The 144,179-nt window shown below is 32.5% G+C and overlaps 8 protein-coding genes, 1 long non-coding RNA gene and 1 pseudogene across 11 annotated transcripts in view; 6 read left to right on the forward strand and 4 right to left on the reverse strand.

Annotated features, from left to right (window-relative positions):
• Nucleotides 1-11,822: 11,822 nt before the first annotated feature.
• LOC148621405 (uncharacterized) lies at nucleotides 11,823-23,802 on the reverse strand. The gene is made up of 11 exons (XM_088575751.1): nucleotides 23,669-23,802; nucleotides 18,551-19,025; nucleotides 18,078-18,233; nucleotides 17,672-17,795; nucleotides 17,041-17,170; nucleotides 15,798-15,845; nucleotides 15,055-15,517; nucleotides 14,570-14,722; nucleotides 13,873-13,999; nucleotides 13,235-13,387; nucleotides 11,823-11,880 (listed from the first exon to the last, which is right to left on the reverse strand). Exons 1-10 carry the CDS (start codon nucleotides 23,712-23,714, stop codon nucleotides 13,244-13,246), a joined length of 1,866 nt encoding a protein of 621 aa, XP_088431877.1. The 5' UTR covers nucleotides 23,715-23,802; the 3' UTR covers nucleotides 11,823-11,880; nucleotides 13,235-13,243.
• A 10,989-nt stretch (nucleotides 23,803-34,791) lies between these two features.
• LOC148621406 (uncharacterized) lies at nucleotides 34,792-57,733 on the forward strand. The gene is made up of 7 exons (XM_088575757.1): nucleotides 34,792-34,910; nucleotides 35,969-36,274; nucleotides 36,870-36,984; nucleotides 37,429-37,613; nucleotides 43,885-44,151; nucleotides 48,451-48,626; nucleotides 55,881-57,733. The coding sequence occupies exons 1-7, from the start codon at nucleotides 34,826-34,828 to the stop codon at nucleotides 56,517-56,519; spliced, it is 1,773 nt and encodes a 590-aa protein (XP_088431883.1). The 5' UTR covers nucleotides 34,792-34,825; the 3' UTR covers nucleotides 56,520-57,733.
• A 2,732-nt stretch (nucleotides 57,734-60,465) lies between these two features.
• On the forward strand, nucleotides 60,466-69,002 carry LOC148621407 (uncharacterized). The gene is made up of 8 exons (XM_088573994.1): nucleotides 60,466-60,653; nucleotides 61,042-61,298; nucleotides 61,667-61,817; nucleotides 64,972-65,134; nucleotides 65,792-65,967; nucleotides 66,543-66,659; nucleotides 67,282-67,431; nucleotides 68,424-69,002. Exons 1-8 carry the CDS (start codon nucleotides 60,480-60,482, stop codon nucleotides 68,601-68,603), a joined length of 1,368 nt encoding a protein of 455 aa, XP_088430120.1. The 5' UTR covers nucleotides 60,466-60,479; the 3' UTR covers nucleotides 68,604-69,002.
• A 4,265-nt stretch (nucleotides 69,003-73,267) lies between these two features.
• Nucleotides 73,268-80,008, forward strand: LOC148621408 (uncharacterized). The gene is made up of 8 exons (XM_088573995.1): nucleotides 73,268-73,384; nucleotides 73,773-74,029; nucleotides 74,398-74,548; nucleotides 75,886-76,048; nucleotides 76,705-76,880; nucleotides 77,455-77,571; nucleotides 78,200-78,349; nucleotides 79,339-80,008. The coding sequence occupies exons 1-8, from the start codon at nucleotides 73,307-73,309 to the stop codon at nucleotides 79,516-79,518; spliced, it is 1,272 nt and encodes a 423-aa protein (XP_088430121.1). The 5' UTR covers nucleotides 73,268-73,306; the 3' UTR covers nucleotides 79,519-80,008.
• An 830-nt stretch (nucleotides 80,009-80,838) lies between these two features.
• Nucleotides 80,839-93,233, forward strand: LOC148621409 (uncharacterized). Its single transcript, XM_088575754.1, has 9 exons — nucleotides 80,839-80,987; nucleotides 83,177-83,373; nucleotides 83,704-83,963; nucleotides 85,579-85,729; nucleotides 89,253-89,415; nucleotides 90,179-90,363; nucleotides 90,910-91,026; nucleotides 91,644-91,793; nucleotides 92,757-93,233. Exons 1-9 carry the CDS (start codon nucleotides 80,951-80,953, stop codon nucleotides 92,934-92,936), a joined length of 1,440 nt encoding a protein of 479 aa, XP_088431880.1. The 5' UTR covers nucleotides 80,839-80,950; the 3' UTR covers nucleotides 92,937-93,233.
• Nucleotides 93,234-93,663: 430 nt separating this feature from the next.
• LOC148621410 (uncharacterized) lies at nucleotides 93,664-99,070 on the reverse strand. Of its 2 annotated transcripts, none has more exons than XM_088575752.1 (2): nucleotides 98,979-99,070; nucleotides 93,664-95,813 (listed from the first exon to the last, which is right to left on the reverse strand). In XM_088575752.1, the coding sequence occupies exon 2, from the start codon at nucleotides 95,806-95,808 to the stop codon at nucleotides 94,171-94,173; it is 1,638 nt and encodes a 545-aa protein (XP_088431878.1). In that variant the 5' UTR covers nucleotides 95,809-95,813; nucleotides 98,979-99,070; the 3' UTR covers nucleotides 93,664-94,170. The 2 variants fall into 2 exon arrangements, with proteins under 2 accessions (XP_088431878.1, XP_088431879.1); XM_088575753.1 differs by lacking the exon at nucleotides 98,979-99,070 and adding an exon at nucleotides 98,809-98,934.
• Nucleotides 98,281-102,472, forward strand: LOC148621411 (uncharacterized). The gene is made up of 3 exons (XR_015921181.1): nucleotides 98,281-98,392; nucleotides 101,316-101,395; nucleotides 101,941-102,472. It is a non-coding gene; the product is annotated as an uncharacterized LOC148621411 (long non-coding RNA).
• A 1,639-nt stretch (nucleotides 102,473-104,111) lies between these two features.
• LOC148621412 (uncharacterized) lies at nucleotides 104,112-109,302 on the reverse strand. 2 transcript variants are annotated; one of them, XM_088575756.1, is made up of 2 exons: nucleotides 109,278-109,302; nucleotides 104,112-105,889 (listed from the first exon to the last, which is right to left on the reverse strand). In XM_088575756.1, exon 2 carries the CDS (start codon nucleotides 105,876-105,878, stop codon nucleotides 104,253-104,255), a length of 1,626 nt encoding a protein of 541 aa, XP_088431882.1. In that variant the 5' UTR covers nucleotides 105,879-105,889; nucleotides 109,278-109,302; the 3' UTR covers nucleotides 104,112-104,252. The 2 variants fall into 2 exon arrangements, with proteins under 2 accessions (XP_088431882.1, XP_088431881.1); XM_088575755.1 differs by lacking the exon at nucleotides 109,278-109,302 and adding an exon at nucleotides 108,999-109,075.
• A 15,280-nt stretch (nucleotides 109,303-124,582) lies between these two features.
• LOC148621413 (transcription intermediary factor 1-beta-like) lies at nucleotides 124,583-126,146 on the reverse strand (annotated as a pseudogene).
• A 1,678-nt stretch (nucleotides 126,147-127,824) lies between these two features.
• The window catches only part of LOC148621414 (neogenin-like), a 23,060-nt gene continuing 6,705 nt past the window's right edge, over nucleotides 127,825-144,179 (forward strand). The window contains exons 1-3 of the mRNA XM_088574071.1: nucleotides 127,825-127,918; nucleotides 143,761-143,875; nucleotides 144,142-144,179. The exon at nucleotides 144,142-144,179 is cut by the window's right edge and continues 147 nt beyond it. Of these exons, the coding sequence (XP_088430197.1) occupies nucleotides 127,825-127,918; nucleotides 143,761-143,875; nucleotides 144,142-144,179 (247 nt within the window). The remainder of the gene's footprint in view (nucleotides 127,919-143,760; nucleotides 143,876-144,141) is intronic.

Raw genomic sequence — 144,179 nt, forward strand, 5'->3', positions numbered from 1 at the left:
TGTTAAATTAATGATTATGGTGAAGTTTAAATTGTTAGTTGCCATCTTCATATTAATCCTAGATTAATTGAATTATATGTCGATGTAAATATTAGGCAGATTCTGATATACCCCTTTAACCTCAAAAATACGATCAACTCAAGTGATATAACTGGTGATGTAAGACAAATACAATTTTATCCGATCTCTTAGGGAATCTAAGAATCTAAGGAATGGATGAGAATTGTGTATTTAGTCAGTTTTTAAAATGATTTTAAAAATCCTTCTTCGCAAAACTGGATGTAATCAACAATGTGCATTTGAGTATTGTTCAGGATAATATTGTATTTCCATACACATGTTGTAAAATACATTTCGAAACTACATTTAGCCTTTCGTACTATAAATTCTATATCGGTTATGTTTGTATTCTTTCAAGCAATAACAAAGTTCTGCAATTTTTTGTGTATTTCTTTTTTTATTGGATCTTTTTCTTATGATTGTTCTTTAATGGATTACAATATTGATGCTATTATTGTTAACTTTTTTTTATGGTATGTTTGTCTATCTTTCTTGCTAAACACATTTTCAGGGCTTTAAATTCAAAAATATATATATATAAAAAAAGTACAAATAATATTTTTGAAATCAATTTTCTTTATCTTCAATCAAACCAATTTTATCTTAAACAAACCTTTAATTCGTCTACCATAAATCTTTTTTTTTATATTTAAAGTTAATTCTGTATAGACATATCAAGAAGATGGTGATGCGAATTGAAAGCATGGCCAGTTTTATACCCTATATATAGTGCCGTTAAACTGAGAAGAGCAGTTTTCTTTCTTTTTTAAATTTACATCTGTAAAAATATCTTTTTATTCTTTTAGCCAGCGAGCATACGACCATTAAAGAACGTAAAATTGAGACAAGAAGTAGATTTTATGCATATCATACCTTTAATTAGTACTTGAGTGTTTGGTGTATGGCGTTTGGAAATCATGGTAACATATGCAAATTTAATCACAAGATCGAATTTGTTTAGGACATTGTACTGAATCAGGTACCTTATTTTATTATGCTTCCCAAACAAAATTGGGTTAAATATTGATTTGATTTTAATTTTTTTTCTTATTCGTATACTTTATTACGCGTTCTTTCTCAAAAGACTTTCAAATATGGCCGCCATTTAAAGACGAAAAAGGTTCATTCAAAACTTGGAAAACATTGTACAGACTTGATACTTGGTTTAATCATTGGTCACCTCAAGTGAAAAACGAAAAATGACCACCATTCCAAGATGGCTGCCAATTGATTTTTGTTTAAATCATAGAGTAGTAGAAACTGATTTTAGGAACTCCTGTGACAATGGGAACGTTTAAGGAATATCTGTGTTTGTGTCCACAATTAATACTACATGTAGTTTATTTTGAAATGAAAGAATGACGGATAAAATATTTACCAATCGACAATTGTTGACAACAAAAGTAAAAAAATGAAGTTTCATTTTCAAAACTTTTAAAATTTTGTTCTTGTTATATTCAGGAAATTTTAAGCATGGTTCTGTAGGGACACTTGGTTTGATTATTTTTTGTTATTGCATTTGAAACAAAAAGAAAATTCATAATGATAAATATAAATGAGTTCATGTTGTTTCCTCGTACAAAGTTAATTTGTAAAAGCCAAAGTTAGTGTAGTGAATTTAGAGTAATTGTTAAATGATAATTTGCATCACAGGAAGTCATTTGCAAATCCAAAGCTATTAATCATACACAACATAACGTTATGTGTACAGACTGTGGTTTGGATTTGTCACTTTATTTCTGAGCTTTCATTTTATCAGTCATATTCTTGGCTTTAGTGTTTAATAAAATCAAATAAATGCAATTTAAACTTTGTTAAGATACAAAAATGTATTAGTTCTGCTTTTTTTTATTTTCAAATATTTAAAGTTTTTCAGGTATTGGATCTTAATCTCTGGTAAGTGTTTGAAGTAGCCTACATACGAATTGTAGTTAGTATTATCTTTTTCTCGTATTGAAAATATCTTTTTATCATTTTACCACTAGTTTTTTTCTTGGTTACAAAGCGAATCGTAAATAATGCTCTTAGATAATACGAATTCTGTTGAACTTCTTACATTTTCGAAACCCCTGCTGACTATATAATCATTTCTAATGAAAGGCATTTCGATATATAGTATTCACTGGGGAATTTTCAATTATGCAACACAAATGGAGGTACTACATTATTAGGTGTTTACAAATAAGAGTTTTAAGATTGTTATGTAACTGTAAAAAGACAATATAACTGCATATGTTATGTTGAACGTTTGATTGTCAGGCAAATTTATATAACATACAAAAGAACAAACAACATACAAAACACAAACATGTATGTAATGAAAAATTAATTAACAACTACTACCAGAGAATTTGATACCTTAAAAAAAATGTATGCTTATATTTTTACACATACTTCATTTTATATTTTCAATTTTGCAAACATGCAATTTCTTTATTAGTCAAAACTGTTTGTATTTTTTTTAATATTTTTTTTCTTGATCAATGCATTAATATGTAATGATGTAGATGAAAAGGTTCTGGTCATTTGATTGGTCAGTTTATGTTTTATTCAATAATTTATTAATATGTAATATTTAGATTAAAATTTCTTGGCCATTTTGATAGTACACCGTTGTGAATAGTGTCAGGTATCTGCATAACTGTTGCTATACTATTACTGGATGACGCTCACTTGGAATATGACGGGTGTCACTGGTATGGCAGGATATGCTTACACTTCTGGTTTTATATTCTTATTTTACAAACATTTAAAACAGATTATAAAAATTATGCTTTAAACTCAGTTACTTTTACTTTCTCTTTGATACTGTACTAATGACTCTAGCTATTCAGGTGAATGTATTAATTCTACTATATAAATCGCTTCCATCGTGGGATTGGTGTGGGTCTTTATTGTACAACATGAAAGTAAATTTAACTTCTTACTCAAAGAGAAAACAACAATCGGATTATCAAAGTGTCTACTAGCACAAATGAACAGACATATTATGGACCTTGTTAACATGCCAATTTACTAGCGATCTCACGTTTTTTGTTGAAGACCAAAAGCCGTTTAACAGTTTTACTGTCTTTGATCTGGAATGTCAGACTAGTCATACAAAGTATTACGTAATGTCTATTAAGACATCTAAGGGTTTCTAATCAAGGTGTTCCCTAGTATCATGAAACAACCAGACAGCAGACAAAGATGTTCAAGTGTACGTTTTTTTAAAGAATCGGGCAAAATGGGAAAAATCAAAAACGTGTCAAAAAGCCCCCGATATAAGAATATAATTTCACCCAAGGATGCTTTTTTCATGCAATTTTAGAAGACCATTATTTGATTGCTGCATCTCTGGCTTTGCGCAGTATTTTTTCAATAGAATCTTTAAAAAATGAGGTTTTTGACAGAGTTATCTGCATTTTCAGTGCATTTGATTGAAATTGTAACTCAGTGGTCCAGCATAATTAGATTTACTGCGACATTTGTCAATAGAATGTAAGAAAAAGAAGGATTTGACAGTTACATATATCTACCCTTGAAATACTCATTTTTAGTGTATTTTATTAAATCATAACTCAATTTACCGAAATCTTGTATTTTGTCTTGATTTCTGATGGTGCAAATAGTCAAGTAAAACTTTCAAAATAGTGGGGTTTTCAATGCCATATTTTAATCACTGCCTAAACCCTACAGAGACTGACACTCAAATTGGTTGAGAGGACTAAAATAAACTTTGTAATATAATCTAAAAGTGCTAGTGTCATCTTTATGCCAGTAATTCTATATGCAAGTTTATTAAAAGGTAGCATCATGATGTCATTTTTTTCAAGCAGTAAGACCTTTTAAAACATACCTACCGATTCAATTAAACACATATCTGATACAGGCTCTAAGAGATACAAAATACAAGGCAAATCCTTTGGTATGGGCTGTACAGGATTATTTTATCCCACTAATTGTTTTGATCCAGTGTAATGTTAAACTTATAAGGGCGTCAAGAAGAACAGGTAGTTTTCTTAATCAAAAGTGGATTACTTAGAATATATGTTCAAAGATCATTAATAGATCAACTTAATTATGAACAGATCAATAAGTTAATTCCTTTTATATGTAATATTTGTAGCACTTTCTATGTAAAGTAATTCATTCTTTCAAAGGCAGTAAATTACAAATCAACATTTATTTCTCAGAAAACATGAATTTGTGATTTTAAATGGATGAAAAATTATTAAAAACAAAATGTTTGCACGTGCCAACCACTGTTAGGATCTTCGAATAGACACCCCATAACACTTTGTTCGCTTGACAACAAGTGCTTGTCATGCCAGGAATTACAATAAAGAAATGGAAGAAATGTAGATATTTATGATTGATATAAGCTTTGCTCGAAACAGCAGTCATACAACTATTCAAATCTGTGTTTTTATCTTTTGGGTTACCGTAAAAATATTCGTATGAAATATATTTTAGTGAAGCACACAGTGTGTCTTCGGTAACGTTTTATGTATATACAAATTGTGATGTGAAAGTGTTTTTATGCACACTTCTACAAAACCTGAAAAAAGTTACCCATTTCATCGATTATGTACGTAGACAGAAATGTAAAGATAAGAAGTAAATTCAACACTTCATAACAAGTGATTGAGCACTATTGTGTGCATTTTATAAAATCATTTGTGCATGTCAGATGTTTTGTTTTTAATTTACAGCTGGTATTGTCGGACAAACTCCTCGTCTTTTGTCTTTATCATGTTCCAGGTTTCCTTTAACCATATTCTAATTGTTTTTATCGATATATTATTATTCCTAATTTAATTCATTATTAATTTGTTTAGATTCGGAATTAATTTTTTTAATTATTTTTTTATAACAGATGCAATTGCTGTATTTTGCTATAGATCTTTCATAAGACAAGTCATAATTTAGATATAAGTACAAATAATTGGGTATTCAATATTGAAAGACATATCAAAATATCAAAATTTGTTTTTCTGCTTTTTTTGTAACTAAAAAGGTAGTTTGATAAGTTATTTGTACTTATAGCCTACATTATATAGCTTGCATTAAATTTTTCAACTACGCATGTCACTTTTACATGAATTTGTTCTAATTGCACAAATGAGATTATAACATTACAAGCAAATCCTATGAGAGGGTACTTAAATGGAATAATGATTCAACATAGTGAATTCATTTCGAAAAGTGCAAAACTGTTGTTTTAAGTTGGTTAGTTACCAAATCGTGTTCTGAATGATTCAAAAAGGAATATTTTATTTCATTCTTTTTGAAAGAGACGAAAGCGTGTTTATATGCGAGATAGTTTCCCCGTTTGGTTTATAATTCACATTAATGTACAGTAATCATATAGCCGTGTGATGTATAATATTATTTTTGTTGGTTGATAAATTAACAAAAAAATACCAATTTTATAAATATTGTACATTTCGATTTTATTTACAGACAAACCGATCTTTTGCTTCAAGAAATTGTATGTTGGAATAGTAATGGCGCTTTAATCAAAGTTTTTAATACCCTTGTGGCATCCATAAAATCATTCATGATTATGAACATGATGGCTTCGTCGAAGTTCTTGATCATTGACCTTAAAGGTTTTGTATGTAAACTATTTTAGCAGTAAAAACATTAGAATCAGGCGAATCTTCCCGTATCAGTTATACAACAAACAAATGCGCATTTTAGTTGATGAAATACATGTGAATTCATCCACCTACGATGTTTGAATTGCAGATTCAGGATGGTGCATGTCAGAAAAAAATTGATGATAACAGGATAAAAGAATAAAATGCCCTAATGTAGTTTAATATTCAGATCAGTCAAAATACCCAACCTCGGTGCACATTTCTTGAGTATGAAATACACATCAAACCTGTCCTGCCACTTTTACGTTGAGTCAAAATGTTTGGCGCCCTATATCACAAAATACAGGTTCCTAGGCGAGTTAAATGCCTCTCAAGAAGACATTAGTTCTAGATGTATCATTACCAGCATAATTCTCACATCAGTTTGTACCCTCTTTTATATTTGCTGTGTTAGAGATCAAACTCTCTGCTTTAGAAAGGCCAAAAGTAGTATATGTACCTTAAACTGACAGATTAAACAAATATCTATTTCAGTTGTTCTTCATAGGTACACGAGTTTGACATGAGATTGAATGTGTGCTAGAAAATAAGGACGCCTGATATATACAGATTTGACAACATAATTTTCAAAAATTGAATGTTCAGATATGTCGTCTCGAAGCCATGACACATGCCACAATTACATATGCAGTTGCCCATAGTAATATCAAAAGGTTATAAAAATTAGTACAAAATGCTTTTTTGGTATTATGTGAAACTGGAACTCGGTTGGCCTTAATAATATTCTCTTCATAACGAACGCCTGTTATAATCAACAACTGATAAATATATGAAATTGCAGGCATATCGAGGTTTGTATAAAAGTCAAGAGGAAGCGTGTAATTGTTGTCTGGTAGTTCAATCCTTATCTACCCTATTCGATTAAAGGATATAGTTTTTGTTACCTAATAACTGTTAATTGATAATTTTGTCAAGGCTAGTTCTGTTAAGTCTTTGATTTTTTTTTTTTTTTTTTTTTTTAAATTAACTTTAAAAGACCATTATATGTTTTAGATTTTTACGGCCAACGAAGATAAATAGACTGTGAAGGTTTCTTGGTGCGTATGTTGCATTACTTTTTCAATGAATTGCGTGACAAAGTTTTAAAGACTGTGTTAAAGTGTTAAAACGAGTGTATAAAACAAGACCATGCTTTTAAAGTAATCAAGACCTATAAAATATATACCTTACTTTATTTTTTTTAAAAACCTTATTATCACTTGATTTCAATAAAAACCATTGCAGTAAAGTGTATCATGCAAATATACACCTTATTCTAAAAAAAAACATTGCAAACAATATTCAAACCGTGTTCCTAGTTTTATTATTCATGTGGTCATTGTCTTGGTAATTTTATTTTGGGGGGGGGGGATACATGGAAAATATGGCGATTTTTGACACTGATAAAACATAAAAAAAACCTTTAATGCAGATATTCTTGTTTAAGCACAAAACATTATGAAAAAGTCTTTTTACTTGGCTTTCTTATATAGTATAACATAATTATCACTGATACATACGGTTTGGTCGTACTTACGTATTACACGTATAAACGTATGAATACACACATTTAGGAAATTTTTTATCAGAAATACAGTGTATCGTCTAATAAAATCAGCAAATGTCTTCCGTTTGCATTATTCTTCATTTACAACAGCTGCCTTTGTAACACATTTTTACACTAATGCAAATACGGTGTTTATGTGTTTTATCTAAACAAACATGGCTGCAATCGCGTCGAGAGAAATAGGTATCTAAGTACCAATCCATATAATATTCAGATACTGCCTATCTGTCTGATTTTTATTGACTGCCACTAACATGTTTTAAAAAACCACATGCACAGTCTATGAACATTAGTTACGGTAGAAAAACGAGCGGATATGGTAAAATACAACAAATACACCAGCGTATGACCTAAATGCAAAATAGCACTAACTTTCGGATATCACAGGAAAGTTTTCAACAATTGTAAACACGCCTTAAGATATAATGTGAAAGGTCCCGACAAAAAAAGTAATAAAATCCACAGTAGGAAGGGTAATGGCGTGTAATCAAGCGTTCGTGAATTCATTTTAATGACAAACCTGCTAAATGCAGTCATTGCTATTTTTTTCTCACTTAGTGAAGTTTTTTTTTCTAATGGGCCATCTCTAAAACAAGCAAGTTTGAAATTTACAGATACGAATAAACATTCAGTGAACTCTGCGTTTTAAACAAATGTATGTTATAAAAAGAAGGACAACTCTGACCTACTGACCACAAATGCACGTTTAAGAGATGTATGAGTAAATGTCTTTCAGAAAAAAAATTGACGGAGAAGATGGGACATAGTAAACGTACAAACATGAATCAAGCGCAGTACATTTATGTATTTACGTCATTTGGGTATTATTAAATCTGAGCGCGACATTAATGGCTGTAATGTAAAAATCTGAATGAAGTATATACTTACCGAACTGGCATGTCAAAAAGTGGGGATTCCATGCTTTCATTTTCTCATTTTTTGCTTTTAATTTGTTTAACAAAAGTTTTGTAGGTAACACAATCCCCGATGTAATGAGTTGTGTCTACACGTACCCTACCCCTCTCCCTGTCTCTTTACTGGTTGTGCTAAAATGTGATTGTTATACATTTGTGTTGTATTCATTAGACTACTGTATGAGTAATCAAGGGAACCAAGGTTATAGCGGTAATCAAAAGAATGTAATCCAGGGACAAACACCCGACATGGAAAACAGACAAACACAACAAAGAACATACAGTAACTAAAATCATACATACAAAGTAACAAAAGCAAATGAGCAACTTGGACTCCACTAAAAATTAGACCATGGACCAGGTGCACCGGTAGGGTAAGCGTCCTCTGCTTTTCTAGAAACACCCACCGAGTTGCTCATAAAAAGTCAAGTCCGGGGTAGACAAACGAGGAAAGGAAAACTATGACCCGTTGAATAAATCAATTTTCATGATGCAGATGGATACACCATAACGATCCACGAGTTCATGATGACGACCATAGAACTTCTGTAGTGATGACTTCAATCTTGTAGCAACATAACCCTGTTCCAGAAGCCTATTTGTTAGAGTTCTAGTGCGATACAAAAAGTCTGCGTAGTTTAGGCAAGCTCTGGCATAACGTATGCGTTGTGATATGAATACTCCATACGCAGGTGCTGAAGGGATGTTGCCACAGATGAAAGGAAAGTTGACAATTCTGAATGAAAAGTCATCACGTTTGTCGTAAAGTTTGGTCAATAGTTCTCCTTTACCACCGATTTCTAAGTGTAACACTATTGTAATACTAAGTATTTTTTTCCCAAATTACCGGAAGACATTTGTTTTTTATTGTGCTGCATGTAAAATATAGAGCAATCTAAAAGTTGATATCTTTTTTGCAATAAATTTATTGGAAAACGCATTTTTCTGAATTCATTTTGTTTTTTAAATGTACAAAGTTGTCTCATAACATTCATAATTTGACATTTGATGTATATTCAGGCACCCAAGCACTTAAATGTCGCCTGTCTGCTTTACGTATAGATAATTGCAAACAAACAAGTAACCACCTTAATGGTTCACTACTTAGTATAATAAAACTACGTTACAATCAGAATGCTTTTATAATATCACCTCATTTTCGGAAAATCAGAGTTCAAGAAGTAATTTCTTAAGAAACTTTTGTCAGTTAACATTAAGCAGACAAACGTTACCTGACCATTGTAATTTGCTCTATGAAAAAATAATTACATTGTAAATATATCAGACAAAACAAATCACACTGTAACAAAATTGACAAATAACGACAATCTCTCTTATTCGGTTTAAATAAAAAAGTTTTCCGAATTAACATTTGCACTTTATTCTTAATGCCACATAATTCAAAGCCTTTATTTAAATTGTTCCGTTCATTGAAGATAAAAAAAAATTATTACGATGGACTAATGTGGCCAGGTTTGGGAAAATCACCAAATTACTGCATCTATATTCAATGTCACTAAATCAAGGTATTTCTTTTGAACTGATAGTTCATGTCAAAAAGGTTACCAATGCTATTAATGTTTTACTCCAAGACAAATGTCTTTGCAGTCAGAATATATGGCATTAAATATTTACTTAGACGTGTTTTTTCAGCTGCACTTCTTCTAAAAGAGTCTAATAAGTACTAAAAAAAGTTGTTTCGTTTTTATCATTTGGTATAGACTTCTTGGATATATCTGCCATAAACGCTGTGCACACTTTTTATTATATATATATTTATCATGTAACATGAAATGAGCCTGGTGTATTTGACGAAATAAACCAAACTTAAAAATCTAAATTGTTCAGAGTATATAAAGTAAATGAACTCTAAACGAGTCAGAAGGGTTCGCTTACTCAAGTTCGCGCCTTTCTTATCAACTAAACATGTACATAATATACAATGTCAGACAATCCAATCGGATTTTAATGGCCGGATCAAAACACTTTGGTGCCAGCCGAGGTTTCTCAGAAATAAGGGATGCTAGGATATTATTTGCCAGTTTTTGTCAATTTTACACATGAAAATGACAAATTTTCGTATAAAAAGGGGAGAGTGCCAATCCCCTGCACCCCTCTGCATTAACCACTGGGTTTTTATGTCTCATGCAACCGGACAAAGAAACAACTATTGAAGACGACAATCAATATAAAGAATAAAACTGTTTTAATTATGTGTAAGGTATAATATAAGCACTAGTCCTGAAGTAATTCAGAAAAACAATTCCTTTTACTGTGATATCATATATTGAGTAACGGATATGAAAACAAATATTATGTTGAATCACCATTCAAAATTAGTTCATTGTACTTGGTGTGATTAATAATATTTGACACATCTGTAAGTCCGTTCCTTTTACGTAGCTCTGTATTTGTTTTGCTGATCCAACTCCAGCTGCTACTGTATCGATTGGTTGTGTGTATTTTATTTTTTATTTTATATACAAAGTAAATACCTTTTAAGCATAGTGAGATAACAAGTAGTTTATGTATTATGGTATATTTCTGATATGTTTTTTTCTCTTAAAATTTAGTCATGCTAGCCTTTCCTCCTAAATCAGTTGATGAATTATGATGACAAAATACACACAACTAGTAAACGTACAATAAGCAAAAAAGGAGCATTGCTATTTTGTTAGATTTTGTTTTCCTTATAAGTTTTCATGTCACAAATCATACGTTATTCTAGAGCTTGCTGTAAATATACAGACTTTTTGTACTGCGCTAGACTTCTTACAATTAGGCTCCAGGGTTATGTTGCTACAAGATTGAATTCATTAATACAGAAGTTTTATGGTCGTCATTATGAACTCGTGGATCTTTACGATGTATCCATCTGCATTATGAGAACTAATGTGTTCAACGTGCCATTGTTTTCTTTTTCTCTTTTGTGTGTATTATTTTGGTAAATTTATGTTCTTTGTTGTGTGTGTCTGTTTCCATGTCTAGTCTATCCCTGGATTGCATTTTTTCGATTTCCGCTAGAATCCTGGTTCCCTTGATTACTTGTATCCACATGTAAGGTTCTAAAGAACATGTGTAAGAGCGCAAACACATATTCGAAGCGAATTTATAATTTGATTCATGCATGAATTTTACACTATCATCTGCTCTACTCAAAATAAAACAACAGCTCTAACTAATTGCATCAGATATAATTTCGAATCTTTTGAATATCAGCTGAAAGGAAGGTCTACCAAAACAAGAGTGCATCGAACTATAAAATAATCTTCAAAATTTCCTATAGAATTCATATATGGTGATAAGAGATACTGATTGATTTGTTCATTATGATCCTATAGCAGATATTTCAGGACGATACAAATATAATCAAATAGATGGAAGCAACGTATACAGGCTGTATTATAGGGGGTAAAGTGAGGACTTAAATAAGGTCTTTCTTTCTCCGAGAAAACCATTTTTCACTCTATCACCCTAAAATATCGCATGCTTGGTTGAGAAGCAGTGACTAATAACGACCTCCCGACCTCAAAGCGACCACGCTACCCTGAGACAAATGAGACGGTATGAAGGGAGATACAACTTGCATATTCTGTATTTTGTTTTGTTTGTTTGTTTGTTTTTTCTATAGAAAATATACGTACATAACATGCGTGGTTTGTAATAACTATTTATTCTAATTAGTTGCATAGACTTTTCTTTCTCTTCTCTTGTCCTATAAATATTACACGTCAGTCATTAGGTTATAATAAGCTAAAATATAAATCATTTCCGATTAATTTTCGAATTCGATAATAGTTTAACTTGGAACTAAATCCAGCAAAATGAGAGTTGTTTATCAGTGTTAACAAGATCTCACGTAAATGACGTCATCAAAGTCATTTAATTATAATTCAAATGTTTTGAAGTAGGTTGATCCTTCTTTTTTGTTATGCATCGATTAAAGTATTTTAAATATTGCTGTTCTTTTTTTTTATTATTATTGTTTTTAGGTGGACAGTAATAATCCGTTCTTAAATGTTCTTTGTTTGTTGTACTTTGAGTTAATGATTGATTGATTGTTGGGGTTTAACGCCCGAGCAGCAATATTTCAGCTATATTCAGGCGATAAACATGAAAGGAATGATAAAAATGAACATAAAATGATGATGATGTAATGACAAAAAAGGGATTGGATAGGAGGACAATAGGGTCGACAAATTTTGATTGCCACAAGAAAAAAGGGAGGGATGGGCAGGGTCGGGCAATCTTGCCTCCTGTGACGGAAAGCAATGGTTCCTACACCTATCGAATATCACAGCAGGGTTCTTTAACGTGCGAGGAACGTGGCATCTTTCCCAACACGGTGCATCACTATGGTTTGTGGTCAGGTTTTCCGTATTTTAGCCTGACAACCCCAGCATGTAACCCGCCAGGGGCACCCAAATCCACCACCTTGGGCACACACCCCAGTTGCTCTGTGGGCAGAGCGCCTAGCCCCCGGCTAGGTTTCTGAGCACTATTTAGTCGCCTTTTACGACAAGCTTAGCGCTACTGGAGGCCTATTCTTTTGACACCGGACCTGCACGGGGCTTGCAGTTTGAGATAAAATTTGAAATAGATTGTGTAATTTGTCGGAGTAATCGTTTTTTGTTAACTTTGATTTGTTGATTTTAGATGGAGATAATTGTATTGCTTTCTCTAGAATACAGATCTAAATAGGGAAGGACTTCACTGGAAAAAAGGCAACACATTTTTCCATGTTTTAAAACATAGTAAAAATGTGTTTTGGACCAACATGGAAATGTATGTTATTGTTACTATAGAATCACATCGGGACATGTGTTTTACATATGTTTAATGGTGGTCCTATATATATATGGAAAACTGATGAGAGAACAATTTTTCGGGTGTTTTCTTAGATATGGAAAACATATCCTGCAATTTTCCCTGTGTATCGTTAGTGAAATTCAGTATATGCGGTTTTAAAAAGCATCTTTATCGTTTTTTTTCTACACCCCGATTCATCTCTACCACTGACAATCTCTGAATGGCATATTACTAAAAACTACATCTGATGCCTCACTTACTTGCATTTGTTATTGACACTCTTGAATCAATTGTTGCAGTGATGGTGGACTTGTGACTTCTAGCGTTTCGCCTTCGATGCTTTTTCCACTTTTATTTCTGCAGAGACATGTGTACCCACCCCGCGTAAATCCAAATCCAGGCTTAAACACGCACTACAATGTTTTATTACAAAACATATAAAAATGAAACACTCATTTTAATTTATAACATAATCATTAGTAAAATTGATAATATATAGTAATGAAAATATGCCGTAGTACGATGCTCATTTTAAAACTAAACTAGAATACTTACTTAATTCCCATTTCAAATGTTTAAAAAATCTAGAAAATAGCCAAGGTTTTTTATGATTCGTTTAACATTTCATAAGTGCAGAAAAACGTATCCACAAACTTCTTCTGCTTACGTTTTTTTTAAATTAGAAATATTTGTCCTATATTGTTGTTCTATGGTCCTTTTCACGAAAAATCGTAAGAGTAAAATTAGTCGTAAGTTATGACGTCATAGTAAATAAAAGTATGGTGGCGTCATAACTTACGACTAATTTTACACTTACGATTTTTTGTGAAAAGGACCACTGATAATGATTCTTTCGCATGAGTACATGTTATGTTCAATTTTTTGCTTTTTTTCCTACCTTTGTGAATGGTGGACATTTATGTGTCCCCATGAAGGCGTTCTGAAAGGCATCGACGGTTTTGTCGGTTTTACCACATTGGTTAATATCAACATTTGTTAAATCGATGTCTGTAGTTGCAACACCCCTACAAGTAAATGGAAAGTTATTAGGAGATAAACAATAAACCAATAAGTTTATGTTTCTGTAATAGTTATTATGACTAACTTTCTTTTTGTAGTAAAGTGTGCTGCATAGTTTTCATTTAGACGCTAGTTTTTGTTTTATAAAGACTAAGTAAGCGCATCATTGTCTTTTATTCGAAAACATATTTAAAACAGGGTATTAATTAGCAACAAAAATATTCTTTAAACACTTTCACAGTGTAGCAAGTACACAATAATATGACTGGAAAATCTAGGAGGATTCATTTTTCCTGTAGATTTAACGATGTAATGGAGTATACACCAGTGGTTGCAAGAAGATATTATAGTATTGCTGAATTTTTGCAAATTAAATAGGTATTTTGATAAACAAAAATACAGTTTACGAGTAAAACCTAGCTTTCGAGGTTACATTAAAACAGAAAAATAAAGAAACATTGCTATACATATATATAACTTGAGATTGTTGTCGTTTTAATATATGAAATTATTGTAGAAATATATCAAAATATATCAAAATATGATGAACGTCTTGAATTATAAAAGAAGGATACTCGAATGTTATGATGTTATTTTGGTCCTTTTTCAATATAGGAGCAGAAAATGTCACCATCCAAATATTATTCCTTCCACAATCAAAGTATGGTTGGGTCCACTGACCATCACTTCGTGTTGCATACAGAATTGTTGCATCTTGAACTGTTCCGCTACAAACCAGTAAGCAAATAAGATTTTCAACTCATAGAGTGACAATAAGCGTGCATAACATTGACATATTCACAACGTATGTCTCTGATCTCATCGTTAATGAACAACTTGACACTTATGAACAAAAAAAAATATAATATTACATAATAAAAACGCAAAATTTCAAATTGTTTCAGCATTTTATTTTCGCCAAAAACATTACCTACTAGCTTGTTTTTCAATCATTGAATATTGAGTTATTTATGTCTGTCTTGAATGATCAGGAAGGAGCTCTAGTGACATTACAGTCGTTTTTAAACTTATCAATTTGGTCATGGTCATATATACGAACCTTATATTCGTTCTAGTTAAAATACTTGACACATCATCCCACTGTCTAGCAGCCAAGGGTTCGTACCAAATTGCGTCTTGGTAGTTATAAGAAGTCGACATGTCATATGTTATTACATCATCCCCTTTCATCATGGAGTACGGAGCGAACGTACCGTAATTTGGGACTACAGCAGGGTTATATGCTATTCCTGATCCTTTCCCAGCAGGTAAACCAGCAGCGATAGCATACTGTGTGAAGCGATAGTATGTTCGTTCCCTTGTGACATACGTTCCACCTCTTTGGTGAATTCTTAAAGTCATGTAATTAGCATTTAATAGAGCGATTAAAGTGAGTCGCTCCCACCTTGAGTAGTCTGGGTATAGATCTAAGGAGACGCTGGTTCCCGAGTTGCAAGTATCGTTATTAACATTTTGCATTACTTCGAACAAATGTTCCAATTCGGAGCCAGACTTGGTTTTAACTGTAACAAGTACAATTACTGATTAAAATGACTGATCGAGTAAGTCTGACATATACATCATTTTTTTTTAATAAATCACGATTACCAATACTATTTAAATACTTGAAAACAATGAAATATTAATAAGTTGATATTACATAAAAAAAAAGCATATCAAAATTACTAGATAAATGTCTTTTTTAACACAAAACCTTACGTGTTCAATCACCAAATCTGAAATTTTAAAAGATTTAAATAGCTTACATGTTTTTGTTTACATAAGTCCTTTGCATATACTTACTTGATACCATTGGATTCTCAGAATTTTGGACCGCAGATGGCGTCTTTGCTGAAAAAAAAAATGTAATAAAAAATTTCGAAAAACAATCTCACATGAAAATTTGAAATATGTTCAAGCACATTGCTAAACTGTTATGTAATAAGGAATGTATGTTACATGTAGAAAACAAAATAGTAAATATCTAGTGAACTATTTCAGAAACGTTTTAAAAATAGTTTCAATATGTCAACCTGTGAATACAGTGTACAGTGTATGCATCTTATGAAGTAAAAATATACTAACAATTGTTTTTGGGTGTCGGTATAGGAAATCGGATTCTATTTAATACCTTTATAAAAAAACACATGGCAAATTTTAGATCGATAGAAAAATCAAGGAAACCAAGATTCTAGCGGAAATCAAAATAATGTAATACAGGGATAAATATCAGACATGGAAAACAAACAGCAAAGAACACAAAGTAACAAAAATAACACATATAAAGTAATAAAAGTACATTAGCAACTCGGACTCAACTAAAACCTAGGAGCATGGACCAGGTGCGTTGTTAGGGTAATCGTCCTTTGCTTTTCTAGAAACACCCACCGAGTTGCTTATAAAAAGTGAAGTCTGGTGTGGACGAAAGAGGAAAAGAAAAAAATTACACGTGGAACAAATCAGTTGTTCATTGTGCATATCAATACACTGTAAACAAAACACGGGGTCAAACACAAACGTTTGGATTCGCATTAACAAAAACGTTTTATTTGGTATTAAATCTGCTAACTCTTAAAATTTGGGTATTAAATCACCTGTCAACGAACAAAACAAATTATTAACCTCTTCCCAAACTTAAACATGAATAGAGTTGTTTTTCATATCGACATGGAACGTTTACAGGATAAGTTTAATCTTTTGGCTTTAGTGCAGATTCGAGTGCACGAACGATTACGTTTGTGATGACAATTAAACAACATTCAAGCAAGAGTCTTTTCGTGACAAAAGATGGCCATAAGACAATAACAAAAAAGCATCGCCTTGTCTAACACATTTCTTTATATTTTGCTGAATATAATTCCTTATTTTGTCCTTTGGCTTGCATTCTTAATTAAGATTTCTCATTTTGTGTTGAATAGTAGCAATATTTGAAAATATTTTATGTGAATGTATGGACGGTTAAGAAGGGGCAAGGCTTTTTTAAAAAGCAAGTTATAATGGATACTTTGTTTTTTATTTAAAAAATGATAAAAAGTGAGTTTCGTACCATCTTTGCACATGCCCTGTCTTTGGCTTTCGTCGGCTTGTTCTACGTCTAAACCGCTAAGTTCAGCTCCGTTGTTGCAATCACAAACATAGCCGCCAGCTCTAAAGCCATGTCCAGGTTTGAAGACACACTTAAAGAATTATCATGCATTAAAAATACTTTAGTCTTTTTATCGGATGTCAGAGGGAATTAAATGATAAATTTTGAATGAAACTAAGTTAAACATTTTATCTGATTAATTCAGGTTATACTTCATGAACTTCACTTTCGACTCCATTAATACAAGCTATAATTCAAACTCTACTTTCTCCTCCGACAATACAAATTGTGATTTATACACTTAACTTTCACCTTCATCAATACATGCCATAATACATACACTTAACTTTCACCTTCATTAATACAATATAAAATTTATACAATTTACTTTCACCTTCATCAATACAAGTTACAAATAATACACTTTGCTTGCTCCTTCAACGATACAATTCATAAGTCATAAACATATTATTTGTTTTTTATTGTTCCAGAAACAAGCTTATGAAAGATTGTACTTGGATCCATAACAAAAAAGCATTTCGAAACACAAATACCAGTAACTTCACAACGCATCTATCAAAACCAACCTTACCTTGGATAATGGTGGACATTTGTGGGTTTCAGTAAAGGCATTGTAAAATACATCAGATGGTTCAACGTCATCACATTGGTTGACATCGAGGTCAGACAAACGAATGTCGATTGCAGATACTCCTCTAAAATGTATTTGTATCAATTAATTAAGATTTCATATAAAAGAAAGAAGAGAAAGTATCACAGGGAATGAAGAGTACAAATCAAAATGTTACAAAACTACTCGATCTTCTCAATTGCAGCTTTTATCGAACTATTCCCGTCATTATTCTGTTCATTGATACGTATATTTCATTGATAAGAAACAAAATGTGATGTTGAGGTTGTCAAATATCTCACTTGACATGAAAAGACTTTATTTTTTATACTGTTGTTATGGACATACAAATAAATAGATTTTTTACTCAAAAACAGGCTCTCCGTTTGGTAACTTTGCATAGAACGGAACAGAATACGAGACCAGCCACTCATGAGTACGTGCACAGTCATAATATGGTTCGATCCACTGTCCATCTGTTTCATCAACACGATGGGTAACAACTATTGTCACATTGTTATCTCTGAAAATTAAAAGCATATAATAGGTAGTATAGCAAGAAACTTAATACTGGTGTTATTATTCCTTTACAATGTGGGCACTGATATGAGACATGCTGGTGCTATCTGCAAAACCTTAGAAGAAATAGATGATTTTATAATTCCTTGTTATTTAATAGACTGTGAACGCTGTCTGATTTAATTCCTACATAAAAAAAGCTTAATTTTATATTCATTTATTTTATTCCCATTTTTTATTTCAAACGTGTTTGAGTTGGGTTTGCAAATTACAATTATATCGTTTATAAACAACTAGAAAATGCACATAAAAAGACAAAACCTATATGTAGTCGTTTGTTTCAGAGTCTTAGGGCTGGCCCATATTTTGTCTGCATGGACAGTATACCACTCGTTGTAGGGTCTGGATTTCGTGTAGTCATTGAGCTGTGAAAGGTCAATTGATATAACTGTTCCATCTTTATTGACGGTATCTGGTGCAAAAAGGTCGTGTTTGGTAAATACCCGACGCTCGAAAGCAAGAGGTGTACTGTACACTATTGATAACCCAGTAATCACGCTGGTTTGGGGAAGGTTGAAGAAGATCGAATCAGGCATTCTATCCAAGGTTCCATTTGTTATTTCTTCATTGATGTTCCTCGAGTAAACATTTGATATATAAACGGGCAAAACTGTGTAATGACTAAATGCAGAATAGTCTATATTTACGTCAAGCTTAAGTTTGTCATCCTGCAGTTGACCACAGTTTGTAGCATTTACGCCATTGATTTCATTCAAAATATTTGTTAGATCATTTCCTGAAATAAAAGTATAATGCTTGTAAAATTTTTAAACGAACAGTTGATAACGTTCGTAAGATTTTGTTTTTGTACTTTTTCATCATAAGATCGAAATATCCAACAACAAAATCTTTACAAGCTGTGCTTAAGGGAAGTACATAATGTTTAACTACATACGCATAGAATGACTAAATATAATTTAGATAAATAATCATAGATTTATTTTAGTTTTAATTTGCACTGAAGCATTTAGATTGTTAAGGAAAAAATATTAATAGGAACAGAACATAAATGATAGTTTCGAAACCTTTCATGACACCATAACTAATAAATGCGTATCTAAATAAAACTTTCACCTGTGTATAAGGATGTTTGTGGTTCATTTTCATTCCGGATGGATTGTTGTCTCTTAGACACATTCACCGGAACTATTTTCGTTATATTTTGAACAACCTTATACTAGGATATTTTTACACCTCTTATCATCTGTATTTTGATATCACCTTGTGTGTCTGTCCGTTATATACAAAATATTGGCCCCTAAAGACAGGTTTATTTCAATGCTGGTGTGTGGCCTACCATGGGTCACCGAAAGGTCTTTAATAAATGTAAACACACCTTTAAGTAAGCTCTGTAAGGTCTCGACAACAAAAGTAATAACATCAACGGTAACTAACATGCTCCTGTAGTAACTAAGAGAATCAAACGAGATAAACAACCCGAGTGATATAATAATGATGTAATATATGCAAGAAAAATAAGAGATAAATATTATATTCTAAGCATGTGGGCAGAATATAGATTCTGGAGAAATATAGTTTTACATATAATTTAGAAGTCTAAGAAAAAATACTATGATAACATGGTTATAAATTCAAAAGATCCAAAATGTCTATGGAAGTGTATTCACAGTCTAAATCCATCAAATCATGTAAGACCATATGAACTGACTGTCAAAGAAGGTATTAGGACAACTGACTTAAACGTAATGACCAACGAATTCAATGAATTTTTCATGATATATGTTCAAAACCTTAGAGATGCAAGTCCTAATACCACATTAAATCCGCCTATGTTACTAAACTTAAAACGTTTTGTGCAGGAGAAAATAGTAAATGAAAAATTTTGTATTCCACATTTTAGCAATCCCTGATTTGTTTTCAGTGTTAAATAAACTAGATGTAACTAAGTCTGCAGGAATATACAACATTAGTCCTAAACTGCATCATCTCTAACATGTATTTGCAACAGAATGATAGATACTGGTACTTTTCCAGATAATTCAAAAAATGCAAAAGTGACACCAATTTTTAAAGCTGGTGATCGTGCTCTTCCAACAAATTATAGACCGATATCGGTTTTACCAACTACATCAAAACATATTGAGCGCCATGTTCACTCCCATCTTTATGATTATCTCTCTAAATTTGAATTACTCCATCCTGCTCAACCAGGTTTTAGACCTGGTCATTTATATCAGACATATTTTATCAATATAGTTGATACATTTCTAGAGAAAATGAATGAGGGAAATATTAATATTGCAATTCTCCTAAAATTTCGAAAAAGCATTTAATGTTGTTTACCATTTTATACTTAGGAAAAAATTAGAATTATATGGCCTTGCCAAAAACAATGTAAACTTTTAATCGTTTTTGGAAAATAGAACCCAGCAAGTTCAAATAGGGAATGTTAAGTAAAAAAACTCCCAGTGGAGTATGGTGTACCTCAAGGATCAATTCTTGGTCCTCTTTTGTTTATTTTATACATAAATGACCTTCCACTTCACATACTGATTTTTATGCAGACGACTCGACGATTCATATATCCGGAAACGATATAATCAAAATAAAACCTACAATACAACAAGACCTAGTGGAAATAGAAAAATGGTGCAAAAGTAATAAGATGTTTACAAACTGTGCTAAAACAAAATGTATGTTAATTGGAACAAAACAGAAAATGTTGTCACAAAGTGATGCTCCATCATTTACAATAAACTCTAATATTATTAAAAACTCCAATGGTGAGAAGTTACTAGGTGTTATGATAGATCCTCAATTATGCTGGTCAAAGCAAGTAGAAGATGTATATCTAGAAATATCCAGTCGCATTTATCTGCTATCTAAGATAAAGAAATTTCTAAATCTTGATTCAAGGAAACTTTTTTATTCAGGTTATATTTTATCTTTTATTGATTATTGTGTAGTCATTTGGGGAAACTGTAGTCTAGAAAATCTGAGCCGCATTTTTAAACTGCATAAAAAGGGATGCAAGATTAATCCTTGATACAGATTTGGTGGCACCATCTGCGCTCTTGTTCAAACAATTAGAATGGTTGACGGTTGAAAATAGGATGATATATCACAAATATGTTCTAATTTTTTTAAAAGTATAAGAAATGAAGCTCCATCTTACCTGTCTAATAAGATAAAGCATATATCTGATAACAACTCTTACAGTCCCTGAACCGATCCGCGCAACGGTTTGATTGATCGATGACCGTCGACTGATTGATCGCTGACGGATTGATGACTGATGACTGGTGACCGATCTGATCGCAGATTGTTATATAAAATGACGAATGAATCGTAAAAATAAAACAAATGTGAAAAAAGTATAGATTGATGTTCAAGTTCATTGCATAATGTAAATATGTGTAAAATTGACCGAGAAAACACTGGAAGCTGTAAAATATATTGACTGCTCTGTGATCACGTGATGCGATCAACGGTTTGATAGTTTGGTTTGACGGATCGATGTCTGATCGGAAACTGATCGGTGATCGCTGACCGATCGCACTTTTTGTTGCACGGATCTGTTCAGGTACTGTACTCATTACGAAACACAATCAAGGGTAACCTATCTATTCCTATAACGAAATCTCAACTCTACAAAAGATCTTTTAGTTACTCTGGCCCAACTCTGTGGAACAACAAACCAACAATTATAAGAAATTCCAAAAAAAAACTGCCAATTTTCAAAAACAGATTAAAATGCTATTTACTCAGCAAACAGAGCTGATGTTTTTGTGTGACTGTATGTTAGCGTGCATTTTAAAAATATGTGTTATTGATTTTTTGTATGTGTTTACTGTTGAGGGCCTCAGGGAAGATTAGTGTATTTACTAACTGTGTTACCCTCTTGAAATAAAGTATTATTATCATTATTATTATTATTATTATTAACTGAAATATAAAAATTATTCAAAATCATACTAGGCGCGTGACAGCTGACGTGGTGTAAATCTAGTTTTAGACCTCAACTACCCCAATAGTGCCGGGTAAACATAAACAGAAACAACAAACCAAAAAATTCATTCAATAAGACATCCAATTATCTCAATGGAAAAATACAACGTACACCATTTATATGGAATGAGATATCCACTTAGAGAACGCTTGCAGTTTATGAAAACTATATTGGAATATTTTCAAAAAATGACAATGCCATCAAAACTTCAAACAAAAGATATTATCGGTCACTACAATATTCGAATGATCTGGATTTGTAGTAGAAATGTCAAGTACTAAATGGCAATATATTAACTTTTAGACAAATTAACAGCAGCTGCAATCAATGTACAATAAAGATGAAAGTGTCATTTATAAATGAATTAAACATAAATTCTAGCGTTTAAACCTGAATCAATGCAGAATACGACCCTCACTGACAGTTTTTGACCGATATAAGCATAAACAAAACCAGTTAAAAAAGGCAATAAAAAAACACAAAACAGCAAAATACAATAATTCAATCAATGAGCGATATTGTAGCTTGGGGGAAATGTACATATTGTTTTGTACACAAGACTAAAAAAATGTCAGCAACTCTATACAAAACAGTATACATATAGATCAATAATGGAAAGACATTGACAACAAAAAATTCGTCTAGAGGTGTAAAGAAAAAATGGTAGAACACACTGTTACAATAGAAAAATAATGAAATTAAGTGGATAAACGGAACACATTATAATCGTCAACTTGGTTTGAAGTTCTAAATAATTTCACAGTCAAATGTGCCTTGTTCACCTATGACGGATACAAATGATTGATACTTGTTCTTCTGTTGGTTGGCCCTTATAATTATGATTGTGAATCTATATTACTTCTTTTGAAATCACTAAATCTGAAATTGTTGATATATTTTTTTTTAAATTGATTAATGCATTTATCGCTAATCAGTTAAGAATTTCTGTATTACAAACTATTTGTATTTGTTACATTACCATTTAAAACATTTTTGTTCGTTAAATGTATTCAGTTACAACTAAAAAAGGGATGGAGCATCAGCGACGTCCTTTACATGTATATTTTAGATACTTTGAAACATAAACGGCTCAAAATTGTTCTATCATGAGTGACGTATTTCGGAAATTGATACAAATCTAGAAAGTGTTAAGTAATTGTTGAAAAATTTTAACGCAGAATCAGAGCGTTTGTTATGGAAATTCGCTATATTCCCGGTGGAGGTGACATTAGCCATAAAAACAACAGTGAATTACCAACAATCGCAAATGTGATTAGAGTAAAAACAGCAGCGTTACTTATAAGAAAAGCCTGACATTGTTTAACATATATTTATATATTACAGCAATTTCTGAATATGACATAGCTGATAATGAACAGTTACCAATTGTCTTTTAAATATGTCCTTACCTTTTGAAGCAGAAATTAATACGGCGACCACAACAAAGAACTGCATTTCAACAATAAGGTTGTAATACTTGCTCGTACTTCATTACACGGCCAGCTTTAGCAAATGACACTTTGTTTCGGGTTTTTATTCATTTTTATAGCTGCCTAGCTGGTATTTTTAATCTGATAAGTCATATTGAAAAGTAACACGTGAACAGTTATGTTAAGAATATTCTATATCAGATGATAAAAAATTAAGAAAAAATGTTGTTCACAAAAATTGTATGAAGTCAACCGATAACATAAAATGCACTTATAAGAATGAATCTTTATTTAACATACTTCAATCGACCTATTATTTTTTACCGTGGACTTATATGACAATGACAATTTATTTGATGGCACCAGTAACATTTAAAAAAGTGCGTAATATCAGCTGTTGACCTTATCATTTTAAAAAAAAACGCTGACTACATTTTTTTTCAAAAGTTAAATTTGTCTCAGCTTTTTGCATTAGAGCATCCATTCTTTCCATTATCGAGAGGCAATACCCATGTGATATGCAATTCCCTTTACTTAAGAAACCGTTCAGTTGAAATATGAAATAATTTCATAAGCTATTAGGAAGCTTTTGCGAGCCAATGCTTTTTTAATTTAGTTTTGTCAATAAGACGGACAATAAAGAAGAAACGTAGTTCGTGGGTTTAAAAATTTTATATTGACATTGTCACCAGGAAACATTTATTTCCTGGCCATCTGTCAATCTTTTCAGTTTACCTTACTTTGTTTATATAATATTTTCTGTACATGTCTAAAGATATTTGTCAAACCAATGTACATCGAAAACAGAGACATGAACGTACAAATGACAAAATTATTAGTTAATTAATTAACATGTTCCTAACTCTACCTCGCACATTCTTTTCGCAATGAAACTTCTTAAGGTCACCACACGTTTCTTCAGTGATGGGCAAAACCCTAACCATTCAGCAAGCCGTGGGCTCCAAAGTCAAATGATATGAAAATATCCATAAAAGACGAAAATCTACCTACTTTTTTTACAAAAAGTGTAAAACGAATTACAATGAACATAAAAAAACGATGACATCCACATGACTAAGGGTTCCTTTTTGGGACAGTCACATAAAGTATGTGGCGGGGATTAACTTGTTAGTGAGCGCTAAAGCCCCCACTCCCCAATCTAGGAGAGTAGTTGGAAAATACAATAATAAAACTAACTATAAAAATCTGTTGAATTCGGATTTAAATCTTGAGATCAGTACAGAATACAAACACCTTTACAATTCGGACAAAAGACAGCAAGCTGCGCCTATCTCGAAAGAGCAGTCGCTATTTCTGTAAGCTATTTCAAAGGAAAATTTCAACATTACGCTACCAGCAATATGGGTTTAGATTGTTTAAATGTGGTTAAATTTTCTATTTTGTAGTTTTAGTTTGTGTGAAATGTCGTTGGTATCGTTCCGTAATCAGTTTCATTAACATAATTTATCTTTTCTCCGTCATGTACATTGTACCATCATTATGACTTTTAGTGTCTTTTATCCACTGTTGTCGATTGCGCCATTCGACTTTTCAAAAGTATATTGAAAATGTACAAATACATTCGTACCGATCTTTACTGTCACAAAATAGAGCATATGCATACCTATTTAAAAAACAATACATTTACATTTATAAACAAAATAAATTTTACAACGCTATGCCTTTCCTGTATACTATTGATTTGGTGATGTCGTCTGTAAAAGATCGTGGTCACGTGATCGTGCTATGTGTAACAGATGATTTTGTATTACTATTTTGGCTTAAATCATGTTTATAGAAAATCATGGGAGTCGGACTTTGAACAATTATCAAAAAGAACATAATTCAATAATAATGACTTGACAAGGAAAATAGATGCACACAACAAAGAACATGAATTAACCAATATAGTACGCACATAGAACAACTCGGACTCCATAAAAAAACTGAGGGCATATACCTGGTGCACTGGTAGGGTAGTGTTCTATGCATTTACGAACTACTTTCAATTAGAAATATTCTCGTCTTTAAACTATGACAATTTCTTTCGGTTGTTCAATCATAAATAGATGTTGATGGTTGGTAATAGCGAAGTGTGAAAAGGAAGACTGCGACACATACATCTTCTTAATCCAATAACATCAATTTTAGTTAGCTGTCTCAGTTTCTCCGTATAAGAGCTTGTTTATTTGTTTATTTTTTATCTGATAGATTGCATCTACATATATGTGTTACAAATATTCGTCGATTTATCCCGTGAATTTTTTATTTGCCTAATGGGAAACGATCATTTAAATTTTCACTCAAGTAACATTTGACTTTTTATGTGATCGACCATTGGGAATGTGGAATAATTCCATATAATCAAAAAGGTACGTCTGCATTTAAAGTGAAAACAATTACGTCTTTACTGTACACTTTATTTCCGAAAAAGTCACTTTTCAAAGATCGATTTTCGGCCATGCATGTAAAGGATAAAAAACTAACCGACATGGTGAAACGCAACGGATGCACCAGCCTATAATTAGTCCACATTATTTATTTACAGTAAGTTTATCTTACACGGATTTTCATGCATTTTCAACACGTTTTAGATGTGTATATATATATATATGATTTTTTTGGTATTACAAATTATTAAATGAACAGCCATTAACCTGCACTGTTTGCCTCATGTATCTTTTACGATACACGATGTATCACATAATTTACTATTTGCGAAAAAAAGGTACCCCTCTTTCCTGATAAAACATTCACCAAGCACAATATTAATTCAGTTGATATAAATGTAGCCATCTAGATTTTGCGAGAGTAAAAAGTGCAAGAACCCTTTTATTTTGAAAATTACTATAACTGTCAACTCAGTGTTTTAGATTTATCTTTTTAAAGGTAGCATAAGTTAATTTACAAATATTGCACAATGGCATCGGAAATTGAACTGTTAAACTAAACCATAATTTAGATTACATATGAACCATCAAAAGAATCAAGTGATAGTTGCAAAATTGGTCGCCATGGTGATGATTGATTCACCATAACGATCAACGAATTCATGATGACGACCATAAAACGTTTGCAGTGAAGGCTTTAGGCTTTTGTCAACAAAACCCTGTTTCAGAAGCCTAAGTGTTAGAAAGTCTGTGTAGTTTCGGTAAACTCTTGCTTAACGTATGATAGAGCTGTTAGAATACCATACGTAGGTACTGAAGGTATATAACCACAGATGAAATGAAAGGTGATGATTCGAAGGAGTAATCAAGGGAACCAAGGTTATAGCGGCAATCAAAAGAATGTAATCCAGGGACAAAGACCAGACATGGAAAACAGACACACACAACAAAGAACATGAAGTGAGAAGTGAGAAGAGCAATCACAGTTAATTTAATGTATTGTTAGAATGGAAAATAATCACTATTCTTCATATATCACGGCATATGCTTAAGATAGAAACTATTCTCTTCATATCAGTAGATATGGTGATATGCAAAAAAAATAATATGATGAAAATGTAGTGATACATGCAGAATAGAAAATAAACAAAGATTTTAAGATGTCACAATTCCATCTTCCGTTGTTAGCAAGTAGACTAGCCATTAAGTGCAACATAGCAAATGTAATATTTTTAAAACTTATTATCGAGACAGGATCTTAAAAATTGCACTTAAAAAAGAACAATCATCAATCGAATTCAATTTTTTGTATGACTAATTCCTATATGCGTACGATAGTTTTCTGTTGGAATTTATGTGTAACATCTGCAAGAATATATATTAATCATAAAACATTAATATATTTACTTACATTTCCTTGATCATGGGTGTCATTCTGTTTTTCCTTTCCATAACATATATGAAAGTTTCAATTTCTTTTCTATTGATTGATAGTGATTATTTACTGTTTGCCAAGGTGTTAACTGTTTATATACAGTTTAAGATGCATTCCGATTAATGAATTTACAATATTCTAATATATATGTATATGTATTCTTAATGAATTCATTCGAAAACTCTCCATTAGTTCTAATCTTGTTTGTGTGTGGGGGATTGGGTGGGGGTAGAGTGTATGCATACTGAAAATTTCTTGTAAAGCATAACGAACAATATCACATATTTCATTGTAATAACATCGATTATACATATGTAATAAAAGCACTGCTCTCTGAATGTTATCTGCCTTCAGGTCAAAATCATTTTATGAGAGCAATATCTGCACTCTCAAAATTTACTGACGTAAGAATTGTTCAAAACGTTATCTTGCTTATTGGCGACGTCACAATCGATTTGACGTAATGTTGTCAATTTTAAATTGCGGATCCCGACAGTAATGCAGGTGGTAAGAACAACTGAAAAACGATTAATGGCTGATAGACAATCATCTGCAGTCATACTGGAGACGGATGTAACTATAAACGCCAAGAATAGTCCAATACAACAATTACATAAGGAATCAACAGTATACTCATTGGTAATTCCATGAACAAAATGCAAAATTTCTAATTTCTGACATGAAGCTAAACAAAACACTGTACCAAACAAAATACTATATTTGAAGGACAGAATTCTCTCTGTTTATAATCTGATTTGATCCTAAAAGTTGCCTGCCATTTATTAATGTAATTAATCATGTCCTGAAGACAAACAAGTAGCACACAATGCATATACAGCGTAAAAATGAGATGGTTGTTTGATTATTTCCTCAAATTCTACTTTACTTAGTACAGAAAAAGCAAAGACATTCTGCACGTACTAAACGAACTTTACTCAAATATGAGTTTGGATTTTGAAAAGATGACAGTCAATAACTTATGAATTATTTTGAAGCAGACAACGTCCTTGCATTCGATTTCTTCGTTATATATTTTTATGAATTTCTTTGATATAAAAAATATATATACATTGGTGTTCTAAATAGTTCACTTACAAATTTTCCTTAATTGTATATCAGGCAAGAAAGTGATTTGTAACATCATAATTATAGATATTCAGTGACGAATATGTACACATTTCAAATAGGGACATATATAATCGTAGTTAGAACGATTTTCTTGATCTTATATCCACCTTCAGTTTGTATCAAATATATATGAAGTTTATGAGCAACTCGGTGGGTGTTTCTAGAAAAGCAGAGGACGCTTACCCTACCGGTGCACCTGGTCCATGCTCCCAGTTTTTAGTGGAGTCCGAGTTGCTCATTTAATTTTGTTACTTTGTATGTATGATTTTAGTTACTTTATGTTCTTTGTTGTGTATGTCAGTTTTTCCATGTCTGGTCTTTGTCCCTGGATTACATTCTTTTGATTACCGCTATAACCTTGGTTCCCTTGATTACTCTTTGAAATGGCATTATTCTAAAAAAAAATCATACATTAAAACAAAACACAATGACATTCTATATGTTAAACATAGAACTCAGGTAAAATTCCTGGGGTAAAATTGGACTATTGGTGTTTCAAATACTGTTTGATATTTTAAAGAATTGTAATCAACGAACATTTCAGTAAACATTTTATTTTGGAGTATAGAAAACTGAGATGCATCACAGGTGAAAGAAAGATAACTTATATTCTGAATAAAGCAAATACCGATTTTACAAATCTGCAAGGTAACATGTATTGTGTATGTAACGCTTGTAAAGTTTGACTTTATTATGATTCGATATCATATCAATAGGCCGACGAAAAAAAAAATGAAAGCTTAATTTTGTATATATCTACATTATGCACATTTAGACATACAAAGTTTTTACCTAACATACTAAATATATGCGATATGTTGTACATGTACATGTACATCTCATGTACATGTAGATTCATAAAGACAGCTATACAGCATTGTTCGTTTTACAGTTTAAAATACATAATCGGTAATGAAACAAGAATTCCGAAACAAGATGACAAAAACAAACACTTTACTGATGTATCATAAACAATATTTAGCTAAATTTCCTCAAAATAACCATTTTGTGATTTTATGTATATCTGTAGAGGACACATGAAAGCCCTCTTAGCGAAAATCAAAAATCGAAAATGAAATATTGTTTAAAATTCTAGAAACTTTATATTTTTAGGACTTCTCGTTAATGTGTACAATTTTGAAAGTTCAACAATTTCTCGCTTTCACAGAACGATAATACATAATAATAGATAAGCATTACAATGAATCAAAACATTTTCTAATACGATAAGTCCCCATTTTTTTTATACATGTTTGCAAAAGTGTTTGTTTTAATATTGAGCCAATGACGATTATTCGTACACCTAGGGTAAGGGACAAAACTCTTACAAATCAGTGGAATGTTTGTATTCATCATTTTATATCAATCTCATGTAAACATCAACGTAACTTTGATTGATTTTATTCTATGTCAAATGAAAGAGTGATAGGCTTTAGTGAAATTGTATATGATACAAGCATATCATTGATTTCAAGTGTTATGTCCCTAGGTCTACCTTCTTAAGTCTAACTTAACTTATGATTATAATTTCCTTACTTTACCCATAATTGCATATTATATTATCTACATACTTTGTAGCGGTGCAGTTTTAAAGAAGAATATTATGTAAACTATAAGATGAAAACGGTATCTACTCTCTTGAAATTATTTTATTTGATTTCATTTTTAATTAGACAGTTATAAATGCGACCTTCGCCCTAACATAACACGTCACGTTGCATTTGTTTCTACGCTGGGTAAATATACAGTGTACTTTCATTATCGAGGTGTATAATCAATGAATGGCATAGGTCCACATTTACTACAACCTAGTATGACATATAGCCACATTTTCTATAGATTGTATGTTTAATGTTAAAGAGTACTGTCATAATGTCGTCATTGATATCGATAGCATTTGAAATCTATACCAGTCTGTAGAATTTACTTAATGTGAGATATTGAACTATTTAATATGAATTATCAGGTAATTTGACAATCCTTTACACAGCAAATGTCGAAGAGTGATAAATTAAAATTATAACTAAACTTATTAATGTAAATTTAGGATGGTGACTTGTAACTTATATGAGACCAAAGTTCTAGTTGATCTTTTAATTTCTATTTACTCGAACTTTCGAAGTCCACAAAAAAAAGTAAAGAATTTACTTGACATGTTAAACTTTAAAGCAAAGGCGTTTGTTCCGTGAGAAATTGTGTCAAATAATATAAGAGTATCCCTCTGAAAATCTTAACCTTTCATCGTTTGTCTACATATAAATTCAAAACGCTTAGGAAACAATCCTTAGTTGCAGTTCTCGCATTTTTTCAAAATTTGAAAATTTTAAGTTATTGTTTAGAAAATACCTTTTTTAAATCTCTATCAAGAATCACGTCATATTATGATATGCTATACTTGTCATATAAGTTATGCAATTTCATGACACATTACAGAAATATTTGCGCATTTTGTCTTCCTTTGCACGCACTAAACCACTAATATTGTTTACTTAATATTCCTATTATATAATTTGCGTATTTTATACTTAGTTTATTAAGTACAATAGGGATTAAAGTACACGAGACCCGAAATAATGGGGTAAATTATAATATCATTCATACAAATTGATTTTTCAATTTTGAATTGAAAATTTGTTAGTATCCTTTGTTGTATCATATATCTACACCTACATTTTTTATTATACGTTTTGAATATGTTTAATACGTTGATAGACCCCTTGAGAACATTTATGAGAAAATCCGCATTTATATCTATAGCGTCATGTTTTTTTTTTCAGATTCAAATACATGACTTCCAAGAGTTTAAATAAGATCCGTAAGTTTGATATAATTTAATGAGGCTAAAACTACAATAGATAATTAATTTTGCACTAACTTTGAATTTTAAAGTATATAAACGGTTAACATACATTTTCCATACAAACTACAATGTTGTTATTCAAGATACAAAGACACTTCTTTTGTGTCTTTCATATTCACAAAACTATTACTTTCATATTAGTCAAGTGTGTTCATGTGATTTGATACATATTAGGCATCTTCGTTCATATTTTATTTTATTGTTCATAAAACATTGCTTGTTAAAGTACATGGCATATACAATGTATGTGCGTGCTTGGCATCTTGTGTAGGTAAGCATTACAGTGATATGATGATAAAATCCGGATTGAGTGCCAGTCTCTTCCAAAGCTGATTTGTATTTGTGTTTATGCTTATTGAAGACCTTTTGGTGATGTCTGAACGTATTTACTGTGTTGTATTTAAGGTATACGCTGGTGCATTTTTTGCGTTTCACCATGTTTTTTTTTAGAATTAAAATGTTGGTTCTTTTATTTATGTGAACCAAATGCGTGTTCATGTTCATAGTTTGGTTTTAAATACAATGGCCGAAACAAAACGAGAAACCTTCTTATCAAAACAAAAATATTTTATCAGTTTGCTAAACGACCCAAAACGTACCTGCAATGCTGGATATTACATATACACCATTTATATATAATTTCTCTCATGAAAATATAAAAAATTTGCGTTGATAAATTGTACGCAGTACATGGAGTTAAAAAGTAAAAAGAAAAATGTTGTTGAAGTTGTCGAGTTGTATTCAAGATAAATATAAAGGATAACCTATATACAAAATACAACACATTTAGCTCGACAAAATAAGATAACAATTTGTACAATACAGTTAAGATTTTAAATTGCTTTTTAAAATTACATTACCAAGCACTGATGAAGGACTGTTTATTAAGATCTTATTCCATGTATTGTTTAACAAAATGCCATAACTTAAAAAAAGAATACCTCCACGATTCGCAAGGCTCCTATTTATCGTGCTGTTTAGATTACAGTATTTGTTTTTTGAAATTTACGAGTAGTCATTAAAACTTCTAGGTCAAGAGCTGCCACTCGCATCTCGATTCCAAAACATCAAAAGGTGAAAAAGTCTAGAATCGTGTCAATCAAGCGCTTGGCGTGCAACGTTTGTCAGACTTTATACTAACAACTTCAGACGGGCTACGATAAGTAGAATAATTTATAGTCTGATTAAGTAATCAATCTTGAATTGATAATTTAAGTTAAATAAACATACATACTTAACGTTTCAGTAAACAAAAAAGAGTTCGTCCCGTATCTTTAGAGGTATACGGAAGCACGGTCATGTATAAATGAATTTTTGTATGTAGTCAAATATGAAGTACAACAAGAGCAACTAAGAAACAATGTAACCAAATTAATACAAACATCTTGTAAAAAGCGGTAAAGTCCAAAACAAATTGTGGAGAGATAAACTCGTTCAAGGGGGATACGGGGCGATGAGGAATGTTGTATATGGCAATTTGGCAGTTGGGAATGGGACATCGGGAACGGTGAACAAGGAGTCGGAAAAGGTAGACAAAAAGTTTTTTCTTAAATTGAATTATAATACATGTGTTGATAATTACAATATGACAAACTAATTTCGTACATTTAACCTGTATTAATTCGTGCCTATAACGTTTCTGGCAAAGTTTGATATAAAAGATGAACGGAACATAGGAATCGGTACATCCTCGGCCAATCCCAAACGATGCTCGGAATCAACGATTCAAAGATTGACCTAAAAGTTGATATTGGGAACATAGGGTGTAGAACAAGGAGGATGTGGAATGGGGAATAGGAAATGTAGATAGTTTATAGTTTGCTCTATAGAAAAGCTGTATTTGACAATACTTAAAGGAATCACTGGAGCAATATGAAGTATCCAAACATAGCATAAACGATTTAAAACAATCAGTATGTGTCTTCTTCAATATAAATAAACAATGCGGAAAATGAATTCGTATAACGTTAGGAAAGACGAAAAATTCACTTCAATATTTTTATAAAGGGACCAACTTTGTATATCATAGTAGAATGGGAACGAAATACTTGAATACGTACTGTTTTTATTTATTTATTTTTATCATTATTTTTTTTATTTTACTTTATTTTTTATTTATTTATTTATTTATTTTTTGGTTATATCAGAATAATAATGAATAGTTCAACAGACGTTATATCAATTTTAAGACGTCATTTATCATATGTATATATGAGAAATCTGTAAAACAAAATATGTCATCAACCAGTAAACATGTTAGCTTCCACTTGTGAAAGTATCAGGTACTTCATTAGTGTCGACAATTCTTGAACATCATAAATGTGTCTGTTCAACGATTTATAGTTTTGCATACCACTATTAAAATACTACGCACGTAATTGAACCCATCTACATTTTTATATCGTCAATCTTTGCACTTTGAAATCTTAAAGTAAGTATTGGCTTTATAAATATGACGCCACGAAATTGTGATTTCTATGACAGTGTGTAATTATCAATGTGAGTTTCCGTTTATCTCCTTTACAAAATAATTTTTGGTCTGAATTATCATAACCGATATTTTGAATCTCCTTTAACCAATTGTTATTTTGTTTTGTTTTGTTTTTTTTTTTGTTTTTGTTTTGTAAATAACTCGCTTACAGACGTTAAGGAATATTACAAGACCATTTTTAAGCAATTATTTTATTTTTAAATCAGAAAACACGCGCATACAGATAGCCTTAGTAAATATTGTTCATTCACTTTACGTTGCGTATGGTAAACATAGTAAACATCTTAAGTAAATTATAACAAATTATTAAAATATCGCTAAGGGATTAAACGGTCGTGATATATCAGTTATGAATAACATATCAAACAAAACTATGTCAAAAGATATAATAAAAGACTATTGAAAGAGAAATATTTGATAAAGACTGTTACATTACTCTAATGGAAGGTAGTCTTACTTTCCAAAGTGAACGTTAGATAATAAAATAGACATTTGATAATGAAAATTCCTTGTTGACTTTAGAAGTCTTTATCGCCCACTATTTTGATAATTTTTTTTCGGTAAGTGTGCATATAGGTGTACTTAGAAAAGGGGGTATTTTTGTTAAATTTAGAACATTATTGATTATCGGTGGATGTATTATTAAAAGTAGCATTACAATGAAATTTTGTCAACGTCTCAATGACGAAATTTTCATCCAATGAAAGACTTATCCCTTGTGAATAGAATTGGTCCTATCACATAAAAGCAAGATATAAAACATGAGAAGCCAAATTGAAAGTCAATTAGTTTCGACATATCAATCAACATTTTTAATAGTTTTGGAACTTAAATGTGCAATAAGATGCATAATAGATTGAAAGAATTAGTGCTGAATACTGGACTTTTAAGCTACATGTGCATTAGATTTGTAACAGGTTTGTTTTGTAAATTTTTCTACCAAACTTTGCGCAAAAAGTAAAATGTGTTATAAAAAACTTGATTTATAGTAATACTTCATACTAGTTTCTCTGAAAAAAAAAATGCTTCAGTTATTCACACAATTACTCGTGAAAAGTAAAGTACTTTTTTAACGTTTTACACGTTTTCGTAATACCGAAGTGTAATTGTTAATATTCGGGTTTTTCCATCCTCCCAAGTCAGGGTTTTGAGTCCACTCTCGCTCTCTCAAAACCCTGACTTGGGAGGATGGGGTTTTTCATATAATTTTCATATAATTATTAAATTCAGAACGAAATCAATAGTTTAACCTGAAAAAAATTGCACTTAAAAATATCTATTACTGATAACCATAATGTTTATAAGTGTATTATATTTTTTGTATTATGAATGTGTCCAGTTCTATTGAAAGAAATTCGTTTACACACAACAGCTATTTCAAGACTCAAAACTAGTAGTATCTGTAAATCTATAAGGTTCATGTACAATATTTAACATGTAATACTCCACAAGAAAAGTCTACACATTTTTTTTTTTTGTTTGTTAATAAGTTGCCTTATGATGAACAGTATATTTATCTGCCTGGTTTAAGATGATAACCACATCAACATTCTTATAGTTTCTTTTTTATTTATTGTCTTTTCCAGAGTTGTCTCTCTTAATTTTGAATTCTACAATACAATCTATATAATTTGCATTGCCCAAAATCATAGGTTATATGAAAAGCAACATGTCAGTTATATCTACTATGACATTTTGAACAAAATATCAACAATATATAGGGTTCCATCCATGTATAACATTTTGCAGGATTCCTACATGTAGATGAAGTGCTACTTTCAACATTCGTTTCTCAGTTAAACTGTAAAAACACAATTCCGCTAGAATCCTGGTTCCCTTGATAACTCATTAAAATAATATTGAGGATAGAATAATAAAAAAAAAAGGTAAAACATAGCCATCTTAAACTAATTCCTACCATTTAGCTGTGATCAGATGAAAAAGATGCTTTATTCAACAATTTTCCATTTCACAGGATTCTGCGGATCTGAAAATTCAGGTATAAATGTAACAAGTAAATCAATGAAAAGTGTTCATGTTGAGTGGAATACAACTAAAACAAACTGTGGATATAATATCACCGGATATAGAGTATATTTTGAATCAACAAGTCCATTTCAAACATACAAGCATAAAGACGTAACCGGAGAGAAAACAAACAGCACTGAAATCTTTCCAATAACACCAGCCTTTACGTATAAGATTTATGTGAAAGCTCTAACTTCCTCAGGAAATGAAGTATCAAATCCGACGTCTATAACGTATACCCATCCACACGCAAGTAAGTCATTGATATACAACAAGATGTGCTTTAACTCTAGCATTTAGCTCAATGATAGGGGTAGGACAGAAAAAAAATAAAACGGCAAATTTAACAGATCATGTTTTGTTACAAACGAGTTGTTTTGATTAAGCTGTTTTTATGGTATGTATCTACAAACCCTTGTCATTAGAGTGAGTTGTGAAATTCATAGTTTACTCTCTGAAAGCAAATATTTGTTATATCATAAAAGTGGAATAAAAAACGCAATATAAAAAATATAACAACTTTTATTACACTATATTCGTTTTTATGAGCAACTCGGTGGGTGTTTCTAGGAAAGCAGAGGACGCTTACCCTACCGGTGCACCTGGTCTATGATCCCAGTTTTAAATGGAGTCCGAGTTGCTCATTTGCTTTTGTTACTTTGTATGTATGATTTTAGTTACTTTGTGTTCTTTGTTGTGTATGTCTGTTTTCCATGTCTGGTCTTTGTCTCTGGATTACATTCTTTTGATTACCGCTATAACCTTGGTTCCCTTGATTATTCTTTTATTAACTCATTGAGTGGCAAATTCATGTGCACATGTGTTGATACGCGATTTGTATTCTACAGAACCAGACCACGCTCCAACCAATATACATGCTTCACAAATAGAACCAACAAGTATAACGATTGTCTGGGATGCACTTAATAAGTTTTTGACATATGGAGATGTGAAGGGATACAAGTAAGGATTGCTATATATACCAATTTACCGGCTATTTTTAAAGTATGATACATGACAGGGCTAATTTACATGTATTTGTAAAATAAACCAACACAGTCGTAATATTGCCCTATCCAACAGTCAGAAAAAAACATAACTATGAAGTTGTTCGCAAGAAATGTTCCCGTGAAAAAAAAAACGATGTATGCTCTTGATACACTTATTTTAATTTTACTGAATACAACTCGTTCCATTGCATTTTTTTTTCACTTGGGGTAAGAACATATTATTTCGGAACATCATATCTACGTTTACATGTATTAAGTATAATTTTAATGCATACATTTTGTTGTTGTTTTTAGATTTACAGTTTTTGAAGAAAGGAATGGCAATCACAAGTTACAAATATATGTTTGAATTCCCAATTGGTACATTTTGGTTGTAATGTTTGTTTTTATATTTTAGAATATACTACCGAGGGCCAGGCTTTACAAAAACACAAAATACATTTATTCAAGGAGAAACTAATAGACAACTCAAAGTATCTGGTTTACATCCCAATTCAACGTACCAGTTTGTAGTGGCTGTTGTTAACGATGTTGGCTTGGGAAGATTTAGCAGTTTTATACCAATTAGGACGAATCCACTACGTAAGATTTTTAGTGATTTAATATACGCCTATAATTCAAATGTATTTTACATAAAAAGATATCTGTGGAGCTAGTATTGTTTAACTGGAGCGCGGAAGAGCTTTTGCTACATTCGTAGCATCGGTTATATTTAATGTATTTCATGTTTCTGTCTTTTTGAAGTTTCGTTTTCGATTGCGTTTAATGGTTCACAAATATAAATTAACTTGGTATATAGGTTTGTGGTTATTTCAACTTACTGTCATCAGCCGAGTTCTAAATCAAACCAAATCTTTGATTTATTAGCACAAAAGAGGTTTTCGTTTATTACATGACACAATAAACTCCTGCGAAGCAGATATTTGTATTCTGACTAGACAGAACACTAATGAAGGTTACAGTGCAAGAAATTTCATTCCAACACATGTGACAATGTATTTTATCAAAACGGTGTATTCAAATGAATTATGATTCAATTTATCAGACTTTGAGAAATCTAATGATAGATTGTATTTAAGACATCATGTCATACTTAAGATAAAACGTTTTGCATCATTTTTTAACAAATCGTTTACAAATATTTGTCTCCTTTTTATCCCATGTAGCAAATAAAATAAAATTGAGTTTTTTTTATATTAAACTTCAATATTACATTGCAGTGAATATGCGGTTTAAGTCGATATGAACATATTACTACAATTTATTAAACTTGCAAAGTTGAAGTTCCTTAGACTCTATTCTAATTTTCAGCGTTAAACTACAAACGAGGTATACTAAAACCGTTTACACGTAATCACATGTACATTTTGTAAGTAGCGGAATTTTAACGATATTTCGTACAGTACACTTAAGTGCAAGATTGAACATTTTGATAATAGTTTTTGATCGTGAGTAACTCTTCATCAGGGTATAAAAAAAACTCAAGCAAATAGCATTAACATTACAAAGCTTCTACTCAGTTCTAAAATCAACATATATGATTCCAAGATATCAGTAAAAGGTTACTCGTGAAACTGAAATTGCAACATGGTTCACTATGAAATACTACTTGAAGTACATGTAAGTTTCAGTTGTGTTTCTAAGTGTTATCTTTTTTTTTATGTGTAATCTTTTTTTGTTCAGTTCGCTACGTAGGTATATCGTTTTTGGTTCATGTGTTCACGTTTAGCCACGCTTTGTTTGTACTTTGGCGCATTTGAATCATCCCACTGATGACGATACGTAATTTTTGTTTGCTGATATTGTGAATCTAAGTCTTCGTCTGAAAACTTTATAGATACAGTATAAGGTACTACACCCGAGTTAAAGTTATAATAATCAAGTGTCTATCAGAATTTGCTACAATTTTGTACTGTTTCGTCTGACTCATCGGTAAACCATTGTAAATGACGGCAATTTAATAAATTCAAAGCATGCACAGATATGTATGCAAAATATAACATGCCACATTTGATATAGTTCTTAAGTAGCTGTCTTTGTAAGAATCATGCAAAATTTGAAAAATGTGATACACCCCAAAAAAGGCTACATATTTTTATTTCTGTAATTAAGTTGTGTTATGGGTGTATATTATGAATGTGTGATTATTCATTCCAATCTGTCTGCTCGTAGGAGATAATCAACATTGAAAATCCAGTAGATTCTATTGTATTTGAGTGTCATTTACAGAGTTATCTCCCTTAATTTTGAAATATGCAGTGCATTCTATATAATTTTTATCTCCTAAGAACACAGGTTATATGAAAATTTGAATGTTTATTTCTGTTTACAATGGCAATTCAAACAAAATATCAAAAATAAAAATGTGTAGGCTTCCAACCATGTATCACCTTTTGCATGATTCTTAGCTGGGGTGCTATTTAAAAATACATCTGATTCTTTTTTCTTTCTCCATGTCTTTAAACTAATAACTGAGAAATTGTCATTTTGAACATAATTAATTTGTTGACATTGTTTTTAACTGTGTTGTATTTTGAAATTTATTGCATTTGCTTAATTTGAGTAATAGAAAATATTATAAGACTGAAATAGTTATCTACTGTGTAGGTAAAATATAATACACAATACCAGATTACAGTGGACTGTTTTGATTCTCGCATGATGTCTTCCTTTTATTGTCAGTTTGAAAACATATTCATATTTTTAAGAGACAAATAACATTGTTTTTACAATCTAGTAAATGCTTGAACAAAAAACAAATCCTAAGGCAACAGAACGTGCTTGCTTCGCCGACTTGTTCTTGGCCTTAGTCAGATTGTTGCCCATACAAGGAAACTGGTTCTTGCGATTGAATATTTTTTATGTGTCCACTAAAATGGTACCGGTCATTTGTTCCTAGTGTTTTTATACATCTTTTGACATTTGCAGAAACCGGTGTCTAACTTGATTTCGTTCCCTTAATACAAATTTCCATATACAATTGTTACAGTGCATTTTGTTTTTACGACCAATGTGATTTTAGAATCAATGGGATCACTGGCAAGACGAAGTCGTTAATTATCAAATACAAGTCTTTGTAAGAATAAGGAGATATGGAAAAATCTTAAGCATGCATACTAACATTCCACGCCGTCAATAAAAAGACTCTTTTCTATTTGAAATTACCTTTGTTGAACCTCTGCATCACTGGATATGTTGTAATTTTTTTTTCATTTTTTCTTTCATTCGAATGTTAGAATTGAGATTTTTGACAGAGGTTTCTGGCTCTGAAAGAATAATTTTCGGTACATTTCAATGAAACTATAGCTCATTTTTCAAAAATTATATTGATAACCTTTTCTTTTTTCCTAGAAACAAATAGTACATATAGAAAAAATATACTGTTAAAGTTGTGGTTTATTTTATACCATATTTCACTCACTGCATGATTCTTACGGTGACTAACACTTGATAGCAAATGTATGACTTGCCTGTAATTATACTGTAATGCCAAAACATTAACAGTGGGGAAATAAGAATGCAATTCACAGTTATTATACTTTTATGTTCTCTACAAGTTAACTTGAAAATGGATGTAGTCACGATTACTAGTAACGATGACGTATCTATCACTTAATCATTGTTTATGTTCATCTACAGCATTGTGGAATTTCTTTCAGACATAAAAAAATATCCATTATTGAACATTATTTTTAGAAAGTATTGATTCTTCACGATTCAAACAAGACTATTTTTCATCGTGGTATATAGCTGGAAAGCTAACCCATTAATGTTACCTGTCAAAAATATTAAAATTTGCCGAGCTTGAAATTCGGTAATTTCCCATCAAGCATTGATTTCTCAATCGTTTGTTTTCTGTCTGATTATTTTTTTTAAATTTCTTAGCTCACTTCTTGTATGGTTTAATCCCAGCATCCGGTTTGTATAAACGTCTACAATAAGTATGATCATCAAATTTGCGACACACTTCCTCTAAACACTCTGGTTAATTAATGTCTACTCCGTAGATAATATCTTCTTTTGAAGACAAAATTAAAGCGCTTTATTACAGAGAAAGAAGTGCTAATTAAATTGTATTTTACGTTGGTTATCATTTATACAAAGAACACAGATACATACATGTATGTATGAACCACAAAAAAAAGGACCATTAAATTTACTGAAATATAATTGTCATGCTGATGCACGTAAAAAATACAGAAAAGTGGTCATTAGAGTGTATCAAAAACTTTATATTTTTTTTTTAAATTAGACAGGTCCTTTCGGCATTAAATAAGAAAGCTCAATTTCGATCATCATCTTGTTTGTTATAATGCCGATTGCTGGTTTTGTCCCTTTCTTTCATTTTTGTTTGATTTTTTTTTATTTTGTTTGTTTGTTAATGTTTTATTTGCTTGATAGTTTATATTATCAAGCATGTATGTGTTGATTTAAACATGATTAACAGCACAAATAACTAAAGTAAGAGTCAAAATGGTATTTTTTTAAAACTTAACATGTAATATCATTTTAAATCGGCATATACGTGATATTAACAGTCGCTTTCTCTAAATTTTAATCCATTTGATTAACTATAATCATAGTAATTTTTCAATCAACTATGTTCCGGTTTTGTTATTTTTCTTTTACCAGAGGATTACATGTACAGCTATTTTTACCTTTTATCTCAATATTTTGTCTTAATCATAGAGGTTAATGATTTCAAAATCTCCATGAGATCGAATTCATGAAAAGAAAGATTCATGCTTGAGCGTTTAAAGGAAACATATAACAGTAAGGTATAAAAGTGAGTTCAGAAAGAGATCAAGCTTGTCAGTTCATAATAGCAGTCAAATGATAAAATTGATATACCAATTAAGTGTTAAGAACGAAGACGTAAAGGAAAACGTCAATAGTCATTTTTGCATTTACTTATTCAATAAACACATTTGTAACAAACAAATTAAGCAAAGTTAAATGTTGAAAAATGATATGAATTAGACAAAAGTACAATACACATTTATATGTATGAGTTCGTCACATGAAGTAACGGTATTTTAAAAATAAAGTACAAGCATTTAGTTCACTAAACGACAATTCCTTATCTTTCAGTTTTACAAGATAGAACGAAACAATAAAAAGTATCATAACATTTGCAATGCAGTGCGCACAGCAGTTTGTTTGTATCAATTTCATCAATGCATTTCAAGCTTTCCCTTCAGTTCTATTCGTTTCACCCCCTTGTACATTCAACGTTGACCACGAGAAATGAAAGCATGAAGACTTCATTTATCTTCAAATTATTCTATCGATACACTTGTTTTTTTTTTTTGTTTTTTTTTTTTATAAAAATGATCCGCCAGAATTAGAAAACAGAGTTTGTGGGTAGGGTTTAACTTTAAACAGTTTGGGAAGGAACAAATCCTCAGTTTAATTATTATTATACATGAATTGGATGATGTTTAGTGCCAATCAAGGTAACACTAGAAAATGCGTGCATTGTCAGAGGCATAAATGAATATAATTGATCTGACCTTTACATTATTTTTTGTCACAAAATCTGTCAAACAATACAATTTAATCTGAAAAACTGGACATCTTAAAGAAATAATCCTTTCCCCATGATTGAGTTGTGCTAAATTTAATTTCTAATTACAGATTTCTTAATAAACATTAAGGTAAACATTGACAAGAATATATCCTGCAATAGAGGTATACATGTATCCCTCTACTGAAGGATACTACTCCTATACAGGTATAATACGCCATTTTACTGTTAATTTTCAACCTATTAAAAATACACAAAAGTAGTCAGAAAAAAAAGAAGTCTTTATGTAGAGTAGAAAACACCCTTCAAAGGCTTGGTTTATAATAATTATTTTGGAACAACCTTAATAAAACCACGTATATATTAAACTTTTAAAAGAAATATACCAGATACTGTGGACACAAATATTGTAGTGGTGAATTTATGAACAATCTCATAACCAGACCCTATAAAAACTTGAAAATAAATGACCAATAGAAAGAGTATAATTTAAAGAGGTACCTTCCACCAATAAGGACCTTACCTTCAAAGCAATTTATTGTACAAAGATGGAACTCCATAAATTAACTATTAAAAAAAAAGTGAATGCCTTTTTTTTGTACCTCCTCATAGCCAAAATTTGCAGACCTGCTCTCTGTAAACCAACTTATATAAAGAGGACTTTGTAATTTGTTGTATCCCATTGCATTTACCATAAAAGGAGATCATATAGACATACTTTGTATGCTCACTGTATCGACATGACTGACATTGTTTAAAATGGCTGATAAGTACGAAGTTGTGTTTTCAAAATACTGAAAGGTAAACTGTTTAGAAGCAATTAATTAATCAGTAAACTGGATTTTAATTTTTCTGGGGCCTTCATCTCTTATTATTTACGGTCAAATTTATTTTACTCCACTACTGCTAATGGTTAAAATAGATTCACGAGTACATGTAACCGATAACCAACAATAGGGGATAATGTAAGCCTCACTATTCCTACTCGGGTGTGTTGTAGTAGATAGAATCGTCGGTGGCTATATAGTACATGTAAACATTTGTATGTTGAAAATAATAAGTTACGATTTTATTATATATTTTTGGAACAAACTTACACGTAGTTTCCTATTTTTCGTCGATCTTTGTTTTTCCTCTCATCTGATTTCACGTATTAGTTTCACAGTCTTTCAAATACAATGCTGAGATTTCGAGTCAATTTTGTTATGTTTTGTTTCGTTTAGTGTTTCAAAATCAAGTATGTGATAGTAAGAAATTTCATATATGTACAATGTATTTTCCTTTTGGGAACACATGTTTCATTATTCCAGTGTATCTGTTTTTCAGCAACTACAACAACCTCGACAACTACTACCACGACAACAACTCCAGTGCCAACAACAACAAGGACAACCAGAATAACCACAAAAACAACAACTTCAACAACTACTACACCAAGTACGTCACAAACGTCAACAGCACTGTCAACTCAACCATCATCAACAACGACATATATTACATCAACATCTACGTCAACCGCAGTTCACGCTTCCCTTACAATAAATACAACTTCCTTGGGAGTACATACGACAACAGTAAACAAGATTGAAGCAGGTTAGATTTTTCTGGGTGCTGGAATTAGTTTTGTTGTTTTGCTACACAGACGTATAGACGTGCCTGCTCTTTGGAAAGAGTTAAAACGTGATACTTATCTTCGCTTTTTAAGGTTACACTTAACACAGGTCTACTCATTCACTGTCGGAAATACACACTTCTAACAAAGCTGTATACATGGACATGGTCCAACATTATTTCATGTACATGTAGCCTTTTAGAATAATTTTTTTCATATTTCGTGACCAATAATAGCTTTCAACTGACAGATTTCTGCTACATACATTTACATGTAGTTTAGGTTGTGCTGTTTTTGTTCAGTGAAATGATTTGGGTTACGAATTAATTAAATAAAAATTTACAGAGTTTGTCCAATTTGGGTTTTCTATGTGTACTGCTTTAGTAAAGCGCCTTCAGCTGGGACTTATTTTTACTCAATGACATATTCAAACAAGTGTCTGACATTTTAGTAAACCTTTAAAACAATAGGTGGGCTGATATAAGTATTTACAGTATATAAGTGTAAGCATTTTGAATAATAGACAAAGGCAATTCAAGCAACAGATTACAGAAAAAATACCCGTTTTCAAAATAATAAACAGCAATTTTGAAACAGCTCTGTTCGTGAAGCTTCGTGAGGAAACGGAACTAGATGTCATTAAAACTAAGAAATATCATTTAGTTTTCCAACAACTATATGATACAATCTGTCTTAGCTATCCTTTTGGTCAGTTAATCAATTTATTGGCTGTATGTAACACATAAATAGCTGTTCTTTCCACTTTTATGGCTGTCACTTCGATGGTGCTTTGGCTAATTGCATCTCTGTGGTTGACAGTAATAAAGTGTTATGTTGCAATACGCAGATTCCATCAATCAGCCGTTGCATTTTGTCAGCATTTATGTCCAATTAAAGTGATGGGTTATAAAAGATCTATTGGAAAAGCACGAGCTTTGCCCTTTTCAAATTCTCTAGTTGCTCATATACGTACTTATGTTGCTTTATAATGTTACAATGCTGGTGCTGCTAATTATAGCTTCTGATGGATCAAGGTTGCAATATGCGTCGTCACTTATATCATCCCATTGAAGTTGCTTCTAATAGGATAATCTATATATTTGCTTGAACGTTGCAGTGATTGAACGTGATTGCGAGAATGGGGAATACAGTTGATGAAGAAATATTTCGATTTAGACGTCAAACTTATGCTGGATGTCTTTGATTAGAAAATGTGAATACAGTTTAATATGTTCATATGGGTATAATCGCACTCGTGCTGTTGTGGGTTGACCAGTGTGGCGAAGCAATTTTTGACAATGAAGTTGTATTTGTTGTTTCATTCGGGAGGCTCTTCTTAAGGACGAGCCTATGTATTAAATTCTGAATGGGAAAGTCATACATGGAATTATCCGATGATGAGTGTATTGAAATGATTGTATATGATAAAAATGATGAGATTACAGGCAAGTCTTTGAAACTTTGCTTTCTTTTCCTTTGTCTTTTTTTCTTTCTTTTTTTTTTTTTTGGTCGTGGTATGGGTATGTAGGTCTCGTTCTAGTTTCATTTTCTTTACTGGAATTTCCGATGTAAAACGTATTGAAAACCGAAGACCGATCTGTATTTCTTTGTTTACTTCCGGGTATTCGAAACATTGTATATCAATGCAAAATCTTCTTGGTTATGTTTTTTCATCCTACATTTATCATGTAGAAGTAGTTATTTGTCATTTTTATCGGTATTTTTTACACAGAAAGATTTTTGCCCTTAACACTGAACTCAACGCTCTCTAAATGACAAATCTCTATGTTTTTGAATGGTAGACTGGGACCCATTCTCGTGAAATCACGGGGTCAAATGACGAGACTTACATACCCTCGTAAATCTTGGCCATGGTTGGGTTGTAAAATAACACGACCTTTGTAATAAGCAATGTTATAGTATTATTGCTTAAGGTTTTCCATATTGTCCTAGTTATTGGTCCGAGGCTTGCCAATATTTTTAGCCATTGGACGGTTAAAAACCGTATTGGCGCACTTTTGTATTTAGTATTTTACTTGCAGTTTTGATCATATTTAGGCCAACATTCGAACGTTAGTCAATAAATCATAGATATGTTACATAAACACTCAGTGATACTACACATTGGTCAACCTTCTTGACATGTAAAAGGTTAAAAAATATGTTGACATGAATGAAATTAGTTTGAGTTTGGCAACTTGCATATATATCTTATGAACAAATCATATATTTGCATATACAATGTAAAATATTCATTTCGCTTGCTTTCTGTACAAAACTAGTATGCAAGAGAAAAAAGAACGAAAAATTATGGCAAAACTCAACAAATGCACCAGCATATAATCAACAAGCACATGTAAGTCCCCTTGCTATTTAGTTGAAAATATGTATTCCGATAGATGGATATTTTCGCGGGATTTATTTTCGCGATTTCCGTCGCACCGCGAAAATAAGCGAAAATAAAACAACCGCGAAAATAACCCGCTATACGGTAACGTGTGCTTGATCTAACCCACGATCTTCCAATGAAAATGCATCCATGCAGACTTGATATGCATGAATTTAATGTTAGCATCAAAATTTGTTTCACTTGCTTAATATAGATTCAAATTACGATATATACATTAAAAGTGTTTGATATGGTAATATAAAATAAAGATTTTACGTCACATTGATACATATGATAATATGTATTATCCCAGATTAAGTAGGTCGTTGGTTCTATATATAGTAATGACCGCCCGATGGAATCAGGGTAGCGTGCTTACCTCATGAGCGGAGGTCTTGGGTTAGACCACCGGCCAAGCCATACTAAAAACCTTTAAATTAGAATTAAGACAGTGTTCTCCGAAAACATGCGGTATTTCAAACAACGAGTGACGAGTGGTTTGCTTGAGGTCAGAGTAATGTTTTCGAGTGAGGTGGCAATAAAGATCCGGATCAGCCTATTGGACTGGTCCGATGCATGGCCTGTTCGATTGGTCAATTTTTCTCCTATAATACATAAAATATCTAACATGAGACGTTAAACCATTATCAATCAAACAATCATATTGTACCATGATAAACGATATCTATTGTAATCTGTACATTGTACATGAGGTATACGGATATTTATTTTTTAAAAACAATACAATCACATGTTTTAATTCAAATTAACGCAAGTACAATGTATCTTTTTTTTTTTTTTTATAGAATTTGTGCTAAATTAAATCTTCATACAGCTAATATGATTGATTCTACCAGATTCTTAGCCGCCGACGTAGTAGCTCTGAAAACATTGTTAGAATTTAATTACTGTTAAAAACAACTTAACGGTATGGTAAGGGAGAAATATGTTTCAGATTATCATCAAATCTGCAAATGTCAAGGCTCTTACAATACAGAATGTATAAATGTATATACTTGAAGTTGTGACGATTTATCTTGATTATGTGCTGTCAAGTGGTTTTGATCAGCATGTTGTGGGTAGAATCAATATCATTTTGACATTTTTTTATTTTTCCGACGGAGAAAAGAAGTTTATTTTCTTTCGATTTTGAAGCGATATCGTTATCAAAACAAAGAAGAAGAAAAAAACAACAATTGTTTCATCTTCCTTTTCATTTGTGAATTTTATTGGTTGGTTATGCCTTCATATGCATGTATCTTTTAAGTAATTGTCTAGTTTTCTTCCGCGAGTATCGGCTATTTAAAAAGCATTATTGTTTCAACAAACTTTTATCATTTTCATTTTCTTGCAAGCCCATGATGTTGAACGGTCGTGATACGAAAACCATTACTTAACCATTTCTGACAAACCTGGAAAGGACAAACACAGTACAATTCATCATGCAATATTATATACCGAATATTAAAACGTTCGTTTAAATAAAAACCGAGAAATCTGTTACGAAAATATGCATCACCTAAATATTACTCGTACGATAAACAGGAAGTAGATGAGCGAGGGACATGGAAAGGATGGCACGTACATATCATTTTGTAGAAGCAATGTACCAAATATCCAAGCATTATCTTCAATAGAAGCTAAGATGTCTGTTATGGTAAAGTGTAACAGACCTACGGACAAGACTATTACAATATGGTACAAACAGCAATTTGAAATTTTGAAGCCTTTGCAGGATTTCATGTAAATACTATTCATTTAAATGAAATAAGCATTCTTCATTTTACATAATTAATTGGAAAGCACAGTAATATTGTGTGTTAAGTTATTAATTGAAATCACTGTTATAACACAACTAAAGAGTGTCATCGTCATTTTTTTCTAATTGTAGAACCTGAAAAAGAAACTAATAACATTTTAATGATAGTAGGAATAGCAGCAGGAGTATTAATTCTACTAGCCATATTGATACCACTCATTGTATACATGTGTCGAAACTGTTGCTTAAAGGGAGCCGTATCCCCTAACCAAAAGAAGGCTAATAATGCTACTAATATACCAACAAAGGTAAGTTACTAGCATTTCAACTTCAATTCCTGGAAAGGTAACCTACCCTTCCAGTGCACCTGATCCGTTTGTTTTTATTTACACCATTCATACTCTCTGTACATGTGTAGCATACCTTATTCTTATGAGCACAGCCTACAACCAAGCATCGCACTTATGCATTTTTCTTATGTTTTTAAAGTCATTGAATTGCTTCTCTGACCCATTTCTGCGGGCCTGCCTGATACCTATTCCGGTTTGACAGAGCATCTAGTGTTAGCCTCGAGCTCGCATGCGATACTCGGTTTCAAATAATAAATCTTGGATGCTTTCACTTTTCTGAAATATATAAATTTGAGCTTATTTATTTTGTTTTTATTTTGTTTTTATTATTATTATTATTATTATTTTTTATTTTATTTTATTTTATTTTATTTTTTTTTTTTTTTTTTTTTGGGGGGGGGGGGGTATTTTCACCCTTAGATTTTATTTGTTTCCTTTCCGTGTTAGTCAATTCTTTTGAAAGGGTTGCATTTCGTTGTTAAAAGATATCTGACAAATGCAACAGTATATGCATGTTTCCGTATTGGAAGGAAATCGATGCATACATATTTACTTCGACAACCTTTGAGAACCTGATATGTGGCCATAACATTTGAAAATTAGTTTTATACATTAGCATCTGAGAGAGCGATATTTTGTCTTGTACTTAACATTTGTATAAATGATCGTATTCACCAGAAAATCATCATGAGACTCAGCGTATGATTTATGATAGAGCGCTGTATTTGCGGTACATTTTTTCAAATGATAGACGCTGTTCTAGATCTCATGTTTGAATTCATGTTCGCTGAACGAACATAAATCACACTCCCACAAGCTGTGTCCGATTATATTCAGCGATCTAGGTACCACTTCAGTCCCCAGACATAGCAGAGCTAGCTCATATTAATATTAGTTATTTGTAAGATTTACAGAATATCAATATGACTGTTATGCGGGGATGCTGAATACCAATGAATATCAAGTAGTTGTAGAACTCGTCTTCTAATAGAAAAAGAAGCCGAAAATGTCTTTAAGGTGAATACGGTTGATTGAAAGACTTAATTAAAAATTGCATATTACTATGTGACAAGACAGGAAGATTTGTGGCAAGTGGGAATAGATTTTCTGCCTGACTTTCTCAAATTATAACCTACAGCTATGCTAGGTACATTCAAATTAACGCCATACAATGTACATGCTTCTTTTTCGATAGCGGGTCTACTACATGTACCAATCGAAAAGCAAAGATGCTGTTGTATTGTTGTTTTTTGATACTCTTTGTGTATTTCTAAAAGTTTATAGAACGCTGGATTTTAAAACATCCTGATGGATGTTTTTCTTCCTTCCTTCACAGTTCTTACAGTTGTCCGTGTATATTAATTTATGTTTATTGTTTCTGTTTTGTTTGCTTCATCTTTCAATTATCCAAAGAAAAAGAAAAACGTCCCAATCACACGTACGTAACTACTTTTTCTTGATTTCAATCATTATTTTTCTCATTTAGCACTCATAAATGCGAGTCATGAAATGGCTTTAAATGTATACCACAAAATTGTGTATTTTCTCCCAATTGCATTTTGTTTCCTTTTGCGTTTTGGTAAGAATTAAATGTACTGTATACGTATTAATTTTCGCGGATTCTGTCAAGTAAGTTTTTATTTGCAGGTACTAATTTTTACGGATTCCAAAAAAAATTATATGCGTTATATAGTGTTAAAAATCAATTTCGCGTGTACTATTTTTCGCGGTTTTCTGACCAGCGAAACAGCGAACATTAGTACACCTCGAAAATTAGTACGTTCACAGTAGTCGATAAATCCCAATATGGTATAGCATTTCTAAACCATTCGACCAAGTGCTTAAAATCCCGCTGAGATTTAACATTGATCTTTTATATGCATATAAAGATCACGACCATAACTATTTTCATTTGCAATTTCGCTCATCGGTTATCTTTGTTCTTTGCATTTCAAACCGCCAGAGATCAAAAAGTTATTTTTACATGCAGTTGTTGCTTTTTTCTTCTTATTGTTTATAATATCGATTATATTTTTGGTCGATAATTATTTTAGGAAATCCAATTAAAAAATCAATGACCTTTTGCATGAAAAACACTTAAAATGAGAATCTCAAGAGGAAATATTTGACGTGTCTATGAAACATAACGAAACATATTTTCCACTTATAAAAAAAAACATTTTAAATTATTTCTACAATCTCGGAAGTTGAACTCCAGTTGTCTTACCAGAGACTCGACATCTCGACGTCTACCCATGGATCGTACAACAGGTCAGAGCATGATAAGGTTTGGGGGGGTATAACTTCATGTCATTTACAAAATGTAGTAGAAAATGAATAAAATAAAAATAAGAAAATTATGCTATTCAGTTGTAATATACTGATTAGCAAGATTACAGATGGGAATGCTGGTAAAAAAAACTTCATGTATAAACTTTACAAGACATTATTCTCAGACTGATAAAATTAAATGTGTATTCACATTTCACTTCAATCGAGGCGCCCCGTGCAGGTCCTGGTGTCAAAAGAATAGGCCTGCAGCAGCGCTAAGCTTGTCGTAATAGGCGACTAAATAGTGCTCAGAAACCTAGCCGGGGGCTAGGAGCTCTGCCCACAGAACAACTGGGATGAGTGCCCCAGGTGGTGGAATGGGGTACCCCTGGCATGTTACATGCTGGGGTTGTCAGGCTATAATACGGAAAACCTGACCGCAAACCATAGTGGTGCACCGTGTTGGGAAAGATGCCACGTTTCTCGCACGTTAAAGAACCCTGCTGTGGTATTCGATAGGAGTAGGAACCTTTGCGCTCCGCCACAGGAGGCTAAATTGCCCGACCTTACCCATCCCTCCCTTTTGCTAGTGGCAATCAAAATTTGTCGACCCTACTGTCCTTGTGTCCCATCCCTTTTTCATTTCATCATCATTTCATGTTCATTTTATCATCCGTTTCATGTTCATCGTCTGAATATAGCTGAAATATTGCTGCTCGGACGTTAAACCCCAACAATCAATCAATCAATCAATCAATCGAGGCTTACCCTTCTTTCAATATTTAAGGGATTTAAAATGCTAAAATTCTTCGCTTAGTCTTTGATAAAACACAACTTTGAGACATATATATTATTTGTTAATAATAAATGGGGCTTCGTAATTCAACCTAGCAGATTCTTGAAGTATTTGGGGAAATCAAAATGCAAACATTTTGTATGTTACATTTTCAGTGCTCTTGAAAGGAGGTGTGGATTTACATGCCTTGATATAATTATTATTGCACATTTTTTTACAATAATAGGATTACATGGAATGACGGGTTTCTAATCGTGTTTGAGTAAAACTCGGTAATTAAATTACAGGTATCTCTATTTAATTCTCCATGTACAACACAGGTACATGTGTAAAACAAAATTCAATATTGCCTGGGTGGAAGAAGGTACATGTGTACATGTAAAACAAACTGTATGTCCCAAGAACGACTATTCACATTAAAAATGTCAAATTGAGATGGTTTTAAAATCTTGAGATTCTTAATGAACCTGGGCAATGATTAAAATATTTAATAAAAAAAATAGTATCAAAACCAAGTGCGGACCAAGATATTTTGGAAAGGCGGGTTTCCAGGCAAAAATGGGATATCAAACTATCATTATTTGCCTATTTTGCAATTTGTTTTCCTCAAAACAAACAATATCCCCCTCGTGAATCTGCCACTGCAAATGTGGCTGCACATTATTTTTAAGTTACCGTAGAATTATGTGTATGCCATAATTGAATAAAGCACATTTTCAGCAGTAAGATAAAGTTATTTTTGGAGTTCAATTCACATATTTTTTTTTAAATACGCAAAACGTTTTCGTGTACATGTTCCATAATTGAATCATATTAATTCCTGATAGAAATGTCAATAAGGTTTTATCTGTTCCATTTTGTTTTTAATCAGCCTGTATCCGTCATGTCGCTTATCTAATGGATACGTTGTCTCTTTTCAGCTAGATTATTAAAATTACCACGCGATGTCGTGGATTCTTAATAGTATAATTAGACTTCAAATGAAAAAATGTCATTAAATCGAGTCATAAGCAAAAATCCACTGACACACAATTTTGAATTGGAAGTTACTTTAAAAATTGAATTTTGAGGATGGAGCGGAAGGGAGGAGGCTAAAAAAGAGAATCATATATTTCCAAACGTTAATGTATTAATTATATAAGACACGATAAAATGTATGAAACTGCTCTAGATAAGAACTTCTAATTTTTACGTAAATATAGTCGAAGAATTTATAATTTCTTCGTTAAATATAGATCGTTTAATTAACACTTCACATTCCATTAACATAATCATGTTCAAACAATGATATTTGAGCGATACTTCGCTGCCAGCGAAGAAATTTTCGATCTTATAAAAATGAAACTTAATCGAATTAAAGGCCGAGATCACTTTTCTACCATATTCATTTGCACAATCAAAAATGTAACAATAAACATATTTCATTAGAAAGAGACTACCCTATATACCAGCAAAGGTATTGTATAGTGAAACTCTTATGTCGAATAATCGGGAATTAAAGGCGGACGTTGTGCTGTGCCAACGTAAAAATGTGCCGAGTTGGCCTGATTTGGTCATGTAATAAGTGAAAGTCTGTATATTTGACAGTCTCCCTGACACATCTTCGCAATGAACTGTAAAGTTTGTTCATATCGAACTGGAAAATAAACTTGCTTCAAACCAGCATTATATTTACACAATAAAATGTGAAACCGCCATGTAGATGATTAGACATCGACCATATTTATATAATTATTCCAAATTAGAGCATTTTTTTTCACTCTGTCATGGACAGAAAAAAAAACGTATGATTCAATATTCCCCCATTACTTAGAAATGTAAACTTTCAAATAAAAACATTATCCGGCTGCAGCAGAAAAACATCAAGCACAAAAAAAACAGTGGTATAATTCAACAAAATCCCAGCCCTCGAGAAGAAATAAAAGGTATGTATCTTACCACCACACTTAACGTAAATGTAATCTGAATCTGAGTAATTTAACATAGATGTGAGAATGGAATTTTATCTTAATGCGTCTCTGTTTAAATTTACGTGGGACCGTGGGTTCTGTATTAACCTTTCAATTGAAATTTCGGATGAAAATAAATTAGGTTTATCTTCATTTATAAGCTTCATTCTTATCTTAGACCTGTTTTAGGTTTAAGGTGTCTCGTATGGCAAAGTTGAATATTTCTAACGTTGACCTTTTTGTCGTGAATTGGTTTTCAACAGTGATAAAGTGGGCTTGTGGATCTTGGGGAGGGTTTGAAGGATAGGAATGGCCTCTCTTGTCGATTTTTTCTCAGTTTGTGCAAAAATAAGCACATGATAACCTGGAATCCCCCTTCTTATAAAACTTGGTCAGATCCTCCCCGTTTTTTTTTATAATGTTAAACATCTAGAGACGCCCCTGAAAAAAATATCCAATTTTGTTTTGTATTTATTAAACTATATCCACGGTCGCATCTCTATAAAAAAAAAACGTACAAATGAATCATATTGCTTCATACATTGTACCATACTTCACTCAGACACAACCAATACCCATGAACTAATTATAAAAGTAAGCTGTACAATTTCTAATTTAGATACAAAAACAGTTAAGACACGACAATATCAACAAAATGAAAACGTGTTTTAATAAAACATAAGCAATTTACTTTAACTGTGATAAAACACGGGCTAAACTTTTTTTTAATCGCCGAACATGAGCATTTACCATCCATATTCAGACACAAACATTCAACTTATCATTCTCATTTCAAACTATTAACTCCACAACCCATGATAATTCCTATGTCAATCCTATGTGATCTCAAATCTGCTTTTATGACTCGTCTTAATACCATGACGGAATAAATAAGCTTGGCATAAATATCTAAAAAAAAATACATTAATTTCTAAACAAGAGCTTTTTTAATGAAATGTCATGTTGCTGACGAAATGACTCGTAAAAAATTCAATTAATTGGATTTTATTGTGAACATGTAACAAGCCGTTTTCAGAATCAGTAAATTCGTATTGAATTCATCATCCCAATAATCACAGGTTTATGAGAAATTTATTCGAAGGCCATGATTTAATGGCATTTTATGAAGTAAAAATGAGCTCTCATCACACATGGATTGAAAGCTGCGATTTCTAATCTTGTAAGTTAACGAGAATTTGGGCATACATTTCCTGTACTTTCAAGAGCTATTTGTTTACAAATTAGTCTCGGATCGAACCTGCTGTGATTCGATCTATTGCATGATGTGATACACTTAAATGTAAAACTGATATTGAAAATTACTTAGTGTATAAAAGTAATTATTACCTAATTATAAGGTTTTATCTTGTTTATTAAATATACACATACTTTTTCTCTATTTTCAAAATTTATTCAGGACAGGGCGATCTATTGCACTGTCGATGTACTATTGCACGGTGCAATAGCCTCCTTGAGCAGTCTATTGCACTGACCCCATAATGACCTTTATCTAAGCCTTTTGATTGGTTGAACTTTTTTAAGCGCTTCATTGAATTGGAATTTACACACAAAAAACTCGTGTGTAAAAACGTAGATGTGACTCTCGTCTGCCAATTCGTAAACATGGAGCGGTCAATTTCCTATTCCTGGTCGAATGGTTGTCTCTTTGACATATTCTCCATTTCCATTCTTTATTATATCTCATAGACAAATTGGGTAATAAAACAGTTATTAAATGGGTTGGATTCAATAGACCAGAATATTTGTCCTGAGGTACTGAGAATGATCAAGTGTTCTCAGTACCTCAGGACAAATATTCTGGTCTATTGCATTCAACCCATTTACTAACTGTATAATATTTTGTTTGAATAAAACATGAAACATCACAATGAAAGAAGAAGGAATTTTCAATAGTTGTTTAGTTTCGACATATTTTTTTCAACTTTCATCTTCAATCAATGGTTATCACAATAAAAAAAAAAAACGTTCTTAAAAAATGCGTGTATAACATTAATGAATCTGTCCGTCTGTTTGTATGCCTTCCTTTTTATCACCGTGTAGTTTTCTATAATCAATATGTACTATTATATAGGGAGCAAGGTTACAAACAGTGAGGACAGCTATATGTAACACCCGTATCTTAAAAATGTACTTCGTTTTATACAGTATATAATCAGTTTGCTTTTGCTTTCACAGGAAGCTTTTACTCAAGTCGACCTGAACTTCAACAGAACAATCATTAATTACGAAAGAAGAGTATCCACAGATACTTTACTCTCGGTCGATGAGTACGACGAACGAGAGGTGAACGAGACTTTGAGTGCCAAATCTAAGCACAGACGATTTTCGAAGAGAGCACTTTCGTACACGGATGACAGCATCACAGAGGACGCTAAATCCATTCAAAATATGCTTCAAGTGAATCAATCTCCGCCAATGAGAGTTGAATCAATCGTTGAAGTGGATGAACTAGACACAGGCAGTAATCGAGTTCCGAATCAAAAACATACAAGTTTCAGTTCACCGGATGTAGAAAGTATGAAAACGGAGGAAGACTCTCGATCCGAGCAAAATTTTATGGCGACGCCCGAGAAAGCGGCGACACTGCCAAAAGAAACAACAAATGTTTATGTTCCATATCTTGACATTCAAACAAAACTGTTCCCTCCGAGAAAGCGAAAAATCAGCCCTTCAATACAACCCGCCTTTATGTATGACTCTGTAACAGAGGAGAACACATTTTCTAGTTCACACACGCGTAGTACGACATCTTTCAGTGTAAAATCTAGACCTGCACAGACCAACCCGAGAGTGTTTGTTCTCGAATCGTTTTGAACTCATGATACAATTACAATCATATTTTATAGTAAGTGGCAGATCAAATGGACCGCTTAATCCGGAAATATGACCTTCTCGCCCAAATGGATAGCGCACATTATCATTTTTACTTCATAATGCGAATGCATTCCTTAGTATGCATAAGAGTAAACTTATTAATAATTTTCGATATAAATTCATAACAAATACATTGTTAATGCAATTCAAAGGGCGCCTTCAGTTTGCGTCGAAATGTGTTGATCTTACAGCTCATTTGCATCATTGATCAGTGAACATTGCATTTGCATAATAACGTGTAGAATCTCGTTATCAATTCGAATATCCTAATAAATGACCACAAAATGCGGTTCGTATACAACAGCTGTCTTTTGCTTGCATAAATTACATGGACAAACATTACTTTGGCCCTCCTTTGACTGATTGTTTGAACCACCATCGCTCGAGAGCTGTTGTACGTGGTGTTTCAAACTCTAGATGCAGGCACGCCACTACGAGACAAACCAGAGCCTGACTCCTTCTTAAATGTTTCTTTTACTACTATCCTTCTTGAATAACAAACCAGTTGGTATTTTAGATTTGTACTATATACATGTATTTTTGCCAATTTATACATTGTAACACACTGGCTCATTGTACTTGACGATCAATGATTTTTGTGTTATATCATGTCTATATTGATCAACGAAACTAATCACTTTATAAGAGTCCTCTTATGGGAGTGTTACTACACGAAAAGTAGCGAAAAACGGGGGATTAAATTCAACCTACCTGTAGATAGCTCCTTACCTTGGGATAGGTGTAAAAAAACACCATTTCGTTTTAGCTTTGGGATGGTCAATAAGCATGCTCAATATACACTTAAGGCGGTAGACATAGGGTAAGGGGCACAACTCTTACAAACCATTGGTAGGCTTGTATTTAGCATTTTACATCAATTTCATGTAAGCATCTATGTGTCTTGGATTGATTTCCTTCTGTTTCAAATGAAAGATTGATAGGCCTTGGTGAAATTTAATATGATACAAACATATCACTGATTTCAAGAGTTATGCCCATTCCCTAGGTCTACCTCCTTAAGTTCTACCCGAAGACCTAACTCGTGGAAGAATTTCTTTCATCGACGGTCCGTCAATATTATGAAAGGGGCTATACAGCTTTAGCTCACGCGATGAAGTTACTCGTCACCAGTCACCAGAGGGTGCCTTGATCGATCCTACATTGTATTCTTGAACAGGATATCTTCCTTGACAAAACTATGTAACAGTAAATGAATTTACTATTTGACATAAATATTGTTAACTAAACTAGGTAATTTATATTATAGATCATCCATCATCACTTTTAGTAATCTACTTAAAGTTTATCTAAATATTTGGTGACTACATGTAGCTTGAATCAACTAACTGCAACTCTATGACATTAAAACAACAATACAAGCAGCAATGATCGCTCGGTACCTTAAAAAAAAACAGATGGGAATTTCATTGAAGACAGATAAAAGATATCAGTTCCACCAAGAATATCAATTATTGATGACGTAGGCTTATGTTGTATTCTCGCAAAACTCCATTCTTACGTCCATTAATTCGATTTTCCATTAAATGAATAATTCAATCAGTAGTTACAAACCTAAGACAGGTGTCAGTGCAAATGTATCATAAGTCATTATTAAACAATTACATAATTGAACACGAAAAAAACGTTCCATTTTAACGGGGAGTAAATCTTACAGTTGGTTGAAAAAATATATGAAAGGTCGTGCGAAACACGATACTTGACAATCGCTGTTGTAAGTGGTGGATTAATGACAAATTGTTAATTACTATGATTAATATTATGATGATTTTCTGCTTACAACATTAACTACATGTATGTCATTAATTTGCAACTGGCTTGAATGCAACTATTAATAACACATTATACTTTAAAAAGACATTGCCGCTTGTGAAACACTTATTTACAACCAGTAAAACAACTTAGAATATACCTTACACTAAAAGCTAAAATATGTGCATCTTCAAAAATGAAAGAAACTGCACCATATTTTTATTGACAACATACGTACTACCGCCAGGGGCGTAGCTCCCTATACGCAAATACGCAGTTGCATACTTTCGGAAAAAGTAACCAAAATAAAAACACACATTTTAAAGATGAAATAAAGGTTTTATGCAATGACTCACTGGGGGCCTTGAGCGACACCCCCCAAGACCCCTCGCCGTAATTTTGCGTACAAATAAAACAGGCCTAGCTATGCTCCTGACGTTTTCTTTAACATTTCACTAGAAGAAATCGAAACCAACAAATATATCTGGCAAAAACTGGGTGATTGCCAAGTAATAATAAATTATGTTTAAAATTATTTTTGTAGTGTAGTATGCACTTTGTATGCAACATCCGGGCATTTTTAATACAAAAACGATTGATTGATGGATTGTTGGGGTTTAACGCCCTAGCAGCAATATTTCAGCTATATTCAGGCGATGAACATGAAATGGATGATACAATGAACATGAATGATGATGAAATGAAACAAGGGAGGGGACACCAGGACAATAAGGCCGACAAACTTTGATTGCCACCATAAAGAGGGGGATGGATAGGGTCGGGCAATTTAGCTTCCTGTGGCGGATAATTTTCAAAAAAGTTCCAAGTTATTTACTACGTTAAATAAAAAATACAAAATAATGGAGCAGGAAAAAAACATAAATGTCACATCAACAAATTCAAACTATTAAAGAAACCGACAATACACTCAGACAAACATTAACATTTGCCAAGGGCAAACTTGATTCTATAAAAATACGTGATAATTTAATTTTGAGTTTTCTATTAATTTTGACCTACAATTCAACCTTACCATTGATTGCTTCGCAAAACAATTTAATTATCCAAATTAGTGTTGACTATATATTTTGGCCCAAGGGGGTAAAGGTCACTTTATTCATGTACGTACACATGTACCGTCACGGATGATCTGAATACATAATCACGGCGTTTACTACTTTTACTACAGTTCACATCCGTTTAGGGTAAGTTTTACCTAGTTTCATCAATTTTAATCATACATTGTAGAATCGAATATAGCAATGACTTCAAATTTAGTTTGTCGATTCATTACTTTTTTGTTTTTAATCCTTCCTTATTTTTCAAACTCGTTTTAAAGTATGTAAAATTTGTGAGTACAAATGTAGTTTCTTACATGTACCAAAAATGACTGACCGAGTATGCACACATTTTAGAACCAGTACCCATTCCGTTACCTGGTATGTTCTCAAAATGAATTGAAAGATTTTGTTTCTGTATTGCTTTTCTGCTTTATTCTTCTTTTTTTTGTCATTTATCTGCCCAACCCCAAGAAACAAATGGATATTATCCAGACTTGATACAGTAATACGTCCTTTTGTGGAACTATATACATATTACTTCTTGCCGGTGTAATACATATCTCAGATGGACGACATTTCAATGTGAATTGATTTCTTGAAAAGAGGAGAAAAACGTTCAGACCTGACACTTCACCATCACATTAAAGTCAGAGAAACATATATTTTACTCTTTGCGATTAATGTATCGGCTAATTAATATTAGTTATGAATTGTGGTTTTCAAGGCACATGTATCAACACATGATTAGTTACATGTTATAATGTATACAATGTATGATAATTACCCCTTTTTTTGTCGATGGCTACTTATTGTTTAGAGCATTTTGAAATGCAAAAGCCATGCCTCTTTGCTGATTTGATAAGGTACATAGCCCCACAATTTGTCCACATAATCCCAAATAAAATAACAATTTTATTATAAATCAATCATTTTTTTTTTTAATTTTTGGACTGCCATCAATTAGAAATTAAGTTATCAGAATTGTTTCTATTTTTTAACAGGTTATACGAAATAACTTGATTAGGGCTCACAATTTTCTATTACAGAGTTTTTAAGACAGACAAAAGCCATGTTTTCTCTTATTTCTAATCTTCTGGTCGAAGATCTTGGCGACGATAGCTTGCGTGAACTAGAAGGTCTCAAAGCAGCTTCTTATCTGAAGCTGATGGCGGTAATGATAGCAAAACGTCCTAAAAAGTGGCAATTTTTCGCGAAGGAACAGTATCAGGCTTATGATATTTTGGTAAGTCTTGACTTCCCTACATTTATATTAGAACGTCTTGAATAAATATGCTTTCGAATGAAGTAAAAAACTGAATCAATTAATCAGACAGCTAATAAGCAGTCTAGGCACATCCAACTACGGATATTACATTTGTAAAACATGGCGAATGAACGACTTTAATAATTATATACATGTAAGTGCAGATGTAGAGTCGCTCATCGAAATCTTTCGAAAGTCTATTACTAAGTTTATCTAAATGTAACTAACACAGACCAAGTTCGATTTAGACAAATACTGCACTAATTCTGTCAGAAGTTACTTGCGTAATCTTTTCCCGATTGAATTAATTAGAGTTATCTATCTTTTACCGCAAACGCTATTTCAATAAGTTGTATCTCATTTACAGGTTCAAAATGTTGTTGAGGGAGACATTGAACCATTGTCAAACATAAAAATTCATTCAAAGGAGTTAAAAGAATACCAGAAAGAACGAAAACTCGATGTTAACATTGGCGGGAAAGCATCTCTTGAAATATTTTCGAAGCTTCCTCAAATTAAAGCTGAGGCGACAACCGCTGGTGGCATTTCAGTTAATATAAAAACAAATGGATTGACATTAAAGACTGTTGACGAAACTGCTTTTGAAAAGGCATTTAGAGACAGGTATAATTATGCACTTCCTAAGATATAAGATAAAGATCAATTCATTAAAATCAGCGCATTGTAGTTTAGTCGAAATATTTTAATCACTGGGACTGGAGGTATCAAAGAAGAAATCTTGCATCATATTCCATACGTGTTTTTAAAAGCAATGGTTAAGTCACTGCATGAAAACGCGAATGTACATGTACTAAATGTACGCCCTAATGAGATATTTCAATAGCCCCTTTTAAAATCTATTTATCTAGAGGGGAGAGTAGATTTTAATACATTTGTTTTTATTATCAGTTGGTATTACAATGTACATGTATTTTATATTATACAACTATGTTCCGAGACTGGTACTTACATTTCGAATTTCAAACGTATAGGAAAGTTGACAAAAGACACTCACTGGTTGCCCAATTTTTGAGGAAACAGAGACGCAGTTTTTGTGTTATAACAACCGTGCTGGTTTCAACTGGAGAGACAGTAATTGAATGCACTAGTAAGCGTGAAACATCTGCAAGTCTATCAGCAGAGGTAGGAACCTATTTCTAATTACGAGGTTCAATTTGATTAGTGCACGTACCTAGCATTACATCTACATGTATAGGCACACTTACCGCTTTTCACCAGACTAAGTATGCTTTAGGCTAAAAACCACTAATTCCACTTTCCATAGGCTTCTATGCTAATTTCACAATATTCAATGGCTTCTCTGGACTTTACCTTAACTTTAACCTGCAGAGGACTATATATCAGCATGATTCTACATATGTCAGCTCACAATCCTCAGAATGGCATGTGGGGTTAGCAGACTTGCAGTGCAGTACTGGTCACCGGAAGTGAAGGGTCTATAAATAGCATGGGAAATCCCAGTGTTTTCACAAGATAGGGGTATATTTAAAAATCATTATGGAGATTAGGCTTCACATCACAAGAAGCAAAATGCACCTATAAAATGTACAGAAATGTTTTTCCTTTCAGAAACTGTTTCAATTTTTTAAATAAGATGAGAACTTTTTTCACAGCACTATGAGGAACAGGGGTAATTTCTGCGTAGGACTATTTTTGCGTACGTTCCAAATGCTCATTGGTTGAATTGGTGGTCTGTAACCTAAAGGATCACTTTTTGTCTTAGAAAAAATAAATAACTATACAGGTATCTTCTTATACACATACTGAATGCATTTGCAAAGTTTCAGTGAAATGTGACAAGCACTTTTTTAAATATTTGATTTTTAAATATAGGGTAACCAAGTTGTGTGAGCAAAAAAGTGACAATATTCTACCATACTTAAATGCATTAAATATTTGCAAAGAACTTTTTCTGACTTTTCAAATAAAAAATATCAATCACAACTTGTTTTTTAACAATATTAATGAAGAAATAGTTTTAAAAGTAATCATTTTCTGAGAAATTGGTCTATTTTTAAAAATTTATTTCTGACATGCCTCCCCCTTTTTCTTGATCACATGTCAAAAATCCTAAATCTTTAAATTTTCACAAAAGGTGATATATTTGGCTTTAAATTTGTAAATACAGTGTTTTCACATTAAAACATGACCAGTAAAGGGCACCTAAAGCAAAAAAAGTACTCAATAATGGATTTTCCATGTTGCCATAGGGGAATGCTGATATGGCCTTAACCGCAGTAATGAAAGTGAGTTTTTCCTCATTTCTAACCTAATTTTTGCTCAAATCTACACAAAACTTGATTTCAAGTGCTTATTACCACCATATTTAGGTAAATATAGCCCTCAAAGTTTAATATTTGATATTTTTACTAAATTTTCTACACTTTTTACAAGATAGGACATAAAAATCAGCCAAAAAGACCAATTTTCCATAATTTGGACCTATAACTTAAAAAAATGCATATTTTGAAGGATTTTTGTAGTGTATTCCTCTCATGGCAAAGTTAACAAGATCTTCAAGTAGTTTAAAGCTATTTCAAGAAACTTTTCATTTTGCCATGGCTTCAGCTTAAGGCTAAAAACCACTAATTCCACTTTCCATAGGCTTCTATGCTAATTTCACAATATTCAATGGCTTCTCTGGACTTTACCTTAACTTTAACCTGCAGAGGGCTATATATCAGCATGATTCTACATATGTCAGCTCACAATCCTCAGAATGGCATGTGGGGTTAGCAGACTTGCAGTGCAGTACTGGTCACCGGAAGTGAAGGGTCTATAAATAGCATGGGAAATCCCAGTGTTTTCACAAGATAGGGGTATATTTAAAAATCATTATGGAGATTAGGCTTCACATCACAAGAAGCAAAATGCACCTATAAAATGTACAGAAATGTTTTTCCTTTCAGAAACTGTTTCAATTTTTTAAATAAGATGAGAACTTTTTTCACAGCACTATGAGGAACAGGGGTAATTTCTGCGTAGGACTATTTTTGCGTACGTTCCAAATGCTCATTGGTTGAATTGGTGGTCTGTAACCTAAATTTAAGGAGGTAGACCTAGGGTAAGGGACATTACTCTTGGAATCAGTGATATGTTTGTATCATATTCAATTTCACCAAAGCCTATAAAGCTTTCATTTGAAACAGAATGAAATCCAAGTTACTTTGATGTTTACATGAGATTGATGTAAAATGCTGAATACAAACGTGCCACTGATTTCCATGAGTTGTGTCCCTTACCCTAGGTTTACCTCCTTAAGTTATTAAACAATGTGCGGTATCCGATACATACTTTTCACTCAAAAGTACAACAATATACAAGTCACTGATGAGTGTAGCCTTTCCAGTGCCGAATAAAAAAAAAAAAACGATATAGAAAGGTGAACAGGTACATGTATTTGAATAATTTACTTCAACTCTTTTGAAAGAGTAATCAAGGGAACCAAGGTTATAGCGGTAATCAAAAGAATGTAATCCAGGGACAAAGACCAGACATGGAAAACAGACATACACAACAAAGAACATAAAGTAACTAAAATCATACATACAAAGTAACAAAAGTAAATGAGCAACTCGGACTCCACTAAAAACTGGGAGCATGGACCAGGTGCACCGGTAGGGTAAGCGTCCTCTGCTTTTCTAGAAACACCCGCAGAGTTGTTCATAAAAAGTCAAGTCCGGGGTAGACAAACAAGGAAAGGAAAACTATGACCCGTTGAAGAAAAGCATCCGAAGCAATTATATCAGTTAGTGATAATTGCCAATTGTCACTGGTTATGACACATAATTACATGTATGTACACGTATCTGTATTGTACTTACGTACATGGACTTGCTTCTTTGTATACTTTTTGAGAAAATGTAATAGCATAAAGAGAGATTTAATTTCATGTTAGATTTCTCTTACACATGTATTTTAGAGCGCACCTGAAAACTTACATCGTATGATTATTTTCTCTCTTTCACGTAATTTAACACACGGGCAGTAAATGCAGTAAGATGTTTTAAAAATAACAAGCCTTTAATAAAAAAGAAAATTATTGAAATCCATGAAAAATATACATTCACTGTTGCCACGGACATGAATTAATATTGTTCGTACAGGGTCAAAGCATGAGCAACCGTGTGACGGCTGCGAAAAAATTTTTTTCAAAACAGCAAGTTTCAGTATCGGTAAAGGCTGTGCGTTCATTTCTTTTTTTTTTTTTAAATATAACTTACATCATGTATGCTCATTGTTTATCTTCTAAATAATTCAAGTAATATTTTGCAAGGTACATGGACAGGGGCTTTCGGCCAATCTTAGTGTCAACAGCAACAAGACTGGAAGCTTTTCCATTGCTCCTGGGACTGTATTGGCATGTAGCTGGAAATACTTTGACGTGGACAAAAACACCCACCAGATTTCACCAGATTATATGACTTCTATCGGGAAAGGTAATACAAGCTACAAGCTTGAATACAAAGCATGCACTTTGAACCCAAACACATTGTTTTTTTATTCTTATATTTATTCTTTAAATTCAATTATATCGATTTGATTACAGAGATTGTGTCAGGTATGGTACCGAAGACATTGTTTGGATTTTTTTCATCTTTCAAATTTAAATTTTGAACAGTTTAATACTAAAATACCCCATTTTAGGGAAAAAAATAATATCCCTGCTACATGTACCCTACCTGCCATTGTTTGTTTCTACCCTAAACATTGTATGGCGATCTTGGCTGGAGCATCATTGAAGTATAGATTGTCTCCCCATTAATTCAATGTAAATGATTTAAAAAAAAAATGAGATAATTTTTCTGTACTTATCTACCATATATTTGATTGTTGAAAGCAGAAAACAAGACTATTTTTTTTTCGGCCTTATCCTAGAAAAAATATCTGAAGCAAGTGTGGGCCACTTGAACTCAGTTTTCTTATTGTCAGCATGACTACTTAAGATTTTGATCAGATTTACAGTTTAAATATAGAATTTTATAATGCATTCAAGGTTACCAATAAGACAGCTTATTAATAAGTGTTCACTTTTCACTACCCTACCGTGCTCCTCTGTCCCAATTTACTAGCCGAATCGTCGTTTCTTTATTAAGGTGGACCAGTGATTATGAGACGAGAAAGGCAGAAAACTCCCGAGGAAATCCTTGAAAATCTAGAGAAGCCCCTTCAAAGTATAAATGATCTGAAAAAAGAAGATCTTATGATGTTCAGAACATCTCTGAGAACCATAATGGGCAGTCCGACAGACATAGACAACTTATCAGAAGTGGTAAATAATACATTTGATTAAATTTGAACATTAAATCTCCAGACCAAAATTTCTGGCATTATTTTTTCGCGCTAAAACACTTATTATTATAATAATTGTTACTTTTAAAAATATTGCATCCTTCTACATGTAAGTTGTAAAGTGAATCAAATTCATTGGCATCGGAGGGAAGTCCTCTTGATTCTAGCGTCGAGGTATATTGCTTGCTATTTCAACAGCTTGACACCTTTATCATGTTCAGCACTTAACTCAGCCTCATCAGAGACAGATTTAACACCTTGCAATGAGTAGTGACCATAAAAAATTTCATATCCTGGATAGCAGAGCTACTAAGCTAGAAGAGTGATACTTAGTAAACCAAAAAGCGGTTATTCGGTCTACTAAGGAGAGTGGTTTTTATGTGGGTTTTTAGTATAATATAATTCGTACTGAATTTTTAGTTGTTTTTTTTATACAGTTAATTAAGAAAATAAAATAACAAAAAGAAACAATGAAGATATTGTTTGTGGCTGTTTTGTATCATGTTCAATATTTACTTTATAATTGTTTAACTATCACTTACGCTTTTATTTCAGTTCGAGACACATGATGAATTCACAAGACCGTCTCTAAGTACCAGTCTTCCAGAGTCCCAACTGGAAAACAATGAAGCTTTCGGAAATGTACTCCGCTTGGCCGGGTTTACTCGCAAGGTAATGTGACTTAAAAAAAAAGTTTCATTTCAACAAATTTAACCAGCATGATTTTGCATCTAACTTTGCTTTATTTCAAATTGTACTTCTTACAATATATATTACATTTGAAAATATGTACATCGTCTGATATTAAAGACATATCAAATATAGTTTGGTAGCGTGTTTATGAAGCAAATAACTTCAAAATATTTGAATAATGTGTGTGATTAAAATGGCGTCTTATAATACCTTCTTAGAAGCTTTGATGTTTGAATAAATTAATTAAGATGATTTCACGTTACTCATTGAATACGTGTACAGTACTATAAACGGGAAAATTTCTGTCATGTTTTGCTTACAGGCCTTTTATTAAATCAAATTTAACCTAAGAACAAAAGTGCACTCGATTGAATTGTCATACTCTTTAGACTGTTTTGTTTTTTTTTCTGCTATTTTTTTGCATATTTTTTAATGGAAATATTTAAAATATTTTAAAGATTTTAATATTTATATACTTTTAAGAACACATTCTGAATCAGATATGTTGTACAAAAGTACAATTGTCAAATATCTCCTTAGTTTCCACTGTATAATGTTTAGCAGAAGACAGGTGACCCGTATTTTTCTTCATAACTTACAGGGAGACGAACTGAAATGGACAGACTATTCTCAATACCCACTATCACAGCTTGTACCTCTCCTGTCAGATGCCTTGACAAGTCTTGAATTAACTGAATTACAATATATTCTAGAGACTGACAAAACCCAGAAGGATACAATCATCAATATCGTAAGTATTGCATAAGTGTAGGGGATGGGGTCTGGGAGTAGGCCGGAGCGTCAACAGAGCAGCCCAGCGACTAGTAATACATACTGTAACCGAGTTCTTCGATCAGGTATCCTGAAGGCTTAATCCATAGAAGAACCATTCTGTGTAAGAATCAGGCAATGGGTGGCACATCATTTTTTCTAAAACTGGTCCTTTTTGCCTCAAATATATTCAATACATCTATTTAACAACCGGAAAGCTATTTAAATTTATCCTAAAACATCTGTGACGTTGATATTTTTAAAAAAAAAACTGGTCATATAGGGAAAAGTGCGGGGAATCATTTCCCGCCATTTTTCCATAATGCATTTCAACTAAATTTGATCTATCAATATTTGAAAAGGCAAACTTTACAAACACTTTGATGGTTATTTCTGGAGATTATAAAGTATAGATACTTGGATAATGCAATGGAATCTTTGTGTTTTATTTTCTTCATGTGCCACACCTTATACACATTTTGCCTGAGTCTTAGACAGAGAAGTACTTAAAACTATACTTATCAATTGTTCTATTCAGTCACTGCATGCAGGATCTAACAACACTACATGCTACTTTCTGTTCTGATGACTTTTCTGATCCGCCAATCTGATTTCATCTTTAAAGATTTTGAAAGCATTATTTAATGGAAAAGAACCCGAGGATTCTGAAAAGGTCATCAGAACAGAAAGTAGGGTTGATAGGTCGAATTTTAACTAGATTGCCTAAATGATGTGATCTGTTACCATAGACGACTAACACATCTACTGACAGAATCTCCTGAAGTGACGCTCGCTTAAGAGTAGAGAGCACACGCCGAACAACCTAACAATTATTACAACACAAGTTTTACTCAATTACAAGATAGCCAGTATTCCGTTTTGAATGATATAAAAATTGAAATTACCATAAATACATTGGAATATATGATGAGTAGGTACATATCTATTAGTAAATTCTGTTCTCATTTTTAGATAAAATCTTCAGTTAATCCTGCTTTGAAAAAGACGCTTGACGTAGAAAACATCAAATCTCAGATTCAACTCTCACCAGTTGCAGATATCCTATCTGTCATGGATTTTTGTTATGAAACAGTTTCAGTTCAGCTATCGCAGAAAGTAGAGTACGTGTATTGCTTACTCAACGTAATATAAACATTACTGATACATGTAGGAAAAATGAACTACTTTAGAAGGTATCAGAAAATTTATTTGGCTTTAGGTTATAGAACTGTCATCCTGGCACATAACATCGACTGTCAGGATCTAACCAGAGAATTGTGAGACAGGAATTTTGGAATGTTCACTCATTCATCAAATAATGGTGACTAGCAATGCCAGCTTAAATTATTATTGCATGTTGAAAGTAGTTCCCGACTGTTATGACCATTATTTTTTTTCGTGATCATTTACTGACAAATTGCTATTAAAATGAATTAGTACACAACATCAATTCGGAAATATATTGTTAAATCAATTTTTTTTTTCATTTTTTCTTCAACACAAAAGGAGAATGATGTACTTTCAGCTACAATAAACACACCGAACCTTCCATGATCTGATTCGTTTCAAAAAAGCAAATACTGAATTTTTAAGAATGGGTTAGGGTTCTGTACCTGAAATTTATGAAATAAAGAGAAGAGAGGTTCCAGGATTCAATTTTGCTAAGTTTGATAAAACATTACGCTATAATAACTTCTTTAAACAAAAGGGGGTATCCCAACCCACGGATCCTCCGGATCGGAGTCCCCAATTTTCCAGTTGAACAACAGGTCATTATTCCGTTATGCCTTTATCTTTACCTACAGGTACAACATTACGGTCTAACCGAAAGTAGAATAACATGTTTTGTCTTTAACTTGATTGCAACGGAAGATATCTGAACTATTGGTATATGTACATGTATTTGCCATTTAATTCAACAGGAAACGCTACACACAACAGAAATAGGGAAATAAAAGAATTTAGAATATCTTTATTTCCCGTAGATCATGGGATGTAGATATACTTCTTGGGTAGCGCACATTATCATTTTTACTTCATAATGCGAATGCATTCCTTAGTATGCATAAGAGTAAACTTAGTAATAATTTTCGATATAAATTCATAAGAAATACATTGTTAATACAATTCAAAGGGCGCCTCCAGTTTGCGTCGAAATGTGTTGATCTTACAGCTCATTTGCATCATTGATCAGTGAACATTGCATTTGCATAATAACGTGTAGAATCTCGTTATCAATTCGAATATCCTAATAAATGACCACAAAATGCGGTTCGTATACAACAGCTGTCTTTTGCTTGCATAAATTACATGGACAAACATTACTTTGGCCCTTCTTTGACTGATTGTTTGAACCACCATCGCTCGAGAGCTGTTGTACGTGGTGTTTCAAACCCTAGATGCAGGCACGCCACTACGAGACAAACCAGAGCCTGACTCCTTCTTAAATGTTTCTTTTACTACTATCCTTCTTGAATAACAAACCAGTTGGTATTTTAGATTTGTACTATATACATGTATTTTTGCCAATTTATACCTTGTAACACACTGGCTCATTGTACTTGACGATCAACGATTTTTTGTGTTATATCATGTCTGTATTGTTCAACGAAACTAATCACTTTGTAATGGAGTCCTCTTATCGGAGTGTTACTACACGAAAAGTAGCGAAAAAAGGGGGATTAAATTCTACCTACCTGTAGATAGCTCCTTACCTTGGGATAGGTGTAAAAAAACACCATTTCGCTTTAGCTTTGGGATGGTCAATAAACATGCTCAATATACACTTAAGGCGGTAGACATAGGGTAATGGACACAACTCTTACAAATCATTAGTAGGCTTGTATTTAGCATTTTACATCAATCTCATGTAAGCATCTATTAGTATTGGATTGATTTCATTCTGTTTCAAATGAAAGATTGATAGGCCTTGGTGAAATTTAATATGATACAAACATATCACTGATTTCAAGAGTTATGCCCATTCCCTAGGTCTACCTCCTTAAGTTCTACCCGAAGACCTAACTCGTGGAAGAATTTCTCTCATCGACGGTCCGTCAATATTATGAAAGGGGCTATACAGCTTTAGCTCACGCGATGAAGTTACTCGTCACCAGTCACCAGAGGGTGCCTTGATCAATCCTACATTGTATTCTTGAACAGGATATCTTCCTTGACAAAACTATGTAACAGTAAATGAATTTACTATTTGACGTAAATATTGTTAACTAAACTAGGTAATTTATATTATAGATCATCCATCATCACTTTTAGTAATCTACTTAAAGTTTATCTGATTATTTGGTGACTACATGTAGCTTGAATCAACTAACTGCAACTTTATGACATTAAAACAACAATACAAGCAGCAATGATCGCTCGGTACCTTAAAAAACAGATGGGAATTTCATTGAAGACAGATAAAAGATATCAGTTCCACCAAGAATATCAATTATTGATGACGTAGGCGTATGTTGTATTCTCGCAAAACTCTATTCTTACGTCCATTAATTCGATTTTCCATTAAATGAATAATTCAATCAGTAGTTACAAACCTAAGACAGGTGTCAGTGCAAATGTATCATAAGTCATTATTAAACAATTACATAATTGAACACGAAAAAAGGTTCCATTTTAACGGGGAGTAAATCTTACAGTTGGTTGAAAAAATATATGAAAGGTCGTGCGAAACACGATACTTGACAATCACTGTTGTAAGTGGTGGATTAATGACAAATTGTAAATTTCTATGATTAATATTATGATGATTTTCTGCTTACAACATTAACTACATATATGTCATTAATTTGCAACTGGCTTGAATGCAACTATTAATAACACATTATACTTTAAAAAGACATTGCCGCTTGTGGAACACTTATTTACAACCAGTAAAACAACTTAGAATATACCTTACACTAAAAGCTAAAATATGTGCATCTTCAAAATGAAAGAAACTGCACCATATTTTTATTGACAACATATGTACTACCGTCAGGGGCGTAGCTCCCTATACGCAAATACGCAGTTGCATACTTTCGGAAAAAGTAACCAAAATAAAAACACACATTTTAAAGATGAAATAAAGGTTTTATGCAATGACTCACTGGGGGCCTTGAGCGGCACCCCCCCAAGACCCCTCGCCGTAATTTTGCGTACAAATAAAACAGGCCTAGCTATGCCCCTGACGTTTTCTTTAACATTTCACTAGAAGAAATCGAAACCAACAAATATATCTGGCAAAAACTGGGTGATTGCCAAGTAATAATAAATTATGTTTAAAATTATTTTTGTAGTGTAGTATGCACTTTGTATGCAACATCCGGGCATTTTTAATACAAAAACGATTGATTGATGGATTGTTGGGGTTTAACGCCCTAGCAGCAATATTTCAGCTATATTCAGGCGATGAACATGAAATGGATGATACAATGAACATGAATGATGATGAAATGAAACAAGGGACGGGACACCAGGACAATAAGGCCGACAAACTTTGATTGCCACTATAAAGAGGGGGATGGATAGGGTCGGGCAATTTAGCTTCCTGTGGCGGATAATTTTCAAAAAAGTTCCAAGTTATTTACTACGTTAAATAAAAAATACAAAATAATGGAGCAGGAAAAAACATAATTTTGACCTACAATTCAACCTTACCATTGATTGCTTCGCAAAATAATTTAATTATCCAAATTAGTGTTGACTATATATTTTGGCCCAAGGGGGTAAAGGTCACTTTATTCATGTACGTACACATGTACCGTCACGGATGATCTGAATACATAATCACGGCGTTTACTACTTTTACTACAGTTCACATCCGTTTAGGGTAAGTTATATCTAGTTTCATCAATTTTAATCATACATTGTAGAATCGAATATAGCAATGACTTCAAATTTAGTTTGTCGATTCATTACTTTTTTGTTTTTAATCCTTCCTTATTTTTCAAACTCGTTTTAAAGTATGTAAAATTTGTAAGTACAAATGTAGTTTCTTACATGTACCAAAAATGACTGACCGAGTATGCACACATTTTAGAACCAGTACCCATTCCGTTACCTGGTATGTTCTCAAAATGAATTGAAAGATTTTGTTTCTGTATTGCTTTTCTGCTTTATTCTTTTTTTTTTGTCATTTATCTGCCCAACCTCAAGAAACAAATGGATATTATCCAGACTTGATACAGTAATACGTCCTTTTGTGGAACTATATACATATTACTTCTTGCCGGTGTAATACATATCACAGATGGACGACATTTCAATGTGAATTGATTTCATGAAAAGAGGAGAAAAACGTTCAGACCTGACACTTCACCATCACATTAAAGTCAAAGAAACTTACATTTTACTCTTTGCGATTAATGTCCAACATGTATCGGCTAATTAATATTAGTTATGAATTGTGGTTTTCAAGGCACATGTATCAACACATGATTAGTTACATGTTATAATGTATACAATGTATGATAATTACCCCTTTTTTTGTCGATGGCTATTTATTGTTTAGAGCATTTTGAAATGCAAAAGCCATGCCTCTTTACTGATTTGATAAGGTACATAGTCCCACAATTTTTCCACATAATCTCAAATAAAATAACAATTTTATTTGAAATCAATCATTTTTTTTTAATTTTTGGACTGCCATCAATAAGAAATTAAGTTATAAGAATTGGTTTTATTTTTTAACAGGTTATACGAAATAACTTGATTAGGGCTCACAATTTTCTATTACAGAGTTTTTAAGACGGACAAAAGCCATGTTTTCTCTTATTTATAATCTTCTGGTCGAAGATCTTGGCGACGATAGCTTGCGTGAACTAGAAGGTCTCAAAGCAGCTTCTTATTTGAAGCTGATGGCGGTAATGATAGCAAAACGTCCTAAAAAGTGGCAATTTTTCGCGAAGGAACAGTATCAGGCTTATGATATTTTGGTAAGTCTTGACTTCCCTACATTTATATTAGAACGTCTTGAATAAATATGCTTTCGAATGAAGTAAAAAACTGAATCAATTAATCAGACAGCTAATAAGCAGTCTAGGCACATCCAACTACGGATATTACATTTGTAAAACATGGCGAATGAACGACTTTAATAATTATATACATGTAAGTGCAGATGTAGAGTCGCTCATCGAAATCTTTCGGAAGTCTATTACTAAGTTTATTTAAATGTAACTAACACAGACCAAGTTCGATTTAGACAAATATTGCACTAATTCTGTCAGAAGTTACTTGCATAATCTTTTCCCGATTGAATTAATTAGAGTTAACTATCTTTTACCGCAAACGCTATTTCAATAAGTTGTATCTCATTTACAGGTTCAAAATGTTGTTGAGGGAGACATTGAACCATTGTCAAACATAAAAATTCATTCAAAGGAGTTAAAAGAATACCAGAAAGAACGAAAACTCGATGTTAACATTGGCGGGAAAGCATCTCTTGAAATATTTTCGAAGCTTCCTCAAATTAAAGCTGAGGCGACAACCGCTGGTGGCATTTCAGTTAATATAAAAACAAATGGATTGACATTAAAGACTGTTGACGAAACTGCTTTTGAAAAGGCATTTAGAGACAGGTATAATTATGCACTTCCTAAGATATAAGATAAAGATCAATTCATTAAAATCAGCGCATTGTAGTTTAGTCGAAATATTTTAATCACTGGGACTGGAGGTATCAAAGAAGAAATCTTGCATCATATTCCATACGTGTTTTTAAAAGCAATGGTTAAGTCACTGCATGAAAACGCGAATGTACATGTACTAAATGTACGCCCTAATGAGATATTTCAATAGCCCCTTTTAAAATCTATTTATCTAGAGGGGAGAGTAAATTTTAATACATTTGTTTTTATTATCAGTTGGTATTACAATGTACATGTATTTTATATTATACAAGTATGTTCCGAGACTGGTACTTACATTTCGAATTTCAAACGTATAGGAAAGTTGACAAAAGACACTCACTGGTTGCCCAATTTTTGAGGAAACAGAGACGCAGTTTTTGTGTTATAACAACCGTGCTGGTTTCAACTGGAGAGACAGTTATTGAATGCACTAGTAAGCGTGAAACATCTGCAAGTCTATCAGCAGAGGTAGGAACCTATTTCTAATTACGAGGTTCAATTTGATTAGTGCACGTACCTAGCATTACATCTACATGTATAGGCACACTTACTGCTTTTCACCAGACTAAGTATGCTTTAAGGAGGTAGACCTAGGGTAAGGGACATTACTCTTGGAATCAGTGATATGTTTGTATCATATTCAATTTCACCAAAGCCTATAAAGCTTTCATTTGAAACAGAATGAAATCCAAGTTACTTTGATGTTTACATGAGATTGATGTAAAATGCTGAATACAAACGTGCCACTGATTTCCATGAGTTGTGTCCCTTACCCTAGGTTTACCTCCTTAAGTTATTAAACAATGTGCGGTATCCGATACATACTTTTCACTCAAAAGTACAACAATATACAAGTCACTGATGAGTGTAGCCTTTCCAGTGCCGAATAAGAAAAAAAAAACGATATAGAAAGGTGAACAGGTACATGTATTTGAATTATTTACTTCAACTCTTTTGAAAGAGTAATCAAGGGAACCAAGGTTATAGTGGTAATCAAACGAATGTAATCCAGGGACAAAGACCAGACATGGAAAACAGACATACGCAACAAAGAACATAAAGTAACTAAAATCATACATTCAAAGTAACGAAAGTAAATGAGCAACTCGGACTCCACTAAAAACTGGGAACATGGACCAGGTGCACCGGTAGGGTAAGCGTCCTCTGCTTTTCTAGGAACACCCGCCGAGTTGCTCATAAAAAGTCAAGTCCGGGGTAGACAAACAAGGAAAGGAAAACTATGACCCGTTGAAGAAAAGCATCCGAAGCAATTGTATCAGTTAGTGATAATTGCCAATTGTCACTGGTTATGATACATAATTACATGTATGTACATGTATCTGTATTGTACTTACGTACATGGACTTGCTTCTTTGTATACTTTTTGAGAAAATGTAATAGTTTAAAGAGAGATTTAATTTCATGTTAGATTTCTCTTACACATGTATTTTAGAGCGCACCTGAAAACTTAAATCGTATGATTATTTTCTCTCTTTCACGTAATTTAACACACGGGCAGTAAATGCAGTAAGATGTTTTAAAAATAACAAGCCTTTAATGAAAATGAAAATTATTGAAATCCATGAAAAATATACATTCACTGTTGCCACGGACATGAATTAATATGGTTCGTACGGGGTCAGAGCATGAGCAACCGTGTGACGGCTGCGAAAAAAAAATGTTCAAAACAGCAAGTTTCAGTATCGGTAAAGGCTGTGCGTTCATTTCTTTCTTTTTTAAAATATAACTTACATCATGTATGCCCATTGTTTATCTTCTAAATAATTCAAGTAATATTTTGCAAGGTACATGGAGAGGGGCTTTCGGCCAATCTTAGTATCAACAGCAACAAGACTGGAAGCTTTTCCATTGCTCCTGGGACTGTATTGGCATGTAGCTGGAAATACTTTGACGTGGACAAAAACACACACCAGATTTCACCAGATTATATGACTTCTATCGGGAAAGGTAATACAAGCTACAAGCTTGAATACAAAGCATGCACTTTGAACTCAAACTCATTGTTTTTTTTTATTCTTATATTTATTCTTTAAATTCAATTATATCGATTTGATTACAGAGATTGTGTCAGGTATGGTACCGAAGACATTGTTTGGATTTTTTTCATCTTCCAAATTTAAATTTTGAACAATTTAATATTAAAATACCCCATTTTAGGGAAAAAAATAATATTCCTGCTACATGTACCCTACCTGCCATTGTTTGTGCCTACCCTAAACATTGTATGGCGATCTTGGCTGGAGCATCATTGAAGTATATATTGTCTCCCCATTAATTCAATGTAATTGATTTTAAAAAAATGGCATAATTTTTCTATACTTACCTACCATATATTTGCTTGTTGAAAGCAGGAAACAAGACTATTTTTTTTTCGGCCTTATCCTAGAAAAATATCTGAAGCAAGTGTGGGCCACTTGAACTCAGTTTTCTTATTGTCAGCATGACTACTTAAGATTCTGATCAGATTTACAGTTTAAATATAGAATTTTATACTGCATTCAAGGTTACCAATAAGACAGCTTATTAATAAGTGTTCACTTTTCACTACCCTACCGTGCTCCTCTGTCCCAATTTACTAGCCGAATCGTCGTTTCTTTATTAAGGTGGACCAGTGATTATGAGCCGAGAAAGGCAGAAAACTCCCGAGGAAATCCTTGAAAATCTAGAGAAGCCCCTTCAAAGTATAAATGATCTGAAGAAAGAAGATCTTGTGATGTTCAGAACATCTCTGAGAACCATAATGGGCAGTCCTACAGACATAGACAACTTATCAGAAGTGGTAAATAATACATTTGATTAAATTTGAACATTAAATCTCCAGACCAAAATTTCTGGCATTATTTTTTCGCGCTAAAACACTTATTATTATAATATTGTTACTTTTAAAAATATTGCACCCTTCTACATGTAAGTTGTAAAGTGAATCAAATTCATTGGCATCGGAGGGAAGTCCTCTTGATTCTAGCGTCGAGGTATATTGTTTGCTATTTCAACAGCTTGACACCTTTATCATGTTCAGCACTTAACTCAGCCTCATCAGAGACAGATTTAACACCTTGCAATGAGTAGTGACCATAGAAAATTTCAAATCCTGGATAGCAGAGCTACTAAGCTAGAAGAGTGATACTTAGTAAACCAAAAAGCGGTTATTCGGTCTACTAAGGAGAGTGGTTTTATGTGGTTTTTAGTACAATATAATTCGTACTGAATTTTTAGTTGTTTTTTTTTTATACAGTTAATTAAGAAAATAAAATAACAAAAAGAAACAATGAAGATATTGTTTGTGTCTGTTTTGTATCATGTTCAATATTTACTTAATAATTGTTTAACTATCACTTACGCTTTTATTTCAGTTCGAAACACATGATGAATTCACAAGACCGTCTCTAAGTACCAGTCTTCCAGAGTCCCAACTGGAAAACAATGAAGCTTTCGGAAATATACTCCGCTTGGCCGGGTTTACTCGCAAGGTAATGTGACTTAAAAAAAAGTTTCATTTCAACGAATTAAACCAGCACGATTTTGCATCTAACTTTGCTTTATTTCAAACTGTACTTCTTACAATATATATTACATTTGAAAATATGTACATCGTCTGATATTAAAGACATATCAAATATAGTTTGGTAGCGTGTTTATGAAGCAAATAACTTCAAAATATTTGAATATTGTGTGTGATTAAAATGGCGTCTTATAATACCTTCTTAGAAGCTTTGATGTTTGAATAAATTAATTAAGATGATTTCACGTTACTCATTGAATACGTGTACAGTACTATAAACGGGAAAATTTCTGGCTTTCATTTTTTGCTTACAGGCCTTTTATTAAATCAAATTTAACCTAAGAACAAAAGGTGCACTCGATTGAATTGTCATACTCTTTAGACTGTTTTGTTTCTTTCTGCTATTTTTTTGCATATTTTTTTAATGGAAATATTTAAAATATTTTAAAGATTTTAATATTTATATACTTTTAAGAACACATTCTGAATGAGATATTTTGTACAAAAGTACAATTGTCAAATATCTGCTTAGTTTCCACTGTATAATGTTTAGCAGAAGACAGGTCGTGACCCGTATTTTTCTTCATAACTTACAGGGAGACGAACTGAAATGGACAGACTATTATCAATACCCACTATCACAGCTTGTACCTCTACTGTCAGATGCCTTGACAGGTCTTGAATTAACAGAATTACAATATATTCTAGAGACTGACAAAACCCAGAAGGATACAATCATCAATATCGTAAGTATTGCATAAGTGTAGGGGATGGGGTCTGGGAGTAGGCCGGAGCGTCAACAGAGCAGCCCAGCGACTAGTAATACATACTGTGACCGAGTTCTTCGATCAGGTGTCCTGAAGGCTTAATACATATAAGAACCATTCTGTGTAAGAATCAGGCAATGGGTGGCACATCATTTTTTCTCAAACTGGTCCTTTTTGCCTCAAATATATTCAATACATCTATTTAACAACCGGAAAGCTATTTAAATTTATCCTAAAGCATATGTGACGTTGATATTTTTTTAAAAACTTGTCATATAGAGAAAAGTGCGGGGAATCATTTCCCGCCATTTTTCCATAATGCATTTCAACTAAATTTGATCTATCAATATTTGAAAAGGCAAACTTTACAAACACTTTGATGGTTATTTCTGGAGGTTATAAAGTATAAATACTTGGATATTGCAATGGAATCTTTGTGGGTTTTTTTCTTCATGTGCCACACCTTATACACATTTTGCCTGAGTCTTAGACAGAGAAGTACTTAAAACTATACTTATCAATTGTTCTATTCAGTCACTGCATGCAGGATCTAACAACACTACATGCTACTTTCTGTTCTGATGACTTTTCTGATCCGCCAATCTGATTTCATCTTTAAAGATTTTGAAAGCATTATTTAATGGAAAAGAACCCGAGGATTCTGAAAAGGTCATCAGAACAGAAAGTAGGGTTGATAGGTCGAATTTTAACTAGATTGCCTAAATGATGTGATCTGTTACCATAGACGACTAACACATCTACTGACAGAATCTCCTGAAGTGACGCTCGCTTAAGAGTAGAGAGCACACGCCGAACAACCTAACAATTATTACAACACAAGTTTTACTCAATTACAAGATAGCCAGTATTCCGTTTTGAATGATATAAAAATTGAAATTACCATAAATACATTGGAATATATGATGAGTAGGTACATATCTATTAGTAAATTCTGTTCTCATTTTTAGATAAAATCTTCAGTTAATCCTGCTTTGAAAAAGACGCTTGACGTAGAAAACATCAAATCTCAGATTCAACTCTCACCAGTTGCAGATATCCTATCTGTCATGGATTTTTGTTATGAAACAGTTTCAGTTCAGAAATCGCAGAAAGTAGAGTACGTGTATTGCTTACTCAACGTAATATAAACATTACTGATACATGTAGGAAAAATGAACTACTTTGGAAGGTATCAGAAAAATTATTTGGCTTTAGGTTATAGATCTGTCATCCTGGCACATAACATCGACTGTCAGGATCTAACCAGAGAATTGTGAGACAAGACGTCTGCAATGTTAACTCATTCATCAAATAATGGTGACTAGCAATGCCAGCTTAAATTATTATTGTCTGTTGAAAGTAGTTCCCGACTCTTATGACCATTATTTTTTTTCGTGATCATTTACTGACAAATTGCTATTAAAATGAATTAGTACACAACATCAATTCGGAAATATATTGTTAAATCAATTTTTTTTCATTTTTTCTTCAACACAAAAAGAGAATGATGTACTTTCAGCTACAATAAACACACCGAACCTTTCATAATCTGATTCGTTCCACAAAAGCAAATACTGAATTTTTAAGAATGGGTTAGGGTTCTGTTCCTGAAATTTATGAAATAAAGAGAAGAGAGGTTCCAGGATTCAATTTTGCTAATTTTGATAAAACATTACGCTACATAACTTCTTTAAACAAAAGAGGGTATCCCAACCCACGGATCCTCCCGATCGGAGTCCCTACTTTTCCAGTTGAACAACAGGTCATTATTCCGTTATGCCTTCATCTTTACCTACATGTACAACATTACGGTCTAACCAAAAGTAGAATAAAATGTTTTGACTTTAACTTGATTGCAACGGAAGATATCTGAACTATTGGTACATGTACATGTATTTGCCATTTAATTCAACAAGAAACGCTACACACAACAAAAATAGGGAAATAAAAGAATTTAGAATATCTTTATTTCCCGTAGATCATGGGATGTAGATATACTTCCTAAATGTTATACATATGTAATAATGCCAAGTCATGTACAATGCATATCACTGAAAAGAAATCTGAATGGTCCAATGGGATTTGTGGAGTATCTATCGGTGTATAGACCATAAAGTACTCGGTTTGTGTAAATATTCGAACGGTTCTCTCTAATTCCGATGGTGGCGATCAAAACAAAAAATAACTCCAGCGGCAAATCCCAAAATGAATTAGGTTCTCTCATGAAATGTCGACTTTTCATTGACATTTAAAAAAATATAAATACGAATAGTAACTATAAAAAACTGCGAGCAAAGCTCACCTGGTAAAAACCCCTTGCCAAACCCTATAAACCACATACAAAACCACAAGACAATTCAAATGAAGTGCACAATAGCACCATATCATAAAGACAGTGTGAATGTTTAATAAAATTCCATTCAACTGTTTGAGAGGAGTTTCATATTATTACTGATGACGGACGGACTCGGACTGACGGACAGCATGATCACCATATACCTTCAGCTTTTCAAGTGGGTGTGTAATGATGATGACGCATGTGTACATGTACCGTCACGGATGATCTGAATAGATAAACAGATGTTTACTAGTTTTACTACAGTTGATATCGTTTACGGTAAGTTATATGTACTTTTATAAATTAATCAATTTTAATCATACATTGTAGAATCGAAAATAGCAATGACTTCCGATTCAGTTCGTCGAGTTATTACTTTTTGTTTTTTTATCCTTCCTTCTTTTTTAAACCTGCTCTAGTAGATGTAAATTTTGTGAGTACAAATGTAGTTTCTTATCAAAAATGACTGACCGAATATGCACATATTTTAGAACCAGTACCCAATCCGTTACCTGGTATGTCCTCAACATAAATTGAAAGATTTTGTTTCGGTATTGCTTTTCTGCCTTTAAGTTATTCTTTTTTGTGTTTCAGTATTGCTTTCCTGCCTTTAAGTTATTCTTTTTTGTGTTTCAGTATTGCTTTCCTGCCTTTAAGTTATTCTTTTTTGTGTTTCAGTATTGCTTTCCTGCCTTTAAGTTATTCTTTTTTGTGTTTCAGTATTGCTTTCCTGCCTTTAAGTTATTCTTTTTTGTGTTTCAGTATTGCTTTCCTGCCTTTAAGTTATTCTTTTTTGTGTTTCAGTATTGCTTTCCTGCCTTTAAGTTATTCTTTTTTTTGTCATTTATCTGCTTAACCTGAAGACACAGATGGATATTATCCAGACTTAATACAATAATACGTCCGTTTATGGAATTATACTTGATATCACTTCTTCCCGGCTTAATATTAATTCAAGATGGATGTCATTTCATTCAAAGTGAATTGACTTTATTTAAAGAGGAGAAAATCATTCAGACCTGACACTTCACCATGATATGTATGTCGAAGAAACTGAAGCGTTAATGGTTGTATTATCAACTGGGTTCTGCATACTTACGACCAGAAATAGCATTAATATCCTGTTTGTACCTACAGTTTCAGGATCTGAAAAATAGCATCATGGCAGCTTCATTTGCGTATACCCTGTAAATGCGATTGAGAACAAACCAGTATCGGAAAATTAAATTACGCTAGTTTCGATGATAGAATACAAATCAAAATATAGTTTTTCAAAGATATGGTTGACCATAATAGTCTAGTGGCGCCCAGAAGTTTACGAAAATGGCGTAATCAATATTACCCATATATCTTGGGTATTTAAAAATTTCGAAACGATATAGAAACAAAACGAAACGAAAAGGATTGATAAAAAAGAATTAAAACCAAACAATTCGAAACAAAATGAATCAAAACGAAATAATAAAAAAAAAACTATGCAAATCGAAACAAAATTAAACGAAATAAATGAAATTAAAGAAATCTTTCAAGGCGTTTCGCAATTCATAGAAACCATAATATTTACCTATGCTGGACATTGCGACCCGAAAACATTTCGGACCATGACAATCTATAGTTCCTTACGAATGCCGGACATTTCGGGCCATGGACATTTCAGACCATGACCGGGGCGGATCTAGGATTTGATTTTAGGGGGGGCGTTAATTGAATTTAATGCCGTGCAAAGCAAAGCAAAAAATATTATCGGTTGAAACTTGAGGTGAAATTTTTTTTTCTTACCGATTTAGGGGGGATCTGCACCTGATGATAATTAGGATAATGCATAAGCACATCCAATTAAAACCGTATATCATTACAAAACTTATCATATTGGAAGGTTGTAAGAATAATATATCAGATCAAAGCTGACAAAAATTATCAATGATGTTTTAAATTAATGTCTCTTCCGGAGCGTTAAAAGGTTTCACCTTCCTCATTTGGAGGCCCTTTGCAATTGATAGCAAACATGTTTTGACTAATTAATAATTAATTAATCAGGGCACATGTACTAATTCTTGATTACTTATATGTTATAATGTATATAACAATTAAACCCCCTTTTTTTCATTCTCATTGTTTGTACCATTTCAAGGGCATGTCTCGTTACTGATATAATAAAGAATGAAGTCCCATGTGGATCAATCAAATTAATTATTTATTTTGATTTAATATAAGGTTTCTCATTTTTGGTTCTCTTTGAGCAAACCAGGTTATGTTGGCTGGCTTGTTACTATAACGTCATGAAAGTCGATTTGTCCGCACAATCCCATGTAAAAAAAAGGTTGTGATTATGAATCAATTATTGATATTTGGACTGCCATTTATTAGAATTTAGTTACATGGAATGGTTTTATTTTTGAACATGTTATACGAAATAACTTAGTATCAGTTTACTCTTAAATTCAATAACTTACATTTTTCTATTACAGAGTTTTTAAGACAGACAAAAGCCATGCTTTCTCTTATTTCTAATCTTCTGGTCGAAGATCTTGGTGGTGATAGCTTGCACGAACTAGAAGGCCTCAAAACAGCTTCCTTTTTGAAACCGATGGCGGTGATGATAGCAAAATGTCCTAAAATGTGGCAATTTTTCGCGAAGGAACAGTACCAGGCTTATGATATTTTAGTACGTCTTGTGTTTACTCCATCTGTATTAGAACATTTTGAATAAATATACTTTCGCGTGTTGTAAAAAACTGAATCAATCTGTTAGACAACTAATAAGCAGTCAAGGCATATCCAACTACTGATATTAATACATGACGGAATGAACGAATTTTACGTGCAGATGTAGAGTTGCTCATCAAAATAACACAGACCAAGTTCGAGTAAGGCCAATACTGTACTATTAGAAGTTACATGCGTGATCTTTTTCCAATCGGATATGAATGAAATAATTAAAGTTGTCTTTCTTTTACCGCAAACACTTTTTCACTAAGCCTAATCTTATTTACAGGTTCAAAATGTTGTTGAGGGAGACATTGAGCCATTGTCAAACATAAAAATCCATTCAAAGGAGTTAATAAATGAGTACCAGAAAGAACGAAAACTCGATGTTAACATTGGCGGAAAAGCGTCTCTTGAAATATTTTCGAAGCTTCCTCAAATTAAAGCTGAGGCAACAATCGCTGGTGGCATTTCAGTTAATATAAAAACAAATGGATTGACATTAAAAACTGTTGACGAAACTGCTTTTGAAAAGGCATTCAGAGACAGGTATAATTATATACTTTCTAAGATGAAGATCGATTCATTAAAATTAACGCCCATAAATGCCGGCGTACCGCAAGGTTTGATTTTAGGACCTCTGTTATTTATTATATTTATAAACGACATCATTGTAGACATAGATGCGACTATTAAGTTATTTGCTGACGATACTAGCCTGTTTGTAACCGTCGATTCGCCTGCTACCGCCGCAAATATCTTAAATAATGACCTGGCGAAAATTCACCAGTGGGCTACTACTTGGCTTGTAAAATTTAATCCACAGAAAACCGACACGATGCTTATTTCGCGCAAGTCTACACGAGTGGTACATCCGGTATTAAAGATGAACGATCACGACATACAGGAAGTGACAAGCTATAAGCATTTGGGTATAACATTTTCAGATAACGGATCGTGGCATAATCACATCGACAATATTGTCAAAAAAGCGTTTACCCGTGTAAATGCACTTCGTCGCTTGAGATTAGTTTTTGATAGATTTACACTAAAAAAATGTATTTCTCGTACGTTAGACTACTAATGGCATATGGTGACGTCATTTGGGACAACAATATAGAATATTTGTCTGAAAAAGTCGAGAGTGTGCAAATCGAGGCCATGCGATTAGTAACGGGTGGGATTAAACTAACTTCTATAGCAAAATTCTACGTTGAGACTGGGTGGAAAAAGCTCGCAGATCGAAAAAGAATCATAAACTTATTATGGTTCGTAAAATGGCGCATAAGAATGCTCCTGACTGTCTCTGTAACTTGATACCAAACACGGTTTCGGACCTGCATCATAATTTTACTCAACGTGGCCGAAATACGTACAAGAACCAATATCTATTCTGGTTACTTTTACCTTCAAGTGTCAAATTATGGAACAACTTGCCTCTCGACATTCGTGAGGCGTCGTCGTTAGAAACGTTCAAGAAATATTTGAAAGTTTAGAACATAACATGCCCAACATACTTCCATGTCGGCAGTAGAATCGGTCAGGTGTTCCATGCACGATTACGTATGGATAGTAGTTCTTTGAATGCTCATTTATTTGCGCGAATCTTGTCGATAACCCATATTGTAAATGCGGTCAATCTTAAACGTCTGCCCTTTATCTTCTTCACTGTAACAAGTATGGAGCAATTAGCCAGACATACATATTGTCGTTAGATTTACCAATCCCATTAACTCCCAAAATTTTGCTTCATGGATCAGATGCTCTAACTTTAGAACAATATATATATATATTTACAAATCTGCAAGAATATATAGTAGACAGTAAACAGTTTGTGAACACATAACTATAATCAATTACCTATTAGTGCATTTCCTACATGTACTTTATATTCCTCTCGCCACATATTATATTCTTCAACCTGTGAGCGTGCAATAGAACATAATTATGTGCTAACCAAATTGTCATTCTTATGTATATGTACAAAATCTACACTCAAACGAGACATTTTAAAAGCCTCTTAAATCTTTTTATCTAGAAAGGTGGGTGTATTTTAATAATTTTTTGTATTATCAATTGGTATTACAATATACATGTATACATGTACTTTATAATATACATGTATCTTTCAATGGTACTTACATTTCGAATTTCAAACGTATAGGAGAGTTGACAAAAGACACTCACTGGTTGCCCAATTTTTGAGGAAACAGAGACGTAGATTATGTGTTATAACAACCGTACTGGTATCAACCGGAGAGACAGTTATTGAATGTACTAGTAAGGGTGAAACATCTACAACTCTGTCAGCAGAGGTAGGAACCTATTTTAAATGCATGACGAGATTCCATTTTATTAGTACAACATGTACATGTACCTAGCGTTAGACACATTTTCGTCATCGATTAATGTAAGCATTGCCAGTGCCGAATTATAAAAAAAAACATAATCGAAAGGTGAACAGGTATGTAATTTACCGAGATCATGTACGTTGGATATTCGATGTTCGATATTCGACCTTCAAACTTTTCAATACCAAACTGATTATCAAACGCTGAAATCTTACCGTTTGATATTCGTTTCATATTCATTTCTGACAACTTATAAGAATATAAACACTAAATGAATATCAAATGGTTGATTATTTTCTGTTCGATATTTGTTTGACATTCGTTTCCGGTTTATATTGAATACAGAATAAATTTGAATATCAAACAGAATATCAAACGGGATTTTTTTCTGTTCGATATTCGTTTGACATTCGTTTCAGGGTTAAATACTGACTATAGAATGGATTTGAATATCAAACTGAATATCAAACAGGAGTTTGGTCTGTTCGATATTCGTTTGACATTCGTTTCCGGTCTATATATTGAATATAGAATGGATTTTAATATCAAACTGAATATCAAGCAGGATTTTTTTTGCTGTTCGATATTCGCTTGACATTCATTTCCGGGTTGTACAATGAATATAGAACGGATTTGAATATCAAATTGAATATCACATAGGATTCTTTGCTGTTCGGTATTCGTTTTACATTCGTTTCCAGGTTATATATTGAATTTAGAATGGATTTGAATATCAGACAGAAGTTTGGTCTGTTCGATATTCCTTTGACATTCGTTTCTCAGACTGGTTTATATATTGAATTTACAATGGATTTGAATATCAAACTGAATATCGAGCAGGATATTTTTCTGTTCGATATTCGTTTAACATTTGTTTCCGGTTTATATACTGAATATAAAACGGATTTCAATATCAAACTGAATACCATACAGGAGTTTGGTCTGTTCGATATTCGCTTGACATTCGTTTCCGGTTTATATATTGAATATAGAATGGTTTTGAATATCAAACTGAATATCAAACAGGATTTTTTGCTGTTCGATTATCGTTCGACATTTGATTCCGGTTTATACATTGTATATTGAATATAGAATGGATTTGAATATCAAACTGAATATCAAACAGTTAGTTTGGTCTGTTCGATATTCGTTTGACATTCGTTTCCGGCTTATATATTTAATATTGAATGGATTTGAATATCAAACTGAATATCAAACGGGTTTTTTTCTGATCGATATTCGTATACATATGAATTTAGTTACTTTATGTTCTTTGTTGTGTATGTCTGTTTTCCATATATGGTCTTTGTCCCTGGATGACATTCTTTTGATTACCGCTATAACCTTGGTTCTCTTGATTACTCTCTCATCTACCATATACTTGCGTACATGGACTGCACATAGATTATTTTAATACTTTTTGAGAAAATGTAATAGCATAAATAGACATTTAAATTTCATTTCAGATCTCTCTTACAAGTGTATTTTAGAGCGTATCTGAAAACTTTTAAATATCGTATGATATTAGTATTATTTTCCCATTTTCTCGTAGTTTAACAGTAAATGCGGTAAAATATCAAGCCTTTAATGAAAAGGAAAATTATTTAAACATATCAAAAATATACACAATATACCACGGCTATCATTTACAGTTATGAAGGACGTGAATAAACATGGTTCGTACGGTGTCAATACATGACGAATCGTGACGGCTGGAAAAAAAAAGAAAGAAAACTGTTCAAAAAAGCAAATTCAATATCGGTAAAGGGTATGCGTTCATTTCTTCCCTTTTTTAATACTAAAGGATGCCCACGAAATCGCGGTCGATTGAGCAAAGTGTGGACACAGTACTAATTTGACGGATCCAAACAAAATGAATAATCATTGTAAAGGATCTACGATCATCTACCATACATCAATGGTGTACAGTTATGTTCAAATTGCTTTTAAATTAGTGGTTTAAGAGAAGTTGACCATTAACCTGTCATGGGGAGTTAGTTGTTTTTTCGCAAAAGTATGTACTTTTCTAACGCATCTAAGCGAATCCTTTTTTTTTATCATTCACACTACTATTTTTCAACCCTTCTGTACCAAATTATCTCTTCTCCAAAGTCAGGATCGAAATATTTTTGAAAACCATTTTTCATTTACCATAAATATAAAAGAAATAAAAGTAGGCAAACAGGAAGTAGACATTTGTCCAACATAAAATCCAATCCCACGATATGGGACACAGAACCAAAACTGCATACCAATTTTCAAGACCCTGTGATATATAGTTGCTGAGAAAAAATTTAACGAAAATTTTCGTCATTTACCCTAAATGTTGAAAAATAAACTAAGTCGGTACACAGACCTAAAATCCTATCCCACGATATGGGACCCATACTGAATCTGCATAATAACTTTCAAGACCATATCATATGTAGTTGGAAAATTTTCGTCATTTTACTATAAATGTTGAAAAATATGTTAAGTTGGCATACAAGATATGGAAATAGACATGCCGGACATTTCCCGGGGAATTTTGGCATGACTGTCATTCTCTGTTTGTTTGTTATCGACGATGATCCAGTCTTTTTTTTTTTTTTTTTTTTTGTTCCACCCAATAGGCAGGGGTTTTGCACATGAAAAGGGGGAGAGGTCCGGACTATGGCCTTGTCTTTGGGTGCAGGTGTTTTAACACATAAAAGGGTTGAATGTTTCAGGTGCAGATGTTTTTATTACACATAAAAGGGGGCAGGTTTACACGCGGACTTCGGGTGCAGGTAATTTTACGCATAAACAGTGGGAAGGTTTACTTCTACACATTCTAAATGTGTGAACATATCATTTCCTGTTTGTTTGTGATTGATGATCCAGCTGTTTTTGTTTTTGTTTTTGTTTTTTGTTTTTGTTTTTTTTTTATCTTTGTTTTTCTTAAAGTTCTGCTCCAACCAGTTAAAAGGTGCAAAATAAATTCTAAAATTACTCAAAACAATGGCAGTCATGCTAGTTTACACATTAAAAGGGGGAGGGGTCCGGACTTCGGGTGCAGATGTTTACATACAGAAGGGGGAAGGTTTATTACGACATGTTCTACGCTTTTCCGTTTCTGGACAGTTTTGCACCACAGAAAAATGGTGGGTGTCCTTTAATTAAGCAAAATAATGAACTAACAATACTCGTGGTACACATGTACACATGATCTGACAGTACGTCGATTGAGCATGCGCAAAAGCGTATTATAACACTTGAACCAATGACGGTCTTCAAATTTGGATATTTTCCCAAATATTCGCGTTTTCCATAGAAAACAGATTGTTTCAAAGACAAATTTAGGAAGTACACAACACTACATTTATACCTCATATAACAAATATATTCGACCTTATATGGTTTCAGATCTAGAGGAATTACAGCTCAAAGAAATCGGTCTCTTCCTTCAGTAGTATAGATATTGTGCTGTTTGTTTATCTTGTATATAATTCTAGTAATATTTTGCAAGGTACATGGACAGGGGCTTTCGGCCAATCTCAATGTCAAGAGCAACAAGACTGGAAACTTTTCCATTGCCCCTGATACTGTTTTGGCATGTAGCTGGAAATACTTTGACGTTGACAAAGAAACACACAAGATTTCACCAGATTATTTGACTTCTATCGGGAAAGGTATGTTTTAAATTAATGCATGGAAAAAAAACTACGTAATTATTACCAACAGTTAAAAAAATAAAGCACCAGAACAGCTCTAGACTTCCAGCTTTGTAAGCATTTGTTAAAGGTTTTCGTTTGTTTGTTTGTTTGTTTGTTTTTTTATTTTTTCATTTTCCAAATTTAAATTACGAACAACTTAAATGCAAAAATAACAATTTTATCTAAGACAAATATCTGAACCAAGTGTTTACGTAGGCTACTGGAACTCAGTTTTCTCATAGTCAGTATTAAAACGTTAAAAGCTCTTCCTCAAAACCAGACATAAGCTTATGATTAATGATTTATGCATTTCTTAATTCCAAATATTTTTTCATTAGAAGCCTTTTTTAGGCCTCATAGAAACGATATTCAAAAACAAAAGCGCAAATGAAAGTTGCCCAGTGAAGATATTAACACTTAAACTTTGGTTATGTTCTACTACATAAAGTATACGGGAAAATTTTCCGCTAGAATTTTTGTATATATTAAAGCCAGTCAAAAATATGTCACGGTATATAACAGATCCAAGTCAATGAATATCGGAAGAGCTCCTTAAATTATCTTGAGACATGATAAATCACCCCCTGCCTGGTTTATAAACTGAACCATACTTAAGATTTTTATCAGATTTACGATTAAAATATAGAAACTTATACTGCATCCAATGTTAAACCTAAGACAATTCAGGACTGTGTCCTCTATCCTAATTTACTAGCCGAATCGTCGTTTCTTTATTAAGGCGGGCCAGTAATGATGTTAATGTCGGGGCAAGAAAGGCAGAAAACTCCCGAGGAAATCCTTGAAAATCTAGAGAAACCCCTTCAAAGTATAAATGATCTGAAGAAAGAAGATCTTATGATGTTCAGAACATCTCTGAGAACCATAATGGGCAGTCCTACAGACATAGACAACTTATCAGAAGTGGTAAGTAATACATTTGATTAAATGTGAACATTAAATCTCCGAAACAACAAATTCTTTTAGTTATCGTATTAAAACACTTGCTGGTATTGTAATAATTGTTTCTTCAAAGATATGGTACACTTCTAAGTTGTAAAATGAATCAGATTCAACAGCCATGAGCGGGAGTATAAAATGTAAGTCCTCTAAATTCTTTCGCAGAGGTATATTGCTATTTCAAAGGCTTGGCACATATTCAGCACTGAACTAAGCCTCACCAGAAAACGTATTCAAGTCCTAGCAATCCTTGATAGCAGAGCAACTAATATAAGCTAGCGGAGCAATGTATACGTACAATGTAGTAAACCAAAACGCGGTTATCCGGTCTACTAAGGACAGTGGTTCTATGTAGGTTTTCGGTACAATATAATTCGTACTGAATTTTTAGTTTCGTTTTCATTAAGAAAATAAAATAACAAAAAGAAACAATGAAGATATTGTTTGTGGCTGTTTTGTATCATGTTCAATAACTCTATAATTGTTTAACTATCACTTACGCTTTTATTTCAGTTCGAAACACATGATGAGTTCACAAGACCGTCTCTAAGTACCAGTCTTCCAGAGTCCCAACTGGAAAACAATGAAGCTTTCGGAAATATACTCCGCTTGGCCGGGTTTACTCGCAAGGTAATGTGACTTAAAAAAGTTTCATTTCAACGAATTTAACCAGCACGGTTTTGCATCTAACTTTGCTTTATTTCAAACTGTACTTCTTACAATATATATTACATTTGAAAATATGTACATCGTCTGATATTACAGACATATCAAATATAGTTTGGTAGCGTGTTTATGTAGCAAATAACTTCAAAATATTTGAATAATGCGTGTGATTAAAATGGCGTCTTATAATACCTTCTTAGAAGCTTTGATGTTTGAATAAATTAATAAAGATGATTTCACGTTACTCATTAAATACGTGTACAGTACTATAAACGGGAAAATGTCTGTCATTTTTTGCTTACAGGCCTTTTATTAAATCAAATTTAACATAAGAACAAAAAGTGCACTCGATTGAATTGTCATACTCTTTAGACTGTTTTGTTTCTTCTTTTTTTTGCATATTTTTTAATGGAAATATTTGAAAATATTTTAAAGATTTTAATATTTATAAACTTTTAAGAACACATTCTGAATCAGATTTTTTGTACAAAAGTACAATTGTCAAATATCTGCTTAGTTTCCACTGTATAATGTTTAGCAGAAGACAGGTCGTGACCCGTATTTTTCTTCATAACTTACAGGGAGACGAACTGAAATGGACAGACTATTCTCAATACCCACTATCACAGCTTGTACCTCTCCTGTCAGATGCCTTGACAGGTCTTGAATTAAATGAATTACAATATATTCTAGAGACTGACAAAACCCAGAAGGATACAATCATCAACATCGTAAGTATTGCATAAGTGTAGGGAATGGGGTCTGGGAGTAGGCCGGAGCGTCAACAGAGCAACTCAGCGACTAGTAATACACACGGTGACCTAGTTCTCCGATCAGATATCCTGAAGGCTTAATCCAACTAAGTACCATTCTGTGTAAGAATCAGGCAATGGGTAGCGCATCATTTTTCTCAAATTGAATACATCTATTTAACAACCGAAAAGCTATTTAAATTTATCCTAAAGCATCTGTGACGTTGATATTTTTTTTAAAACTGGTCATATAGGGAAAAGTGCGGGGAATAATTTCCCGCCATTTTTCCATAATGCATTTCAACTAAATTTGATCTATCAATATTTTGAAAAGGCAGACTTTACAAACACTTTGATGGTTATTTCTGGAGGTTATAAAGTATAAGGCTATAAAATTTATGTTTTTTTTTGTCTTCATGTGCCAGACCTTAATATACATGTATACATGCACATTCTGCCTGATTCTTAGACAAAGAAGTACTTGAAACTAGACTTATCAATTGTTCTATTCAGTCACTGCATGCAGGGTCTAACAACATTACATTCTACTTTCTGTTCTGATGGCTTTTCTGATCCGCCAATCTGATTTCATCTTTAAAGATTTTGAAAGGATTATTTAATGGAATGCGAGGATTCTTATAAGGTCATCAGAACAGAAAGTAGAATTGAAAGGTCGAATTTTAACTAGATTGCCTAAATGCTGTGATCTGTTACTATAAACGACTAACACATCTGTTAACAAAATACCCCGTAGTGGCGGTCGCTTAAGAGTGGAGAGCACACGCCGAACAACCTAACAATTATTACAACACACGTTTCACTCAATTACAAGATAGCCAGTATTCAGTTTTGAATGATATAAAAATTGAAATTCTCATAAATACATTGGAATATATGATGAGTAGGTACATATCTATTAGTAAATTCTGTTCTCATTTTTAGATAAAATCTTCAGTTAATCCTGCTTTGAAAAAGACGCTTGACGTAGAAAACATCAGATCTCAGATTCAACTCTCACCAGTTGCAGATATCCTTTCCGTCATGGAGTTTTGTTATGAAACAGTTTCAATTCAAAAATCGCAGAAAGTAGAGTACGTGTATTGCTTACTCAACGTAATATAAACATTACTGATACATGTAGGAAAAATGAACTACTTTGGAAGGTATCAGAAAATTTATTTGGCGATAGGTTATAGAACTGTCATCCTGGCACATAACATCGACTGTCAGGATCTAACCAGAGAATTGTGAGACAAGACTTTTGGAATGTTAACTCATTCATCAAATAATGGTGACTAGCAATGCCAGCTCAAATTATTATTGTCTGTTGAAAGTAGTTCCCGACTCTTATGACCATTATTTTTTTTTTGTAATCATTTGCTAATAAATTGCTATTAAAATAAATAAGTACACAACGCCTATTCGAAAATATATTGCAAATATCACATTTTTTTTTATTTTTTTAATACAAAAAGATTGTGATGTACTTTCAGCCACAATAAACATACCGAACCTTTCATGATTTGATTCGTTCCACAAAAGCAAGTACTGAAATTTTTAGAATGGGTTAGATTAGATTCTGTTCCTGAAATTTATGAAAGAAGAGAGGTTTCAGGGTTCAATTTTGAAAATTTTTATAAAACATTACGGTATAACTTTTTTAAACAAAGGGAGTTATCCTAACCCACAGATCCCCCCGATCGGATCCTCGAATCCTCGACTTTTCCAGTTGAACAACAGATATATATTCTGCTATACCTTCGTCCTACGATGTAACTTACATGTACAACGTTACGGACTAACCGAAAATATAATAAAATGTTTGGCCTTAAACTTGATTGCAACGAAAGATATCTGAACTATACCATTTAATTAAACATAAAATACAACACACAAAAATAGGAAAATAAATGAATTTATAATATCTTTATTCCCCGTAGATATGTAATGTCAACATACTTTCTAAATTTTATACACACGTAGTGATGTCAAGTCTTGTACAATGCATATGACACAAGATGAAATTTGAATAGTTAAATGGGATGATTTGTAGAGTACTAGTTTGTATAGACCATGCAGTATTCGTGTTAAAAGAAATAGAACAACATCTGGTTGTAAAATTAATGTATCTGACTGAGTCGTCGTCTTCTTGTGGGCTGTTGCTTCTGTAAATAAGAACACTGAAATCCGGTACAGCATGCGTTTCGGTCTACTACAAAACAGGGTCTGTTCAACTCATCGGTTATTCTTGTCCTGTATGAAATACAAAATGTATCTACAATTACACATTAAACTACTATAAATCAATGAATCCATGTTTTTGATTAAACACTTTTAAATGTAAAATTGTAAGGTATTAACTTTTATACAAATGAATTGCTGTTCTACCATCGTTAATCACCATAAGGTCATTCGTATCTTTGTTGAAGGCTATTCCGAATGGTTCTTTGATTCCAACCTCTTCCGTCAGCACAACGGTATGATCCTTCCCGTTTGGAGATATTCTGTGTATGTTGTTAGTATCCCGACCTGAAACATAGATATAACCTCTACTGTCAATAGCAATACCTCGTGTCCCGCTCAGGTCGGGACCTTTATAGACTTCCCGTTCCTTTCCTTCTGGTGTTACGGCGTATACTGAATCACTACCCATGCCAGTACAGTAGACATCTCCCGACCGATGGACACAAATATCCCACGGATCAAAAGTCGTAGTGATTTTCTTCATTACTTTACCACTAATGTCTATCATAGTTAGTGTCTTATCTTCACTATTGATCCATATCTTACTATCCCGACATCCTATCCCATAACATTCTTTCCCAACCTTGATCTTTTTACCGAGTTTCAGGTCCGACAGGTTCATGGTCTGTAAAAAATCTTTACCCGACGATACTAAAGCAGTGCTATTGTCATATAAGGCAACTAGTTCCGGTACGAAGTCCAACTTGATTGATTTTGACTTGGATCCGTCAGTATTGCAGATATAAAGGAATTTTTTACCTGACTGTGATAAGAGAAGGCGTGATGAAGATATAAAGCAGCCTCGCCATATTTTCACACCCTCCCCTATCTTCGATGTCGCAAATGATGACATCAGTGTAAATTTTGTGGATTCCACGGATGCTTGACCTTGCTGTTCAAGTTCAAGCTTTGGGGATATAACATCTGGTTTTCTTGTTTGGATTGTCCCGATCGATTGAACCGTGTTTTCGAAATCTTCTGCAAATTCAGATGGGGTAAACTGTATGATCGGAATGACAGGCAGTTGTTTCGTGCTGATCTCCTGTTCTGTAAGATGGACCTTTTTATCAAGGATCTTAACAACTTGAAACAGATAAACATCAGATGAGTTATTTCTTAAAGTTTTCAAATCAGATTCCCATCGACGCAGAACAGGAAGCTCCGATGAAAACGGTTTTTGGTCGACATTGTTATGAATTTTACTATAGATCTCTTCAACTTTTTGCAACAGATTGTCCTCTAGTTTATCGAGATGTTCTATCATCTTATTTTTCACGTCTCGTATCTTCTCTACTATGGCTGCCTTTGACTCACCGTTATTTTCACTTGTCTTGGTATTTAGGTTCTTTTCAAGAATTTTGATAATGTCTTTTATTCTTCTTTCTAAATCATTTATCGCGGTTCCCCGTTTCACTCCCTCAGCCGCTTTCTTTAAAGCCAGAATCGAATCACATTTTTTATGCGAATCGGTACTGCAGCTATCACAAATTATAGAGTCATGCTGCCGGCAAAACTGAGATAGTTTTTCTCTAGGATGTTTATCGCAGTATATTGACATTTTTAAAAGATCCGACGTAACACCACGAACTTCACTCATTTGAACGACTTTATGAGGGGGAGATAACTTTTTGTGGACCTTGGCACATGACCGACAAACCGGTTCCCTGCAATCGTTACACCAGGACTGAGTCTCTACATTATTCGTTTTGTTCTCTCTCATGCAACCCGCACAAAATGTTTTTTCTGCCATGCTGCCTAAAGAAAAAATATATCATTGATTAATAAAATGCACGTGTCGCAAAGTGAACAGTTTACATTTTTTGTGCATATTTGGTTATAGTCGCTTGGTCTTTTGGTGTTAGTTTCACTGTAAAATATGTTTTATAAAATTTTCAACGATGAAAAAGTTCTTATAAGAAATTATAAATATCTGAGTTACATGTAGAAGTGCATGCATTATACATGTAAAACAGAATATTATAATCTTATTTAGTTTACCATAAACCAAATTTAAATACCTTGATTAAATCATGCATTGATGTGATAGCTTCAAATACACGCTCTTATTTTCTTTTTTTTTCTGTGACCTCAAAAATGAGAAAATAGCAAATTATTATGTTATGTATATATATTAAAATATCTAGGATCTTATTTGTAATAATTCTTAAATGAGTAGCCACAAAATACTTTCTGTATTAGCGAACAACCATTTGATTCAGAGGAGGAAGCTTGACATATTTTTTTGTGGCCAGGCCTGCATCACATAAAAAAAATCTCAAGTTGAAAATTCCCTAAGGCCCTGTTTTTATCCTAAAAATCTTTAATTTCAAGTGATCTGATTGGTCAAAATTTGAGTTGAGGAAGGATTTAAGAAAGATCTCAATTTCAGATATGTATTATGAAACCGGACCATGGTACATTTTTTGTATCATTTGTTATTAATTAACTCTATAATATTGTCTTTAATACAACATTAACTTCCTAACAATAGAAAATCGTTAACCTGGCCAACGTTTAAACAAATGTAGACCAATAGCGAAAAAAACAATGCTAGTATCGATTTTTTTTCATTATTGGCCGGGTTCCGATCAATGTCGTTCGGAAATTTCTGACTTCAACCTAAAGTGAAACGTTCGGAATTTAAGGGACTTTGCCTTAAGCCAGCTATTAAAAGTTATGTTTTTTCAGTTTATAACGATTTTTATTTGCTCAAAGAACAAACCGGATATGAAGTTTTTTTTCAACTTACGTAGTCTTCTCCCTTTCAATACAATTTGTCACAACAATTTCAATATAAAACTGAGCAATAATTTCTAATGAACATTTACATACAAAGAACAACAATAATAGTAGTAGTCAAAATCGGACTCGACAACAGTTGACATACTTTTGACAAATGACTTAACTTACGAGGAAGCGTTTCGACTTTTTTATGTATCTTAATACCTCATCAAAGATTATAGACTCTCGTCACCGCTAGTGAGTAAATAAACATTTATTTCTATCGGTAGATTTAATCCGGCTAAATTTTGTAAAAGAGTTTCTCGGATCTCAAAGTAATTTGGACATTTCATGAAAAAGTGGTAAACATTTTCACTTAATAGTGTCCCACATTTGCACTGTACACTTAATATAATATTTACTTCGAGGAGGTCCGCATTAAGGTATGAAGCTGAACATCGAAGTTGAATTAAGATGATATTAATTTTACGGGGACCATGTAAGTAGTAAGAAGGCTTTAGTCTGTATAAACTAGGTGCCTGACAAAACGGTTCGTTTTAAATTTAGAGGAGGATTGTAGTTCGCGAGTAGATCTGTCAAGTTTATTCTATTTGCGAACGGTTGACGGGACGAATGAATCCACAGTCATTGACAGTCGACAGTTAAATATAATACCAAATGGTTTTGTTACATAATGTAAAGTTGTTTTAAGCAAACGATGACTGATTTTGTCTGGACCAGTAGTTTTGTTAGGGTCTAGAATCTGAATAACGTCTTTTGTTTCATTCTCCGTAATTTGTATATTATTAAGGTGCAAAAGGTTTGAAGAAATGTAAATACATAAAACTACACAATGTTCAATTGCAAGAAGAATTGTATGAATGTGTTAGTATAAAACATATGGGGATGAAATTACGTGAAGTCCAATTCAGTTTGCAGTTTAAAAAAAACGATCAAAATAAACTTTGCATCTTAGCATAATTTAACGACAAGCGACACATTTTAATAGACCCTTATGTGCTAACAGTTGGATAGTGGATGAACATGTGTGTAACATGCTCAATATACAATTCTTTTGTTCTATCCAAGCCCTTCCTCGCGGAAATGTATATTGGGCATGCTCATAAACTTACCAAAAAAGGGTCTATTCAAAAGATTAACTTTTCATCTCACCCTTTTAAGAGCTATATGTAATAAAAATTAATCTAAAGACCTTAAGGATGACTTGGGGGGTTATACATGTAAGTCTTCATGACAACAATGGAACAATACTCTCGAAACAAACATTAGTATTTGGTAAGTCATGTCTGAAGTGTACAGTATTATTTTTGTCAATGACTTAAGCAGCTTAGGCTATATAATAATTTCAACCTTTTAGTCAATTAATAAAGGTATCATTATGTAGTTGCACCAGGCCAATATGACCCGCCTTGAACCTATAACTCAACCAATATGATAATACCATAATATTTCCCGAAACTTTCTAGAATCAAATATGGTCGTCCCTTAAGTGCAAGATGACGAACGTGCATACATGTAAATACGTAGTGGTGGGCAGTTTTCAGATCCCGATCACAATTTTGTTTGGACACAGAACGAGGAAGTTCGTACATGTATGTTTTACAAATTTGTCAATAATTGTATATAAAAACATAGTTCGCGTTTAATTTACAAAACACTCAATTGCAAATCTTGAGACACTTCTTATCTCCAAGTGCCCATTCATTGGATGGATACTTGCATGGGATTGAAGGAAAAATGCCTTTTGTTTTGCAATATTTACAGAAATATATGCAAGTTATTAACATCTTTTCACAATTCTATGCTGTTGTTCAAATCCCTGCATGCATCAATATGGACTTTTCATATAATATATACTAGGTTTGTAATGCACATCGTTCATTTTTCATACTTCTCTCTAGACTCCAGTGGCAAGTGCAAACAATCCGGAAAGGGGACCCACTGCCTAGCCTTAAAGGGGGTGATAAAGTGAGTTATAATAGTCGCTGTACATGTACTTGTTACCAACCAAATAGTTCGGCGGCCGGCGATCGACTCCATTTTACATTCCGCTTTTGGACTTAATTAGTCTTCCTCTCTCTTTCACAGTCGTTGTCAATTTTATTCCGTAAAATGAAACCTAGAAATACAATATATAATGTTGCATGAAAATAATATTATACTATTGTTTTAACTTACGTTCAAAGATTTGATTATTTTCGTCTACTTTCGTTTTGAAGTATCTTGTTTGTTTACATTTTCGTCAAGGAAGAAGGGAGATAACATTACAATAAATTTATGCATATTTAAATAGTTTAGAATGCCAGAGTTGCTTCATACTAGTCAATGCATAATTGTATCTGCTTTAAAGTATTTGTATAAACCTGGGCAACGTTTTATTAGATGCAAAGAATTTGGAAGATAATATTAGACGGGGTGGGGGGGAGGGGGGTTGGCTGTACAAGGATATGAAATTTGAAGTCTTGATTGAAATTTCCTAGAACAAGAAGTCAGGCCATAAGCAGAAAATTCAAAGACAGGATCTGTATTGTATTCAAATTAAAAAGGCATGGTAGAAAATTTTATCCTGCCCCTTAAAATCAAACGGTTGGTCCTAAGCTCTGATCTAAAGCTCACTCTAAAATTGGTAATTTTGTTTTGTTTTGTTTTTGGTTTTGTATGAAATTTGGATTTTCACAAATTCTATCGCCAAAACGATCCAGCCTCGCATCGCTTGGTCTTTTCCTGGGTCTGCAAACAATTAAGCTCCCATGGGGAATTGTCAACGAGTCTCGTTTTCTACATGTAAGTCATCACGACTTCTTGTAAGAAAGGACTTGTTCGTATGGAAACATTTGTACTAGTGAAGGAAGATTCGTAAATCAAAATATTACATGTTTTGCAATATCTAATTCTACATATCGATATAGTACAATGTTGTTCGTCATCGGTGTAGTCAAATACATCATATATAGTGATACAACATGGTTTGAATAGATGGTCAGCAGACTGAACATGCGATTAGCTTTGTAGGGATTGTAGGGGCTCTATTTATTATACCATATGCGAGCGTGCTATAATTCGCATCTGGGGACACCACAGTCTTACAAGACATCAGTGTTTCCGGTCTGTTGTCAGGTTAGGACCTTGTTCGGGCGACGTCCGAGCCAATTTTTCTTTTCCCTTGTGAAAACCATAAAGTATATTACTAGGCAGATGATAGCCTCGAGGACAAAAACCATAAGCAAATTATCGACCTAGTGGTGCAATAGAGTAATCAAGTAAACCAAGATTCTAGTGGAAATCAAAAGAATGTAATGCTGAGAAAAAGACCAGTAAATTCTGTATAACGATCAGTGTTTGTTTGTTTGTTTGTTTTTTTTCGCAAAAAAGATGATTCTTTATACATGTACAGTATTTAAACATATTATTTATTAAGGTGTCTTCATATTAATCCTGTATAAAGTCCTCATACAGTCGAATTGGGTTTCGGTCACCTGTAATTGCCCTCGGCCGCGCCAATACAGGTGACCTCAACCCAACGCTATAATATAGAAAAAAATAAGATAATCAGAGATTGTTAAATTGGCGTAATGATAAAAAATGGAATTTAAATATACATGTAGGAATATTTATATAATTAGTCATGTTTATAATTTTTCCATATTGAAGAACGGGTCAATATTTCTGTTTATTGCTTCAGATATTAAAATATTATATTTTAATGTAAATATATGATATAATATCATAAATTCAGATTAAAATATAATTTTTTTGTATTATTATTAATATAAGTGTTTGTTTAAACCCTATATCGTCTACCCTATTTCGTATACCCTATTTCACAAATGTATATCACATATCTTATATCGAACCCCTTCACAGACTACAATCGGAGTATGGTTAAAATATATGACATAATGAACAAGACATGTTAGAATCTGTTTCAACCCTCGATTTATATCACCCCAAAATTTTTATTTTTTTTTTAAATATCTCCTGTATCTATAGTCTATAGAAATACACGCAATTTAAGTACTTCTTTGTTTAAGAATCAGGCAAAATGTGTATAAATTGTGGCACATGAAGAAAAAACCCGCAGATATGTCCTTGTATTGAAAATAGCTTTTCAGTTGTTATCTAGATGTATAGAATATATCCGAGGCAAAACAAAAAAGAAAAAAAAATAGGAATTGTGATATATCAACCATTACCTGATTCTTACACATAATGGTACTTAAAAAAAACGTATACTTTTACATGCATGAAGTTTAATCGTTAGTTCAAATAATTATTTTTTATTAAGCAGATATTGGCAACACATGGAATGACGTCAGTTCTACAAAATAAAATATACCTCAGTCTGTCATCACGAGAAATGTACACATGTTCTGCATAAATTGTTTTTATGTCTGAATGAATGGGTACACATATATTTAGTAATATGAGGAAGGTGAAACCTTTTAACCTCCATAAGAAACATTATTTCAAAGAACCTTTCTGGCCTTTTTAATACTAGTTTGTTTACATTTTCAGAGCTCATGTTCCTGGTTGTTTTCTTGTTTGGGTCATTGATGTTATGCGAAGTGTGCACAGAGGAAGGATGATTCTCTAAGGTATAATCTTGGTGAAAAGTATAAAGAGATATTATAGGTTCTGAAGTATATTGACCATAGTCAAATTTGGACAATGTACTTTCATTTACAACCTAGGAGTTTGACACTGTGAATTCTATATTACAATGAATGTAATCATGCTCAACTAGAAATTTATTGGCAGTGATATTTAAATTTCGACCATTTTCTTTAGGCTTACTTGAAAAATAAGTATGATCAGCCATAGTACCATTTCTTACTATATCAGCATAAGATTTTGGCGTTAACGAGAACTCCATGGTTTTAGAGGGTGAAATAAAGCTCGACGGAACTTTTGATGACATTTTTTCCACACAAAAGCTAATTTCAAACTTAACAAATTGCTCTTACCAAAATATACAGCCACACATTTCAAACAGTTTTAGCGAGGGAAGACGACTAAAATAATTGAGAATGCGCATTGGCTTCTGTAGAACTCGTGTGCACATTCCCGAATGTTTAAACCACAAGCAGATGTTTTGATTTTATTTCTTTAATGATTTTATTTGTTTGTATTATTTGTGTAGGTAACCTCGCAGTTATTCCTTTAGCACAAACACCATGTTTATAAACGAATTCAAAAACGGATATCCGTAATGCGCAAGTCACGATTATTGGTTGGATTGTCGTGGTTCGAAATGTCTTTGGGTCGTTTTGGCAATAGTATGGAATTATGGGTAATGGTATTTTCGTAAACGTTGGAGCGCCTTCTGCTGACTGTTTTGACAATTCATATCTTGGAAAAAAATATATGTTTTGAACTTTATCAAAAACGCTACTGAGACTGGTTCTGTTCTCAATCACATTTTTCGAAGTGTACGTAAATGAAGCTGCCATTATACAGTTTTTAAGTTCCTGAATTTACATTCACAAACCGGATATTGATGAATTTTCTGCATACATGACCCAGTTGATAATACAGCCATTTACGCTCCCTTCGAGAGCGTATAGTATTATACATCTACATTACATTTAGTAAAATATAGTTATTTCAGATTAATTCAGCGACCCATGGTTGTTTAATTTCAACAGTCCATGTCTAAGTAGCATGTGCGTGGAATTCGGGTTTTCAAGGTAAAGAAATATTCATGATAAACAGTGACATTGTATCAAGTTGTAAATGATCATGTTAAAACACCATTGCAAACATGTAGTGCAATAGTTACAACTGCTTAAGTTTAAATCCAAAATCGAAAATCGAACCCTTTTAGATATAAACTTAAGTACCAGTCCACATAAAATTCAGACACTGCTTATAATAAAGTGATTTTTGCTGTAGAAAAACCCAAGGAACAAACAATGCTTTTTCGGTCTGCATATGCTATTATTTTTTTTATATGACAGTAGTCCTTTCTTTAGTTAGATCTGTACTTTTGAGAAAATTGCACTTCAAACTCTCACTAAAATCAACCAAATCAAGAACGATAACCCTTGCAAATTGCTAATTCCATGTACCATATACATGATTTTTATCTCAAAAGCGCAACAACCAAATGAAAAACTAAGACTGGTTATGTGGTATATAGCTGCATGTTTCTAGACAAGAAATAAAAGTGAACTTGATGGTTTTTTTAACATGCACGAATCATCTCCTGTCTGATTTTTATACAAACAAAAATGCACTCGTTTATACTCAAGTTATTTTGTGGACATTAAATGTCTACGGACGACAAAAACGAACAAGGGGACTAGACCAGTTTCATTAAGTGACAGTGTGAAAAAAAAAAGTAATTATAACAATAGTGTCAAATGCAAGATGCTAGTTCTTATTGTTTTCTTCAACCTTTCATCTTTTTATTGCCTTCATCAAAAAGTTTGAATTACTTCAAATTAAGGATTAATTGCAATGTTTTCATTGTTGTGAAATTTAATGAATTCCAAGCAATAAGAAAACAAAAAAAAACTTCAAATAATGACGTGATCCTTAAAATTAAAAAAGAGGAAATTATCATTACAAATTTATTTGAAGAAAACATGAAATTGAATAATACATGTTTATGCTGTTTCATCAATATTTAGTTCAACACACATTAAAATGATGTCCCGTGACTGAAAATATTAAGGTGGAATGTTTCTACAAGACTTTAGTACACTACATGTAGCTAGAGAAATGATTATAACACACTAAAAAATGACGATGCCTAAAAAATGTTATCCATTTAAGAAGCAGTCTTAGTAAGAATCATGCAAATTCTGCGATACAATACATTTATGTGATACTCTTATGAACTTGGGTAACATGAAATACCACATGTTACTCTCTGCTAACCTGAGAATTTTAAACAAAGTATAAAAAAATGAAGACTTTCCAACCATAAATCACATTTTGCATAATTCTTAAATGGAGTGCTACTTAAAGTGTCGGGAGAAAATGCTATCCCTGCTTCACTTGAAATTTCTTCAAGGAAATTGAATGAATCATTGATTAGGGTCAACCATACAATTGTAGTCCATTAACTTTTTGTGATTGTATTTTCTTGAGGTTATACTTATATCGTATACATGTATCAAATCTCCTTATAAAACATACATTGAAAGGTGATAGTTGACGATGAAAATTAACCTAAGCGTTTATACCTATTATGTACTTATATAAACCACAACATTGAAGATACACTCATAATAGAATACAATAACAATATATACTATTTCTTTTCTTTAAAGTTATAGGCGACCATGTACTAACGCAAACACATCATATGATTAACAAAGTTTTACTTTTCATGAAAAAAAATACTAGAAGCTGACACTCAAAGATTAGGCTATGCAAATGATTTTTATTTCTCTTTTTTAATTATTTCTCAAACAGATTGTCGAAATGATAATTTAATAATCACTATTATACTTTATAAACACGAATGGAAGAGCCACATTCATTCAATACCATCAGCAATTTTCTACTTTTCTGATAGGCTAGTCCTATTGGTTGAAATATGCCATCCTCTGTTTTTAATACAACGAGTTGCTCGTTGCCATCTGGAGAGATTCTGTGGATGTTGTTATGATATTCACATGATACGAATATATAACCCGTGTCGTCAATAGCGACACCTGCAGCCCTTGTCAAGTCAGAACCTGTGTATACTCCAAAGTCTTTAAGGCTTTCTGATATAACGCACAATAAACTGCTAATGGTGGAAGTAAAGAATATTTCGCCAGATTGATGAACACAGATGTCCCATGGATCAATGTTCGTCCTCATCTCCGATAGGACTTGACCATTGATGGATATCATTGTAAATTTGTAGTCGTCACTTTTGATCCATATCCTATCGTCTCTACATCCAATAGCGGAACACTTAACACCAACCTTTATTTTCCTCCCTAGTGTCAGGTCGGGCAAGTTAATAATCTGTATAAAGTCGTCAAATGATGTTATCAAAACTGTTCTACTGTCAAACATGGCAACATGTTGAGGATAAAAGTCCAATCTGATTGATTTTGAGTGAGATCCGTCAGTGTTACAGATATAAATAAATTGTCTACGAAAGTCGGATAAAAACAAACGTGACTCAGATATAAAGCAGCCTCGCCATACCTTGACATTCGACCCTAACTGTGATGTTTGCATTGATGACACCATTTGAGGTTTTGTTACGACCGATGTCTGACCTTGTTGCTCAATTTCAAGTCTTGTGACTGGAACTTCTGGCTCTTTCGTGACTATTTTTCCAATTAATTGTATGTGCTCGATTTTATCTGAAATTTCAGATGGGGCAAACTGAATGACTGGTAAGATTGGATGCCTAGATGTGCTTATATCTTGTTCAGCATGGTGTAATTTTTTATCAAGAAACTTGACAACTTGAAACAGGTGGACATCAGATGTGCTCTTTTTTAAAGATTTCAAGCCAGTTTCCCACTGTTGTAAATCTGGTAGATATGAAAAGTGCTCATGTTGGTCGACGTCTGTTTTAATTTTAGCAAAGGTTTTCTCAACCTCGTGCAACAAAGTTTCCTCGAGTTTATCTAGGTGTTCAATTATCTTCTGTTTCTCATTCCGGATTTCGTCAATCAGTACTGCCTTCAAATTGTCAATATATCGGCAATCTGTTCTCTTCATGATTTCTTCAAGAAATTTAATCATGTCTTGAATTCTTTTTTCCAAATCAGTTATAGCTGTACCCATTTTTACACCACTTGCGGCTGTATTCAAGGAAATAACCGGATCGCATCCTGTATGGCTTTGTGAAACACAAACGGCACATATGATGGCATCGTGTTGACAACAAAACAGGGAGACCTTTTCTTCTGGATGTTTATCACAGTAGGTCGAAATTTTCAAAAGGTCATTTGTAACACCATGAACTTCATTTATCTCTACGACCTTATGAGGGGGAGATAACTTTTTGTGAAACTTGACACATGTGATACAAACTGGTTCGCTGCAATCAATACACCATGAATTTGCCTGTTTCTCCTCTTCCACTCTTTTACAACCGGCACATAATGTAGTTTCTGCCATCCTGTCAATAACTAAAAATAAACATGTACATGTATATCAATAATTTGAAATTTAATATACATATAAAATTTGCAGATATCTGTTTTGCTTAGTTCTCTATTTTTCATCTGGAACAGGAAGTTCTCAAAATGGCCAAGAAAAGAATTATTTTGTAAACACGGCAATAATGAATTGGACATTTTTCTAAAGGAAACACAATGACCAAGGAACAAGTCGGAGATACGCTGTCCTAATAAGAACAGTTCATTCAATCACAAACAGTAGTTAAAGACATGTTTCATTGTATCCATATTTATATAATTGTAACAAAAAAATATACGATTAAGCATGGCATTTTATGGGAAATATTCGGGAACAGATCGATGAGCACACATGTATGAAATAAACTTTATACTTGGCCCATACTCATTGACACCTGCCCCATTCCCCATTATCCCATACCCATTACCCTATGGTCTGTTCACAATAACTGCAACTTTTACAGACAAATTAAAGATATCTGTGAAAATGATTAGAATCTGACCAAATAATGTTGTCGGCATGTCTTTATAACGATAAAAGTCAAGATCAGTGTGTCGGAGTAGTACAAAGCAGTGCCTGTCATAATAAATGTTTTTGCCCTGAAATGCATTAAATGACTGCCACCGGAAGTTATAAGCTATGATCAATCAATCATATAATAAGATGGGCTATCGTACTCAATTCTTTGTTGTGCAGATAAAATCAGATTGTTTGCTACTGGTTTGTTCGCTTTAGGATGCTTGACTCGTCTGTGTTGGATAATTATACACACTATTAAATGTCTGCAAATTTCATATTAAATGTATGCAATCAAGCATAATTATCTTGATTTGTTTATGCTCTGAATGCTGTTTAATATTTTTAACCAATATGATTATTTGTATAAAACTGAACCAAATTCCAAACCATAATCTCAAAGCACCATTTAAAAAGGGTGATTGTATTCTTAATAAGAGTCGATATAACACATTGGAAATTTATCACTGGATATCTGCGGACATTGATTAAATGTATAATAAAAGTAATGAATATTGAAATTTACGTTTCCATGAAACGTGTAGAAGTCGCCTCCCGTTTCCTAATCAGTCTTTTGAGAAACATATCGTCAATTGAACTGCTTATGATCAATCGAGGCAGCGTAAAGAACTTGGATATCAAATTTCATCGAAATCAAACCACTTTGAATTTCTTATCGCGATGTCGTCCATTTTGAAAATGGTGGTCGATACATTGTTCAAATTATCGATTGAGCCGTAGATTCTTAATCGTGGCGTCTTAAAAAAAAACCTAGATATCAATTTTAATCAAAATCTGAGAACTTTGAATTTCGACCGCGGTGGCGGCCATTTTAAAAAATCAATTAAGTAGACAAAAATTATTAATCGATACGGCTCAGAGAACCGAAATATCAATTGTCATCGAAATCGGATAAATTTTAATTTTCGACAGCGTTGGCGGCCATTTTGAAAATGGCGGCTGAGACGCACGCGATATTTTTTCGTGATATTTTTTGGACCATTCAGCTTAATTTATACACCAAGTTTCATCAAATTCTGGTGAGCGGTTATTTATATGATGTTCCGATTACCGGTGTAAAAAAATGGGTACCTTTAGTCCGGCGGCCATTTTGAAAAAAATGGCGGCCGCTGAAATTTTTTTTTTTTATTTATTTATTTTTTTTTTTTGACGTTCTGCATCCTTCGAAGAGTAGTTCTAACTTCTTGAAAAGTTTCATCTCAAACGGACCAGCCACTTTTGAGAAAAAGGCGGACACTTTCATCAATTTTTATGACAGGAGAATTAAAATAATAATAATAATAACTAGAATTGCCTTTGCGAGCAATAGCGAATGTCGCCCCCCGACAACCATTTAAGTTCCCAATTTTAATATTGTATTGTTATGTCTCTACAACTCCTTTCTCAGACCTATTTTCAAAGTTGTAGCTATTCATATTGTTGAGATGTCCTAGATTGTAACCTACGGCAGCCATTTTGAAAATTGCGACTTTTCGTCAGAATTTTTGCTTAGATTCCGAGGTCTGACTGATACGCATTATATTATTAAGTTTCATTAAATTTGTTCAATGAATAAAAATCTTAAGGCTGTGTGAAAAAAGTGGATTTTGGGATCCATGAAATTTTCAGTTTTTCGTTGCCATGGCAACAGACAACATATCGAGTCATTTTTTTTGCTTTATTTCATTAGACTCTTTATACTATATCACCATACCAAATTTCAAGTTTCTAGCCACCTAGGTTTCCGAGATATTGCAATGTCCTAGATTATGAACTTTGGTAGCCATTTTGAAAATGGCGGGATATTGTAAAAAAATTTTTATACGAATTCCGAGATATTAATCAGACGCAACATACAACAAAGTTTCATTAAAATTGTCTACTAAATAAAAGAGTTATAGGTGTGAGAAAAAAGTGGATTTTGGTATCCATGAAATTTTCACTTCTTTCTTTGCCATGGTAACTGACAACATATCGATTCACTTTTTTTTTTGCTTAATTGTATTAGGCACATTGAGTTTCTAGCCACTTAGGTTTCCCAGATATTGCAATGTCCTAGATTATGAACTTTTCACATTTCCATGGAAACGGTAGCCAATTTTTATGCCAAAAGTTCTGAGTCACCCCTTCTCAATACTAACTTCCTCCATACTAAGTTTCAATTCATTCCTTTTAGTGATGCTCTCTAAAAACTCCTGACAAAAATCATTGGAAAAATAATAATAATAAGAAGAAGAAACAGTACAATAACAACATGTCGCCCGACATTCGTCTGGGGCGACATAATAATAATAATAATAATAATAATAAGAAGAAGAAGAAGAAGAAGAAGAAGAAGAAGACACAGTACAATAACAACATGTCGCCCGACATTCATCTGGGGCGACATAATAAGAAACACAGTAATAGCAATAAGTCTCCGCCACTTCGTGGTCGGCAACTTAATAAGAAACACAGTAAAACAATGAGTGTCCGCCACTTAGTGGTCGGCGACTTAAATATATGAAACACATAAACTTTTTTTAATAAAGATAACATTACATTTGACATTTGCAGGATGATAAAAACATTTTCTTAACTTACATTTCAGGTAAATTGCTCATTACTTTCGTTTCAAACACACTACGTATAAGGAAATGCATAAATTATGTATAAGCAAAGGGAGATAACATATTCGAATAAACAATGATTTAATCACAATTTAACCCCAAGTTTTGTCTGTCCTGAACTACCACTTCACTTCTAAATATAGACTAGTTTTTACTATTTTTTTTAGATAAGAAATTGACAGCCACTGTATCTCTATCTCCAACATTTAATGGCAATGATGCTAATAATGAATGAAAAAAAAAATGCACATACAGTTTAACTTAACAAGTTCCCATTGTTTATGACATAGAAAAGGAAGTCTAACAATTAATGTTAAAGTTTTTGTTTGAAAACCACTTATATTAAACGAGATAAAATTCTGAGGAAGATGGTTTACAACTGGAGGTTTAAATTGATTTTTTGTATTAAATTGATTAATTCTGCTATTTCTAGACAATACAATTTTGATTTTGCCTAATAGCGTTTTGTATAAAGTATGTTAGAAAACAAGTAATGGACTACAGTGTATTAATTTTCATGAAGTGATATACGTGTTAAATTAAGTAGTCTTAAGATTAGATATGAGTGGTGAAAACTCCACCAAAGTCACTTATATTTCGTATTCAGAAATAATTACAGACCACTTAACTAGTCTTAATTTTTCCTTTGGATGTTGCACTTTCGAGGTAAAAAATGTATAAATTGTGTACGGAATTGGCACTTTACAAGAGTTATCATTGCTTTATGTGGGAGATGAATGTATGGTTTAATATATATAAGTCTAAAGGATTGTACAACGATACCGATAAAGATGTTAACACACTATAATAAAGTATATAATGGGCAAAATTTAAAGTAAATGGTCTGTGAACACAACTCACTACCTAATCAGGTGAATACCTGTGACGTATAAAATAAAATATACCGACAGTAACAAAGATCTTGAACATTGTGCTATAGACACAAGTTGTGTGTTGATCTTGAATACTGAACTATAAAAATAAAAATATTTACAAACACTGTTATAAGAAACTATACAAAATAGGAAGAACTTAATGTATTTTGTTAATTCCGTGTGGGTGTAAAACACGGAGTTCTTTTATCCAAAATCCCTCCCGCTTCACTCTCTGTAGATCGCTCCAGATCGTGTTTTGTTCCACGATGAAGATTTTCATTTTGTTGAAATCATCGAGGCAGTGGTTAGGTAATCTGAAGTATTGACTTACTGGGAGTAAAGGCTTTTTTGTTAGGTCGCTCCTGTGTCCGTTCAAGATTTGTGAAAAGGCTGTTTAGATTCACCAACATATTGAAGGCCACAAATGGGACAGTTGAGCTAATGTACTACATTAGCACTCTTGCAGTGCACGTTGCAAAATATTTTGTAGCGTTTCCCCGTGACTGTGCTGGTGAATGATGACGAGTGGTGCATTTGGTTGCAACATTTACACCTTTTGTCACCACAGAAGCGACTCTCGCCTGGAGTCAAGTTTGGCTTAGATATTTCAGCCCTCACAAGTGGACTACGCAAACTGTCTGGCTGTCTGAAAGCAATCATAGGTTCGGGAAAGACTTTGGATAATGTTGAGTTTCTCTCGACAGATGCCCAAAGCTCACGAATGGTGTTGTGGCTGTTTTTAAGGCAGGGGTGGTATGTTAGAACACAAGGGGTTCTTTTACATTTTTTCTTTGCCTTGTATTGTAACAGACTACTTCTTTGGATATTGTGAATTTTTTGGAACCCTTCTTTGATGGTCTTGTATCTATATCCCCTTCTTCTTAAATTGTTCTTCAGTTGACCTAGACGTTTCTTTAAGGATTCGTCATTTGAACAAATGCGTCTTAGCCTAGGAGCTTGACTGAATGGTATTCTCTTAGTCAGGTGAGATGGATGACAGCTCTTAGGCATAAGATATTGATGTGTGTCAGGTCCGTGGAGAGCTCCCCTCCCGATAAGGTGCTGGAGGGATCGAGGAACGAGATGCTAGTAGCAGAACTTAATTGAAAGATGTTGATTGTTGGCACGAGCAATAAAATTGTTTAGTTCTTCGTCATATGTCCACTTCATATCCACGTCGTCAATAAACCTATACCAGGACAGAGGCTTTTCTATAGAGGATTCAAGTAGTTCTTTTTCAAATTTTCCCATGAAAATGTTGGCATAAGACGGAGCCATTTTGGTACCCATAGCTGTGCCATTTATTTGTAAGTAATGGTCTCCATTAAAAGTAAAATTGTTCTTTTTTAAAACCATTGTGAGCAAAGTGACTAGGCAGTCAGTAGGTGGAACTTTGACCTCCCGAGAGTCCCACACTTCTCTGCAAGCCTCAATACCATCAGAGTGAGGAATGTTGGTATAGAGAGATGTAACGTCCATAGTAACTAGAGTGGTGTTTGGTGGAAGGGGATTCAGAGCCTGCATCTTCTGTAAGTAATCAGTCGTATCTTTTATAAATGATGGAAGTTTTTCAACATGTGGACGTAGATGAAAGTCCACGAATTCCGAAATTTTCTCTGTTCGATGGCCGTTAGCAGAGACTATAGGTCTACCTGGGTTGTTAACTTTGGGGAGTAGGTAGAATCGACCAGGTTTAGGATTTTCAGGTTTGAGATATTCAAGAGTTTTAATGTCAATGTGGTTATTATCGTACATTTTGTTTAACTCTGTTTATTTCGTCCGCAAAGGATTGAGTGGGGTCTGTTGTTAATTTGATATAAAACGGTCGTCTTTAAGTTGACGCTCGGCCTCATACGAATACAGACAAGACTATCGTTACGTAAACATATTGCTTATGTAGACTGAAAAAAGGCAATGTTTGTTCGATGGATTTTTAAACTATAACTCATCTCTACTATATGCAAAGCCTGAATTTTATATGAATTTTTACTTGACTATCATAGTAAAGCCTGTATAGAGACATTAAAGTTAGTACAATCAATGATTTGTTGTGCTGAAAAAAAACAAAAAACAAACAAAAAAACAAAAAAAAACCCACAAAATCACAGAAAAGGGATTTATTGTGTCAACTGCTTTTGGATATATTTGCTCGAAAGTGTATACGTAATGTGAAAATAGCAAGTAAGCTGAACTATTCCTAGTATCTTAGATGTTTATATAAGTAAGTTTTATATAAAATACTAACTTATGTATAAAGATGTGTTGCTCATGATTGTTTTCAAATCGTCCCTTGATTTTATTGTTTTAATTGTCATGTATGATATGGCACGAGTTATCTGATTCATATTCTGTTTATTCACGTCAACCAATTTATTATCCTATTTATTATTTAGATTTTCTTCTTATTTCATCGATGTCTTCAACATGAAGTTAAACATTATGATTGTCAAAGTTGTGACGTTTTGGCGGGAGAAAGTCCGAGAGTGAAATTTATTTCACAGTGTGAATTATCAAATTTGTTACAATGGAAACATTCGATAAAACACAGCTATCTATATATCTAAATTAATGTAAGTTGTCAAATTGTTTTTCAAAAACCATTTTATTTTGAATGACGTTCTACCATTTAATATCAAAAATTGTCAAAAAATAACTTATTAGTAAGCGTGATTGCTTATTGTGTTCTGTTTTTTACAGTGATCATGGCAACCAAATTATGATTGTCATGTCAATAAAAAGAACGTAACGGTAAAATTCCGTAATTCCGGGAAACGTTTACTTGATGAGATAACATAATGGAAGAAAAAAGAGTACGTCATGAATAAAACAATACTAAGCATAATGAGTTAACGAATTTTTAAAGATGATTAAAATAGTTGAAGAGTACTTCTTAATTTGATTTCGATGAAGCGAAAGGGAAAATATATAGTGAATATTGGAGGGGTGACAAGTCAAATTGAGATGATAGTAATAACTGCATCTCTGAACAATGTACGCTGATTGCGTATTTCTACATCTTACCCTATGATGTACGATAACACAACTATTCCAATACAGAACTTGTCACTGTTAAGGAAGCAAATCCTTTATGAATCAAATATCGTATTAATTTTCAACAGTTGACTCCTGATATCAACCACAGATAAAGAATTAGGATACAAAAAATAGGATGAAGGTTCCTTACTAGTCACCTATTCTAAAATATTAGGGTACTGTCGAAATAAACAGTTTCCATACTTACATTTTGTATAGAGCTTCGTGACAGGGCGAAATACATACAGACTATATTTTAGACAATAAACTCCGTTTTATTATAATGCAATGAAAAGGCATGTTTTTAATTCGAGTTAATTTTTTTTATAATTTACTATGGTAACCATTTGAAAATCCCCAATTTTATATATATTTCAGTGATTTTATACTTTTCTCTTTAGGAAAACACATTATTGTGAGGCAATATTTATTTCGATATTTTTGAACAACTACCATGTTATTCTAATATATTTGCAGTAATAATATGACAAATTTTGATGTTGTTTATTTCTCTTTAAGTATCAAAATTTATAATTATAAGGTTTTTTTTAATGTATTCCTGTTGTATCAACCGTCACACTTGTAATTTAGACTTATTGAAGATTTATTCACCAAACAGTTTTTGTCTTGTTTTGCGTGCTAATTGCGTGCATCGCCATAAGATTCAGTTCCTTCCCCGTAAGTAATGAAGTCTGTAAATAGTTTTATGATTTGTGTTTGAAATTGAGTTAACACAAAGATATTACCGGATCAAATATATATTTGTTGTGTTTTTCCAAAGAATTTTTTTTGGGTTATTTTAATCTTCACAGATAGACAAATATGAACAGATATTGAAGACTTTTTTATATAACTATTAACAAACCAACATTTGAAATGAGTATCCGTTCAGCTATGGTTAAACAGACGAATATTCTATATCAATCAAAAATGTTTGTTTTGTAAAAATTATGGTATGAAGACTTATTCTTCACTGACTTTGCTTATCAAACGATTTTTTATTGCAGTGCTAAAATTTTGCAATTTTGCAATTTTTTAATATTGTATCTCTTTATAATATTGAATCAATCTATTCCTGAATGTGCTATTTATCTTGTTTTTTTTTGTTATCAGCTTAAATGTGAGCTTGATCATTGTTCATGAGTTAATTTGTTTTTTTTTAAAGTTTGTTTGAACTCGTAATCTCGCATCATTTGCCTTTGTTACTTTATATGTATGATTTTAGTTACTTTATGTTCTTTGTTGTGTATGTCTGTTTTCCATGTCTGGCCTTTGTCCCTGGATTACATTCTTTTGATTACCACTATAACCTTGGTTCCCTAGATTACTCTTTCATGTTCATGTACAAAAATGTAGGCTTGAAAAGTTTTTTTTCCACATATTTCTAAAAACGCTACAATCCTTTAATAAGAAATAGTTTTTGTACACTCCGCTTTAAAGTGGTTTGTTTCCTACATATAGACAGTATATGACAGAAAACAGAACACCTAATTCCTGTTGAAGTTAAACAGGAATATTTTATATATTTGTGTATAAAACATTTTAAGATGATTTTGTGTTACTTTAAGAAATTTATACAAATGTCCAGTGCATATAATATTAGTGCGGTATTATTACCAGACAATGAATAAATTAACAGAGTTCATATGCGTTGAATAAAAACTTGATAAACTGGCTTGCTTGTTTATGGTAAAAACAAATGAAACGGTTTGTTTTGAATGATCTTTAATTAGGACTACTTAAGAAATCACCCCATTTTATTATTGTTTTAATTACCACGGGCTGACCGATTATGCCACATTAATTCATTGTTAATATCATAAAATATCGCCATAAATGGTCAGCCCGTGGTAAAACAATGATAAATTGGGGTTTCCATGATTTATTTCGATAGGACGATTACAGCATTTTTTTTTACATTTTCGTGACTTATAATTACGGTAACCTTAGACCCGCCATATTTGTCCGTATTTGGCTGTACACTTTTACGCTATGTCAGTTGAAATGGTCGGCAGTGACACTTTCCTCTTTGTATACACATGCGCATGCGTCAGTGTAATGACAGTGAAATTTTTTTCCGCGTTAGAAAGAGTGAAAATGAAACCAAGGCCAGACCAATCGTCGTAAAATTTAGCGATGCGACTGTTTGTGACTATGTACGAAGTTTTTCAAGCCGATTTAAAGGATCGAAATTTGGGATAAGCCCGCATTACACACGGGAAACCTGGGAGAACGGAAAAAAAACTTGTGCCGATTATGCTTTAAGCCAGGGAGGACAAAAAGAAAGCCTATATCAGTGAGGATAAATTGTTCATAAATGGTCAGCTATGGAAGGATAGGGATACGGCAGAGAATCACAAACCAAAAGTTCCAACTAGTGGTAAAAAGGGAAGTCGCAGGGTTCTCAAGATATGTTCATGGAATATTCCTAAAGGTATTGTGCATAAATTGAAAGATAGAAAATTTGTGCAGATTATTAATAGTTATGATACATGTACAATGTATATTGTGTTTAAATGAGTTTTGGGTAAAATGCAGAGAAGAGTTTGATTTAAAAGCATAGGAAAAATACTACGTCTCTCGTAAAAAGTGTAACGGGGGTGGTATGGTAGTATACTGTAAGAAGTGGTTAGATCCATACATCCGTATAACGGGGGTGGTGTGGTGGTATACTATAAGAAGTGGTTAGATCCATACATCCGTGTAACGTCGTTGGTGTGGTGGTATACTATAAGAAGTGGTTAGATCCATATATCCGTGTAACGGGGTTGGTGTGGTAGTATACTATAAGAAGTGGTTAGATCCATACATCTCATTTGTTAAAAATTATGTTGATGGTATGCTATGGGTAACAGACGATAAAAACATAATGAATAACGACAAGAATTTGTATTAATGTGATATATATGTTCCATCAGATAAAAATGTTTTTTTTATCGAAAACATGATTGTGATCTATTTGATGTACTTCAAGAACATATTGAGCTATTGTTTAGCAAAGGAACTGTGTCAGTTATCGGAGATTTGTCGGCGATGTACCAGACTTTATATAAGGTGAAGCAATAGACTCACAATGTCTTCCTTTGATTATGTCAATGATTGTAATAATCAAAATAGACTGGTTGAAGACACAAAAACACCTAACAATTTTGGACGACGCATTTTAGTGTTGTGCATGTCTTCGGGGCTACGTATTTGTAACGGTCGGTTTGAATGAGGTAGTGAATCAATAACATTTAACAATAAGAACAACTGTAGTACAATTGATTACTTGTTAATTTCAAATGATGATAATTAGTTAAGAGTTTTTCTGTATGTAAATGCAATCAGTATTTATGTCATGCTCTTATAGAAGCTGATTTTTTTTTGTTAAAGGCAACAACATAACTGAATGTACGTGTAGTAATCACGAATATGATATTTTTAGATGGAATAATGAGAGTGAAGAATAAATAAAAACAACATTATGATGAATGCACACAGGTTCAAAGACTTTATTAGAATTACACTGTATAGACGAAAACAGTAATATCGATCATAGCGTTGAAACGTTAAGTAAAATTTTGACTGACATCTTTGAGGAGTTTACGAAAACAAATGTTGAATATAAAAACATTGTGATGTGTGCTCAAATAAAGTCTTAAGAGTAAACAGTAATCATACTTCTTGTGACAGACCATGGTTTACAGATGAATGCAAAGTTTCATTTTAACGAAAATAGAATCGACTTGAATATAACAAAGAAGAAATATAAATGCATAGGAAATAAACTGAAGAGGCGATATGAATATCTACGTGGTAACATGTTAGATTTGCTTAAAAAGACTATTCCGAAGCGATTTTACAAAAAGTTAAAAACAAAAATGAAAATCGCGTGTTAAAAGTGAACTAAGCATTGAACAATCGAAGAACACTTCACAAACTTGATCTCCAATGAAGTTGAAGAAAACGCAGAGACTAGCGATTACAATGATACAGAAATTGTATATGAGGAACTAGATGTTTTTTTTTACATAAACAGATATAGAAACTTGTATGAAGAGGTTGAAACGTGACAAATCATCAGGTTTCGACAAAGTTATGAACGAATACATTATATTCAGTGGCCCTTTTATGAAACCAGTCTTGTGTAAACTGTTTCACTCTATACTGAATTCTGGTTATTTCCCAGATCTGTGGGCAAAAAAAAATTGTGGTTCCAGTTTACAAGAAAGGCCAACCAAACGAGCCTGGAAACTACCGCGGGATATCATTAATATCTATCATCGGAACATTTTTTACAGCTATGATCAACTTAAGACTAAGGAGATAGAGTGAAAAACAATGTATTCTTACTGATGGCCAGTTTGGTTTTCGGCCAGGGTACGGTACAACAGATGCCATCTTCGCTCTCTATTCTATGATATCAAAATCTTTCGCTAATTCGAAAAAGTTGTATTGTTGCTTTATAGACTATAAGAAAGCGTTTGATAGTTTATCTCATGTGAAATTATGGTTTCGACTTGTTAAATGTAGTGTTTCAGGGAAGTTTCTCAATATAATTAAGTCTGCGTATTCAAAAATTAAGTGTTGTATTAAACTTGACTTTTTCAATAGTAGTACAGGTCCATGTGTCAAAAGAATAGGCCTGCAGCAGCGGTAAGCGTGTCGTAAAAGGCGACTAAATAATGCTCAGAAACCTAGCCGGGGGCTAGGCGCTCTGCCCACAGAGCAAATGGGATGTGTGCCCCAGGTGGTGGAATGGGGTACCCCTGGCGTATTGCATGCTGGGGTTGTCAGGCTAAAATACGGAAAACATGACGCAAACCATAGTGTGCACCGTGTTGGGAAAGATGCAATGTTGCTCGCACGTTAAAGAATCCTGCTGTGGTATTCAATAGGAGTAGGAACCTTTGCTCTCCGCCACAGGAGGCTAAATTGCCCGACCCTACCCATCTCTTCCTTTTATCTTGTGGCAATCAAAATTTGTCGACCCTTTTATTCTTGTGTCCTATCCCTTTTTTTATTTCATTATCATCATTTCATGTTCATTTTATCATTTCTTTCATGTTCATCGCCTGGATATAGCTGAAATATTGCTTCTCGGGCGTTAAACCCCAACAATCAATCAATCAATCAATAGTAGTATTGGCCTCATGCAAGCGGAATCTTTATCACCCTCATCATAATCATTACATGTTAATGATATGGAAGTTAAACTGATAAGACGAGGATGTTAGTTATATGAACTAAAAATGTTGAATATGTTTCTTATTATGTATGCTGATGACACTGTCTTTCAGCATTAGCGAGTTACAAAATATGATTGATTGTGTTAGTAAATATTCTAGTGAATATGTTTTGAAGATAAATTTGTCAAAAACAATGGTTGTTGTTTTTAGAAATAGAGGAGTAGTGAAGACTGACGAAAAGTGGTTTGTAAATAATAATCTAATTGATGAGTTTGTTTACCTTGGTATATTGTTTAGATATAACGGTAATTTTGTCTATATTCAAAAGATGTTAGCCAATTAGGGTAGAAAAGCTTTGTTTAGTTTGTATAACAAAATCCATGATGATTGTTTTGATCATGAAACTTTATTGTCATTGTTTGATATTTATGTATTAAATTATGCATGTGAAGTTTGGGGACATCATTAGTCAGATGATACTGAAAAGGTACATTTAAACCTTTTCAAACGAATCTTGAAAGTCAGGACTTAAGCAGTTAATTATATGGTATACTCTGAGCCTGGAAAGTTTCCGATGTTTATAAATCGATATAATAAAACGATTAACTATTGGTTTCAACTGATGAATACTGATATCAGAAGGAAATACTTAAATCCATATTATTGGAGAAGACCTTCTACTTTAAAACTTGTACAATTATTGTCTGTTCATAATATAAAAGGATTCAACATTTTTGGTAAATATTTATGTCTTGCATATATATATAATATAATGTATAACTGTTATTGATAAAACCTACATATTCTCTGCCGTGTATTCTGTATCTTGTCTATTTACAAAATTGATAATGTGCATCTATTAATAAGTTATAATTTGATTATTTCAACGATGATTTATATATTTGATTTATAGATTTGTGTAAACTGCATTCTATGAGCTGTACTAGCTTACGAATAAAATCTTATTATTATTATCATTATTATTATTAGTAGTAGTAGTAGTAGTAGTAGTAGTATTGTATTATTATTTATTTGATATTAGATATGGCACTAGTTGTTTGCATTATAAGGTCACACATGTACATGGACACTATCAGGTACATGTACAACGCAAAAAATGAAACATTTCATTCATTGACAGTTGTTGTTGTTTGTTTTCATACATGATGGAGCACGTGGCAAATGCTACCATGTTCTTACGCAAGTGACATTTACGGAATATAATATTTCTTTTTATAAAATATAACGTCTATTATTTTTATTGAATTTGATGTTCTTATGCACACTACCTAAATGAATGAAAACTGCTGATATACATCGGAATGTTACCTGCGTTTGATTACTTGATATAAGGAGGGTAGTAATTTATACACACAAAAGCAACCCAAAATAAGCCACGTGCTGCTCATATAGCAATCGAAAATCAACCACATTTTTGCCGGGTCGCAAAGCCTTTTATGGACTTCATATTAGAATTACATATAGACACTTTACCAGTCCCGTGTTGATATTGTTAACACGGTTTAATGGCCAATGGATAGTTTATCACAATATCTGTAATTATAAAATTGTAAGCAAAGAAAAATATTGAATAACCACCTCCGCTTCACTCATGGGCATAACATTAACGAGATCAGAAACGGAAAAATTGGTACCACGCGAGTCTGAGATCAAATTTCACGATATGGCATACCTATGTGAAGCTTTACTGAAAATACCATGCTGATGTGATACGTCGTTGCATAGTAAACTGTGACGAAAAAGGTTTATAGGGACCAATTCAGAACGGAGGACAAACGGTCGAACGAACAGCATGATCACTATACAAAGCATGCTTTCAAAACGGTAAAATAATAATGCAATGCACTCATATATTGTATATTGTTTCTGCACATGTGCCTGCTCCTTTTTGAAATTATTAATCTTACTACATTTGTAAGTTAACTAAAATTTCGGAGAAAAAAGTTATTACTAATACTAGTTAGAATACTAGTTAGGGAATTTTGCCGAATTTTAAGAAAAAAGAGCAGAAGCCAGTAATCTTTTTTTCAAAAATGACATTATTATCCAAATGTATTTATCTTGATTTCATTGTATCAATTCATTCATATTTCATTTAATATTCATTGTACTTACTCTAATGTTTCACGCCTTTCAACATCAAATAATACACAAATATTTACATATGTATATATTTTACTTTATTGCCATGGTGCATTATTCATACATACATGTAGAAAACATTTTTAAACATACAGTAGAACTAAGGTGCTAAAGAGATATTTGCTATCTATAAAGAAAAGGAATATTGAAAAAAGTTTGAAGTGTGTGCATTTTATCAAATGATTAAATCTTTTGCTATCATTTTGAACCTGTAATATATTGTGATAAGTTTCACAAAATGAAGGTCTGCAGATTATTACACTTTTTAAGTACCATTCTTTGTAAGAATCAGGCAATGTGTGGCACATCATTTTACCTCAGTGTGTTGTTTTGCCGCAAATTATTCAATACAAATGGAAAACAACCAAAAAGCTATTTAAATTTATCTTGAAACATTTATGTCTTAGATTTTTACTGCTTATATAAGAAAAAAGTCCCGCCATTTCAGTGCATTTCGAATAAATTTCACTTATCAACATCTTAAAAAGATAAGTTTTACAAACACTTTAATTACTTTTTGGTGGGTATGAGGCATTGGATAATGCAAACAAATCTCTGCGTTAATTTTCATCTTGGGCCACACCTTTTACATATTTTGCCTGATTCTTAGACAGAGAAGTACTTGAAGGATCTGCCTGATTTTTTTCATTTATCTGTTCGTTAAATGTATTATAGCTCTGTTGGTTTCACGTATATCAAATGAAATTTTAACGACATCAATGTGCACAGATAGCTTATAATCACACAAGAAAAGTAACCATTAAAGATAACCAAAATATTCTCTGGTTCTAAGATGTGTATCTATTTGCATTTCTTTTTCTTTTCTTTCCTGTGTCTTGTTTCATTGTTAGACCCTCGCAATTATTTTTCAGTTTGAAATGCTTGATAAAAATTGTAGATCTTATCTCACTATGCGTTTCTCGGCAGCTCGACTCGAAAACACTGAAATATTTGAATCTATTATACGTCTGGCCGAATTTTCATGTCAGGTATATTTAAGATGTAGACCTAGTATCAGAGACATAACTCAATGGAACGTTTGCAATTAGCATATTACATCAATCTCAAGTAAGCATCAAAGTAACTTAGACTGATTTCATTCTGTTTAAAATGAAAGCATGATACGTTTCGGTGAAATTGAATATGATACAAACAAATCACTGATCTCAAGAGTTATGTCCCTTACCCTAGGTCTACCTCCTTAAAACTTTTATTTTTATACTTTTATTGTATAATAATGTCAGTCTCCTCCCGTTTAAATAAATTCAAGAAACAGTATAATGAAAACAGATGTAGTAAAATACCACAAGAAAATAATTGCAACACTAAAGTTCTTAAAACAAAAAGGGGTACCGTTCAGGATCTATGATTCATGACATGCAATCATTTTAAAGACTCGAAAATTTCATTTCTGCATGAACACGCACGAATTCGGTAATTAATTCACTTTTCAAATTAAATTCTTAAGGGAAACGAAGTGAAATGGAATAGTAATGACCAGCTCCTTTTTTCAAATTGCACCAATTCTATCCGATGCCTTAACAGGACTTAATTCCCATAATTCATAATGTATTCGGGATTGTGACGAATCCCAAGGCGACATTTTTGTCATTATCGAACGTATAATAGTAGTGAATGGATACACATAAAAATGTTTGATTCTTTTAATTTGTGTTAAAACGACAAGAGACACTTTATGTGTTTTTTGATGTTCCTACATATATGGCTTATAATAATATACGATTCGAGTCACTTGTCATTATTCATACTAATATATATGCCCTAGCATTATTAAAAGTGGCTGAAATGTTTATTTGAAATGGGTCAAAATGAGTAATTGTCAATCTTTTCAGAGATAAACACAGCAACTATCTATCCTCTGGTACAACAGATCAACAAAGGAAACTTTCATCAAAGAGCACATGAAATTTCATGTTTATGTATCAAATTGGCAAATTTTAAATTTGTAAATTCATTTGATTTTCGTTTTTATTAAGCAACGAATGACTTAAACTGCCTTTGAATTCTAATTCATTTTTTAACCAATATGCTTTTTCAAAACCACTTTATATTTTAGAGAACATCATTAATTAACCCTGTTTTAGATAAGCCTCTTGATTTGGAGTTTATTAAAATGGAGAGTGAAAAACCACCAGTTGCAGATATTCTGTCGATCATGAATTGTCGTATATGTAATACTGTCTGCATTCCAAGGACAGAGAAAGTAGAATAATATGTGTATTGCTGAGTGCAGAGTCTTTTGATGAACCTTGAAAATTTTGGAATTATCAAGACAGTCTTGATTTATTGTAGTGTCTCGAAAACCGCATTTTTGCTAGATACAACAGTTTTTCATGCGGCACCTTGCCGTATAGAAAAGTCATTTCTTACAGGTCCAATTTTCTTGAGCAAACATCATTATATATTATAATTGTAATAAACTTTCATCCCTAATTAAACAAGACTCCTACTATTGTACTGCATCATAGTAAAACGTAATTTCATTGGCCTTAAAATAGGAGATCTATACGCAAATAATTGGCGCATGCCTACTTCAAACTGCCCCAAAAGTTTCTGTATTAAGTCAGTTTGCCGATCCAAGCTTTATCAGCAAGTACACATCTAAGGAAATGTACAAATTACCTATAATTATATGTAAAGTTACAAGAATCAAAAGGTACGAGTAATGCATTCCGCATTCGGGGGTGTTGTGTGGTTAATTTCTCGATTTTGAAGCTTTATTCATTATTTGTGTGTTGTATAATCACATAGGATTGTTTTTTCGACGGATTTCATCTTGTTTGAATTCCTGCTGGTGCACCTGGTCCATGGTTTCTTTCTTTGTGTTGTTTTTATTACTTCATGTGTGTGTGTGTGTTTCGTTCATTCTGTCTATTCTTTTTCCTTGGATTATATACTTTCGGTTAACATTTGAACCTTGGTTCCGTAGATTACTCTTGAATCTTCTATATTCCTGTACTGCCGATTATTCATGCTTTCATGCTTTGATGAACAAAATGTGTTTAATGTCATTCGTCACAACACATAGGTAAGTTGAATCAAAAGTAAAAAAATAAAAAAGCTAAAGGAGAATATTTAATGAAATGTATTTATTTAGTGTTTCATACAAAAATGAATTATTAAAGAACAAAAAAGAGCATAAAAAGGAAAAAAAAATATTGCACAAAATATGAGTTAACCCATATAGTATCTTAACATCCAACGTACAACACATAATTTTATTCACAGGTATGCATTGTTCAAAATATTCTGTTTCTGTTATGCAAAGGAAAAAGGGAATTTGGAGCGCTTATTGTTAAAAAAAAAAAAAAATATCAAATATTGAAAGTGTTATTTATGAATTTGACAACTTGACCCTAAACAACTAGGAAAACAGGATTTGCCTGAAGTTTACCAAATATAGAAATTTCATGATTTTTCTGGCAAGGAAATAGTGTCCATGTCCAGGAAATATCTACATACTGATAGGGAAAAAAATCATAATTTATACCTTACCATAATTGAAAACATAATGTTGCTTCTAGGGGCGTAAATATTGTATGGAAAAAACCGACAAAATTTGACCATTTTTATACAGTTTTGGTAGTATTAGGCATCAAAGTGACACCATTATTATGTCATTGCAATGAACGAAACCACAAATAATTCATTTACCTAATCATTATATAATTAATTATGATTGTTCACCTCTAAGTCATTAAAACAGAGTCGATATTTTTATACACTGTACATGGATGACATATTTTTAATTTGTTTACCATGTTCATAACTGAAGACAGAATGACAAAGCAGTAATTAGAAAATAAGAATACAATACAGACAAAACCAAATATAACAAATAAAACAAAGACAAACATAAATAAATAATTTCACATTTCAATAACTTAACTTACCAATACAGAAACTTGTTTTTCTTAAAGCATGCTTAAATTTTTTGCAGTTGAGTCATTGAGAATAGTGTACTGTGATAGTTTTAAATTAACATACAATGTATGAACAAATTAGAAAACAGTGTTACCGCAAGATCAACAGTGTACATAACAACAATTTCTTGAGCATTTACAATTCAACTGTATTGAAGGAAAATACTCCTGATTCTTTGATTCCATCCTCTTTAGCATTCATAGACATACTTCATGCTGCGTTAATAAAAGTTATGTTGTGTGCGTCAATTTATCGAGTTCCCGATAGGTTAAAATAACGTTTATTTAGTGACTTTCTTTGCCTGACGTTTCTTACAAAATAAGGAAATTTAGATTTTATACATCACAATTGATTTATCACTGTCGTTTATAACGAATAACTCATTGTTTTCTTCATTGAATGCTAGTTCTGTTGCTGTATTGATCCTATTTCGCTCAGTCAGTATAATGATCTTTTCCGTCTTGAGATATTCTGTGAATATTGTTACTATACTCACCTGCCACGTAGATATAACCTTTGTTGTTAACTGCAATACCTACAGCTCCACTAAGCTCAGGATTGCTATAGACTTCAGTTTCTTTTTCTGTTGGCGTTACAACGTATACTGAATCACAATTCCAGACAGTACAATATATATCTCCTGACTGATGGACACACATATCCTTTGGATCGATTCTCGTAGTGATCTCCTTTAGTACTTTACCACTGATATCTATCATTGTTAGTGTCTTGATGCCACTCCTAATCCATATAATACCTTTTCTGCAGTCAATAACGTAACACATTCGACCAACCTTTATTTTTTATCGAGTGAAAGTTCTGGCAGATTTATGGTCTGTAAAAAGTCTGTACCTGTCGATACCAGAGCTGTGTTACTATCATAAAGAGCAACACGACTTGGGTAAAAGTCTAATCTGACTGAATTTAGCTGAGACCCATCAGTGTTACAGAAGTAAATGAATTGGTCACGTGACTGCAATAGGGCCATCTGCGACGCCGTTATAAAGCAGCCTCGAAATATCCGAAAATTCTCACCTAACGTTGAAGCCTTGAATGATGACACAACAACATTTTTATTCGTTTCGATTAAAGTCTTACTTAACTGTTCAAATTCAAGTTTTGATGGTCTTTGAACTTTTGGTTTCCTTATTTCAATTTTTCCAAACGATTTCACCCAGTTTTTTAAAATTGTCTACAAACTCAGATGGAATAAATTGTACGATATGTTCATTGTGCTGATCACTTGTTCAGTGCGATGAACCTTTTGATCACGGATCTTAACAATGTGAAACAAATGATTTCAGTTGAACTATTTTTCAAGATTATCAAGTCAGCTTCCCATTGGCGCAGAACTGGTAAACTTAGCGAAATTGAACTTTTCTCTTGTTCTTTACGAATTCTGTCATATATTTCATCAATTTCTTGTAGTAAATTGTTCTCCAGTTTATTAAGATGTGCTATAATCCTCTGTTTAACCTTGCCTTAATTTTGCCTTTAAGGTTGCCAAATTTTCCTTTGTATTGGTCTTCTGGTTAATTTCTAGATTTCGTATGACATCTTTTATTCTATTTTCTGTATCTATAATTGCAGTTCCACGTTTCAACCCCTCGGAAGCGTCATTTAATGACATGATTTGATGGCATATTTTATGAGTTTTAATACACACATGGTGCAGACAACAGAATCATGCTGACAGCAAAAAAGAGCTAGCTTTTCTTTCGGATGTTTTTCACAGTATGTTGACAAATTCAACAGATCAGATGTTACACCATTAATTTCACTAATCTTAACAACTTTATAAGGAGGAGATAGCTTTTTATGGAATCTAGAACAAGTACCACAAACTGGTTCACTACAGTCGACAAACCAAGACACTACATTTTTCTCTTCTTCGTCTTCTCGCAGGCAAGCGGCACAAAATTTACTATCTGCCATGCTGCCAAAAGTAAGTAAAGTATATAAATATCTTCATGATCACATGCATTAGAAATGCACTTGGCATAAAAATAATATTGTTGCATTTTAAAAGTATTATTGAATGACTTCTCATGCCCTTAATTGTTTAATTTATTATCGAGAAATGCACAATAAATGAATCAATAACGTATGATGTGTCAATAGTTTTGTTTTTAAGTTTGTACATTGATGAAAAAATTTGGTTTCGCCACAACTCAAATTCGAATGTGATAGTATTTACAAAAGTAAAATGCAATATATATTTATGATTTTATATACAGTAAAGCACCTGAATGTTATTTGGTGAGAAAACATCCACTATGAATTTTACACTACATTTATCTTCGAATAAAGATAAGTAACGATATACTGTCATGCTTCTATTCATCTTTTCTCTACGTATTTTGTTTATTTATTTTAGGAGATGGTAGCACACCTGAATGCCAACACAAAATGTCTATCCAGGGAATAACTTTGGAAAAACTAATTGCCGTTTCACATAATAGACATTTCACAAGTAAGAAGTAAATAAACGTGAAATACATTCAGCATACCAAATGAGCAGAATAAATCTTTTGTATAACTTCATTAAAAAAAAATAAATGACGCAAAAAGGACGCCTCTTTTAGGAATATAACTTAGTCATGAGATGGAGACGTCCGGCCATTGGATTCAACAATACATTTTTAATCATTTGAAAATATATGTCGTTCCAATCAGTACATCGAAATATGCAAGTTGTTTTATTTGTTTTGTCTTGTTGTTGTCTTTTTTTTTCGTTTTGTTGTTATTTTTTTTTATTTTTATTTTGTTTTGTTATGTTCTTTTTTACACGAGGTCTAGGGATAAAATTTGGCACATTTCACGTTGTATGTTAACAAGTCATGGAAATGTTAAAAGAAATTGCTGCATGACCGTATATTTAAAGTTACAAAAAGATAATTAGACTTAGAGATCAATGTGTAAAACGTCTTGGTATGATACCTACATGTATATGGGTCTATTTAATGGGGTATTGGGCAGCGAAAAATGAGGTCTGATCAATTTGAAATATGGTATAGATAATGGATGATGGGGCATGGGAGATCAGAAATGGTGAATTAGTATTAATTATGCACAAATTAATGATAAACGTCTTTTTGCACAAATCATAAACGAAAATTATTGTATTAAATTAATAATTACAATTAATAAATTTTGTAACATGCATAATCAATTGTTTATGCGTATTATACCCCTTGAAACGTTCACTTTCCCATTTTAGCGTTCGTGTATCGTTTATCGTGCGTTTACACATCGTTTGTGTTCGTTTAAACGTACGATACAAGCGTTTGTGTATTTATGTATTTTGATTATTTCCTTGATTCAACTGTTATTTTTTATATTATTTGCTATTATTAATTTATATATTTTAATTAATTCAATTTTCTATTTTCTTTTTCATCATTATTTGTTAATATTTTTGTTCATCTTTCGTCTATTGTTGCGTTTAAACGCACGCAGTGCTGTGAGCGTTCGTCTATCGTGCGTTTAAACGCACGATGGGAGCGTTCGTTCAAACCCACGAAAGAAGCGATCGTTTAGCGTGCGTTTGGTGACCTAAATGTCTCAAGGAGTGTAGCTATGTTGAATAAGAATTGGGAATAAATCATGGAGAATGTGGTATGGTGGATGGGCCAATGGAGGGTGGGCAACGGGACAAAGGCAACGGGCAGCTGGGCAATGTATATGGGAATTGAGGAATAGAGATCGTAGAAACATTACCACGTAGCAGAACTGTACCTAAAGGTTTTTTTACAAGGCGAATAACTTAGAAACTGGGTTTGAATTGAAAGCAATGGTTGTTATTTACTAAATGCATTTCCATAATTGTCAAAATTTTAAAATGATAAAAATTTGGTTTTTTGGATGGGACTTTATTTGTAGAAATCGGCAACAAATTTCGAAACATCAATAATAGAATATTCAGTTATCAAATTCCAAGTACGTAGCCTGAACGCGAAAACAGGAAACAGAGACAATCATTATCATACAAGTGTAAATAAAAAAATAGGTTTAAAAAAACGATAATTAACCATTTCTGTAGATGCTAGGGTAAAAAGTACTTTGAACCAGCACTTATCCTTTGCTTTTACCATATATGTAAAAGGCTGCAAGTAAAAAGTACTTGACTGACCACCAACGGCTTGGGTTCTAATATTATATGTAGCTTATAGGCCTGTAATATGCAACGTTCTGTTCCGTGAATTCCGAGAAATAAAACAAACGAATTAAAGATCTAAATATTCAAGAAGTAGAAGAGATAATTGGTCTTTATCATTTACATTTCATCTTAGCATTACAATTTGTTTCATTTAAAAAAAATAATTAAAGTGAATTTTAACTTTCACCTAGCAAATATCAAAATAAATGTTCTCATAGCAAAGGCATCATAACGGAAAACTTTTCATATTCAACAGAAATCTTTACCAGATTCTTAAAAATAAAGATTACGTCAATAACCACAAATACTGATATATACAGAATGATCGGGGAATGCCTTGCACGTTTGTCTTCGAAAGAGAATCAAGCAATTGTCGGTTAATTTGAAAACGTAGATAAAGCCTAAACATTTGATTACAACAGTGTGACACGGTTCGAGTATACAAGGGGAATCCAGGGAATCAGGATTCGAAACAAACGTAAACGAGCAACCCGGGCTGCACTAAATATTTGAGCATTGACAGCATTAGTTGACAAAATGCACTTACGTTTGCTTTTTCTCATGGCTAGTTTCGATTCGCAATATGTGTTTGTTTACCTTCTCGTCAATGAATAGACATTTAAGCAGATTGATATTGATAGGACTTTGCTAGAGTTACTTATTGAACTTCAAATTATTATCAGGTCTCTCTTTGAAGGTTACATTTAAAAAAAAACACACTAGCTTTGTGCTCGAATAGTTACATATAGTTTTATTAAGGTATAGCAGGTTGAGGACTATATGCAGCGTTGAGGTTATGTGTGTTAAGACTTTGTCTTAATTAAGTTTCCTTTATATCAACATTTTAGCGGATAACAGAAACTAAACAATGCTTCGATTGTTGCAAATATTCAGACTTAAGTTTTCATTTACTTCACTATTGTATTCTGTGGCCATTATATTTCATTCAAAGATTTCAAAATAATTGGCAGGGTCGGCATAGTAAACTGAGGATATCCTCAGAAATTTATGCATTTGTCAAGGCAATTACTACTAATATGATTGACTTTTCAATATCATGTACTATAGTATGAGTATAAAAGGTTTGGAAATAACTTTCTAAATAGATTTGTACATTTTTAATATATAAAAAAAAACTTACTATAAATAGTTCCTTTTTAAAGTGTATCCGTCAATGAAAATGTTTATTTACTTATTTAGATACATGATAACACGTGAATAGACATTTAAATGAATCAATTGATTTAAGAACGATATATTTTTTATTGTGATGTATATATTGTATTTCTTTTCCAAATACATGCACTGTAAAATGCATTTTATCAAGTTAATGTCTGTAACATTGAAAACGATGTATATATAAACCCTGATATAATAATATCTGTGATACGAATTAATTGATTGATTTGACCTACTTTTTCAAAAGTTTCTTTTTAAGATTTTCGATCTTTTGAAGCGTTTATTGACTGACAGGGGGGTAGCAATACCATGAAGAGAAGTTTAAATGGTTCACATAAATAAGTTCATATGTTAAATTTATTCATTATATTTATTTGTCTTTATTCGTATGTAAGTAGTATTTCAAATTAGTAGTATTTAAAAAAAACAAATTGTGATATTTAATGTAGCATGATACGTCAATCTCCACCATCAGGTACACCAGAACAGTGTTTGTATATACAGTTAATCATACTACTTCAACTACTGTCGGTTAAAAGACACTAAAAATCGTTAAGGTAATCACCATTTTAAACAGTAGAAAAATCATATGCAATGATCTTCCATTTGAACTTAAATGAAACATAACGTAAATGAAATTATCGATATAATGTTCGAAAAGCTTATAAGCCTCCGTTTAAGTATAGATAGAAAACAATACATATCATTTCAAACTATTTTAACGGATATGAACAATTTTATTGGTATGTACATTTGTATGTAAACATGTACTGCAAACATTTTATGTTTTATGTTAAAAATCAATGTCCAAAACATTCACTTACGTTGTGTAAAAGGCAAAGTTATCAATTTCATACACTCAAACCCAATTCAGCCATTTTTTTTCTATAAATACCATGCAAAGCTTAAGATTTATTTAGAAGCAAATCAACATTTATAAGGCAATAGCATGCGAAACATAGGCTGAGATAGAACTTAAAGTATGTGTGTTATTCTCTAATATACAACTCTTTTCTTTGTTCTTAAATGACAAAATGTATGACAACACTTATATATAAAAAGCAAGGACTACCTTCACAGATATTATAACCAATACCTGATACCTACTAGGCATGAAACACTACATTGCCTTTGATATCAACTATTTTGAGATTTTCGATATTCCTTCCACGGTAGTTATTTCGTAAAAGGCATATTTATGTTTGATAGTATCTTAGACTATCGGATTTTGAAAGGGTTGAATGTTTGAGAATGGAAAAAGGGTTTTCCTTTAATTAATTGATATATGTGATTTTCAGTTGAATATTGACACGTTTATTGTTTTCCAGTACTTGACATTCAATTCAAAGAAACTAAATACATTGTTTTAAATGATAATGAAACAGTCGATGATTTAGTGGTCATCATAAATAATTATATGAGTAGTTATTAAAAACACACTTTCCTTTTGAAAAATCGACCTCGAAAAGTGGAAAAAAATATGCATGCAAGTGCTTGGTTTTGGTTGTAACTAAATATAAACATGGTTCAGGGGTTTATATGCTAATTCAAAGCCCCGGTAATGTTAAGAATATTGTTTTTCTACAGTCCGTCCTTTCATGATTTCATCTGCAAACACCATAGCGTGTATATCCTGATATTTGACTGTACTTTGATTTTAGGTATGCATATTTTCGTATTATTTCATTCTTCTTTGATCTGCTTTTTTTCTATAGCTTTTAGGTAGATCCTGTGTCTAAACAGAGAGTAACCACTGTTATTGACCTGCGGAAATGATACATTGATTATATTTTTTTCTAAATTTGTAAACAAATTAATATTTTTTTTAAAGTACTTACATGTTTTTATAAGTCAATTATTATACACTTGCATTTGTGAATCATACAATATTCACTTGTCATATAAATACAGCAACTTCACAATTTTGTCGCAGGTAAACACATTATTGTTTTAATAAAATATTAAGCATTAAAATTTAAAGAAGTTTAATAACCAAAGTGAGAAATTTTAAATTTTGTAAATAAAAATTGATTTACTTGAGTTATGACCACCATCGGTTCATTCTTCATTATTCCATTAAACGCCAGTCTTGATGGACCTTTTATTGCTTCCTTCCGTCTGCATAGTGGTATGAGCTTGAATATTCTATATGTGTTGCTGTACCGATTTAAATTGTAGATATGGCCTCTGCTATCTACGGTAGTCGGTCATCCCATCCCAGGTGGACTGTGGACTTTCCGTTCTTTCCTTTCTAGTGGTATACCAAATTACTGTTATGGTCAGTACAATATGCATCTCCAGATTGGTGGACACAAATTTCCTGGACATCACAATACTACTGATTATATCATGGTAAGTGTTTTGGTGTCACTCCTGATCCATACTGCAGTTGCCTTGTTGTTTTTTCCCTATCAAAAGAATACTGTCTGTTAAATTACCTAGACACTCAGACAGGGTAAACTTTATTGTCGGTATGGCAGGCTGTTTAATTGTGCTGATTTTCTTTTCAATTTGATGAACTTTTTTATCAAGGATCTTGACAACTTGTAATTGATGGATATTAGACAATATTTACTAGGATTTTATGCCAGCATTCCGTCGGCGTACAACTGGTAAATTGGATAAAACCGATTGTTTTCTAAAACTTGTTTTAATTTTTCGAATATTCCATCAATTATTGTGACATATTGTTCTCCAGTTTATCAAGATGTTATGAACTCTTCTGATTAAGATGTGCCTCCGCTATTAATATGCCCTTCAACTAAACAGTTTGTCTTTGTATTTTTGTCTAATTAATTTATAGATTCTTTATTCTTTAATTTTTTCTGTTATCTGTAATCGCAGTTCGATGCTTCATCCTATCGGAAGTTTTTTTTTTCAATGACATGACTTTATGCGTTGTGATACCATGAAGAGCATAGATAACAGAATTGTGCTGACATAGTTAGATTTTCAGTTTGGATGCTTTAAGCAATATGTTGTTTCATTCAATAGATCATGCGTAACACCATGAGTCTCATTAACAGAGACGACTTTGTGTGGAAGAGACAACTTTTTATGAACACGTGCGACAAACCGAATTACTACAGTCGACGCACCAAGACAATATGATTCTCTCTTCTTCATCTATTAAGCAACAAGAACACAACTTATTCTATGTCGTTCTGTCGTAAGTAAAGAATTAATACATGAATAGTATGACCTGTATTTGTCAATAACAATATAATAATTAATTTTATTCAGTTTCAAAATAACCATAATCGATCAACTTTGTAAAGAAAAGGATAAGTATATGTAACAAAAAAGCACACAAACTAATGCAGGAGATACAGGTTATTGTGTAATTCTTTTATTTATTATAAAGTGAACTTTTTTCTTGGAGGATGCTTATACAAGATCTAGAGCAAATTGCCTTTCCCTCTCATTTGAAATTTCAAACATGCAAATTACAAAAATTACAATGATATACAATTTCGATAAGCTGTACACATGTTTCAAAGAGTAAACCGTCATCGGCATCGGTTGAATTATAATAAAACTTCAAAATCCAAATCCAAACATTAATTGTATACAAGAAGTACTAAAACCAAAAAAAAAATGGAAATAGAATGTCAAATCAATTACCTAGATGTTCTACCATGGCCAATAATAGGTATGCAGCTTTAGTGTTGTAGGGATTTGAATAAAAAGTTACACGGAAATAGAAACGGTTCTCCGCTACTCGTTGTTATATTCCACCACGCCTATGAGGCTGACTTTATAACTGAATTCATCCAAAAGATGAAACATCGTTTAGCCACATCTTTATATAGATGATATATTGTGTCGGGATTTATTTCGTCCCACCTACTCCCAAAGAACTTGGAATAAAGGAAACTACAGACACAAAAGGGTAAGTCTCATGTATTGACCTATATTTAGAAAGCGATGGAAAGGAAAACTAGTGACCAAATCATATGACAAACGCAATGCCTTCTCCTTCCGTATTATCTTTTTATCGGTGGTAACATCCCAGAACTAGCATCTTGAGTTTTCATATTACTCATAGATTAAGCCAGAGCTTGCCGAAATTACATGGACTTTTTGTACCATGATGGACTCCTTACAATTAGGCTTCTGTTCTTTTTGGTGCGTCTATTTGCTCTGTCTTGTCTATATTCTTGGAATACATTCCTTTGATTTCCGCGCGAATCTTGATTTTCTTGATTGCTGTCATATAAAATTTTGATTCTTGTTTTTGCACAGCTTTATTTACCGTATACAAGTAAAACAGTTCAACCCGTAAAATAAGGCTACATGTATGTATTTTTTTTTAAATTCTAGTTCAGAATATAGACGCTTTAAAATTATGTGGTCATTAATAAACAAGATATAGTTATCTTTATCACTGATTTACACTAAAATCTATTTGAAGATAAATTATAACTTGAATGCTTACTTAGGAAAGTAATTGTTAAATATATTTTAAAGGAATATTTCTCCACATTAAGACAAGGATAACACAATTTTTCTAAGTTAGAAATAAATTATAAATTGATGTTTGTGTTTGCGTAAATTGCCTTATTCTTGGGAATGTAGAACTACATAATCGGGGACAATTGATTTTCAAATAAAATTGTAATTATTTGACTTTGCTTGGCTTGCATATGACGAAGAATTTCCTTTTTGTTCGGTCTTACATGTGCGGATTCTTTCGGGGAGCGAGCGCATTTTCACCTGAATCTTGTAACATTTATTTAAAGGATTACTTAACATTTTATTTTATCAAATTCGCTCTAAAACCTCACGTCAGTATGTCGTTAGGTTTACATATAAGGTTCCAGCTTTGGTATTACATATTGGGTCTGGACATTCTGTATTGAATTCAGAAAATGAGATTAAAATTGAATGTTGATATGACATACATAAAAATATGACATAGGAGCATTGTGTTGAGATTCAAATTCTAGAAATTTAAACTACCGTGCCTGTGTGGAAAAAAATACTGTTGTTGATGATACATACATTTTAAATTTATACTTGATAAAGACATTATCAATGAGTCTTAAAAAACTGTCGGTGGATTGTCGATATTTGGACAGATATCATGGTAAAATACATACGTTTCATCTATGATTATTCGTTCTGAAACAACCGGTTGTATTATTTTGATTATAATTTCTAAATGGCAATCCATTAGTTATTCCACATACCATATCTCTCAATTCCCTGCAAAATATTATTCTTGTACATCTTTAGGATGCCCAGTTTTAAACCTTACATGTACCGTTTACCAGATGGTAAAACATGCATTTTCAATAGCAAAATCTAAAAAAAAACTTTGCTTTGAGAAAATCTTGTTTTTGTTTTCATTTCATTATTATTATATGTACCGATTAAGTCTACGTTTAATCAATTGAGGATGTAAGAACAGTATTTTTGTTTACCTTTATCTATGTTACGATATGAACAGTACAGTATCAAAATTAATAGTAAAAAGATCGCGTTACTACTGCCATTGAAAATACATCTTAGGTCAGACATCTTTTTGACACTAAACCCCTCATTGTTCGTTTACTATCAAACGAAGGAATCCAAAGATGGTGATTAACTATAATTGTGCTGCTTTTTTAAACAAGCGCAAACGTGTCGCGGACAGAATTAGATGTATAAATAAGCAGATTTACTTTTCTGAAAATAGTTAAGCTTTGTAATCATTATTCAGTTTCTGTTTAAACACATATAGATATAAAATATGAATTACGACTCAATCTCAGTTATTAATGATTGTGTCTTAAAATTAATTTTAACTCGCCTTGTTACTAAGTCATTTTTCTTTCATGCCATCTGAAGCTATTTATATCAGTTTACGGTGTGGTCTGAAAACAGCATATTAAGCACAAATGGAACTATTTTGGGGATTTTCTGACTTGATCATTAGAGATAAATCAATTGATCAATTAAATCAATTCAAAACATGTAAAATTGATGTAAGTTTTAATTAATTCGATGCTTTTTAATGTTCGATGCTCAGCCATAAGTTGTACGTGTACAATTTAACCCTAACTCGTCAATAAACCTTACAAATATAGTACACATTATCATCGCTTTGTATCCAATCAGACCTATGCTAATCATATGATAGACTGGTTACTTCATTATTTTTTAATAGTCACGTGACATTAAAAGTTTATAAAAGTTTATATTACTTTTGACACTTCATATATTGTACATACTTTTGTACCATATACATGCATCATATTGTTCAAAATATTGAAAGAAGTTATGCTGAAAAAAGGATTTTTTTGTTACTTTTCTATCACCGTTGTGTCAGGTTTGTTTTGCAATTTTTTTTTCACATAAACACTGTTCATTGGAATGGACTATGTATCAGACATTTATATCATATTTGCATTGATTTATTCATGGTTAACATGTTTACGAACTGTGCTACAACTAACTGTATGCACCGTTCTTTTTCCCGTTACATTAGGGCAAACGAAGGGAAAACAATATTGAAATTAGTTGACAAAAAGTTCCTTTTTAGAAAATTCATATCGGTCATAGAAGCTAGTTTCGTAACCCCACGGTACAAATATAAGTATTCGGTTTGCATGTTGATTTATAAACTCAGCAACAAAGTTTTATGGAGAAAAAAGTAACGAAAAGTGTATATGTTTTGTAATTACATTCCTTTGAATATGCATTAGGCTGTTCTTTTTTCACATGAAATTAAGAAAACAATTGTAGAAAAAATTCCATTGTGATAACAATTAAAAAGATCCTTGCAATTATTGACTGAATACTATGTAATTCAAGCAGTACATGCTTTATCTACAAACGTCACTGCATGCAGTTTCCAGTCCAGAAAAAAAAACCTACAACCTTTTCTTCTCACATTTGAACTTTAAACAAACATAAATGGAACTGAACGAATGTGTATATGTACTACAATTTATTAATAACAACTTCAATATCGATTCGATGGGGAATGACTATCTGTAACAACTTTTCAGTTGTATGAATGTATGGCAACAGTGTCAGTGTCATGTCATTTCAATTTGATATATAATTAGCTAGCTAATGGTTCTAAATGGATTGTATGCATGAAATTCTTTAACATAAAATAAAGATTGGAATTGGTTGTAGATTAAGAGTTTAAAAAAAGTTTGATTCCTATTTTCATGATCTAATGCTATGTATTAGATTCACCTTTTCTTTAAAAAGTTTGTTTATGGTCATACATTGTAATTTATAAACCCACTCATTTTAATTCTCCCTCAAAACTCTGAAATTTATATTTGCCAAATGAATTGCAAGTATTTCCTACACAACTTATTTTACTATTTAGAAGAAAAACCATCGGAAAGATCATATTTGCATCAAACGGCATTTGTCACGGTTAACTTGTTTAAAAAAAAAACATTTCAGCAACAAATTTTTTTGTGTTTGTTTTTTCCAAAGGAGCTAGTGAAAAAAACTGTGTCATAGTTTAGTTATTTTTATTTTAGGTTCTGAAGTCATATATTCTCCTGGTTCATTTTGCATTTTATTGAGGTTCGTATTTGCCTCTATGTGTTTTTTCAGCTCGTTTGGCGCATATTTTTTTATAGTTTCACTTTATTGGTTACAATTGTCTGCACAAGGGATTTGCGAGACTTAAAATAATGAAACATAGACTAGTAGTTAAATTCTAAAAAGTCAATAAACGAAATAAAAAAAAACCATATATATGAAATGTTTAACTAAATAATTTGCTATGACGAAAAGAAATACAACTTTGAAGCTACAATAATTGCAGGTTTTTGAAATTGTAAATGAAAACTGAATACTTACTTGTACATGCAAATTGCCATAATGCTTAACCAGTCTCATTTTTTCCAAAAACCAAAAATTGATCGTTTAGTCTACAATTCGTTTATTCTACAATGATTTAAATTAACGTTAAGATTATGAAGCAAGGTGTGTTCGATTGTTTAATTACCTGATAATAGATCAGATCATTACACTGCACATTTGAAACACTTAATCTTTTGTTTTGTTAGCAATGGACATTAAATGCTATTATGTCCTTTTTCAATTCATAAACTTTAATTAACCTTATTTTTTTAATAGAAATTGCTTATCAAAAGTAGACAAATAATTTTAATGATGTAAATTTTAGCTGTAAAATACAAATAACAATTTACATTTCATATTTTTTTGTTTTGCTGTACATGTGTTTCGAGGAGTACCTCTCATTAGGAGCATAAGAACAACTTACATTGGAAATTCAAGATCAAATATAAAATTTAAGAGAAAGTACTCTAAATTAACATAATTACTTGTTCACTACGATTGTTTTGTCATTAATCTCACAGAAAATCAAGATCGATATGGCATGTATTTTTGTTTACGTGTAGTTTTAACGTACGTTTATGGTTCATTATGGAAATGAACATTTGGAATAAGACAAAAACGGGCTTACTTTTAATTTCTAAATAGATATTTTTTTTTGTAGGATTCTGTGGATCTGAAAATTCAGGAATTCATGTTACAAATAAGTCAATGAAAAGTGTTTATATTGCTTGGAATACAACCAAAACAAACTGTAAATATACTATTTCCGGATATAGAGTGTACTTCAAATTAACAAATAAATCAAATTGCAGCTTACAATTATAAAGACGTAACCGGTGAGAAAACAAACAATGTTCAAATCTTTCCAATTATACCGGCTTTAACATATCGGATTTATGTACATGCTCTCACATCCTCAGGAAATGAAGAGGCGAACCCAACGTTCATAATGTATACCCATCCACACGCAAGTAAGCATATTTATATATTCTCTACAATCTAAGCTCATTGGTGGTATACAGAATTACACTTCAAATGCAGATGAGATGAAATTTTGTAAATTGTTAATAAGTTTGAATTTGTTTTTCCTGCATGTAATTCATGTAATTCATTTATTGGTATCTCGTCGATGTTTTCTAAGGCCATAAAAAATATTTGATAAATTATTATATTTACAGTTAGCATTTTTAGCTCACCTGGCCAGAGGCCAGGTGAGCTATTGCCATAACTTGGGGTCCGTCGTCGTCGGTCGTCGTCGTTTACAATTATACAAAACTCTTCTCCTTTGAAACTACTTGACTAATTAGAACCAAACTTGGTATGAATGTTCCCTGGGGTATCCTGCATAGAACTTAAGTGGTAATTTTTGATTCATCAAAAACATGGCCGCCGTTACTAAAAATAGAACATAGGGGTCAGACAGTAGTTTTCACATATATCTCCTAAACCGTTAGGTTTAGCTGAATTCGGACAGTAAAAGTGTTCAGCATGATGAGATCTATCTCTAGTCAAATTTTGGTTTTAATCCGTTAAGCAATTTTGGAGTTATTGCCTTTTTTCAACGATTTTTGCTATTTTTAATGTTATTTCATTCAAACATCTTCTCTTCTGACACTACTTGACCAATTGAAACCAAACATGGTATGAATCTTCCTTGGGGTATACTGCATAGAACTTATGTGGGGATTTTTGATCCCTCGAAAAACATGGCCGCCGTTACTAAAAATAGAACATAGACAGTAGTTTTTCACATATATCTCCAGAACTGTTAGGTTTATCAAAATTTTTCCAATAGCTGAAATGATCCATATTATTAGGACTACCAAAGTCTTCAGACTCCTTGTAAGAGTTATTGCCCTTGAAAGGGGAAAAAGGACTCTTTTTAAATGGTTTTCAGTCAATATCTTGAAAACTATGATAGATAAAAAGAAACTTTAAATAGTTGAAAAGATCTTGTGATAGTCCTACCAAGGACTTCTTGAGTCAAAATTGTTGGATAACTTCTTGCTAAATTTATTGCCTTTGAAAGGCAAAATTCAACAAGGTGAGCGATTCAGGCTCTTGGGAGCCTCTTGTTTCTTACATTAACTTATATTTTTTTGTCGGGCTGACCATGTTAGAATGTCAGGGGTTAGTAAAATATTCGATATCTATAGGGGTAAAACGGTTACATATAAGTTGGCACGTTGTCAAAACGGTACGTGTTTGTAAATAAGAAGATGTGATGTCTTTATATATAACAATTACATGCTATGTTTTACTTGTTGACATGTACGAATGACTCTTTAAATGTGTGACCATTTCGACATGCTGTTGTATTTAGTGTAAACAGTATTTTATTAAGAAAGAATATGTTAACATAATAATGAACTGTTGTATTTCGCAACTGGTAATATCGTGGTAAAATCACGATCAGGCGTCATCTTGAGTCATTACTATTTCAAATTCACTTATGATTTTAGATGAAATAAGAATAGTCACAATTTTTTCTTCAGAAATGCAAAGCCAAGAGGTTATAGCTGTTTTAGGTACGAATTGTCATAAATCGCTCATGGTAGAATCGTCAGTTCATACCACTCGTCTTTAGTCATTCTAGCATTGTTCCTGATAATTTATGCATGCATCAGTTCTCAAAAGGGGTAGGACTTACTCCGTTGTAAGTTGAATTGGTTTATATCTAGATAGGAAATAAACAAAACAAACAGATATCCAGATCAGAACATATACCAGTGAATAATATTCATTAGATCGTGAATGAATGATACAGACATGTGAGGTGAACAAAAAATATACCAACTTTTTGTTGTTAACCATTCAATGCATAACAAGTTTTAGAAACTTAAAGTGAGTTATTTAAATAAAGAACTTACGCTTTAAAATGTTATAATTTGTTAGAAAATCTCTTATTGCTATAGAATTCTATTATGTACAAGTGGAAATTCCATGGACAATATAGTTACGAGTAATAACACGTCATTTTCAATATAGAATTAGAAACAATAAAATAATCACGGAAACATCAAAATGATAATTCTCAAAATTTATCACACAACACAAAAATACAGATAAAACACAAACAGCAAGAAATTCAACCTATATGCGAACGACCTTCATTTTTTGCTTTCATCACACATTACCTTCACCGAGCAGCAAAGAGGTTGGGCAACGTTCGCAGAGGACATACATTTAACGCTAACTTATTCTTCACTTGTGTTCAAATTATTACTTAATTGTTGACATTTATAAAGGTAACTCATAACACAAGAAAAGTATTACCCCAAGTTAAACATTGAACCTTGCATTTTTTCACAAAAACAAGACTGCCTTAAAACATTGCAATCCTGATTATACGAGAATTATAGGATGAGCCTCGCAATATCTTAACGAGTAAGAAGTTGTTTCAATATTGCTTCTTGCATGTTAATATACGGATTATTATGTAATTTAACAATATTATACCACCCTTTGCGCATTACATCATTAAGCAAAAACAACTTGGTTTGATACAACTACCATGGAATTCAAGCCTACTGTTTGCAGGAATTGAAGTCTCTTGTCATAAAAAACAGTTGATACAAAATATATCACACTTGCAAGGAAATGTAAAACATAAGAATATACTCGAGTGGTTTCTTTGTATTTTAACACCCTGCCAATAAACTTGGACGTATGTATGTCATTCTAGAGCTGTTTAAATAAATTATTTGTCGCATTACCATTCAGATATTGTTTTGTGAGGAATTAGGAACTTTTCCATGTGAAATATATTTATTTATCTGAATACAAATAAGCCGTATGTTATGCCAGACCTAACTACGCGGACTTTTTGTATCGCGCTCGACTATTTATAATAAGGCTTCTAGAACAGAGTTATGTTGCTACAAGATTAAGGTCATCACTACAGAAGTTTCATGGTCGCCATTATGAACTCATCATGCACCTCGTCCATGCACCAAGTGGAGTCCGAGTCGCTCATTTACGTTTGTTACTTTGTATGTATTATATTAGTTATTTTATGTTCTTTGTGTGTGTGCCTTTTTTCCATGTCTTGTCTTTGTCACTAGACTACTTTCTTTTGATTTCCGCTAAAATCTTGATTCCCTTGATTACACTTTGACAATAATGATCATAAGTGGACGATTTTAAATTTTGAATCGTCAATGAAACAAACAAAGCGTTTGAAGAAGCTAAGGTGTGTCATCATATTGAAGTTAATATGTATTTAAAAAATGGTAAAAAGCAAAGCATTACACCTCTCATTCAAAACTTTCTGTTAAAGTTATTTGATTTTCAAGATAAAAATTTGCATGTTCAGGAACATTAAGCATTAAAAATAGTTGAATTTACGGATTAAAAAAATGAACCCCATGCTAGGCGAAGATGCATACTACATGTACAAATTTTATCATAATTTTGAAAGAAATCTAAGGTTCTCAAAATTCGTTTTTTTTTAAACTCTTGGTTTCCTTACAGCAAAGAAGAGATGGCTTAGTTTAGTAGTATTTCAGGTGCGGGGCTCATATATTGTCATGTTTGAGAATTGCCAGGAACTCGAGGTTATCAGATTGGTAATGCTGCTTTTATCTCTCATTTGTACATCGTTGATGGTATTATCGGTTTAGCATTTAGCATGATAAAAGTCCACTGAACATTTTTCCTTTAAAACATAATAAAAATGAGTTCCTGTTGATGAAAAAAAAATAATAGGCAATCTTCTATGCTCTTGTTTCGTTCTAGTGAAAAACATATCGGTACAGATAACTATTTTCTATAGACATCTCCACAATGTAATTTGTAAGTAAACAAATGTTCGAAAATTCAACTGCTTTTTGTCGGTATTATGAACTCGTTATGGTGCAAATATCTATGATGATAAAAGATATGTTGCCGTATTTTATCTCTTTCGTTTAAACCTTGCTTTGACATGATATTATGCAACAGGGTGGCTCTTTCTAAAGAACAGAAAATGCTTAACCTAAAAGTGCAAATGAGTCATTCAACCTGCTTAAGTCGAATCCTTGTTGCTTTTTTTATTCTATGTTTATATGTATTATTTTAGTTAATTTTTCATGATCGTGTTCTTGTGGTCATCATCTTTGTCTCCGGATCATGAATATCCTGTTACTTCACTAATAATGTCTACAGTAACCGTGTTAATAAAATACCCAAAGGAGGATAAAAACAAAACCAAAAAAATATGTCTGGTTTTCCCAATTCATCACCAAGCGCTCTTTCTAATAAAATACAAGTTTTTGTCGACTTTGTAATTATTCTCTCAAGATGTTCATTATTTTTATTATGCTCACTAATAGAAATTTGTGAAAACGTAACTATTTAGTAGTTTTAAATCCTTTACATTCATATATTTACTTTCTTTTCTCCACATGGAACCGATTAGCCGCTTTGAATGCAAATTGCGTATGTACCTCTGAAATGATATCTATCATTTAAGTACCTGTTTGTTTTACACTAAGAACTTTTTACTAAATGACGGTATTTCATTGTTCAAGAGTTTTTGTTCTTTATTCCAAGCTCTCCACCTTTTTTGGCAAACAAGCAAAAGTATATATAAGATATGTATAAAATAAGTGTAATTCTACAAAACTTTCCATGGTCTATAAGTCATGTACTCCCAAAAATATAAAGTATACGTATGTATCATATAGATATCTTTTTTATATCAATGAACTATATGAGGATTATGTGTTGCCGTTTAGTTTAGTTCATAAAAAAACATCGAAATAACCAACATGTATCATCAAACAAAAATGAACAATACATACAATACTCATCAAATATCGTGCAAATGCATGATTATGTTTTATCATATTAGCTTTAAACATTATACTGACCATGAGACGAATATGTATTCTAAATAATGTTTCTTGGATACAATAAACAATTTTTCATAAAAAAAAATAATATAAAATAAAAATAATAAAAATATTTTACTAGCTTCTCAGCTGATTTAGTTTTCCGCGAACAAACTTTGAATTGAATACTGCCATATATTTATACTTTGACTTCATGTAATCCCCTAGTAGTTACGAATAAAAAGTCAGACTCATATGTTGAGAACCGATTTATTCACCGTTCCATAGTTTTCCTGTCCTCTTTCCCACGACATTTTTGTAGAGCCCGCGGTTTGCTCATTAACTTTTGTTTCATTGTACGTTTTATTTTTCTTATTTCATTCTCTTTGATAAGTATGTCCATTTTCTTTGTTTAGTCGATATCCTTTGATTATGTTCCTTTTTATTACTGTTGGAATCCTGATTCCCTTGATTAATTTTTATATCATAGTTCTTTAAAGACGAGTCGTTGAAAAATATTATGAAAAAATTCAAGATCCATCAATGTTCATTTTTATCATATCAAATTTGCATATTACAGAACCGGATCATGCTCCAACCAATATACATGCTTCTCAGATTGAACCAACTAGTATTACGATTGTCTGGGATGCACTTAATAAGTTTTTGACATATGGAGATGTGAAGGGTTACAAGTAAGGATCTTTATGTAATTGTTTTATCGAAGTATATTTTTCGAATAAATTGAGGTCGTGATTAAATGCTCATTAACGTGTAGATACATTTTACAGAATTAAACATATTAAAGTTGTACGATCAAACGTTGGTAATTGTAGATAAGGTAACTTACATATTTTATGCAACATTGTAGTAATTGTCATATTTCCAGCAATATATATATTATATTATGTACTACAACTAATTTGTATCATTTCAAATATGATGTTGATATCTATTTCAGGGTATATTACCGAGGTCCTGGCCTTACAGCAACACAAA

This window comes from Perna viridis, chromosome 3, assembly GCF_037379345.1.
Source record: "Perna viridis isolate PV_CMFRI_1.1 ecotype Kerala chromosome 3, ASM3737934v1, whole genome shotgun sequence".
NCBI lineage: Eukaryota > Metazoa > Mollusca > Bivalvia > Mytilida > Mytilidae > Perna > Perna viridis.

Excerpts from the sequence above, each read along its gene's own strand:
- LOC148621405 (XM_088575751.1), bottom strand. The coding sequence starts at position 23,714 with ATGCAGTTCTTTGTTGTGGTCGCCGTATTAATTTCTGCTTCAAAAG. Across the intron at positions 14,000-14,569 it reads AATAACATCATAACATTCGA|GGGTGTTGCAACTACAGACA; the intron begins GTATCCTTCTTT and ends ATTTACTTGTAG. Across the intron at positions 13,388-13,872 it reads AATGTCCACCATTCACAAAG|TGCGTGTTTAAGCCTGGATT; the intron begins GTAGGAAAAAAA and ends AAAACATTGTAG.
- LOC148621406 (XM_088575757.1), top strand. The coding sequence starts at position 34,826 with ATGTGCAATAAGATGCATAATAGATTGAAAGAATTAGTGCTGAATACT. Across the intron at positions 36,985-37,428 it reads GGAGATGTGAAGGGATACAA|AATATACTACCGAGGGCCAG; the intron begins GTAAGGATTGCT and ends TTTATATTTTAG. Across the intron at positions 44,152-48,450 it reads AGTAAACAAGATTGAAGCAG|AACCTGAAAAAGAAACTAAT; the intron begins GTTAGATTTTTC and ends TTCTAATTGTAG.
- LOC148621407 (XM_088573994.1), top strand. The coding sequence starts at position 60,480 with ATGTTTTCTCTTATTTCTAATCTTCTGGTCGAAGATCTTGGCGACGAT. Across the intron at positions 65,135-65,791 it reads TATGACTTCTATCGGGAAAG|GTGGACCAGTGATTATGAGA; the intron begins GTAATACAAGCT and ends TTCTTTATTAAG. Across the intron at positions 67,432-68,423 it reads AGGATACAATCATCAATATC|ATAAAATCTTCAGTTAATCC; the intron begins GTAAGTATTGCA and ends TCTCATTTTTAG.
- LOC148621408 (XM_088573995.1), top strand. The coding sequence starts at position 73,307 with ATGGCGGTAATGATAGCAAAACGTCCTAAAAAGTGGCAATTTTTCGCG. Across the intron at positions 76,881-77,454 it reads TAGACAACTTATCAGAAGTG|TTCGAAACACATGATGAATT; the intron begins GTAAATAATACA and ends CTTTTATTTCAG. Across the intron at positions 78,350-79,338 it reads AGGATACAATCATCAATATC|ATAAAATCTTCAGTTAATCC; the intron begins GTAAGTATTGCA and ends TCTCATTTTTAG.
- LOC148621409 (XM_088575754.1), top strand. The coding sequence starts at position 80,951 with ATGTTTACTAGTTTTACTACAGTTGATATCGTTTACG. Across the intron at positions 80,988-83,176 it reads TACAGTTGATATCGTTTACG|AGTTTTTAAGACAGACAAAA; the intron begins GTAAGTTATATG and ends TTTCTATTACAG. Across the intron at positions 85,730-89,252 it reads CTACAACTCTGTCAGCAGAG|GTACATGGACAGGGGCTTTC; the intron begins GTAGGAACCTAT and ends ATATTTTGCAAG.
- LOC148621410 (XM_088575752.1), bottom strand. The coding sequence starts at position 95,808 with ATGGCAGAAAAAACATTTTGTGCGGGTTGCATGAGAGAGAACAAAACG.
- LOC148621412 (XM_088575756.1), bottom strand. The coding sequence starts at position 105,878 with ATGGCAGAAACTACATTATGTGCCGGTTGTAAAAGAGTGGAAGAGGAG.